This window comes from Ranitomeya imitator, chromosome 2, assembly GCF_032444005.1.
Source record: "Ranitomeya imitator isolate aRanImi1 chromosome 2, aRanImi1.pri, whole genome shotgun sequence".
Taxonomy (NCBI): Eukaryota; Metazoa; Chordata; class Amphibia; order Anura; family Dendrobatidae; genus Ranitomeya; species Ranitomeya imitator.
In genome coordinates, this window is record NC_091283.1 from 45842171 (window position 1) to 45986349 (window position 144179).

General features: G+C 45.3%; 1 protein-coding gene across 3 annotated transcripts; it reads right to left on the minus strand.

Moving 5' to 3' along the window:
* Nucleotides 1–11049: 11049 nt before the first annotated feature.
* TMEM91 (transmembrane protein 91) lies at nt 11050–72082 on the minus strand. Of its 3 annotated transcripts, XM_069746623.1 has the most exons (5): nt 72014–72072; nt 70900–70975; nt 34812–35486; nt 14923–15066; nt 12141–12674 (listed from the first exon to the last, which is right to left on the minus strand). In XM_069746623.1, the coding sequence occupies exons 3-5, from the start codon at nt 35196–35198 to the stop codon at nt 12516–12518; spliced, it is 690 nt and encodes a 229-aa protein (XP_069602724.1). In that variant the 5' UTR covers nt 35199–35486; nt 70900–70975; nt 72014–72072; the 3' UTR covers nt 12141–12515. The 3 variants fall into 3 exon arrangements, with proteins under 3 accessions (XP_069602723.1, XP_069602724.1, XP_069602725.1); XM_069746622.1 differs by lacking the exon at nt 70900–70975 and having other exon boundaries at nt 11050–12674; nt 72014–72082; XM_069746624.1 differs by lacking the exon at nt 70900–70975 and having other exon boundaries at nt 71991–72064.
* Between the last annotated feature and the right edge of the window lie 72097 nt (nt 72083–144179).

The following is a 144179-nucleotide window of genomic DNA, read 5'->3' on the forward strand; positions in this document are numbered from 1 at the left end:
GTTTTTGTGGGAGGATACACATACACGGGCAGGCAGTAGGATGGCAGACATGGAGTTGTCAGGTGTGCAGTGGTCGAAGATTCAAGACATGTGTCAAGTCCTTCAGTGTTTTGAGGAATGCACACGGCTGGTTAGTGCAGACAACGCCATAATAAGCATGAGCATCCCCCTAATGCGTCTGCTGATGCAAAGTTTGATGCACATAAAGGATCAGGCGTCTGCAGCTGAGGAAGAGGAAAGCCTTGATGACAGTCAGCCATTGTCTGGCCAGGGCAGTGTACAGGACGAGTTAGCGGGCGAAGAGGAGGACGAGGAGGATGATGGGGATGATTATATTTTTAATGAGGAAGCTTTTCCGGGGCCACTGGAAATTGGTGGTGCGGCAAGGCCGGGTTCTGGTTTTTGGAAGGACACAAGTGACGTGGATTTGCCTGAAACTGCCCCTCAACCAAGCACAACCGCAGATTTGAGAACTGGAACTTTGGCCCACATGGCGGATTATGCCTTACGTATCCTCAAAAGGGACACACGCATAACTAAAATGATGAACGATGACGATTACTGGTTGGCCTGCCTCCTTGATCCTCGCTATAAAGGCAAATTGCAAAATATAATGCCACATGAGAACTTGGAACTAATATTAGCAACCAAACAATCAACTCTTGTTGACCGTTTGCTTCTGGCATTCACTGCACACAGCGCCCGTGATCGTTCTCACACGAGCTGCAGGGGCCAGCAGACCAGAGGAGTTAGAGGGGCAGAAATCAGAAGTGGCGTTGGCCAGAGGGGTTTTCTGACCAGGTTGTGGAGTGATTTTGCTATGACCGCAGACAGGACAGGTACTGCAGCATCAATTCAAAGTGACAGGAGACAACATTTGTCCAGTATGGTTACAAACTATTTTTCATCCCTTATCGACGTTCTCCCTCAACCGTCATTCCCATTTGATTACTGGGCCTCAAAATTAGACACCTGGCCAGATTTGGCAGAATATGCATTGCAGGAGCTTGCTTGCCCGGCAGCTAGTGTCCTATCAGAAAGAGTATTCAGTGCTGCAGGTTCAATACTAACAGAAAAAAGGACTCGTCTGGCTACCCAAAATGTAGATGATCTAACCTTCATTAAAATGAACCACAACTGGATTTCGAAATCTTTTGCCCCACCTTGCCCGGCTGACACCTAGCTTTCCTATGAAAAGGTCTTGCCTGTGGACTATTCTGAATGCCTTTTCCAATCTCGTAATTTTCTGCACCTGATTGTCCAGCATACGACATGTTTACACCTCACTAAATGGCCAAACTCCCCACACGGGGCCGTGGTATCGACACTTGGCGACAGCACCCGTGAGAGTGCTGTTTGTCTGAAGAGGTGGGTGTGCCCGCTTTTGGTCGACGGCACTGCCACTGGGTCCCTCCTAGTACAATAAAGTGTCTCTGGCGGTGGTGGTGCGCACCCAATGTCAGACACACCGTTGTAATATGAGGGGCCCTGGGCCTGTACCGCCGGCCACAAGACAGTTCCCCCCCCCCCCCAGCTCAAACAGTGCTCTACCACTTGCAAAATTATCTCACAGCTCCACCAATGTTTAGTCTATGCGCTGACATCCTTCAATGCCTGCCACTGACAATACCATTGTATTGACATTTTTGTTATGTTAGGCCTTCGAAGCCTGTCTGCGGTCACTCCTTCCACTAGGCCTCCACTGACCACACCACTGCTGCCCGTGTACCCCTGGAACCAATTTAAAATTGCCTACAGCCAGCCCAATTTTTTTATTTTAGGCCTTCGATGCCTGTCTGCGGTCCGTTCTTTCTACTACTACTACACTGACCAGGCCACTGCTGCCCGTGTACCCCTGGAACCAATTTAAAATTGCCTACAGCCATGTGTTATTATTTTAGGCCTTCGATGCCTGTCTGCGGTCACTCCTTCCACTAGGCCTCCACTGACCACACCACTGCTGCCCGTGTACCCCTAGAACCTATTTATAATTGCATAGAGCATCCCTTTTTTAATAGTAGGCGTACAAAGTCTGTCTGCGGTTCACTATTGAAATTGTCCTCCACTGCCCAGAGCACTGCAGCTTGTGTACCCCTTTTTTTCTGCTGCAGTGAGCCACAATTTTGGTTTGAGTCCTACTACCTGTGTCTGTCTGCGCCACTCAATTCAGCTGTGTTCCTTTGAAAAAAGCTGAGCGTCAATAGTCTTGTTTTCAGCCTCTAGGAATTTTAAAACTGCATTGGGTGTACAACTTTGGTAGGGCCTACTAACGGTGTCTGCCTCCCCAAGGTGTTCCCCAGGTTTCCTCTCCATTGCTTCAATCTTCATGCTCTCGTTTAGTAGTTGTTGGAAACTACGCTGCATTAGGCCTACAAATTGGGTATGGGGTGTAGAGAGATGGTGTGTTCCACTCCAAGGTGTTCTCCAGGTTGCCTTTCCTGAGCTTCAATCTTCATGCTCTCGTTTAGTAGTTGTTGGAAACTACGCTGCATTAGGCCTACAAATTGGGTATGGGGTGTAGAGAGATGGTGTGTTCCACTCCAAGGTGTTCTCCAGGTTGCCTTTCCTGAGCTTCAATCTTCATGCTCTCGTTTAGTAGTTGTTGGAAACTACGCTGCATTAGGCCTACAAATTGGGTATGGGGTGTAGAGAGATGGTGTGTTCCACTCCAAGGTGTTCTCCAGGTTGCCTTTCCTGAACTTCAATCTTCATGCTCTCGTTTAGTAGTTGTTGGAAACTACGCTGCATTAGGCCTACAAATTGGGTATGGGGTGTAGAGAGATGGTGTGTTCCACTCCAAGGTGTTCTCCAGGTTGCCTTTCCTGAGCTTCAATCTTCATGCTCTCATTTAGTAGTTGTTGGAAACTACGCTGCATTAGGCCTACAAATTGGGTATGGGGTGTAGAGAGATGGTGTGTTCCACTCCAAGGTGTTCTCCAGGTTGCCTTTCCTGAGCTTCAATCTTCATGCTCTCGTTTAGTAGTTGTTGGAAACTATGCTGCATTAGGCCTACAAATTGGGTATGGGGTGTAGAGAGATGGTGTGTTCCACTCCAAGGTGTTCCCCAGGTTTCATTGCCATTGGTTCGATCTTCATGCTCTCGTTTAGTAGTTGTTGGAAACTACGCTGCATTAGGCCTACAAATTGGGTATGGGGTGTAGAGAGATGGTGTGTTCCACTCCAAGGTGTTCTCCAGGTTGTCTTTCCTGAGCTTCAATCTTCATGCTCTCGTTTAGTAGTTGTTGGAAACTACGCTGCATTAGGCCTACAAATTGGGTATGGGGTGTAGAGAGATGGTGTGTTCCACTCCAAGGTGTTCTCCAGGATGCCTTTCCTGAGCTTCAATCTTCATGCTCTCGTTTAGTAGTTGTTGGAAACTACGCTGCATTAGGCCTACAAATTGGGTATGGGGTGTAGAGAGATGGTGTGTTCCACTCCAAGGTGTTCTCCAGGTTGCCTTTCCTGAGCTTCAATCTTCATGCTCTCGTTTAGTAGTTGTTGGAAACTACGCTGCATTAGGCCTACAAATTGGCTATGGGGTGTAGAGAGATGGTGTGTTCCACTCCAAGGTGTTCTCCAGGATGCCTTTCCTGAGCTTCAATCTTCATGCTCTCGTTTAGTAGTTGTTGGAAACTACGCTGCATTAGGCCTACAAATTGGGTATGGGGTGTAGAGAGATGGTGTGTTCCACTCCAAGGTGTTCTCCAGGTTGCCTTTCCTGAGCTTCAATCTTCATGCTCTCGTTTAGTAGTTGTTGGAAACTACGCTGCATTAGGCCTACAAATTGGGTATGGGGTGTAGAGAGATGGTGTGTTCCACTCCAAGGTGTTCCCCAGGTTTCCTCTCCATTGCTTCGATCTTCATGCTCTCGTTTAGTAGTTGTTGGAAACTGCGCTGCATTAGGCCTACAAATTGGGTATGGGGTGTAGAGAGATGGTGTGTTCCACTCCAAGGTGTTCTCCAGGTTGCCTTTCCTGAGCTTCAATCTTCATGCTCTCGTTTAGTAGTTGTTGGAAACTACGCTGCATTAGGCCTACAAATTGGGTATGGGGTGTAGAGAGATGGTGTGTTCCACTCCAAGGTGTTCTCCAGGATGCCTTTCCTGAGCTTCAATCTTCATGCTCTCGTTTAGTAGTTGTTGGAAACTACGCTGCATTAGGCCTACAAATTGGGTATGGGGTGTAGAGAGATGGTGTGTTCCACTCCAAGGTGTTCTCCAGGTTGCCTTTCCTGAGCTTCAATCTTCATGCTCTCGTTTAGTAGTTGTTGGAAACTACGCTGCATTAGGCCTACAAATTGGGTATGGGGTGTAGAGAGATGGTGTGTTCCACTCCAAGGTGTTCTCCAGGATGCCTTTCCTGAGCTTCAATCTTCATGCTCTCGTTTAGTAGTTGTTGGAAACTACGCTGCATTAGGCCTACAAATTGGGTATGGGGTGTAGAGAGATGGTGTGTTCCACTCCAAGGTGTTCTCCAGGTTGCCTTTCCTGAGCTTCAATCTTCATGCTCTCGTTTAGTAGTTGTTGGAAACTACGCTGCATTAGGCCTACAAATTGGGTATGGGGTGTAGAGAGATGGTGTGTTCCACTCCAAGGTGTTCCCAAGGTTTCCTCTCCATTGCTTCGATCTTCATGCTCTCGTTTAGTAGTTGTTGGAAACTACGCTGCATTAGGCCTACAAATTGGGTATGGGGTGTAGAGAGATGGTGTGTTCCACTCCAAGGTGTTCCCCACGTTTCCTCTCCATTGCTTCGATCTTCATGCTCTCGTTTAGTAGTTGTTGGAAACTACGCTGCATTAGGCCTACAAATTGGGTATGGGGTGTAGAGAGATGGTGTGTTCCACTCCAAGGTGTTCTCCAGGTTGCCTTTCCTGAGCTTCAATCTTCATGCTCTCGTTTAGTAGTTGTTGGAAACTACGCTGCATTAGGCCTACAAATTGGGTATGGGGTGTAGAGAGATGGTGTGTTCCACTCCAAGGTGTTCTCCAGGTTGCCTTTCCTGAGCTTCAATCTTCATGCTCTCGTTTAGTAGTTGTTGGAAACTACGCTACATTAGGCCTACAAATTGGGTATGGGGTGTAGAGAGATGGTGTGTTCCACTCCAAGGTGTTCTCCAGGTTGCCTTTCCTGAGCTTCAATCTTCATGCTCTCGTTTAGTAGTTGTTGGAAACTACGCTGCATTAGGCCTACAAATTGGGTATGGGGTGTAGAGAGATGGTGTGTTCCACTCCAAGGTGTTCTCCAGGTTGCCTTTCCTGAACTTCAATCTTCATGCTCTCGTTTAGTAGTTGTTGGAAACTACGCTGCATTAGGCCTACAAATTGGGTATGGGGTGTAGAGAGATGGTGTGTTCCACTCCAAGGTGTTCCCCAGGTTTCATCGCCATTGGTTCGATCTTCATGCTCTCGTTTAGTAGTTGTTGGAAACTACGCTGCATTAGGCCTACAAATTGGGTATGGGGTGTAGAGAGATGGTGTGTTCCACTCCAAGGTGTTCTCCAGGTTGCCTTTCCTGAGCTTCAATCTTCATGCTCTCGTTTAGTAGTTGTTGGAAACTACGCTGCATTAGGCCTACAAATTGGGTATGGGGTGTAGAGAGATGGTGTGTTCCACTCCAAGGTGTTCTCCAGGTTGCCTTTCCTGAGCTTCAATCTTCATGCTCTCGTTTAGTAGTTGTTGGAAACTACGCTGCATTAGGCCTACAAATTGGGTATGGGGTGTAGAGAGATGGTGTGTTCCACTCCAAGGTGTTCTCCAGGTTGCCTTTCCTGAGTTTAAATCTTCATGCTCTCGTTTAGTAGTTGTTGGAAACTACGCTGCATTAGGCCTACAAATTGGGTATGGGGTGTAGAGAGATGGTGTGTTCCACTCCAAGGTGTTCTCCAGGTTGCCTTTCCTGATCTTCAATCTTCATGCTCTCGTTTAGTAGTTGTTGGAAACTACGCTGCATTAGGCCTACAAATTGGGTATGGGGTGTAGAGAGATGGTGTGTTCCACTCCAAGGTGTTCCCCAGGTTTCATCGCCATTGGTTCGATCTTCATGCTCTCGTTTAGTAGTTGTTGGAAACTACGCTGCATTAGGCCTACAAATTGGGTATGGGGTGTAGAGAGATGGTGTGTTCCACTCCAAGGTGTTCTCCAGGTTGCCTTTCCTGAGCTTCAATCTTCATGCTCTCGTTTAGTAGTTGTTGGAAACTACGCTGCATTAGGCCTACAAATTGGGTATGGGGTGTAGAGAGATGGTGTGTTCCACTCCAAGGTGTTCTCCAGGTTGCCTTTCCTGAGCTTCAATCTTCATGCTCTCGTTTAGTAGTTGTTGGAAACTACGCTGCATTAGGCCTACAAATTGGGTATGGGGTGTAGAGAGATGGTGTGTTCCACTCCAAGGTGTTCTCCAGGTTGTCTTTCCTGAGCTTCAATCTTCATGCTCTCGTTTAGTAGTTGTTGGAAACTACGCTGCATTAGGCCTACAAATTGGGTATGGGGTGTAGAGAGATGGTGTGTTCCACTCCAAGGTGTTCTCCAGGTTGCCTTTCCTGAGCTTCAATCTTCATGCTCTCGTTTAGTAGTTGTTGGAAACTACGCTGCATTAGGCCTACAAATTGGGTATGGGGTGTAGAGAGATGGTGTGTTCCACTCCAAGGTGTTCCCCAGGTTTCCTCTCCATTGCTTCGATCTTCATGCTCTCGTTTAGTAGTTGTTGGAAACTACGCTGCATTAGGCCTACAAATTGGGTATGGGGTGTAGAGAGATGGTGTGTTCCACTCCAAGGTATTCCCCAGGTTTCCTCTCCATTGCTTCGATCTTCATGCTCTCCTTTAGTAGTTGTAGAAAACTACACTGCATTAGGCCTACAAATTGGGTATGGGGTGTAGAGAGATGGTGTGTTCCACTCCAAGGTGTTCCCCAGGTTTCGTCCACATTGCTTCGGTCTTCCGACTCTCGTTTAGTAGTTGTAGAAAACTACACTGCATTAGGCCTACAAATTGGGTATGGGGTGTAGAGAGATGGTGTGTTCCACTCCAAGGTGTTCTCCAGGTTGCCTTTCCTGAACTTCTATCTTCAGGTTCTCATTAAATTGTAGTTAAATGGAACAACTGCATTTGGCGTACTAGTTGGTTTGGGGCCTACTATCGGTGTCTGCCACTCCTTGCTGTTCTCCTGGTTTCCTGTCCTGAAATTCCATTTTCAGGCTCTTGTTAAGTAGTTGTTAATGTTAGACTGCATTTGGCCTACTAGTTGGGTTGGGGCCTACTATCGGTGTCTGCCACTCCTTGCTGTTCTCCTCAACTGAACAAAGCTGGGCCGCCTGTTTACTACGGTTGCCAATTTTGAACTGCATGTCGACTACTTACTGATTTGGGCCTACTCTCTGTGTCAGCCTCTCATTCCAGTTGTCCTCCACTGCAATGCCCCCTGGTTAGTCCTGTGTTACCAATTTTGAACTGCATTTAGCCCACTTTATTCTTTGGGCCTATATCTGTGTTTCCTCCTCATCCTGCCCATTGCCCAGCCAGTGATAGATGAGTCTGCTGGTACATTGACCCATAACGCAAAATTCCCCGTGCACGCTACACAGCAAGATTGTGACCCTGCTGAAAGTCAGGTTCCTCTTCCCGCATACCATACCACCTTACACGGGGACAAAGAGGAAGGTGCAGATGAAAGTGCAGGTTCCTTCATCAGGTGGGGGGAGGAATACTAGTTGGCGACGTCACTGGCACAGGGCCTCTCATAGTACGCAAAAGTGTTGCTGCCGGTGGGAGGCGCCCCGCCGTGCAAACACACCGCTGTACTTTGAGGGGCCCTGTGCCAGTGCCAATGCCAACGAGTGGGCCCCCCCTGCTTGCTCAGGATCACAGCACTTGCAAAGTTTAAATACTTACCTCTCCCTGCTCCACTGCCGTGACGTGGTCCAGATTTACTGGGCCCACTAATTACTTGAACCAGCCCTACCCCCCACAACTTTAGCCAAATGACCCCCAATTTCAAATGCCTTCCAATTATTATAAGGTAAATTACGATTGACAAGCTTCTTTAACAAGAATGGATGTTTTTGCCATTAAAATGGGCAGTGTAGGTGTTTTCCTGGCCTCCACTCACTGCCGACTATGCTTCCCCATTGACTTGCATTGGGTTTCGTGTTTCGGGCGATACCCGACTTTTCGCGATAATCGGCCGATTCCACTCGACTCGACTTCTAAGATAGTCGGGTTTCGCGAAACACGGCTCGACTCTAAAAAGGTCAAGGTCGCTCAACCCTAATTGACAGCTATAAATGGGAGCGCCATCCTTCAGGTAGATGGGAAGTTTTCACCCATCATCGCCCCAGCCTTCTACATAAGTGAGGAAGCTGGAGACGTCTCATAGACTGTGACCCCTGACATTTCTTCTACATGGCCTGACAAGTCTAGTGACGCTTCCTACATTAATACAGAATAAAGCCAATGTAAAACAATCGGAAGATGGGGAAAGCCTTTCTCTGCCCCTCTGAATTACATATTAATGAAGACCTGTCACTTGCCATAAATATGTATTTTTTTAACCCGGTGTAATTGTCGCTGTTCTCCTGAATCCGGCGATGTTTTTCTTTTGTTCCTGCCCCTCTCTGTTCCTGAGATATGGCCCCCTCTTCCCTTGTCTATAAATCTAGTCAGTTGCCCACAGGGCAGTGGGGTACTCGATACCAGGTCCAGTCGCAAGGGGGATGTCACTGTGACCCGGTCCACGGCACTGAGCCTCAACGTTAAAGGGGAAAATGTTCAAAGTTTGTTGTGACGCCATCGGCTGTGGAGTTCGGTCAGTAGTAGGACCGACGCTGCATTGAAGGGGGTCCCTGGGGGATGTTGCGGTAGCACAGATGTTACACTTCCCACAGGTGAAGTGGGGTCCCCAGGCGTCCTATGCTGTAGGGCGTGGATGGTATAGCCAGTAAATAAAGAGAGGAGATAAGTTGTAAGTCTTTACCTGGTTTACTATAGGTTGCAGGCCACAGTTCAGGGTAACAGGCATGGGTGATGGGGGTCCGGCCGGCTCAGAGGCAATGGAGGGTTGCCTTGTTCCAGTAGAGGTCCGTGAGCCTTTCCAACTAGCGCCGTTAAAGGTGAGGTCCCTGCTGCCTGATGCTTCCTGCAGAGTCCTCTATCCCCCCTGTCCTGAGACAGGTACCTGCATGGCAGGCAGCTAGAGCCTTTTTACAGGGACTCTATCATGCCCCGGGCTCCTCAGGTGCTGCTGCATCTCAGGCATGGTGCGGGCAGTTAACGTGTAGTGTCGTGCCCTCCGGTTCTGCTCTGTGTTCCAGAGTCCCACAAAAGCCTCGGGCTCCCGGTTCCCCGTACTGCGCTTCGGCTCTGAGGGTGCCCGGTCACAGTTCCCCTCTGAGCCTTGTCCTGTGCTCCTTCCCTTCTGGCTACTTCACATCCAACTCTCCAGGTTATCTGTCCTTTCAGAGGCTGCAGCTCCCTCGTGGCTGCCAGGACTCTCACGTCTGCTCCAGACGTCCTTCCACTTCAGTGTCTCTCCCAGACTGTTCTCCTTGGTTTCCCAGGACCAACTAACTAGCTCCTCCTCCAGGTCAGGATACATAAAACCTAGGGAAGCTCCCCTGAATCCGGGTCCTGAGCTCCCCCTCCTGTATTGCATGTGTGTGCCTTACCTGGTGAAGAGAAGTCCATTGCCTCTGAGCATGACAATACCCTCCCCGAGGAAAAGCAACATCACTGCAGCAACCGGTTGCCTGGGGTGCTGCACTAGTTTTTTTACCAAGTGGGCGTGACCTTCAAATTCCTACTGCAGGCGCCTTACACCCACTTGGCTAATAAGAGTTGACTTACATATAGGGCCATATCTCAGGAATGGAGAGGGAACAAAAGAAAAACATAGCCGGATTCAGGAGAACGGCGGCGTTTACACCAGGTTAAAAAAAATACATATTTATGACAAGTTCTCTTTAAATCTGCATATAATGATCAGTATGTGATCAATTAATTTGTTTTACTCCTGTTCAGCTGAATGACCTTGTGACACTTCAAAACTGCTTTCAGCATGGACCCCCAGCCTTGGCTAAAAGAAAGTAAGCATGTATTTATGGGGGGTCCTAGGAACCATCAATCCTCCTGCCCTGTGGTGTGGGTAGTTGGAACTATAGAGTCAAAAAACAGCTGTCATCTTCGCTGACAGGTATCTCCTGACGTAGACTAAATATTCTGGAGCAGCTTTTTGTATAAATTGTGACAGAACCTTTATAAATGCTTAATTTTTTCTGCCGTTAGTCACCACTAGGGGGCTCACATTTATATAGATCTTCAATGAGAGCGGTATGCATTTGTATACAGTGAGCTCCCCCTAGTGGTGAATGCAAACAGAAAAAAAAATCTGATTTAATAAGATGTCAATACTCTGATGGGCACAACATTTTAGGGATGAATTACAGGAGCGACATTCTTGTGCATTGGGCGTTGGCTATGTGTGATGTTGCGGCTGAACTGCAGTACCAAATACAGACTGTTGACCACATTGGCGCTATTTCTTAAAGAAAACATCAATTCTGTGCAGATGAGTATTGATACGGACCACCCATATCAGTCATGACCGGCTGGAGGGTAGGGGGGCTCTACGGCCCTGCGCTCACTGCATTAATCCCGAGTAAGCATTTTGTCATCCAGATAATCAGAGATAAACCGCGGATGTTCATTATATCTACTCAAGGGCACGGGGAGAATGGAAAGAGTTAGTAAGATGTCTCTGTGCGAGTTCATTATCCTTGAAAGTGTCATGCTAAGATGTCGGCAGGAAGGACACGTCTGACTGGAGGCCCGGAGAGCAATGTCATCAGTCCGTGCATGTCGTAAAATATTAATACCGGTTCAGTAATTATTAGCACAATGTATGAAATATTCAGAATACCGACAGAGAAATCCAACAGCACACGGTGGTGCCAGGGGCGAAGACAAGTGAGGGGTCCAGACTCACGTATGGGCCGCCAGGTACGCAACCCACCACGTAAAGGTATAGGGATCTACCCATAGGCAATAATGGGCAAACTGGTTCCTAATATTGGCTCCCTTTATTTCACAAAAAAATGTAAATATTAAGTTCCAATTAATGGTCTGTTTTCTTCCCTGTAGATCCACTGAATATAAGACTTGGGCCTGCGAAGCTGCATTAACGGGTTATTACTAAGGTACATAAGTATACACTTAAGGTAATATGTCACCAGAAAACCTATGGGTTAAATTAAGGTTTTATGTCAAATGTCTTTTTTTAAATTTTTGGCAATTTTTTTTTACATTTTCCATATCTAGATTTAAAACAAAACTTCACACAGGGAACTAGAATTTAAGAATTTTCAGCAGTTTCATTATCATCACAGACAGGATTACAATGACTGATAAAGCCTCTATACACAGTAGATAACACAGGATCCACCATACACAATAGGTGATGTCACAGCTCACCTCCTCCTCCTGTACAATGACTGATGACACCTCTATACACAGTAGATAACACAGGATCCACCATTCACAATAGGTGATGTCACAACTCACCTCCTCCTCCTGTACAATGACTGATAACACCTCTATATACAGTAGATAACACAGGATCCACCATTCACAATAGGTGATATCACAGCTCACCTCCTCCTCCTGTACAATGACTGATAACACCTCTATATACAGTAGATAACACAGGATCCACCATTCAAAATAGGTGATGTCACAGCTCACCTCCTCCTCCTGTACAATGACTGATAACACCTCTATACACAGTAGATAACACACAATCCACCATTCACAATAGGTGATGGCACAGCTCACCTCCTCCCTCTCCTGTCCTTTAAAAGTACATTTAAGTCAAAAACCTTATGTAAAGAATATTTTTTTCTGATGACCCATTCCCTTTGATGATCGCTGTACGTTTAGTCTCTGGGCCACCCACCGATTATGAAGGGGCAGCAGCGCCAAACCAACACTGCAACAGCTCTGCTCCTGCCCATGGGCTGTATCCGGTATTGAAGCTCATCTAAGTGAAAGGAGCAGAGCTGCAATACCAGACATATCCTATCGACAAAGGTGGCGCTGTTTTTTTTAAAGATTTTTTTTTTAAGAAGCACAAATATAACTTCCCAATTATTGTTTTTCTGGAAGATATGAATTTAATAAGGTTATTTCTGTACGCATAGTGAAATAACATAGAAACTATCAGGCAGCAATGTCATTATCATCCAACTTATAATCATTGCAAAATAATGAAATATTAAGTTTAGTCCCGCTCCTTTGTAGTGGCAAATTTCCATTTGATCGGGTCTCGTGAATGAACAGACATGTCTGGACATGATCTGATACAGGACAGGATAAATAAGACAAGGATGGTCCGGCTGGGTCATGAATGAATAAAGTGCGTCCAATGGAACGATCTGTGTATGAGCCCCAGTGGGCATCCAGTGTAGGCGATCGGTGGTCCGTTCCTTCAGAAGGTCTTATGTAGTGCGGCGATGTTCTTAGGGAAATATGTCCTAGGTTGGTGCTCTGTTAGACAGATATGCAATGAGGGCCACCACCGCACCAACATAGGTGCAAATGCCAAGGAAGATGGACAGAACGGCCAGCAGAAAAGTTTGTCTGGAAGCCACACTTGCCCCATGGTAGTCACCTTGAGCTGAGGCCTTGTTGGTCTGTAGAGAAAGGGAAGAATCCATTACCAGAGTGGAAAGTAATCACTGAAGAAGAGTTCATAGTACCCCTAGTACATCGTCAAAATATTGTTTTCAATGAACACACTAAATTCAGGCCATACACCATAACACTTCTTACACTTATATACCTCCTCCATACTTCTACCATGCCTCTTACACACCTCCTTCACACCTCTACCATGCCTCCTACACACCTCTACCATGCCTCTTTGCACACCTCCTTCACACCTCTACCATGCCTCTTACACACCTCCACAATGCCTCTTACACACCTCTACTATGCCTCTTTACACACCTCCTTCATCCCTCTACCATGCCTGTTACACACCTCCACAATGCCTCTTACACACCTCTACCATGCCTCTTACACACCTTCTTCATACCTCTACCATGCCTCCTGCAAACCCCCTTCATCCCTCTGCCATGACTCTAACAGACCTCCTTCACACCTCTACCATGCCTGTTACACACCTCCACAATGCCTCTTACACACCTCTACCATACCCCTTTACACACCTTCTTCACACCTCTACCATGCCTCTTACATACCTCTACCATGCCTCTTACACACCTCCACAATGCCTCTTACACACCTCCACAATTCCTCTTACACACCTCCACAGTGCCTCTTACACACCTCTACAATGCCTCTTACACACCTCTACTATGCCTCTTACATACCTCTACCATGCCTGTTACACACCTCCACAATGCCTCTTACACACCTCTACCATACCCCTTTACACACCTCCTTCACACCTCTACTATGCCTCTTACACACCTCCACAATGCCTCTTACACACCTCCACAATGCCTCTTACACACCTCCACAATGCATCTTACACACCTCTACCATACCTCTTTACACACCTCCTTCACACCTCTACCATGCCTCTTACACACCTCCACAATGCCTCTTACACACCTCCACAATGCCTCTTACACACCTCTACCATGCCTCTTACACACCTCCACAATGCCTCTTACACACCTCCACAATGCCCCTTACACACCTCCACAATGCCTCTTACACACCTCTACCATGCCTCTTACACACCTTCTTCACACCTCCACAATGCCTCTTACACACCTCTACCATACCTCTTACACACCTCCACAATGCCTCTTACACACCTCCACAATGCCCCTTACACACCTCCACAATGCCTCTTACACACCTCTACCATGCCTCCTACACACCTACTTCACACCTCTACCCTCACTACCACTAAACTTTCCTTTGTTGCCTCTATTTCATATGCGGACCATCTTAGTCGGGTGGATGATTGGTCATAGGAACGCTATCTTATGGCAATGGGAATCTCAAGATCATCACAAGGAAAGTTCTGAAGGGCTGAATGTAGATGATATCTACCCATATAGCGTAAAATGATGCTATAAAATCAGCTTATGCTTCCAAGACCATTCCCACTCATTATATTTTTATGCATAGATGTACGTAGCCTTCCAGAATCCCCCCTGGCTATAGCGTGGGCGACATTCATTATGTATGTGGTGAACCACCGCCTGGTCCATAGCGTGCAGCATCAAGTGAGTTTACTCGGCGGAAAGAAAATTCTAAGCGTGGCTTTTAACCTTGAAAGAGAATCATCCCCCGTAGTCACGATAAACATATAAGAGGCAATTATTGCCATGAATACTGTCTAGTGCGTGGCTTTGTGGGCTGTCTTGCGGTGGTATTGGCTTTTTTCACAGTCTTCTCATCTATCCTGATATGGACGTTTTGCAAATTCCTATGGATTCGGAAAAATGTAGGGGTGTAGAACGTTTGAATATTTCTTGGTCTATGGCCACCAAGAGCTTTCATATATGTAGGCCATGTACCTTTCGCATGGCCTTGGAGAGGACAACACGTATGATCTGGGGTCCTACAATGGAAATCCAACTCAAAGGTCGGAGCAGCTCAGGACATTATGAGGTCAATATTTCTAACCAATTCGGGGTCTCTCTCGCTCCAAAAACTGCAATGTTATTGAAGGCCCCAATGGTCACGTTGAGGTGGAGGAATTCTGTGCCAGACTCTTGGTGGGTGTCGGGGTCCTGCTACAGACCCCCACTCCTAGGAATGTACACAAGCTTAGGAAACCACCAAGCCATTGTTTTCTCTACCCCGAACCTTTTATTTTTTTTTCCGTTTTTTTCTCTTATTCCACATTTTACAGATCAAACAGCAGTAAAAAAAAAAATCACCGTCATCGGTTCTTACCTTTTGTGATAGGAAGAAAGCAGCAATGCCCAGGGGCCAGAAACAGCACAACATGGAGAAGACGGCGAGTCCCAGGTAATCCTGGGGCAGGAGCAGAGAGAAATGACTCTCACTGTCTGTGTCGCTTTCACTGGATGAATCGTTCTGTGAAGATAGACAGGGATGATGATCAGAAACATATATCCCGAGGCATATATATAACGAAACTGCAAAAAATTGCAATTAAATGGGTTTAATGTTCATATCCCTGGCAGTCTAGGGGTTAATGGTCATATCACTGGTGGGGAAAAGAAGTGAAGGAGTCAATGGTCCATCCCTTGTTGGTCTAATGTAGTGAAAAAAAGTAATATAGTCATCTCTGGTGGCCTCGGTTACAAAGTGGGTTAATTTTATTATCCCTGGTGGTCTAGGTTGGTGAAAGGGGTAAAGAAATCCCTGGGAACAATTCCTGGTGGTATAAAGTAGTAAATGGTTTGTATTTTGGTGGTCTAGGGTAGCGAAGAGGCATACAATGAGATTAATGTTTATATTCCTGGTTGTCTAGGGTGGTGAAGGAGTTAATGTAGGGAAAAACGTTAATATTCACAGCCTTGTTTGTCTAGGGTAGTGAAAGGGATTTTTCTAGTCACATTGGGTGGTATACACTGTTGATTATATCCCTGGTGGTCTAGGGTGGTCAAGGGATTAATGGAGAAAGTCCTGGCGGAATAATGTAGTAAACGCGTTACTGGTTCCTCCCTTGGTGGATAGTAATGGGGTTAATGTAATAATTTCTTGTCGTCTAGGCTGTCATGGGGTTAGTGTTTATATCCATGGAGGTCTATGAATATGTTAATGGGATTTATCTTTGGTTGTATAAAGAAGTGAATGGGTTAATGGTTCCTCGCTTGGTGGTCTAGGTTAGTACTGGGGTAATGTAGTCATCTCTGGTGGTCTGGTGAAGAATTTCATCTTTATTTCCCTGGTGGGCTAGGGGGGTGAAGGAGTTAATAGTGCCCTATATCAATGATGGGATTATTAATAAAACTCTGGTGGTCAAGGGTAACAAAGGACGTGGTGGGGTGAACCAGAAAACCCCCAGGACTTGGCGAATATCCCTCTTTTGCTGTGAGAAAGGAATGGAGGTGGGATTCTTGGTCCTACTTGTTTGTTTTCTTGCAGATATACCCCACATGTCATACTGAATGGTGAACATATGTTCTACCTCTGCGCTGTGCTTGTTATGGAGGCCTCGAGTGTAAAACAGCACAGATAATCCCCCGATATGGCGGCATCTATGCGCCACAATACCTGACAGCTGTGCTCGCTGACTGACGCCCTCTCACCGTAATTACATGATTGATTCGTTTCATTAGTTTCGTTCCTGACTAAGTGGGAACATTAAAATACTGTGTGAAGGGTTTCATTCTGGCCTTCTGATGCCCAATAGGCTTCTAAGTGTAAGTCCAGCCCGGCAGGGATTTTACATTAACCATTCTACCCCTCTTTACCTCTCGTAATCTTTTCTTTCTGGGCATTACCGAAACATGGATGACACCCTCTGACACAGCCTCCCCTGCTGCACTATGTTATGGTGGCCTCCACTTCACCCACACTCCTCGCCCTGGCAACAAACACGGTGGAGGAGTGGGTCTTCTCCTTTCTTCCAACTGTACCTTTAACCCAATCCCACCTCTACCCTCCCTTATCCTCTCCTCTTTTGAAGTCCACTCTGTCCGCATCTACTCCCCCTACAACCTCCAAATGGCCATCATATACCGACCTCCGGGCCCGACCACTGCCTTTATTGACCAATTCTCCACCTGGCTCCTTCACTTTCTGTCTGCTGACATTCCCACCATCATCATGGGTGACTTCAACATCCCCATTGACACCCACAAGTCAGCAGCCTCCAAACTCCTGTCCCTTACTTCATCCTTTGGACTTACTCAGTGGTCCTCCTCAGGCACCCACACTGACGGACACACATTAGACCTGGTCTTCACCCGTTTATGCTCCCTTTCTAACTTCACAACCTCCCTTCTCCCTCTATCTGACCACCATCTACTCACTTTCTCATCCCTGTCCTCCTCACCTGTCACCCATGTCCAGCACCATGCGCACCCACGCAGGAACCTCGCACACCTAGACACCCACACACTCTCTGACTCTATCCTACTACTGTCCTCTATATCCTCACTCCACGACACAGACACTGCCACTGCTTTCTACAATGCCACTCTTGCATCAGCTATTGACACGGTCGCCCCTGTCATGCATAGCAGAGTGCGACGAACTAATAGACAACCCTGGCACAATAACATCACTAAAAAGCTTCGGCAAGTATCCAGAATTGCATAACGGCGTTGGAAGAAAACGCATTTGCAAGATGATTTCACTGCACTCAAACAAGCAACACTGGCATTCAAATCAGCTCTCACCTCTGCTAAGCAGGCCTACTTCACAACCCTCGTATCTTCCTTATCCCGCAACCCCAAACAGTTGTTTAACACTTTTAACTCCCTCCTCCCACCACTGCCCCCTCCGAGTTCCCTAATCGTTGCCGAGGACTTTGCCACGCACTTCAAAAATAAGATAGACCAAACAAGGCAAGTCTTTGTTGTCCAACCACCACAACCCCTTTGTATGAGAAACCAATGCCCAAATCCCATAACTTCACTCTCCAAAATCGCTGAAGGGGAGCATGCTCATCTTCTCTCCAAATCACACCTCACCACTTGTGCACTTGACCCCATCCCATCCCACCTCCTCCCCAACCTCACCACCACACTAATCCCATCCCTAACCCATCTCTTCAACCTTTCACTAACTTCTGGTACCTTCCCCTCTGCCTTCAAACATGCCACAATCACACCTATCCTCAAAAAGCCATCCCTAGACCCAAGCGGTATGTCCAGCTATCGCCCCATATCTTTGCTCCCATCTGCTTCCAAACTCCTTGAGCAGCACGTCCATGCTGAACTTTCCTCTCACTTTGCATCTAACTCTCTCTTCGACAATCTACAATCTGGCTTCCGTCCCCACCATTCCACTGAGACTGCCCTGACCAAAGTTACTAACGACTTACAGCCAAAGCTAACAGACAATTCTCTATACTCCTCCTCCTAGACCTGTCCTCTGCCTTCGACACAGTTGACCACTGCCTCCTACTTCAGATCCTCTCTTCCTTTGGGGTCAAAGACATTGCCCTATCTTGGATCTCCTCATACCTTGCCAACCGCACATTTAGCGTTTACTACTCCCATACTACCTCTTCATCTCGCCCCCTCTCTGTTGGAGTCCCCCAAGGCTCTGTCCTAGGACCCTTACTCTTCTCAATCTATACACTCGGCCTGGGACAACTCATAAGGTCCTATGGCTTCCAGTACCATCTATATGCCGATGACACTCAGATCTACCTCTCTGGCCCAGATGTCACCTCTCTGCTCTCCAGAATCCCAGAGTGTTTATCAGCCATATCCTCCTCCTCTTGCTTCCTCAAGCTCAATGTGGACAAATCTGAACTCATTATCTTTCCTCCATCACCCATATCTTCCCTACCTGATCTATCTATCAAAATAAATGAAATCACACTTTCCCCTGTCCCTAAAATCCGCTGCCTCGGAGTAACCCTTGACTCAGCCCTGTCCTTCAAACCGCACATCCAAGCTCTCGCCACCTCCTGTCGCCTCCAGCTCAAAAATATTTCCAGAATCCGTCCTTTCCTCAACCCACATGCTACCAAAATGCTTGTGCATGCCCTAATCATCTCCCGCTTCGACTACTGCAACATACTCCTCTGTGGCCTACCTTCTAACACTCTCGCACCCCTCCAGTCCATCCTTAACTCTGCTGCCCGACTAATTAATCTCTCTCCTCGCTACACTCCTGCTTCAGCTCTTTACAAATCCCTTCACTGGCTCCCAATTTCCCAGTTTAAATTACTAACACTGACCTACAAAGCCATCCATGACCTTTTCCTCCATATATTTCCATACTAATCTCTCAATATCTTCCCTCACGTAATCTCCGGTCCTCCCAAGACCTCCTCCTCTCCTCCTTGCTTATTCGCTCCTCACTCAATTGCCTCCAAGACTTCTCCCGAATATCACCCATCCTCTGAAATTCAGTGCCCCAACACATCCGGTTATCCACTACTTTTGGATCCTTCAAAAGGAACCTGAAAACCCACCTCTTCAAGGAAGCTTACAGCCTGTAAAGACCACACGGCCAGCTCAATACCATTGGAGCTGCTGCAACCCTCGACCTACTGTCTCCTTCCCCCAGGGCTGTATTTGCCACTAGGCACTTGAGGGCACGTGCCTAGGGAGGCAGTATGCGGGGGGGCGCACTTGAGCAAGGTTTTTTTTTTTTTTATAAAAGTCTGGGGTCAAGTGCCCGCCCCCCTCACTCCTTCCCGCCCCCCTCCCTGAAGACGTCATACTCACCTTCCTCCCGCGGTGGCTGCAACTCTGTCTCATCGCCGGCAGCGCGTCCTGTCTTCAGCGGTCACGTGGTACCGCTCATTAAGGTGATGAATATGCGCATATTCATCGCCTTAATGAGCGGTACCACGTGACCGCTCATACAGGAAGGAAGACGCTGCAGAGATTCCGGGAAGTTCTGCGCTACGCCGCGCCGCACCGTGAGAGGTGAGTATGACAGGGGAGGAGGATGGGGAGCCATGCACGCAGGGTTGGAGGATAGAGGAGCCATACACGCAGGGGAGGAGGATGGAGGAGCCATGCACGCAGGGGGGGAGGATGGGGGAGCCATGCACGCAGGGTGAGAGGATGGAGGAGCCATGCACGCAAGGGGGTAGGATGGGGGAGCCATGCACGCAGGGGAGGAGGATACGGGAGCCATGCACGCAGGGTGGGAGGATAGAGGAGCCATGCACGCAGGGGAGGAGGATGGAGGAGCCATGCACGCAGGGTGGGAGGATAGAGGAGCCATGCACGCAGGGGAGGAGGATGGAGGAGCCATGCACGCAGGGGAGGAGGATGGGGAGCCATGCACGCAGGGGAGGAGGATGGAGGAGCCATGCACGCAGGGGGGAGGATGGAGGAGCCATGCACGCAGGGTGGGAGGATGGGGGGAGCCGTGCACGCAGGGTTGGAGGATGGAGGAGCCATGCACTCAAGGGGGAGGATGGAGGAGCCATGCACGCAGGGGGGAGGATGGGGGAGCCATGCACGCAGGGTGGGAGGATAGAGGAGTCATGCACACAGGGGAGGAGGATGGAGGAGCCATGCACGCATGGTGGGAGGATAGAGGAGTCATGTACTCAGGGGAGGAGGATGGAGGAGCCATGCACGCAGGGGGGAGGATGGGGGGAGCCATGCATGCAGGGTGGGAGGATAGAGGAGCCATGTACTCAGGGGAGGAGGATGGAGGAGCCACGCACGCAGGGGGGAGGATGGGAGAGCCATGCACGCAGGGTGGAAGGATGGAGGAGCCATGCACGCAAGGGGGAGGATGGAGGAGCCATGCACACAGGGGAGGAGGATGGAGGAGCCATGCATGCAGGGGGGACGATGGAGGAGCCATGCACGCAGGGGGGAGGATGGAAGAGCCATGCATGCAGGGGGAGGATAGAGGAGCCATGTACTCAAGGGAGGAGGATGGAGGAGCCACGCACGCAGGGGGGAGGATGGGAGAGCCATGCACGCAGGGTGGAAGGATGGAGGAGCCATGCACGCAAGGGGGAGGATGGCGGAGCCATGCACGCAGGGGGGGAGGATGGAGGAGCCATGCACGGAGGGAGGGAGGATGGAGGAGCCATGCACGCAGGGGGGAGGATGGAGGAGCCATGCACGCAGGGTGGGAGGATGGGGGAGCCATGCACACAGGGTGGGAGGATGGAGTATAAATATGGAGTATAAATACTAGGCCCTATAGGGGGACACAGTGTGAGAGGACAGTGTGAAGAGGGGGCCAGTATGGAAAGGAGAGGTCAGTGTGTAGAGCATGTACCATAAGAGGGACAATGTGGGGGTCATATTTTGTGCAGACAATATAGTAAGGGGCAATTTTTTATTCAGGAGCATTATAATGACACTTGTATCTTTAAGGGCATCATGTGGAGATTTTCTGCAAAAGAGCGGAGAAGATGGAAATCTGCAGAGACGGCTGTGGATGAGAAAACTCATCATGGGGTCTGGACAAGATGAAGAAAAGGAGAACGGCTCCAGAGGCGACATCATCTATAAGGTACCTGGATGTAAATGTTATTTGTGATACTAACTAACTCTCATGTCTTAATTTATATTAGGAGCATTAAAGGGGATGTCCAGGTTTGTAATGAGTCTGCAGTCATTCTTTGTGACTGCAGACTTCTAAATTCTCACAGTGCGCTCTGCACGCAGTCAGGATTCTCTCTTGCTGGCGATTTACATACATGCAGTCACGTGCTGACTAGACATGTGTGGCCTCAGTCAATGAAAATGAACTGAGCGAGGCCGGGCACGTCTAGTCGGAATGTGGCCAGAAGTATACAAATCACATACTTGGGCTGACATGACTGTCCACAAGGGAGAATCCTAAAAGTGTGCAGTGCATTAGTTGTGAGAATTCAGAAGCTGCAATGTCAGGATTCAGCTCTGCAGGTTCCAGTAGTCATCACATGGACACTTCACTCATATGTGATTTTCATACTCATGGTCCTGTGACAACGAGCTTCTCTTCTGCTTCTCTGTTTTTCACTGAACATTGAGAGCATTAGGGAGAGGAGCTCGTGGGTACATGACTGAGTGTGCAAATCGCATATGTCCTTGGCGGAGGGGGGGCACCAAAATGAATTCTTGCCCCTGGTGCCAGAAAACCTAAATACACCTCTGCCGGTATGCCACTGCGAGCGGCGATTACCGGGTCCGGTGAAGGGAGGTCTGTGCACAGGGAGTGAGGCAGGGACTGAGGGTGTGCACAGAGAGAATGGAGACCCGGAGACTGCCCGTCCCAGTCTACGCCGTAGCCTGGAGCCTCATTATCATAGGAATATGTCAGTTAATTGTTTTTCTAAAGCTTTATAGTGTAGTTTTAGGTCAGGGAGGGATGGTTAGGGATGAGTTAGCAAGGTGCAGGGACAGGTAATAATAATAATAATCTTTATTTTTATATAGCGCTAACATATTCCGCAGCACTTTACAGTTTATCATCACTGTCTCCGATGGGTAGTGATGTCTATTTGCGGACATGTGCGACACTTGCGGTTTTACACTTGCGGTGATACAAAAAACACTGCTAGCAGTGTTTTTTTTCCATTGCTGCAAGTACCGCATTTGCCGGATCGCAGCAAAACCGCAAGTGCCGCACATGTCCGCAAGTCCCATAGGGAATGAATGAGGCCGAACTCAGTGTTGCCGTAAGTGATCCGTTACACCGCAGATGCAGAAAAACTGCCGGATCTGCTGCACGAGGCTACTTTCACATCAGTGATTTATGGCAAAGTCACTGCCGATAGTGTTATACTCACCAATGGGGGAGGCAGCACTAAAAGTGCCTAGGGCAGCAGAAACTCTAAATACGGCCCTGCCTTCCCCATAATCCTGTAGAATGTAAGCCCGCAAGGGCAGGGTCCTCTTCCCTCTGTATCAGTCCGTCATTGTTAGATTTGTTTACTGTAAGTGATATTTGCATTCTGATATAACCCCTTCTCATGTACAGCACCATGGAATTAATGGTGCCATATAAATAAATAATAATAATAATTCTACAGATCAATATTATTTGATTAGTCTTCATTGATAAACACTCATGATGCCAGAAGATGAACAAGCAGGCGATCAGGTATTGGATCCTGCATTTATTTGTCTGTTTTTTGTTTTTTTTGTACCATAAGACAAAGGAATGGTCAAATAGTCAAAAGCCATGAACTGGATTGCTGCCCAGCATTGGCAACAAGATCACGACTGACTTTGGCCACTTACCATAGAAAGATATATGGGTGCATATAAGTGTTAGAAAGGCATATGTGGCCAGCACACACTGTTATAGGGCATTTGTCGCCATGATGGGGGTATTTCAGCATTCTCAGGAAAGTCAGAGCAATACTAAACAATACAAAAAATGTGCATGGCGTACTCGGAGCTCAGCATGACGCTCTGCACGTCAACCAGTAGGGTTCCTTCTTCCTTTTATTACTCCAAGAAGGACAGGGCAATTCTTCAGTGGTTTGTAAATCAAGTGTCTCAGCTTATTTATCAGAAAAGTCTGCTGAAAACAAACAGACAGACAAATACGGTAATTACACCCTTGTGCACTCAAAGTACTAAGTACATTACAGAACAGCATCTCGTCAACAGTTTCCATATAGCAACTTTTATTTGTAAAACTTCATAGAGATGATGAAACTGATCCTGATGGACCTTACTGACTATATGGTTTGCCATCTCTCAAGTATGCACTATGTATGATTGACTAAGTTCTGTGGAGGAGGAAAGTGCAAATTTTCACTCCCAAAAGTGGCTGTCACTATTTAGAAAATGTCAGCCATAACCAGCACTAAGAACTATAATACTGCCCCCTACACACAGAACTATCAACACGTTGGAGAACTTTGTCATTTAAGGAAAGTCACATTTTGCAATTATTTGAAAACTTATGTGTTAAGAATTTTTCATTTTTATCATCCCCTCTACCTGGTCTACAACGGTGAATGATCAATCGTGGAGCCTGAGGCGAGCTGCATACAAAACCATTCGGCATATTTTTTTTAAGATATGGGATTTGCTACCAAAAAAGTTAAAAGCGGCTCGTTTGTTAAGGAATATACTATAGAATTCACTTTGAAAAAGGCAACATCCATCGAAGCCTGATAATATGAAAGGCGGGCACAACAACTAAATAACACGAGCTCGATGCTTTAGACCCATCCTCATAGGACAGTATTCAGATAGGGAAAAGGGAGTCAAGCAGCTGCCAGGCACCACTTATGTCCTGGGGGACCAGAGAACACATCCAATCCCTGCTCCCCCACATCTGCTGCAGGAGTCGTCCAGAGCCCCCTATGAATATAAGATTCTCATCCAAATACACCAACATTTAACTAATGTTTACAGGAGGCTTAACCCCTTAGTGACAGAGCCAATTTGGTACTTAATGACCGGGCCAATTTTTGCAATTCTGACCACTGTCACTTTATGAGGTTATAACTCTGGAACGCTTCAACGGATCCCGCTGATTCTGAGATTGTTTTTTCGTGACATATTGTACTTCATGTTAGTGGTAACATTTCTTCGATATTACTTGCGATTATTTATGAAAAAAACGGAAATATGGCGAAAATTTTTAAAATTTTGCAATTTTCAAACTTTGTATTTTTATGCCCTTAAATCAGAGAGATATGTCACGAAAAATAGTTAATAAATAAGATTTCCCACATGTCTACTTTACATCAGCACAATTTTGGAAACAAAATTTTTTTTTGTTAGGGAGTTATAAGGGTTAAAAGTTGACCAGCAATTTCTCATTTTTACAACACCATTTTTTTTTAGGGACCACATCACATCTGAAGTCATTTTGAGGGGTCTATATGATAGAAAATAATGAAGTGTGACAACATTCTAAAAACTACACCCCTCAAGGTTCTCAAAACCACATTCAAGAAGTTTATTAACCCTTTACGTGCTTCACAGGAACTGAAACAATGTGGAAGGAAAAAATGAACATTTAACTTTTTTTTGCAAACATCTTAATTCAGAACCATTTTTTTTATTTTCACAAGTGTAAAAACAGAAATGTAACCATAAATTTTGTTATGCAATTTCTCCTGAGTACGTCGATACCCAATATGTGGGGGAAAACCACTGTTTGGGCGCACCGCAGAACTTAGAAGTGAAGGAGCGCCGTTTTACTTTTTCAATGTAGAATTGGCTGGAATTGAGATTGGACGCCATGTCGCGTTTGGAGAGCCCCTGATGTGCCTAAACAGTAGAAATCCCCCACAAGTGACCCCATTTTGGAAACTAGACCCCCCATGGAACTTATCTAGATGTGTGGTGAGAACTTTGAATGCCCAAGTGCTTCACAGAAGTTTATAATGCAGAGTCGTGAAAATAAAAAATATTTGTTTTTTCCACAAAAAAGATTTTTTAGCCCCCAAGTTTTTATTTTCACAAGGGTAACAAGAGAAATTGGACCCCAAAAGTTGTTGTCCAATTTGTCCTGAGTATGCTGGTACCCCATATGTGGGGGTAAACCACTGTTTCGGCGCACGGCAGAGCTCGGAAGGAAGGAGCGCCGTTTTGGAATGCAGACTTTGATAGAATGGTCTGCGGGCATTATGTTGCGTTTGCAGAGCCCCTGATGTACCTAAACTGTAGTAACCCCCCACAAGTGACCCCATTTTGGAAACTAGACCCCCCAAGGAACTTATCTAGATGTGTGGTGAGAACTTTGAATGCCCAAGTGCTTCACAGAAGTTTAGAATGCAGAGTTGTGAAAATAAAAAAAATTTTTTTTTTCCACAAAAAAGATATTGTAGCCCCAAGTTTTTATTTTCACAAGGGTAACAGGAGAAATTGGACTGCAATAGTTGTTGCACAATTTGTCCTGAGTACGCTGATGCACTATATGTGGGGGTAAACCACTGTTTGGGCGCAAGGCAGAGCTCGGAAGGGAAGGAGCGCCTTTTTGGAATGCAGACTTTGATAGAATGGTCTGTGGGCATTATGTTGCGATTGCAGAGCCCCTGATGTACCTAAACTGTAGTAACCCCCCACAAGTGACCCCATTTTGGAAACTAGACCCCCCAAGGAACTTATCTAGATGTGTGTTGAGAACTTTGAATGCCCAAGTGCTTCACAGAAGTTTAGAATGCAGAGTTGTGAAAATAAAAAATATATTTTTTTTCACAAAAAAGATATTGTAGCCCCCAAGTTTTTATTTTCACAAGGGTAACAGGAGAAATTGAACCACTAAAGTTGTTGTCCAATTTATCCTGAGTATGCTGATGCCCAATATATGTGGGTGTGTAAACCACTGTTTGGACACACGGCAGAGCTCGGAAGGGAAGGAGCGCCGTTTTGGAATGCAGACTTAGATAGAATGGTCTGTGGGCGTTATGTTGCGTTTGCAGAGCCCCTGATGTACCTAAACAGTAGTAACCCCCCACAAGTGACCCCGTTTTGGAAACTAGACACCCCAAGGAACTTATATAGATGTGCTCATAAGTAAGAAAATATGCGGCACTCACCCCAAATTCTGCAGTGGAAAGCGTGAATTTGGGGTGAGTGCCGCATATTTTCTTACTTATGAGTACAAATGAACTATTAGTTTTCAGCTGCTGAGCACCTCATACCCCGGAGTAAGCGTGACGCCTAATACTCTGGATCCCATCTCAAGTCCTGACTGCTGTATATGGTATCGTTCTAGTGCCGTCCCATTCTATAGCTTTATGTGGACTTATATAGATGTGTGTTGAGAACTTTGAATGCCCAAGTGCTTCACAGAAGTTTATAATGCAGAGTCATAAAAAAATATATATATATATTTTTCCACAAAAAGGATTTTGTAGCCCCCAAGTTTTTATTTTCACAAGGGTAACAAGAGAAATTGGACCCCAGAAGTTGTTGTCCAATTTATCCCGAGTATGCTGATGCCAAATATGTGGGGGTAACCCACTGTTTGGGCGCACGGCAGAGCTCAGAAGGGAGGGAGCACCATTTGACTTTTTGAGCGCAAAATTGGCTGTCGTGTTTGGAGACCCCCTGATGTACCTAAACAGTGGAAACACCCCAATTCTAGCTCCAACCCAACTCCAACACACCCCTAACCCTAATCCCAACCCGATCCATAATCCTAATCACTAACCCTAACGATAATCCCAACCCTTACCCCAAAACAACCCTAACGTCAACCCTAACCATAACCCTAATCAAAACCCTAAATCCAACACACCCCTAATCCTAATCTCAACACTAACCTCAAACCTAACCCTAATCCCAATACACCCCTAATCACAACCCTAACCCTAATCACAACCCTAACCTTAACCCTAATCCCAAACCTAACCCTAATCCCAAGCGTAACCCTAATGCCAACCCTAACCCTAATACCAACCCTAATCCAAACCCTAACCCTAATCCCAACTCTAACCCTAACTTTAGCCCCAACCCTAACCCTAGCCCTAAGGCTACTTTCACACTTGCGTCGTTTGGCATCCGTCGCAATCCGTCATTTTGGACAAGAAACGGATCCTGCAAATGTGCCCGCAGGATGCGTTTTTTGCCCATAGACTTGTATTGCCGACGGATCGTGACGGATGGCCACACGTCGCGTCCGTAGTGCACTGGATCAGTGTTTTGGCGGACCGTCAGCACAAAAAAATGTTCAATGTAACGTTTTTTTGTACGTCGCATCTGCCATTTCTGACCGCGCATGCGTGGCCGTAACTCCGCTCCCTCCTCCCCAGGACATAGATTGGGCAGCGGATGCGTTGAAAAACTACATCCGCTGCCCACGTTGTGCACAATTTTCACAACGTGCGTCAGTATGTCGGGCCGATGCATTGCGACGGCCCCGTACCGACGTAAGTGTGAAAGAAGCCTAACCCTAAATTTAGCGCCAACCCTAACCCTAAATTTAGCCCTAACCCTAAATTTAGCCCTAACCCTAACCCTAGCCCTAACCCTACCCCTAGCCCTAACCCTACCCCTAGCCCTAACCCTACCCCTACCCCTAACCCTAACCCTAGCCCTAACCCTAGCCCTAACCCTAGCCCTAACCCTACCCCTAACCCTACCCCTAACCCTTCCCCTAGCCCTAACCCTAACCCTAGCCCTAACCCTACCCCTAACCCTAGCCCTAACCCTACTCCTACCCCTAGCCCTAACCCTAGCCCTAAACCTAACCCTACCCCTACCCCTAACCCTAGCCCTAACCCTAACCCTACCCCTAACCCTAGCCCTAACCCTACCCCTAACCCTAACCCTACCCCTACCCCTAACCCTACCCCTAACCCTACCCCTAACCCTAACCCTAATTTTAGCCCCAACTGCTCTTCTCCTGCCGGCCGGCAGATGGAGACAGATGGCGGGCACACTGCACATGCGCCCGCCATTTTCTTTTGCCCAGAAGATGCCGGCGGCCAGGAGGAGCAGCAGGAGGATCCAGGGACACAGGTGAGTATGATAGGGTCCCCGAATCCCCCTATTTCTCTGTCCTCTGATGTGCGATCACATAAGAGGACAGAGAATTACACTTAGCTTTTTTTTTTTTTTTTTTTTTGCGGTTGCCGGTAAACAGTTAATTACCGGCGATCGCAAAACAGGGGTCGCTAAAACCGACCCCCGATCATGCTCTTTGGGGTCTCGGCTACCCCCGGCAGCCGAGACCCCAAAGATTCTCGCGGGGCCGGCCGGCGGGCGCACTGCGCATGCGCCCGCCATTTCCAAGATGGCGGCGCCCACCGGGAGCATCGGGGGAGATAGGTAAGTATTGGGGGGCTACCTGGGACCCCTTTTCTCTATCCTCCGATGTGCGATCACATCGGAGGATAGAGAAATTAAAAAGAGATTGCGGTTTTTTTTGCGATCACCGGTAAACGGTTAATTACCGGCGATCGCAAATGCGGGGTGGGTTAAAAACCCCCCGAATCATGTTCTCTGGGGTCTTGGCTACCCCCGGCAGCCGAGACCCCGGAGAAAATCCGACTCTGGGGGGCGCTATTTACTTTTTCCACAGCGCCGTTAATTAACGGTGCTGTGGTTTAAGTACCCTTAGCGGCCGCCGTTAAAAGGCGTATCGGCGGTCGCTAAGGGGTTAAAACCCTAGAAATGCATTACTACACACAGGGAAGTGTCTGATAGGTCCCACCTCTAGAGAGCACGAGGGTCTCCACAGCTATCTATTGTGAGGCACTGACCGGTGTCACAGGTAAGGATAGCTGTTTGATCTCCCCAGGATGCGCACGGAGGCGTAGTGAGAACATGAGGGGGCATTGCAGTCGCAGGTGTAGCTGTGATTGCATTGGTGAAGCTTTGACCGATGTCACAGGTAGGGATAGCTGTTTGATCTCTCCAGGATGCGTAGTGAGATCATGAAGGGGCATTGCAGTCGCAGGTGTAGCTGTGATTGCAATGGTGAAGCAGTGACCGATGTCACAGGTAGGGATAGCTGTTTGTTCTCCCCAGGATGCGCACGGAGGCGTAGTGAGAACATGAGGGGGGATTGCAGTCGCAGGTGTAGCTGTGATTGCAATGGTGAAGCAGTGACCGATGTCACAGGTAGGGATAGCTGTTTGTTCTCCCCAGGATGCGCACGGAGGTGTAGTGAGAACATGAGGGGTCATTGCAGTCGCAGGTGTAGCTGTGATTGCAATGGTGAAGCAGTGACCGATGTCACAGGTAGGGGTCACTGTCTGTTCTCCCCAGGTTGTGCACAGAGGCGTATGAAGGCCATTGGAGTCTATGGCAGTCACAGGCGTAATGGTGGCTGCAATGCAGACTAGAAATGATAAAAAAAATAAGTATAGTCTTGGACATGCTAGTGTCCAAGGCAGAGTAAGGAAAACCTGCTCTGGGAAGTTGTGTTGTGAAACAGACTGCAGGATGGTAGTCGTGCACTCTGTTTCATTCCAGGCCCGGGTTTTCCATGTGACTGAAGGCCACATGTTTCTTTGTGAAAAGCCCTGCAGGAAAGGGTTTGGGTGTGTCAGGTGTAATGTCAGTGTGAGTCTGGTGTTGGGCAGGAGTGCAGAGCAGAGGCCCTGCAGAGTGCTGGCTCTGTGTGTGAAGTGACACAGGTAAGCAGAGCCAAACAGCCAAGGCAGCTGGAAGGCCTGGCACCCGTAGTGTACACAGCGGTGCTGCCGTCGTCTCGGAGGTGGACTGTCTTGTGCCCGGAGGTGAACCGGAGGTGGATGTCCTGTGCCCGAAGGAGGACTGGTGTATTTAACAGCTGCAAACACGTGGATATGGTACCCAGCTGTAATCCGGAGGATATCTAGGACTGTGTATGGCTTTGAGTAAAGAGACAGTAACAAGGTGATGTAGTTGCCCATGGTAACTAGTCAGAGGAAGACTGGCATGTTTAGTGACTGCGATCTAAAGTATATCGTGTAGTGTGTAAACTGAAACATATAGTTTATTGGGTAATTCTGTGAGTAGAACATTTAACACATAGGTGCAGTCGCCCATGGTAACAGGTCAGAGGAGGACCAGCGTGTCAAGAGGATATATGCCCCGCTGTGATCGGGAGGATATTGTGCTGTGTTTATGTGAACTGGACATTAATGCTATGCACTTGTGTGTGAAGTTTGGACATTTATTGTGTGAAGTAAACACATTAAAGATACTTTTGCTTGGAATTTTGTGGGTCACTGCCTCATGACTGCGCAAGTGTGCTACCGCTGCACTACACTATCTATCTATCACTAATATACATAGAAAAATGTAGGCAGCGCTCCCAAAATAAAAAGTGTTTTAGTGTTCGGAGTTTAGGGAGAACTGTGTGAGAGAGAGGAAGAGGGTGAGATAGAGAGATACTCTGCTTCCCTTGGCAATCCCCTAGCCGTTACTACGACCATTTACATCACCAAAGTCTGAGTCCCCATTGATGTCTATAGGGTTCGGTTTCCAGTTTGGGTAGAGTTCTGGTACCCAAACTGAACTTTAAACTAAAGTTTGGTCGAACTTGATGAACCCGAACTTCCACGGGTCCACTCATCCCCAATAACTATCTCTATCTAAATAATATTTACTGTAATTAAATCTAATAATAACTTAAAATTAATGCTCACAAACATTATACGAGAAGCAGAAGTTTGTTTTTAAGAGCTGCTCTCCCTACTGGGTTAGGAAGTTACAGTTATTGTCCATCTCATGGAGTTGCCACGGAAATATCGGGAACTTGGGATATTAACTACCGTATTTTAAGGTTTCAAAGCAGGGAAAAGACTTAGATGGATATAAAATAGTGAAATATATGGATGTTGATTCACCATAAATAAAGGTTATGTATACTTTCTCACATAATAACTTTTATTGTTCAATTGCTCCTTAAATGTAACGTAAATCAACTCTCTAAATATTTTTCATTACAAATTTTCTATCATTTTACACCTGCAGAATATCTGTGACCGAGTGCTTTTGCAAAATGGACACAAATCCATCATAGCTCCTGCTTAGTTCTCTCTGCTCTCCCCCTCCATTCTCTGTGTTAGAGTTATCAGCAGGGAGGGCGCTTGTACACAAAACACAGAATGGAGAGGGAAGAAAGCATCTACAGTCTCAGGGAGGGCGGAGAAAACAGGCTGTAAAAAAGGAGGAAAGCGCATGAAGAGGAAATAACTGCACGATAGAAGCTGTGCTGATACATGAGCTAATTAAGACAGCAGCACCCTGGCTATACACAGATCTCACATCCAGCCTATATTACTGAGAGACATTTCTGCAAGAGAAAAAAATGAAACTTGGATCAGGTTGCAAGCTGCATATCAAGGGTTCTGAAAACGAATGAAGACTGTAGATTGATAGTTAGTGATATCTTATTAAATAAAGGTAACCGATAACATATGCAATTGTTTATAGGTGCACTTGGCGGGGGAATCTCAAGAGTACAAAGTCTCAATTGCAAAGAGATGGGGAAAAACGGTGTTGATGCTCCATACTGATCGCCTGGTTTCCTCTCATGGCAGGAATTGTTCGAGAATGTACAAATTTGCATACAATTATATTCCTGCATCTACAGTATATCCCATAGAAAAGCATTAAACATGGGGGGGTGGCACTGCAGAGTCTATAAACCATCAGTGTGTCGAAGAAATCCTAAACCGCTCCGATCTCTGAATATTTTACATGAAGATGTCAAAGAATATGGTTAAGACGGAGGGGAGGCATCCCTACCTCCATCACCCCCTCCATCTGTGCCGCCACTGTCCCCGGCTCGCTTCCTATCAGACTGTAAATGACCTGACAATTGTGGGGCATCCAAGCGTGCAGGCACTGCCTGTCTGACACAGTGCAAATAACACCGCCATGCTGAGCACAACACTAGTACCCAAACTGACAACGCGACAAACAGTAAAAAATAAAGCTCCGGGGCCCCATGAAAAATCTTAAACTGGGGCCACAGATATTAGATGTCATTAGGTGTCCTCATATTTTGATATATGTGTATTTGGACCCCTCAAGCTCCAGATGTTAGCTTCCACTGCTACCTACACCCTTTATATGTCCCTGGCAACAAAGACAATGGCGAAAATAAAATAATTTATCAAAATTGGTGCTAGTGAAAAAAAAAATCAAACATTTTCTTATAGCACATAATGATGGTTTTAATGACAACAGGATATCACCTACCCATATAAATGTAGGCTATCAGCCCAAGAGAGGAAACATTAGGTTAGGTCCCTAGCAAAGAAAATCACCTTGTCGTGGCTGCTGGGCATACATGGATTGGCCAATTTATGTACTAAGTATCTTTGTTTTTTCCTATTTTCTAGAGCAAGTAATGCAATTCAAATTTCATATATTTTACGAGTTTATTTTGAACAGATGGTCTCCCTCATTGAAGTCCTCAACATCTGGTCCTGTCCAACCAATGTCATTGGTTACATGCGGCTTGCAAGGGCATAGCGCCCCATAACATAAGTCCATGCACACAGCCAGGACCCCAATGTAACGTGCTGGGGTGCAAGAGAGGAGTACCTCGCCCACAGATACCGCCCCGCACCACGTTACACTTGGTGTTATCATCAGGATTGAGTCTTGCTGGTAGAAGAACAGAGTGATGCGGGGAAGACTCAAGTTATGTGGAGGATGGTGACTGTTATTTATGCGGTCCAAGATTGCGCCAAGCATGAACTTTGTAATGGCGGTTAGTGGCGTAGAAAAACGCACATCGTGGGCGTAGAATGAACAAAAGGGGGTGCAAACAGCTATCCAGAGGTTATGCCTACCAGAAGGAGTGCCAGGATTGAAAGTGTCAGCCTACAGCAGGGAGTGGCCATTACAGTAACACCAAATGGAAGAAAAAAGACAAGCTCTGTAAGGTGGGACTCAAGAAAATGGGTGGAAGAGATAGAGAAGCGAGATGGTAAGCCAGAAGAGAAGTTCTCAATATCTGGTCCTGGCCAACCAACGTTATCAGTTACATGCGGCCTGCCAGGGCATAGAACTCCCACAGCACAAGTCAACACACCTAGCCAGGACCCCGACCTTCATATAATGTGCTGGGGTGCAAGAGACATGTACCTCGCCCACAGCTACCACCCCGTTAAAAAGGGGAAGGTTACACAGGAGGCGGTTGCCTGGGCCCACTCACATGCTGGGGCCCACCTGGAGCGACCATCACTTTAACCGTATCAGTGTGCACAGCAGCCAACACAGTTAATCCCTGTGGTCCGCAGGTCACTTTAGGCCTGCAGCCTATAGAACAGCAAAAGCACGCACAGGCGATCAGCGACCCGGCTCAGAAGGCGCGATGTAACGCTGACTCGGCTGGCGGACTCTGCAGTTTCTGGGTTAGGTGAGTATATAGTGTTTACTTTATGATTCAGTACTCGTAAGGGAATGTGGGGAAATTATAGTGTGTGACTGGGACTACAATGAGGCTACCATGTTATGTGGGATCATATTGTGTGTAGCCATCATACTGTGTAGGGACTGTGGAGATAGATATTGAACTTTTTGTTGGGATCTGAGTGGGCATAATACTGTGTAGAGGGTTTTGAGGCCATCATACTGTACATGGGGGGCTGTGGGGTCATCAAAGTGTGTGTTCGGAGAGGCCATCATGCTGTATTGGGGGCTGTGGGAGGATGATACTATATGGGGGGCTTTGAAGGCCATTGTACTTTGAGTGTGTGGAGGAGTTGGAGGGGCATTATACTGTTTGGAGATCATTAAACTTTGTGGAGGATGTACGGACTATCATACTGTGTGTGTGGTGGGGGAGGCTGTGGAATCCTCATAATATGGGGGGACATAATACAGTGTGTGGGGGTTTGTGGGGACATCATACTGTGTGGGGGTTGTGGGGAGATCATACTGTGTTGGTTTGTGGGGAGATCATACTGTGTGGGGGTTGTGGGACGATCATACTGTGTGGGGAAGCTATGAGGGCCATCATACTGTGTGAACAGCTGTGGTGACATCAGAGGACATTATTACTTTTTAGGGTCACTCAGAGGATAATATTAACTTTTAAATGGGCACTTAATAGGCATTATTACATTTAGGGGCACTCAGTATTAGAAAATGTCAGAGGGGCACCTATGAGACATTTCTATGTTCTAGGGAGCAAGCTGTGATCATTATTACTTTATAAGGTACGTACAGGGGACAATTTTACCATCTTGAGGACACAAAGGTGGACATTACTATGTGGGGCAGTAAGAGGAGCATATGAGAAGCATAAGGGAGAGGCATATGACAGCCCCGTCACACCCTTACTTATAGAGGAGCTGTATATTGGGGGACTCAGTGGATATTATTAAATGTAATTGTTATAGGGGCACTCAGAGCATTGTGGCTGTCAAAGGGACAAAATGTGGATACTGTTTTCTAGGACATTTGCACAGGGCAATTTTATCATCTAGAAGACAAAAAGGAGGCATTATTATTATGTAAGGGGCAGAGTGGTGGGCATTATTTCGTGGGGCAGTAGGAGGAGCCGATATTGTGCCACACAGCAGGTGCAGTAATAGGGACAAATACAGCAGAAGAAGGCTCAGCATTGGGGTATCAGCGCTTTTATAGATTCTATATAGCCCTCCTGTAATGGAGGGTCCTATGGGGTTTGTAGTATTTCCGATAGTAAGAACAATGCTGTAGATTGAGATGTTTCGTCAGCAATGCAGAATAGGGTGTTTGGCTGCCATGATGATGATATCATAATGAGTTTTATCAAATGTCAGGGTCAGCCTGGCACCTCAGTATGGGCAGAGTTATGCTACATGGTGGACATACCTCCATATCTAGCACTTCATCATCCCGCACGTCACAGGACACAGTATGAATGTCTTTTTCTGGGGTGTACTTCTTGCAGATATCTGGGCTCCCCTGAGTATCTACAAATGTAGTCTCAGAATAGTCTTTTCCCTTCCAGACCCGGGGATCTGTTGCCTTCCAAAAAGAGACGTCCGCCACCTTCCCACCCCCCGAATCCACAGTCCTCCGGAGGCTCCCTGGATCCAGAAACTGCTGGGGTATTTCTCCGCCTTGATGTGTGCGGTGTGGAAGACATTTCCAGATAAATCCTTCACCCCCACCATCTTTAGAGAGGAGAGGGGTGAGCATACCTGTCCCCATCGACCTGTCCAGCAGGGGGTGCTGTAACTCATGCAGGTACTCCATTACTTCTCAGTATTACTGTAGTCTCCAGAGGGTTCTGGGAGAAGCCATTGCCCTAAAAGCAAAGCTTTGTACTTGGCCTTGTCTTCTGTTAGCTTTTATTTTCAGACTCTTCTTTAATTCTCTGCTACACGTAGTAAAAAATGATTCATGATTTCTGTATTGGGTCGATTGTCAGCTCTAAAGACCTAATTGTTTCCATTGTAGCAGATCCGTCGTGGTAAAAAGAAAGTGCAGGAATCATTCATTGTTTGTATCTTTTCTTTGCCCAAAGATTGAGGACAATATCACCTGAAGACAAAAAGGACAAGAAAGGTAAAAATATGACTCCAGGCAACCAAAGTTCATTTTTAGGATGTAAATGTCACCATCCGCTATACTGCCTGCCCTAACCTTCCTGCCTGCCCTAACCTTCCTGCCTGCCCTAACCTTCCTGCCTTTTTACTGCCTCCCTATTCCTCAGCATCATCTCCTTATCTTTCTACTTCCTGCTCATACCTCCCTGACTCTCTACCACCTGCCCCCATTTTCCTCCTTCTCCACTCTGTGATCTTACCTTTTTGCCTCCTGATTCTTTAATTTCACCACGCTGCCTACTGTCACCTCCCTGCTTTTCTACTGGGTGATCTCCGCTCCCTGCCTGTCTACTGCCTTTTCTTTACTCCCATTTCTACTGCCTGCTCACACCTGCCTGGCCTCACCTTCCTGCTTCTCTTCACTCAGTGATCTTACAACTTTGCATCTTTATTTGTTGACTTCACCTCCCTGCCTACTAACTACCTGCCTTCACCTCTCTGCCTACTAACCGCCTGCCTTCACCTCCCTGCCTACTAACCGCCTGCCTTCACCTCTCTGCCTACTAACCGCCTGCCTTCACCTCCCTGCCTACTAACTGCCTGCCTTCACCTCCCTGCCTACTAACTACCTGCCTTCACCTCTCTGCCTACTAACCGCCTGCCTTCACCTCCCTGCTTACTGCCTGCCTTCACCTCCCTGCTTACTAACCGCCTGCCTTCACCTCCCTGCCTACTAACTACCTGCCTTCACCTCCCTGCTTACTAACCGCCTGCCTTCACCTCCCTGCCTATTAACTGCCTGCCTTCACTTCCCTGCCTACTAACTGCCTGCCTTCACCTCCCTGCTTACTAACCGCCTGCCTTCACCTCCCTGCCTACTAACTGCCTGCCTTCACCTCCCTGCTTACTAACCGCCTGCCTTCACCTCCCTGCCTACTAACTACCTGCCTTCACCTCCCTGCCTACTAACTTCCTGCCTTCACCTCCCTGCCTACTAACTGCCTGCCTTCACCTCCCTGCCTACTAACTGCCTGCCTTCACCTCCCTGCCTACTAACCGCCTGCCTTCACCTCCCTGCCTACTAACTACCTGCCTTCACCTCCCTGCCTACTAACTACCTGCCTTCACCTCCCTGCCTACTAACTGCCTGCCTTCACCTCCCTGCTTACTAACCGCCTGCCTTCACCTCCCTGCCTACTAACTTCCTGCCTTCACCTCCCTGCCTACTAACTGCCTGCCTTCACCTCCCTGCCTACTAACTGCCTGCCTTCACCTCCCTGCCTACTAACTGCCTGCCTTCACCTCCCTGCTTACTAACCGCCTGCCTTCACCTCCCTGCCTACTAACTACCTGCCTTCACCTCCCTGCCTACTAACTTCCTGCCTTCACCTCCCTGCCTACTAACTGCCTGCCTTCACCTCCCTGCCTACTAACTGCCTGCCTTCACCTCCCTGCCTACTAACCGCCTGCCTTCAGCTCCCTGCCTACTAACTTCCTGCCTTCACCTCCCTGCCTACTAACTGCCTGCCTTCACCTCCCTGCCTACTAACTGCCTGCCTTCACCTCCCTGCCTACTAACTGCCTGCCTTCACCTCCCTGCCTACTAACTGCCTGCCTTCACCTCCCTGCCTACTAACTGCCTGCCTTCACCTCCCTGCCTACTAACCGCCTGCCTTCAGCTCCCTGCCTACTAACTGCCTGCCTTCACCTCCCTGCCTGCTCTATGATCTCACCTCTCTGTCTGTACTGCATGGCCTCACCTCCCCGTCTCTCTACTGCCTTCTCCCACTTCCCTGCCCCTCTAGTGACTGCCTTTATCTCTTTGTAACATTTTTTCACATCTCTCTACCTCTCTACTGTCTTCCCTCACCTCCCTGCCCACTTACTGTCTGTCCTCCTCTCACTGCCTATCTACGACCTCTCAAACCTTTCTGCCTTCCTCCTGTCTGCTTACTGCCTGTTCTCACTTCCCTGCTTCTTTGCTCCCTGCTTCTATACTATCTTCCCTCATCTTACTGCCTGTGTTGACAAGCCTGTCTTTGTACTGCAGGAGTGGAGAATCTTTTTTCCGTGAAGAACCATTTGGATATTTATACCATCCGTCAGGGGCCGTACAGACTCCGCCCACAAAGTACATCCTGACTCTGGCACTGGTGTCAGGACGTAATCTTTCATGGCATGCCCTTCAGTAGTGAACACTGTGTGTGTGCTAACAGAGCAAGAAGAAATTAATGAGCTGGTTGTAATCAAAATACACCTCCCTGCCCAAGAATGCGGTCCCTGAGAATCTGCTCGAGGGCCTGATAAATGGTCATCAAGGGCCGTAAATGGCCCTGGGGCCTGAGGTTCCCCACCCATGTTCTACTGCCTAACACTTCCTGTACTCTACACTATCTCCTACTGCCTTATCTCCTACTGCCTCCCTTGTGCCTGCCTTCACCTCCCTGCCTCTGTTCACTCCTCCCTACTATCATTGCCTCTCGCATACTTTTTTCAATCTCGCTTCTTTGTCCTTGTCTACCTGTCCTTCCCAGCTGGTCCATGTCCATCTTTATTATCCCCTCTTGTTCTTCTCTGGGGTGTCTCAATTTCCATTATTCCCAAAGCATGCCTTCTTATCCAGCACCGGTCCACCCCGTCTGCCATCTTGTGTCTACCTTTCTATTTGCTTTCTGATTGCACTTCCCTACTTTTCTTCCTACTATTTGCCTTGTCTCTACCAAACGCTCTTCTCCACCTGGTGCCAAGTCTCTGCGCCAACCACACGCCAATTAAACCTCCTCCCATGTAATACACAGTCTGCCAAAGGGGGAGCTGTTTTGTGTTAGGTGGTCTTCTCTATGGCTAATAGTGGGACTTCCTCTGTGATGTCCACAAATCCTATTTGTCGAAATGTTTTATGTATATGTCCAAACAGGTCGGAGGAACACTACTTTCGAGGAGGTTGCATATAGGCAACTGTTTGGGTCAGCACCTTTCCCTTCTATATATCTTCATGTTTCCCCTCCAGTCCTGTATTCCATCTCCTCCACTTTTTTCTATAGTCAGATGAGAAACGAGACGGTTATATTTAGTAGACAGTGAGATGGAAATCGCCTTCGTACATATGTTAAGTGACGTCTGTCCTCGCTCCCCGCAGCGGGAAAGTAACCGAGGAGAGAGACGTGTGAGATTATTATTTGCATTTCATCTACAGTGCTCTTATTATTCCCATTTCTCGGCTCTGTACTGCTGTGAGGATGTATAGATATATCTAACAAGACCAGAAATTGGACCAAGCAAACTGTGCAGATGGCCCCCCGCAGTGTAACACCGCACAGTATGGGCATTTGACCGGAATCGTAAATGCAATGGAACAGCAAAATTTCCAGTGCAACCAGCAAATATGTTTAATCCTATGTATCCCTCTCTTAGACACAGGAAACCTATAGTTTAGTAAGTATGGAGGTGGAGGAAAATGTAAGGCCTCATGCCCAAGTCCAGGGAGATTAGCTAAAGTGCCATGGGTTGTAACCTTCATAATTTTTGATGCGCACTGTGGACAAAGGAACATCAAGATCTCTGGAGATCTTTTGGTTCTCCAGTCATCAGACAGCTCCCTTCTCCTCTTTCTGTTTTCCATGCTTAGTGTGACACACACAGACACACGCTGCAAAGATTAAATCAACTTCTCCCCTTTTTATCTGGTTTCAGGTGTGATTTTCATATTGCTCAAACCTGTTACTTGCCACAGGTGAATTTGAATGAGCATCACATGCTTGAATCAATGTTTTTTTATCTACATTTTTGGAAAGGTGCCAACAATTTTGTCTGGCCCATTTTTTGGATTTAGTGTGAAATTTTTATCTGGTTTCAGGTGTGATTGTCATATTGCTCACACCTGCTACTTACCACAGGTGAGTTTGAACGAGCATCACATGCTTGAAACAATGTTTTTTATCTACATTTTTGGAAAGGTGCCAACAATTTTGTTTGGGCCATTTTGAGGGTTTAGTGTGAAATTATGTCCAATTTGACTTTTTCTCTGGTTTTTTATTGTATTGTTCCTATACACACAAAGAAAATAAACATGCGTATAATAAAACGTGTAATTGCAATAATTTTATGGGAGAAATTTTCTGGAACAATTTCAAGGATGGCAACACTTTTGGCCATGACTGTATATACCTTAGTAAAACACAATATGGAGGTGAACAGGAGCTACACGTGTAGAACAAATAAAAAGATCAATTTTTATGGCAGATGAAAGTCAGCTGAATCCGCCAACTTCGTATTGACTGGCCGATCCTCTGTTAAGTATGGGGGGTCCTGGCTCTCCCTCAACAGGTGACGTCAAAGGAGAGAAGCACTTTGGCTCAGTAGGATTTTCAATGGTCGATCTTTCTCCTCTCTCTCCATGAAACAAAGAGTTAAGTCCTCAACTCAGATACACTGAAAAAGCGACTAGGGCAAAAATCTAATAAAGTATCAACAACAGAATAAAGGGAAACAGAAATTGTATAGTAATAGTGCAAAGTTTTGCAAAGTTTTAGAACTTTTCAATGCGGGACCAAATAATAAAAAAAACAAAAAACATTTAGTTACTTTAATATAAGGAATTTAGCAAAACTGAGTCTTAATTAATGTGTCTAACGTGTATGTATATAAGATTATGGCTACAACTGTACAACCCAGGGACAGCTGTGACACTGTTTTTTTCTTTCTAAGGAAATGTTTTTTTCTTATTCCGGGCAACCAGAATTTGCCACCTGACCTTAGCACAGCATAATGTTGGGGCAGAGACCCTGATTTCAGCTATGTATCAATTACTGGGCTGCTTAGTGTAGTTTTTTATAAAATCATTGTTTTATCATCAGGAGATTATCACTAGAGGACTAGTAAACCTGATGCTATGTAATCCTCCCTATTCATGAGCTCTGTAAAACACCGCCCCCACCACTGATTGGCAGCTTTCTGCCTATGCACAGCATACACTGCTGTTAATCAGTGGTGTGGGCGGGGTTATACAGAGCTCAGCATTAAGAGAACTGCTAGATCTGCAACGGATGAAACAGTATTTAATCAAAAGAGCAGCAAGCGGCCCAGTAAGTGACATATCATTGGAATCAGGGTCTCTGCCCCTATATCCTGATGCTCTCAGAATAGGTAGCAGAAACCTGGTGACAGATTCCCTTTAATTCCTACTGTAATAATATGGTAACCAGATGTATTCCAGGTTCAAGAGCAGGACACACTTCTATTCTGGAATTTGAAGGTTCCCTAGGGCAGCCCCCATTATGGGAGTGAGCGTACATGATAATGTGTCAGTGGCAGGCAGAGCAGGGGAGCATAAAGAGCAAGCAAACCATGTAATAAAATATTAATAGGCTTTTAAGGCAGCTGTCGGAGTGATGGAAGCCCAGGCTGCTTCGCTCTCTCAGTGCGTGGAACTGCAAGTGGGCATATAACATCTATCTCACTGCTGGAACATGACAGAGCCAGGCAGGAGGGGGATACTGGGGGTGCGCAGGCCTCCAGTGCCCCCATCTCTAATACTGTGACATGCAATAATTCAGCATCCGCAGTCTCACTTTAGATTCTCTTTGTTGTGTCAGTAGCATTTATTGCTTCGCACTTCTCCTCTTCGGGTGCATTACATATTTAATACCACCCAAGTCTTCTCTGCGTGGGCAGGAAATTTCACCCGGTCCGCTCTGTGTGACTCACAGAGGTCCAGAGAATTTCGCTCTCGGCAATGCCCGCCTGGAAGGTCTAATTATAATGGCACAATTACGAGAGGAGATTTTTAGTCACTCATGAATCCGTAGTGCTGATGCCCCGTAGTGTGATTAATGACGGGAGGAATGGATGGATTAATGGCCACTTATCGATAGCTAATTCATGTCAGTTGGTAACAGCTCATCAAATAACATAATACTACCATGACCAGAAGGTCTCATGCTGAGGTTGTATATTACGGCCACATATAACCTCGTGAAGAGCTGTGAAGGTGGACACACGCGTGGAAGACAAGTGGATTCTGTAGAGGACGTGTCCGTTGCATAAAATACCACCACGTGTGAGTCCACCCTAATGAATGCCTACTCCGAATTCATATGTATGAATGTGACATAAAATACCACCACGTGTGAGTCCACCCTACTGAAGGCCTACTCCTACTTCATATGTATGAATGTGACATAAAATACCACCACGTGCGAGTCCACCCTAATGTAGGCCTACTCCGACTTCATATGTATGAATGTGACATAAAATACCACCATGTGCGAGTCCACCCTAATGAAGGCCTACTCCGACTTCATATGTATGAATGTGACATAAAATACCACCACGTGCGAGTCCACCCTAATGAAGGCCTACTCCGACTTCATATGTATGAATGTGACATAAAATACCACCACGTGCGAGTCCACCCTAATGAAGGCCTACTCCGACTTCATATGTATGAATGTGACATAAAATACCACCACGTGCGAGTCCACCCTAATGAAGGCCTACTCCGACTTCATATGTAGGAATGTGACATAAAATACCACCACGTGCGAGTCCACCCTAATGAAGGCCTATTCCGACTTCATATGTATGAATGTGACATAAAATACCACCACGTGCGAGTCCACCCTAATGAAAGCCTACTCCGACTTCATATGTATGAATGTGACATAAAATACCACCACGAGCGAGTCCACCCTAATGAAGGCCTACTCCGACTTCATATGTATGAATGTGACATAAAATACCACCACGTGCGAGTCCACCCTAATGAAGACCTACTCCGAATTCATATGTATGAATGTGACATAAAATACCACCACGTGCGAGTCCACCCTAATGAAGGCCTACTCCGACTTCATATGTATGAATATGACATAAAATACCACCACGTGTGAGTCCACCCTAATGAAGACCTACTTCGACTTCATATGTATGAATGTGACATAAAATACCACCACGTGTGAGTCCACCCTAATGAAGGCCTATTCCGACTTCATATGTATGAATGTGACATAAAATACCACCACGTGCGAGTCCACCCTAATGAAAACCTACTCCGACTTCATATGTATGAATGTGACATAAAATACCACCACGAGCGAGTCCACCCTAATGAAGGCCTACTCCGACTTCATATGTATGAATGTGACATAAAATACCACCACGTGTGAGTCCTCCCTAATGAAGACCTACTCCAACTTCATATGTATGAATGTGACATAAAATACCACCACGTGCGAGTCCACCCTAATGAAGGCCTACTCCGAATTCATATGTATGAATGTGACATAAAATACCACCACGTGTGAGTCCACCCTAATGAAGGCCTATTCCGAATTCATATGTATGAATGTGACATAAAATACCACCACGTGTGAGTCCACCCTAATGAAGGCCTACTCCGACTTCATATGTATGAATGTGACATAAAATACCACCACGTGTGAGTCCACCCTAATGAAGGCCTACTCCGACTTCATATGTATGAATGTGACATAAAATACCACCACGTGTGAGTCCACCCTAATGAAGGCCTACTCCGACTTCATGTGTATGAATGTGACATAAAATACCACCACGTGTGAGTCCACCCTAATGAAGGCCTACTCCGACTTCATATGTATGAATGTGACAAAATACCACCACGTGTGAGTCCACCCTAATGAAGGCCTACTCCGACTTCATATGTATGAATGTGACATAAAATACCACCACGTGTTAGTCCACCCTAATGAAGGCCTACTCCGACTTCATATGTATGAATGTGACATAAAATACCACCACGTGTGAGTCCACCCTAATGAAGGCCTACTCCGACTTCATATGTATGAATGTGACAAAATACCACCAAGTGTGAGTCCACCCTAATGAAGGCCTACTCCGACTTCATATGTATGAATGTGACAAAATACCACCACGTGTGAGTCCACCCTAATGAAGGCCTACTCCGACTTCATATGTATGAATGTGACATAAAATACCACCACGTGTTAGTCCACCCTAATGAAGGCCTACTCCGACTTCATATGTATGAATGTGACATAAAATACCACCACGTGTGAGTCCACCCTAATGAAGGCCTACTCCGACTTCATATGTATTAATGTGACATAAAATACCACCACGTGTGAGTCCACCCTAATGAAGGCCTACTCCAACTTCATATGTATGAATGTGACATAAAATACCACCACGTGTGAGTCCACCCTAATGAAGACCTACTCCAACTTCATATGTATGAATGTGACATAAAATACCACCACGTGTGAGTCCACCCTAATGAAGGCCTACTCCGACTTCATATGTATTAATGTGACATAAAATACCACCACGTGTGAGTCCACCCTAATGAAGGCCTACTCCAACTTCATATGTATGCATGAGAATCTAGAAACATGGAGGCATGTTTCACTGAAGGTACAAAGCTATTGGAACCTAGAAGAAAACATTCTCAAAATGGCGCCACATGAACTGCCATAAGGCACCAATTGGCACACCTCTAACTCCTTGTGTCTCCATAAACCTCCATCTACACATTTCTGCTTTTGCATAAGACCTTCCAGCATACTTGCCAAGTCTCCCAGGACATATCCAAGGCTCTCAAAAAGGGGAAACTGATGGACTTACGCAAGAGTTGGTAATTCTCCCGTACACCCCACAAGCCTCCTGCTACCTCCAAAAAGCAGTGCTCCCTGAATAGTATAGCACCAGGGAAAGTTGACAATGGGGTAATTTACTGATTGATGTGTTGGACGGCCAATGGACGGCCAAGGATCCTGAGATGGGGGCTATGCATTGCCCTACTTTGGATGGAGTGGAAGTGCCCAAACTTGACCACTGCTCCATTCAATGTCTATGGGAATGTCGGACAAGGCCAAGTACAGTGCTCAGCTTTTTCTAGGAGTCCCAGCATGAGCTCCTCCGCTACCAGGCGGGGCTATGTAGACCTTAGTTCTCATGTTTTCCGGAGTTGTTTTCTCGGTATTGCTAGTGGTCCCAGCTGTCAGACCCACACTGATCAATAATTTATGCCTTATCCCCCGGATAGGTGATGACTTACCATTTGGGGCATAACCCTTTTATCAGTTGTTTCAGTCCAACATAATGACAGTCCCAATCATCACTTCCTTATCTTATATATTTACATTTTGGAGAAACATCACCCAACCATATTACAGATCCAGAACACTGAGATTTTAAACTCTACAATCCAGTACTGTTCCATCTTTTACTCAGGAGCTTATGGTTTTACCATGTTCTTTTGCATTACTTATTATGAAGATGTTTTTTGTGTGTCCACCATTATTTTCAAGCACTGCCTTAACTCTCTTGGGCATGGAGTTCACTAGAGCTTCACAGGTTGCCACTGGAATCCTCTTCCACTCCTCCATGATGACATCATGGAACTGGTGGATGTTAGAGACCTTGCGCTCCTTTACCTTCTGTTTGAGGATGCCCCACAGGTAGGGTTTAGGTCTGGTGACATGCTTGATCAGTCCAGCACCTTTAACCTCAGTATTTTCAGCCAGGCAGTGGTAGTCCTGTAGGAGTGTTTGGTATCGCTATCATGTTGAAATTCTGCCCTGTGGTCCAGTTTCCAAAGGGAGGGGGATCATGCTCTGATCAATATCTCACAGTACATATTAGCATTCATGATTCCCTCAATGAACTGTAACTCCCACAGCCGGCAGCACTCATTCAGCCCCAAACCATGACACTCCCACCACCATGATTGACTGTAGGAAGGACACACTTGTGTTTGTACTCCTCGCCTGGTTACTATCACACATGCTTGACAACATCTGAACCAAATAAGTTTATCTTTGCCTCGTCAGACCACAGTACATAGTTCCAGTAATCCATGTCCTTAGTCTGCTTTTCATCAACTAACTGTTTGCGTGCCTTTTTTGTGCTTCATCTTTAAAGAGGCTTCCTTCGAGGATGGCAGCCATGCAGAACAATGTGATGCAGTGTGTGGCGTGTGGTCTGAACACTGACAGATGGACCCCCACCCTGTAACTTCTGTAGCAATGTTGGCTGCACTCGTATATCTATTCTGACAAGACAACCTCTGGATATGACACTGAGCACGTGCACTCAACTTCTTTGGTCAACCATGGTGAGGCAGGTTATCATATGAGTGGAACCTGGCTTGTTAAACCGCTGTATGGTCTTGGCCATCATGCTGCAGGGTGTTGGCAATCTTTATAGCCTCGGCCATCTTTATGTAGAGCAACAATTATTTTGTTCAGATCCTCAGAGGGTTATTTGCCATGAGGAGCCATGTTGAACTTCCAGTGACCAGTATGAGAGAGTGTGAGAGCCATAATACCAAATTACCACCCCTGCTCCCCATTCACACCTGAGACCTTGTAACACTAATGAGTCACATGACGCCAGGGTGGGGAAATGGCGATTTGGGCACAATTTGGCCATTTTCACCTAGGGGTGTACTCATTTTTTTTGTGCCAGCGGTTTAGACATTAATGGCTGTGTGAGTTATTTAGAGGGCACCAGATTTACACACTTATACAAGCTGTATACCGACTACTGTACATCAAAGTATCATATCCACAATGACTTCCCATGAAAAGATATCATAAAATATTTACAAAAATGTCAGGGGTGTACTCACTTTTGTGATACACTGTACATTCATATTTGTGATTGCTATTAGTAGCCTTTTTTTGTAAGTTTTCTGTATTAAGTGAAGTGCTGAATGCTCTTTTAATAAATGGGTAAAGGTAGGGATCAGATCCCTATGTTTATGTTTCTACATCTATATATTAAAGTATATTGATTTTTTTTTACGTGTTTTCCACCAAATCACATAATTTTCAAATCACATGATCTGTAATGAATAATGATATAACTGCATCAAGAAATGGAGGCACTAAAACACATTAGGCCCCATTTATCAAAAAAATGTCTAACATAAATGGATTTGGTTACCCGTAGCAACCAATCAGATCGCAGATATCTTTTTTTTAAACAGCTCTGGGAAATGAAAGCTGCGTTGCGATTGGTTGTTATTTGCGAAAAAAAAAAACAGATTTCATTTTAGACAGTTTTGATAAATCAGCCCCAGTAAGAAAAAAAAAATCACCACAAAATGCTCAAAAATGTAAGAAAATCCCATGTAAAAAACACTGGTCTCAATAGTGTGTATGTGAAGGTAGTAGGCCTTACGGCGTGGATAACAGCGTGTGAAAAAACGCATTTTTTTCTCCTTGTCACATTCTTTCTTGAACTGTCTTGTTCCACATGAACCACATACAGGAGGAATGAAATACGATTTCTACCGAAGTGGAAAAATCTATGTAGACAGTGATGCAGAAGCCCTGGGGGGATCCTATTAATACAGGTAACCTGTCGATACAGCGCCCGTGTGTCCCTGATGCTGGAGATATACAGGTCACTCAGTCTGCTCACTATCATTAACCGCGAAGGGATCCATAAAATATTCACACCCGGGATGTCGTTATTTTCTTACATCAGATATACTAGGGATGGATTTTCGGATGCACAGCTGCCAGAGACGAAGCGTGAAGTTCTCGGTCACAGATGCAAATGCTTTCCTTTTTGGGGGAGCATATTGACATCATCACATTTGTGAGAATTGGGGCACATACACACAGAGGAGTAACTATAGTGGCAGGGGTTGCATTCACACCCAGGATTTGAGTCTATGGAGCCCAGAAGTCACCCTTTAGCCAACACTTGTCAAACTCTGGCCCGTGGGCCAAATTTGGCTTGCAGGGTGATTATATTGGGCCTGCGACTCTGGCACTATTCCCCCGCAGCGTTGCACCTTCAACTGTATCGGCATTCTGGATTTCGTGCCCACTGTGTCAACTGTCAAGCAATGAAGAGCTGCAAAAGACGCGCTGCAGCGGGGGACCAGGGTAGATGTATTTTATTTTTTTTTAATGCAGGGCCCATTATACTGTATGGAGGACTATGTTGGGCCCATTATTCTGTATGGAGGACTATGTGGGGCCATTATTCTGTTTGGGGGACTATGTGGAGGCCATTATTCTGTATGGAGGACTATGTGGGACCAATTATCCTGCATGGAGGACTATGTGAGGCCATTATTCTGTATGGAGAACTATGTGGGGCACATTATTCTGTATATAGGACTATGTGGGGCCCACTATTCTGTATAGAGGACTATGCGGGACCCACTATTCTGTATAGAGGACTATGTGGGGCCCATTATTCTGTATGGAGGACTATGTGGGGCACATTATTCTGTGTATAGGACTATGTGGGGCCCACTATTCTGTATAGAGGACTATGTGGGGCCCACTATTCTGTATAGAGGACTATGTGGAGGCCATTATTCTGTATGGAGGACTATATGGGACCAATTATCCTGCATGGAGGACTATGTGAGGCCATTATTCTGTATGGAGAACTATGTGGGGCACATTATTCTGTATATAGGACTATGTGGGGCCCACTATTCTGTATAGAGGACTATGCGGGGCCCACTATTCTATATAGAGGACTATGTGGGGCCCACTATTATGTATGGAGGACTATGTAGGGCACATTATTCTGCATATAGGACTATGTGGGGCCCACTATTCTGTATAGAGGACTATGTGGAGCCCACTATTCTGTATAGAGGACTATGTGGGGCCCACTATTCTGTATGGCCCACTATGTGAGGCACATTACTCTGTACGGAGGGCTATGTGGAACCCATTATACTGTGTGGAGGACTATGTGGAGTGATTATACTGTATGGAGGACTATGTGGGGCCATTATTCTGTTTGGAGGACTATATGGAGGCCATTATTCTGTATGGAGGACTGTTATGATCTGGTGGTTTAGGAGCAACATGGGACGAGCTCTGAAGGAAGTGGTACCTGTACTGACCGCAGTCCCTAATCTCAACACAACACTAGAAGTAGCCGTGGGATGCTACTAACACTCCCTAGGCACCTTGTCACAGCCTGAGAACTAACTACCCCTAAAGATAGAAACAGGAAAACTATCTTGCCTCAGATAAAATCCCCAAAGGATAGATAGCCCCCCACAAGTAATGACTGTGAGTGGAGAGGGAAAAGACATACACAGAATGAAACCAGGATGAGCACAGTAGGCCAGTCTAGCTAAATAGATAGGACAGGTTGGAATACTGTGCAGTCAGTATAAAACACTACAAAAAATCCACACAGAGTTTACAAAAATCTCCACACCTGACTAAAGGTGTGGAGGGTAAATCTGCTTCCCAGAGCTTCCAGCAAGACAGAATTAATTCATACTGACAAGCTGGACAAAACATAGAAAGCACAGAACGGATAAGTCCACAACCTGTGGACAGAAAAGAGCAAGCAAGGACTTAACTGGTCAGGATAACAGGGAAATCCAAAGAGATGTGAATCCAACCAGGAACCATTGACAAGTGGCACAAGCTGAAGGAAAGAGTCAAGCTAAATAGCCGAGCAGAATAGACAATCAGTGGAAGCAGCTGCTGACAGCTAAATCCAAGGAGCAGCCACTCCACTTAAAACCACCGGAGGGAGCCTAAGAGCAGAACTCACAAAAGTGCCACTTACAACCACCGGAGGGAGCCCAAGAGCGGAATTCACAACAAAGGACTATGTGGGACCAATTATCCTGCATGGAGGACTATGTGAGGCCATTATTCTGTATGGAGGACTATGTGGGGCCCACTATTCTCTATAGAGGACTATGTGGGGCCCACTATTCTGTATAGAGGATTATGCGGGGCCCACTATTCTGTATAGAGGACTATGTCGGGCCCACTATTCCGTATAGAGGACTATGTGGGGCCCACTATTCTGTATAGAGGACTATGTGGGGCCCACTATTCTGTATGGACCACTATGTGAGGCACATTATTCTGTACGGAGGGCTATGTGGAACCCATTATACTGTGTGAAGGACTATGTGGAGTGATTATATTGTATGGGGGACTATATGGGACCCATTATTCTGTAAAAAAAAGTGATAAGGAAAAACTTCCTCAATTGTAGACACTTTTTTTTAAATAAATAACAAGATTCGTTCGCGACTTTGTCCAAGTTTTTAATTTTAGCCCTCTTTGCATTTGAATTTGACATCTCTGCTTTTGCCCTTAATAAAGACCCGTGATAGTTGGCGGCCCTGTTGGACAATTTGCACTGGGGCTCACAAATTTCATCTTACGCCGCTGCAAACAGTCATATCATGGTTCACTTCTTTCCAGGACTCCAATGGGGTTTCTGATTTCATACAAAGGCACTGAGGTTCGTGACTAGTGATGAGCGAATATACTCCTTGCTTGGGTTTTCCGGAGCACGCTCGGGTGACCTCTGAGTATTTGTTAGTGCTCGAAGATTTCGTTTTCATTGCAGCAGCTGAATGATTTACAGCTATTAGACAGCTTGATTACAAGTGGGGATTCCCTAGCCTTTTTTTTTTTTCTAGATAGCCTTTAATAAAAAGCCAGACAATATTTTTTACAGACACTTGTAAACCATAATAAATCATTATGATTATAAGTGATCCATGACTACAGCCCATAATCCTGATTTCAAGACATCAGCTGCAAACTGTAAAATAATTAAAATTACTGTTAAATTAATCTGTATAACTTTCATCAGCTTAGAAAAATCAAGGATGCCTTAATTTTTTTTAAGGACATTGCAAAAAAAGTGCCGAATTTTTATGGACTGTCCTGGGATTTCTGGACGGTTGGCAACCATGCTGAAACCAGAACCCAAAAAGTTAAGCAATCATCATAAGCATAAGAATTGGTGCAAACCAATTTGCAAGAACCGGTCCAGCGTCCACGTCAATAATCTGCGGCAGCTGGATGTGAGCGCAGAGCACCACTTTTTACCTAATGGCATCCGCAGCTCTTCTTTTGATTAGCTGAACTGGTATGACATTACATTACATGTGCGCCATGCCGCAACAATGACGTTGTGCCAGGCTGGCTAATCAAAAGAGACGTTAGTGATGCTTTTAGGTACTAGGTGGTTGTCATGGCTCTTGTTCAGCGGCCATGCATTACTGGTGTGGCCACTAGATCAGATCCTGCTTAATCGATTCTCACCAACTCTACTTTTCACCAGCCTCTTCCGACAGTCTCCACAGTGTGGAGAGGGGAGAAAGCATATACAGTCTCAGGGATGGCAGTGAAAACAAATGAGCAAATCGATTCACACCAACTCTACTTTTCACCAGCCTCTTCCAATTGAAAAACATCTTTCTCATGTGCAATGTTTTTCAATTGAAGGAGACCGATGCTGCTCACATGCTCCTCTCACTGACGGCTCTCACTCAATAACAGTAGAGAGGGGAGGGATTATACACAGATCTCCACAGTGTGTGCAGGGGAGAAAGCATATACAGTCTCAGGGATGGCAGTGAAAACAAATGAGCAAATTCATTCACACCAACTCTAGTAAGCATATATGGCGTCCAACTAAGCCTTAATGGTGTTGTGTAGAAGCCGTATGGCTTTGTGCACTTCAGTATAGGCTCTAATTCTCTGCCTATAATGCCTCCAAGTATAATAGTTAGTGATGAGCGAATATACTCGGCACTCGAGATTTCTCGAGCACGCTTGGGTGACCTCCGAGTATTTTTTAGTGCTCGGAGATTTAGTTTCCATCGCCACAGCTGAATGATTTACATCTCTTAGCCAGCATAAGTACATGTGGGGATTCCCTAGCAACCAGGCAACCCCCACATGTACTTATGCTGGCTAACAGATGTAAATCATTCAGCTGCGGCGCTGAAAACTAAATCTCCGAGTACTAAAAAATACTGGGAGGACACCCGAGCGTGCTCGAGAAATCTCGAGTAACGAGTATATTCGCTCATCACTAATAATAGTGTAATTTGCCCTTCATTGTGATGGGGGCCTTATATGACCCCTATATCAGTCCTACTGTACCAACGCAAGGTTTCGATTGGATATGAACACATACTACATAATAAGAGAGCAAACTATGCAGAATTCAGATTTAGTAACAAAGTCCCTCTATACACTATTATCCTAGGTATTACCCTACTATAATGCTCCGCTGTCCTCTTCTACATTATTAGGATTTTGTATGACCTATTAAACCTTAATAGGATAAGCCCTAGTATGTTCTTATGACATGAGGGAATCAATATAGATTGATCTCAGCAAGGAAGACAAAGCCTCGAGTTCCCGCACCGGTCTTTCCTGAGTATAAAGGCTGCAGAGGCGGCAGGGTAGATATCTACAAGTCTCTTTTAATGCCTCATTTTTGTGATAATCTGCGCAAATGGCTCTTTTGTCAGAGATTTCGGATAACGTGAACTTAGTCCTATGGCTGCGAACTCGTCCGTCCTCGGAGCATAAGCTTCATTTTATTCTAGATTTCTTCAGCTGCTTCGTACAGCAAAAAAAAAAAATAAAAAAAAAATCCAATTTATTGTTACTATTCTTAACCGAGCATCTGCAGGGGATTGGTGAACGATGAAGGCGCGGAGGATGGATAGAGAGCTGACCTCTCGGCTTTCTGCTTCATTACAGATAATCCATTAGTTGAGTTTCTCGGCTCAGGAATACAGATGTGTGCGAGACCGCAGAGCCTCACATCTACATTTCTGCAATGTCTCGGTATTATGCTTCCAGCGCTGGACAATCAATAACAATTCCATTATATGGCAAAACCTATTATTGCATGTGATAACCCATCTCCCAAGTGCTTTATTGCTCTGCTGCATATTGATATGAGGGGGGGAAAAAATCAGCTCCTTAGTTCCTTATTGCGCCTACACTGATCAGCGGAGGAGGAGGTTCACTTTACGACTAAAAAAGGGTCAATGCCCAAATGACCACCACAGACATAAGATGGCGGCTAATAACGAGATAGTAGAAGTTTCATGGGCTGGAAAATTACTCTTGAAAAACTTGTAACTTAAGTCTCAGGTCAAAGTGCAGGTTCAGGTCCTGCACGCCCCTGCCTAAAAAGGACCTATCACTTGCTATAAATATGTAATTTTGCATTTTCTGGTATAAACGCCGCCGTTCTCCTGAATCTGGCGATGTTTTTCTTTTCTTCCTGCGCCTCTCCGTTCCTGAGATATGGCCTTCTAATCTTTGTATATAAATATAGTCTTGTTAACAAGCGGGCGTGGTCCTTTGCTCATAGGTGGGTGTTTTCTTGAATGCAACTCCCACTTGGCTAACAAGACTACATTTATATACAGGTAAAAGGAGGCCATATCTCGGGAACGGAGAGGCGCAGAAACAAAAGAAAAACATCGCCGGATTCAGGAGAACAGCGGCATTTACACCAGATAAAAAAAATTTGATATTTATGGCAAGAGACAGGTTCTCTATAAGGAAGATCAGCCACTATTTTTTCGTCACTCTAAATTTTCAATACCACAAAATCAGAATTTATGTATAAGCATTGCCCGGGGAATAAGCCTCCTTACATTGGCATGCCAGAGCTGGTATGTCACTCTCCGAAAGGAGAAGGGTTACCCCTAAGACCTCAGTCCAGGGCCTCTCACCTAACCAAATCAGTTCTCATACTTTGCACTAATGAGAGGCAATACCCTGAAACACTGTGTCTGTAAATTGGGATCCTGATTTGGCTTTTACCCTAAGTCACATTTCAAGGCCCATTAAAGGGTCGATAGTGACTTGTAGGATCCCTGCTTCCAACAGGTGGCGCTATAGAGTTCAAGCCCTCTTCTTCTCCGAAGAGGCAATTTGCACATACAAAAAACGAAATTGAAAAAAAAAATCATCCATTAACCCCTTACCGGCATCGGACGTACTATACCGTCCGATGCCGGCTCCCCTGCTTTGATGCAGGGCTCCGCGGTGAGCCCGCATCAAAGCTGGGACATGTCAGCTGTTTTGAACAGCTGACATGTGCCCGTAATAGGCGCGGGCAGAATCGCGATCTGCCCGCACCTATTAACTAGTTAAATGCCGCTGTCAAACGCAGACAGCGGCATTTAACTACCGCTTCCGGCCGGGCGGCCGGAAATGACGTCATCGCCGACCCCCGTCACATGATCGGGGGTCGGCGATGCTTGTGAATGGTAACCATAGAGGTCCTTGAGACCTCTATGGTTACTGATTGCCCGTCGCTGTGAGCGCCACCCTGTGGTCGGCGCTCACAGCACACGTGCAATTCTGCTACATAGCAGCGATCAGCAGATCGCTGCTATGTAGCAGAGCCGATCGTGCTATGCCTGCTTCTAGCCTCTCATGGAGGCTATTGAAGCATGGCAAAAGTTAAAAAAAAAGTTTAAAAAAATGTGAAAAAAATAAAAAAAAAAACATAAAAGTTTAAATCACCCCCCTTTCGCCCCAATCAAAATAAATCAATAAAAAAAATATCAAATCTACGCATATTTGGTATCGCCGCGCTCAGAATCGCCCGATCTATCAAATAAAAAAAAGTATTAACCTGATCGCTAAACAGCGTAGCGGGAAAAAAACTCAAAACGCCAGAATTACGTTTTTTTGGTCGCCGCGACATTGCATTAAAATGCAATAACGGGCGATCAAAAGAACGTATCTGCACCGAAATGCTATCATTAAAAACGTCATCTCGGCACGCAAAAAAATAAGCCCTCAACCGACCCCAGATGATGAAAAATGGAGACGCTACAAGTATCGGAAAATGGCGCAATTTTTTTTTTTTTTTAGCAAAGTTTGGAATTTTTTTTCACCACTTAGATAAAAAATAACCTAGTCATGTTTGGTGTCTATGAACTCGTAATGACCTGGAGAATCATAATGGCAGGTCAGTTTTAGCATTTAGTGAACCTAGCAAAAAAGCCAAACAAAAAACCAATGTGGGATTGCACTTTTTTTGCAATTTCACCGCACTTGGAATTTTTTTCCCGTTTTCTAGTACACGACATGCTAAAACCAATGATGTCGTTCAAAAGTACAACTCGTCCCGCAAAAAATAAGCCCTCACATGGCCAAATTGACGGAAAAATAAAAAAGTTATGGCTCTGGGAAGGAGGGGAGCGAAAAACGAACACGGAAAAACGAAAAATCCCAAGGTCATGAAGGGGTTAAAGAGATTGGCCGTAATTTTCTAAAAAATTGACTAAGAGCTGGACATGCATTAAACAATATAATAACCATTAATAACCTATTCAATTTCTCACCGCAGCTGCTCTGGCCGCCCCTGTAATTCTTACATTGATGACCATTACAGCTGCAGTCAATCACTGACCTTAGCTCTGAATAATCCCACCTCCACCACTGATTGGCAGCTTTCTGCCTATGCACAGTGTACACAGAAAACTGCCAATCAGTGTAGTGGGCAGGGTTATAACGAGCTCAGCATTCGGAGATCTGCTAAATCTGCAGCAGATTATAACTGTAATTTTATCAAAACTTCAGCAATCATCTCAGTAAGTGACACATTGAATAGAATCAGGGTCTCTACCTCTACAACATGCTGCTCTCGGAGTGGTGGCAACAACCTTTTGACAGAGCGTACAAGCAACATACTAGAGACAAGTGAATTTTTGTTTAAATTTGAATCAAATTTTCCAAAAAATTCAATTTGCCGCAAATCAAATATATGCCAGTGCCTCCAAGTGAACGTGAAAGAAAAGTATATTACACTGTTCTCTTTTCCTTGCACACTAATCTTCTTCACTGCTCTGCCATCACACACTATCTATAGTTTCCTCAGTATTTATGGCTTTTTCTCCTTATATCCATGGTTAAGCTGTGACGTCCTCTTACTATCCAGATTCATCACAAAATGACTGCTGCATTCCCTGCCTCTGCTTTTATACAGGCTCCTGATTGGCTTGGTTGTTGTACCAGGTGTTGTGATAGCTGCAAGCCATTACGCAGAAGACTGTTCAGCTGCGCTCGAGGTCATGTGATCCTTCTCGGGCTGAGGCAATCTTTTACAATGTTTAAAATGGGGGTAGCCATTTTATAGCGTGGGTCGGGTCATATACCCTTCAATCAACGCCCATTTCTGAGATAGAAGTTGGTGCTGTCTGGTGTGAAAATTTGGGTAAGAGGGTACAGAACAGAGACAAGGAAGAAGTATCTGTAAATAAATAGAAAATTCTTCTTTTTTTTATTACGGCAATAAATATATATTGAGCTCTACCTTTCCATTTTTAGAAATGATAATAATGATTCTGGTAATTGACAATGATAATACTGGCAGCCACCACTAGATGGAGCTGCCTAAGGAGTTCTATAGCTAGGAATAAACTCCATGTATACATCTGTATGCAGTGAGCTCCCCCTAGTGGCGGTGCCAGGTTGCCACTTTGCCAGCGTCAGGGCAAACAGGTGAAGCAGTTTAGTGTTGGGCGCCATAGCAGTGGCATGTCCTCACTTTTTATCTATGGTTGTTTCACAAGGACATATCTCACATTTCTGTTTTCAGCTTTGCGTGTTACCTGAGCAAAACTGCAGTGTTTAGGATGAGAAGAACAGTACAAAGCTTATGGACTGGATTTTAGGTTCTTCCCATCTGTTACATGCGGAGCTATAACAGCTGAGAACTGGTTATGCAAGAGGAAAAGTTGTGGGGACACCGATCGCGGCATTTTATAACCAGCTGTGGAAATTCTAAAAAAAAAACACATTTTTATGGAAAGGTCATTAAAATGTATGTTTAATCCAAAGCTTGAAATGACCTTGATGCCTTTAAGGAGGCTGTCCAAAACCCGACCACTTCTTTGTTATCACATGTTATATTGTAAGTCCCCAACCCAGGCCCCTTCTCTATTGCCAAAGCAAAGAAGTACCCATTTATTAGACGTAATGCTACGTCTCAGCGCCTGGAGCTCCAGGTCCCTCACTGAAGGGGACTTCTTTTACTGTATATGAGAACTTTAAAGGGAAGGTGTCATCAAAAAATGAACTGTCGTGTTAACTGTGAAAATTGTTTTTATTTTTAATTTTTGCAATGTTTTTCTCCATATCGTAATCTGCGTTAAAAATAAAAATGAGAAATCTTGCAATTTTCTCACTGGTCACTCGGGCTTGCTTAGACTTATACTTCCTATTGTTACTGGAAATTCACATGGACATTAGACGCAGTGAACAGACTTAGATGATTTGTATTGAAGCATCTAATGAGCGTGTGCAGAGGTCATTGTGAAGGGAGAGGGAGCTGTGACATCACTTGTTGTGATTGGTGGATCCTTTTGTTATCAGGTGCGCATAGAGGTGTTACATGTCAGTGTAATCCTGCCTCTGATGATAAGGAGCCTGCTGAAAACTCTTCCTAAAAGAACAGGAAGTTTGAGCCTAAAAAAAGCTCCCAGTGGTCAGTGTGAAAATTGCAAGATTACTAATCAGTTTTTGATTAAGCCAACCACAGACCCATCTTATTACAATGTGATCCCCGCTACCTCCCTGCAGAGCTGCCAGCTATATGCATATGGTTACTCCACCCTTGCTAATGGTTAACGCTAAGGACTGAGTCCAGCATAGCGCTTGGCAAAGACAAAAACTAATTAGAACTGCTGGATCTAAGGTTCTCCAAAATCGGAAAACCCATTTCGATGGCCCATTTTATTCCTGTGCATATTTGCAGATGACATGTTGGATGCAGCTCACATGTTCGGAAGAACAAGTGTAAGTCACAATTTTTATTTCACTTTCTTAGGTGTTAAGAAACAGAGTAAAATTATCTGCCAGCATACACCATACTTGCCAACTCTCCCTGAACATCCGTGAGGCTCACGGGAAAATGGAAGACGTCCAATAATCCCAGAGGGTATTTCGACTTTCCTGTCTGCAGCCAAGACCAAGTTTCTTTGTGTCCCAGAATCCAATTATCCATTTGGAGAGATGGGCATCAAGTGATAAAGATGGCAGAAAATGGGTTTGGAGGGGTGTTGTCTCTAACAGGGTCATGGCTCTAGGGAGTCTGATGTATGGACAAGTGATGATGAGCGAACGTGTTCGGATAATGACTTGTCCGAGCATGCTTGGGCGTTCTCCGAGTATCCTGGGCGTGCTCGTATATAAGGTCCGAGTCCCCATGGCTGACTGTCTCGCGGCTGTTAGACAGCCTTAACAGGTGCAGAGATTCCATAACAAACACATGTGTTGCAGCTGTTTGATAGCCGTGAGACATGCAGCCGCGGAGACTCGGACATAATATACAAGCGTGCCCAGATGCTCGGATAACACCGGAGCATGCTCGGATAAGACGTCATCCGAGCACGTTCGCTCATCACTAGTTGCTACCTCTACCAGGTGGCACTTCCCAAGTACCGTAGTTTGTTTTTTCTTGAAGCAGCTAATTTGCATCCTTTTTTCACATGGATCATTGCTAATTAGAATCTACTCATTTAGTTTCCATAAGAAGAGCAAAACCTGCTTGAGGGAAAATTCTGATTTAGCCATACCTTTTACTATACTAATGAGGAGCAAACACCCCGAAACAGCTGTCTGTAGGTGGGTAACTGATTTGCCGGAAGTATTATTAAAGATGCCAAAATCAAATTATAAGGTAGCTACCTCTAATAGCTAGCAATCGCAAGTTGTTTTCTCCTAGAAAGCTAGTTTGCATACTTTCCCCACTGAGCATTGCCATGAAGAGTCCATTCTCAACAGATCTCCTGAATGAGGACATTTCACCAAGTCAAAAGTGTCAAGTTTTTGTCCTATTTTTTTTTCCTGCCGCTTCCCTGAGTATTCTGCTTTTTGTTTCTTTTAAATCCGCCATACGGTTTCAGAGATATGGAGGTTTTTAATTAGTGCTATTTTTAGTCTTTACTAAGGGGGCGTGACTCACAGGATCCTCAGGGGCGTGTCTTTATATTGTTGGCCACACCCCCTAGGTATATTCCATAAAAATGAGCACTAAATAAAAACTTCCATATCTCCAGAACCGTATGACTGATTTAAAAGAGGCCAAAAACGGAATACTCAGGAGACCAGCAGGAATTAAATAAGAGCAAAAGCTGGATACTTTATACCCTTTTTAAGGAAGGAGCGTCCGTCTTCTAAAGCTCCCTACTCATTCTAATTCCCTTATAGGAGTAATGAATGGTGAGATGGTTACATACATAGGAAAGGGGTGATATCATTTGAGCGTGACCCTTCATAAGCCCCAGGTAGGCTGCATGTATGATACCAATTCTCAGAAATTCTACAAAATTCACAATGTAGCCTAAAGCTCCAGGGCCCGATATAAAATCTGTTCCAAGACTCCCACGCTTCTGTGTATCTACAGTAAAGGGGTATTGATCCAATCATTGTAAAGAAACCCACGGGCTCGGGTGCTGGATGCGATGTTGCTCCTCGTTCCTTCTTCTCATTCACATTCGCTAATGATAAAGCATCAAACCATGAGGTTCCCCGCAGCTTTACAGATGTATTATTTTCCACGGAGAGGTATTTTAAAAGCCAAGTATCCTCCTGTAATCTCTGGATGTGCGTCGTCTGGATGATCCTCCAGGCAGGATTCTAAAATACCATATTCCACAGAGAGGCAGAAGACTCAAGATATGAATTAGAGTGAAACTACTAGAAGATAATTTAGCCTTTAATTTTATATATCATTTATATCATCTGACGTAATCCGGAGTCCAACGCAGAATTACAAAATGGTGCGGAAACAGAGGAGGAGATATTAATATGTGACTGCTTTTTGAGACTGCAGACTGTTATATAAATCTAAGGCTGTGTTCACACGTTGTATTTTTGCAGCTTTTTTTTTTAAATCTGCTTTGTACAGTACAGGCAAAAGCTGCGGGATAGAATAAATCTCATGCACACACATTGTTGTTTTTTTTTTTACTGACTGAATTATTAAACTGCAGCGTTTTTTTTTAAATCTGCAGCATGTTAATTCTTTCAGCGTTTTTGCAGCAAGAGAAAGTGCAAAAATCTCAACATTAAGTTTTGCTGCATTTTGGTTGAATATAATATCTTTATTAAACATGTGCTATAGACAAATGATACATAAAATCTGTACCAAAAAATAGCAAAAATGCATTAAAAAAACAGCAAAAGAGTAGGAAAAAACTGCTTTTTGTAAGCAACTTCATTACTACCAAGAGAGCAGATGTTTGCAAAAAAGCAACATGTGAACGTAGCCTAAATCAGAGAACCCAAATACAAATTATAAATAGTGTTAAAGTGAAAAACCTAGAAAAAGATACAGTGATCATGGATCTAAATCAGCCCCTCAACCTCTGGACCCCGTAGTAGCTGCTCTGGAGGCTATGGTTATAGTTAAAGCCCCTTGTACACAAATAAGTTATATACTCTTTCATACACTCCAATGAACACAAACCTCTAATAATTCAGTCAGCATTAAGTCTCATTAAACAGGTTGTCCGATCTAGATTGACAAGTCTGCGGTCACTCTTGATTGACAAGACTGATTGACAAGACTGCAGACTTGTGAATCCTCTCAGCACGAACTGTGGACTGTGAGGATTCACCGGTGTCTGCAACGAGAACGGCAGTCAAGTATGCAATATGCATGGTGTGTGCGGCCTCCCTCCATACACTTGTATTGAGCGAGGCAGCGCCCCGTCTAGTCTGGTTGGCATGGCCATCTAGTGGACGCGACCTCCCTTTGTACACTTGTATTGAGCGAAGTAGCGCCCCGTCTAGTCTGGTTGGCATGGCCATCTAGTGGATGCGGCCTCCCTCCATACGCTTGTATTGAGCAAGGCAGCACCTCGTCTAGTCTGGTTGGCATGGCCATCTAGTGGACGCGGCCTCCCTTTGTACACTTGTATTGAGCGAGGCAGCACCCCGTCTAATCTGGTTGGCATGGTCATCTAGTGGACGCGGCCTCCCTCCATACACTTGTATGGAGCGAGGCAGCGCCCCGTCTAGTCTGGTTGGCATGGCCATCTAGTGGACGCGACCTCCCTTTGTACACTTGTATTGAGCGAGGTAGCGCCCCGTCTAGTCTGGTTGGCATGGCCATCTAGTGGATGCGGCTTCCCTCCATACGCTTGTATTGAGCGAGGCAGCACCCCGTCTAGTCTGGTTGGCATGGCCATCTAGTGGACGCGGCCTCCCTTTGCTCCCTTTGTACACTTGTATTGAGCGAGGCAGCACCCCGTCTAATCTGGTTGGCATGGCCATCTAGTGGACGTGGCCTCCCTCCATACACTTGTATTGAGCGAGGCAGCACCCCGTCTAGTCTGGTTGGCATGGCCATCTAGTGGACGCGGCCTCCCTCCATACACTTGTATTGAGCAAGGCAGCGCCCCGTCGAGTCTGGTTGGCATGGCCATCTAGTGGACGCGACCTCCCTTTGTACACTTGTATTGAGTGAGGTAGCGCCCCGTCTAGTCTGGTTGGCATGGCCATCTAGTGGATGCGGCTTCCCTCCATACACTTGTATTGAGCGAGGCAGCACCCCGTCTAGTCTGGTTGGCATGGCCATCTAGTGGACGCGGCCTCCCTTTGCTCCCTTTGTACACTTGTATTGAGCGAGGCAGCACCCTGTCTAATCTGGTTGGCATGGCCATCTAGTGGATGCGGCCTCCCTCCATACACTTGTATTGAGCGAGGCAGCATCCCGTCTAGTCTGGTTGGCATGGCCATCTAGTGGACGCGGCCTCCCTCCATACACTTGTATTGAGCGAGGCAGCACCCCGTCTAGTCTGGTTGGCATGGCCATCTAGTGGACGCGGCCTCCCTTTGTACACTTGTATTGAGCGAGGCAGCACCCCGTCTAATCTGGTTGGCATGGCCATCTAGTGGACGCGGCCTCCCTCCATACACTTGTATGGAGCGAGGCAGCCCCCCGTCTAGTCTGGTTGGCATGGCCATCTAGTGGACGCGACCTCCCTTTGTACACTTGTATTGAGCGAGGTAGCGCCCCATCTAGTCTGGTTGGCATGGCCATCTAGTGGATGCGGCCTCCCTCCATACGCTTGTATTGAGCGAGACCGCACCTCGTCTAGTCTGGTTGGCATGGCCATCTAGTGGACGCGGCCTCCCTTTGTACACTTGTATTGAGCGAGGCAGCACCCCGTCTAATCTGGTTGGCATGGCCATCTAGTGGACGCGGCCTCCCTCCATACACTTGTATGGAGCGAGGCAGTGCCCTGTCTAGTCTGGTTGGCATGGCCATCTAGTGGACGCGACCTCCCTTTGTACACTTGTATTGAGCGAGGTAGCGCCCCGTCTAGTCTGGTTGGCATGGCCATCTAGTGGATGCGGCTTCCCTCCATACGCTTGTATTGAGCGAGGCAGCACCCCGTCTAGTCTGGTTGGCATGGCCATCTAGTGGACGCGGCCTCCCTTTGCTCCCTTTGTACACTTGTATTGAGCGAGGCAGCACCCCGTCTAATCTGGTTGGCATGGCCATCTAGTGGACGCGGCCTCCCTCCATACACTTGTATTGAGCGAGGCAGCATCCCGTCTAGTCTGGTTGGCATGGCTATCTAGTGGACGCAGCCTCCCTCCATACACTTGCATTGAGCAAGGCAGCGCCCCGTCGAGTCTGGTTGGCATGGCCATCTAGTGGACGCGGCCTCCCTCCATACACTTGTATTGAGCAAGGCAGTGCCACGTCTAGTCTGGTTGGCATGGCCATCTAGTGGATGCGACCTCCCTCCATACACTTGTATTGAGCGAGGCAGTGCCCCGTCTAGTCTGGTTGGCATGGCCATCTAGTGGATGCGGCCTCCCTCCATACACTTGCATTGAGCGAGGCAGCATCCCATCTAGTCTGGTTGGCATGGCCATCTAGTAGACGCGGCCTCCCTCCATACGCTTGTATTGAGCGAGGCAGCACCCCGTCTAGTCTGGTTGGCATGGCCATCTAGTGGACGCAGCCTCCCTTTGTACACTTGCATTGAGCGAGGCAGCACCCCGTCTAGTCTGGTTGGCATGGCCATCTAGTGGACGAGGCCTCCCTCCATACACTTGTATTGAGCGAGGCAGCATCCCGTCTAGTCTGGTTGGCATGGCCATCTAGTGGACGCGGCCTCCCTCCATACACTTGTATTGAGCAAGGCAGCGCCCCGTCGAGTCTGGTTGGCATGGCCATATAGAGGACGCGGCCTCCCTCCATACACTTGTATTGAGCAAGGCAGTGCCCCGTCTAGTCTGGTTGGCATGGCCATCTAGTGGACGCGGCCTCCCTCCATACACTTGTATTGAGCGAGGCAGCACCCCGTCTAGTCTGGTTGGCATGGCCATCTAGTGGACGAGGCCTCCCTCCATACACTTGTATTGAGCGAGGCAGTATCCCATCTAGTCTGGTTGGCATGGCCATCTAGTGGACGCGGCCTCCCTCCATACACTTGTATTGAGCGAGGCAGTGCCCCGTCTAGTCTGGTTGGCATGGCCATCTAGTGGACGCGGGCTCCCTTTGTACACTTGTATTGAGTGAGGCAGCACCCCGTCTAGTCTGGTTGGCATGGCCATCTAGTGGACGCGGCCTCCCTCCATACACTTGTATTGAGCGAGGCAGCATCCCGTCTAGTCTGGTTGGCATGGCCATCTAGTGGACGCGGCCTCCCTCCATACACTTGTATTGAGCGAGGCAGCATCCCGTCTAGTCTGGTTGGCATGGCCATCTAGTGGACGCGGTCTCCCTCCATACACTTGTATTGAGCGAGGCAGCACCCCGTCTAGTCTGGTTGGCATGGCCATCTAGTGGACGTGGCCTCCCTTTGTACACTTGTATTGAGCGAGGCAGTGCCCCGTCTAGTCTGGTTGGCATGGCCCTCTAGTGGATGTGGGCTCCCTTTGTACACTTGTATTGAGTAAGGCAGCGCCCCGTCTAGTCTGGTTGGCATGGCCATCTAGTGGACGTGGCCTCCCTCCATACACTTGTATTGAGCGAGGCAGCATCCCGTCTAGTCTGGTTGGCATGGCCATCTAGTTGACGCGGCCTCCCTCCATACACTTGTATTGAGCGAGGCAGCATCCCGTCTAGTCTGGTTGGCATGGCCATCTAGTGGACGCGGCCTCCCTCCATACACTTGTATTGGGCGATGTAGCGCCCTGTCTAGTCTGGTTGGCATGGCCATTTAGTGGACGCAGCCTCCCTTTGTACACTTGTATTGGGCGAGGCAGCGCCCCGTCTAGTCTGGTTGGCATGGTCATCTAGTGGACGCGGCCTCCCTTTGTACACTTGTATTGGGCGAGGTAGCGCCCTGTCTAGTCTGGTTGGCATGGCCATTTAGTGGACGCGGCCTCCCTTTGTACACTTGTATTGAGCGAGGCAGCGCCCCGTCTAGTTTGGTTGGCATGGCCATCTAGTGGACGTGGCCTCCCTTTGTACACTTGTATTGAGCGAGGCAGCGCCCCGTCTAGTCTGGTTGGCATGGCCATCTAGTGGACGGGCCTCCCTTTGTACACTTGTATTGGGCGAGGTAGCGCCCTGTCTAGTCTGGTTGGCATGGCCATTTAGTGGACGCAGCCTCCCTTTGTACACTTGTATTGAGCGAGGCAGCGCCCCGTCTAGTTTGGTTGGCATGGCCATCTAGTGGACGTGGCCTCCCTTTGTACACTTGTATTGAGCGAGGCAGCGCCCCGTCTAGTCTGGTTGGCATGGCCATCTAGTGGACACGGCCTCCCTCCATACACTTGTATTGAGCAAGGCAGTGCCCCGTCTAGTCTGGTTCACAGGGTGACTGAAGACTTGTTATTCTAGACTGGACAACCCCATTAAAGATATTCCCATGTTAGAATCTGACGACATAACGCTGGGCGATACCATCACTTAATGATAACTGGAGCTTCTAACATTACTGATTTTGCCACGACAATCCTGGAAACTGGAGCACAAAAAGCGGTAAGGTTTGGGCAAATTGCTACAAAAAGTTGGCATCCTTGGATGTTTGTTTGGGTTCTTATTTGATCTTAATGGATGAGGTTTAAAGGCTATCGATAACTTTGACATGGAAACATTTGTTTGTTATTTTTCAAATGTTAGTGCGGATATTTAGATATTAAAATTGTACTAAATTTCAGCCTGTAAATGTTCATTTATGTATTTATTTTCAGGTCCCCTAACATGCAGTTTGTTGTCTCATACACATATCAGATTTTTCTCTTGTTGGGAGTATCTCTCTCAGTAATATAGGCTGGATGTGATTTCTGTGTGCATTCAGGGTGCAGATATCTTCATTAGCTCTTATATCAGCACATTGTCTATCCTGCATTTATTTCCTCTTCATGTCCTTATCTTATCTTTTTTCTCTGCCATCCATGAACCTATACATGCTTTCTCCCCTGCTAACACTATGGAGATCTGTGTACATCTCCTTCCCTTCACTGCTGGTATTCTTAACACTGAGAAGGGAGCATAGAGAGCAGTCAGAATGAGGAGCTTGTGATTAGACCTGCCCACCTGCCTCCTCTGATTGAAAAACACTGAACGTGGGAAAGTTGGAGAAGGCCGATGAAGAGAAGAGTTGGTGCGAATCGATTTGCAAGACAAAGCCCATCGGCTACATCAGTAATTTGTGGCTGCTGGATGGGAGCACTTATCTTTTTTCTCCGCCATCCCTGTACCTATACATGCTTTCTCCCCTGCTAACACTATGGAGATCTGTGTACAACTCTTTCCCCTCTCTCCTGGTATTCATAACACTGAGAGAAGGGAGCCATCAGAACCAGGAGGATGTGATTAGGCCTGACCATCGGACTCCTCTGATTGAAAAACACTGCACATGGGAAAGTTGGAGGAGGCTGGAGAAAAGTAGAGTTTTTGCGAATCGATTTGAAAAACAGGGTCTATCGGCCACGTCAGCCATCTATGGCCGCTGGAATGGAGCACTGAGAACCGCTTCCTGTCTCTTGGCATCTGCTGCTTTCCTTTTGATTGACTGGTGTGAGATTATCATTACAGAGTGCAGTAAGTACCAAAAAGCCAAAGTCCCTGACTGTCAAAATCAAGATAATGTGGACAACCCCTTGAAGATCATCAATCTGCAGTAAAATCACACAATCTTGTTTTTGAAAACAGATCGATCAGTTTGTCATTTAGTTTATTTGCTTTTAGTCAATCAATTACTACATGAAACTTCTAAAAAAAATCACAAAATCAAGTCCAAAGTCTACTGTGTTGTCACTCAGCTTTTCTAGATGTCTGAACAGCAAATCTGTCCAATTATGCCCCTGTGAGTTTGGGAAAGCAGGCTGACAACTGTAATGGTGACCATAATGGTTTCCATAAAGTCCGATTTTTTTTTTTTACCAATCAGAAGAAGACGACTCACGAATGCCTGTGTACAGGTGATTTTTTTTTTAAAGTATTGTATAAAGGCTCCTTAAAGGGAATCTGTCAGGACGATGTTGCTATCGAAAATAGTGATTGTACTGTACAGGGCATAGGACAACAATAAAAACAAGATCTGTCTTGTAGTAATCTAATGAGCCAGCGGTGAGAAATCAAGTTTTGAAGCCACATGTAAATTAGCCAGGTAGTGCATTGGGGGTGTGGCAATATATTAAAAGGGTATGAACACACCCCATTGTACTCCCAGGCTAATTTGCATGTGTCTTCAAAGCTTGATTCCTCAGCGCTGGCACATTGGATTACTACAAGACAAGGATGTATTTGGAGATTTAAAAAAAAAACATTTTTGCTATTGGGTCGCATTAAAAATTTGTTTATCTGCACATTCAACTTTGATGTGTTCATTTGTAACTTGTATGTAACCCCTTCTCATGTACAGCACCATGGAATCAATGGTGCTATATAAATAAATAATAATAATAATAATAATTGGTCATAAATCAACTGAGAGGAGTTCAGGACAAAAAAAACAAATACGAGAATTACAAATTTATCAGAACATCACAACGCTCACTGATGGATCCTCAGTTAACTCTTTCTGTTGCCAGCGCAACACATAGGCTATGGAAGACAAAAAATGCAAAGTTGATGTCTTTTTGTATGACCCCCGATTGTAAGAAATATTTTAATCCGAAAATAAATGCATTTAGGTGAAAAAAAATGTACATGTTAAGAAGGTCTTTGTAAAGGACTTCCATCAATTAGCAGGTTCTGCTGTATAAAGCACCTTCCTCTCTGGAGGACCCAGCTTGTCTGTGCATTATATGGATAAGTCATTGATTTCAATGGCCACCGTGTAATACTTAATGTGTCCACCGGTGATGCTGCAGGGAAATTGTATACTTGCTGCCATGTTCCCACTACAGCCGATCGCTAGAGATCACAGGAGCAAAAGATCCTGGGATCTGCCTATTTTTTTAAGGATCATTGTAACAGACAGGCATTGTAAAAAAATAAAAAATGGACGATTCCTATAAATTATTAAATATAATTGGATTTCAGCAAGGCTTTATCATTACTGATCCAAGACTGTCATTGTGAGCAGGTAGAAATGACATTAGACTGATGATGAGCAGAGAAGGAGCTGAGGGGGATAATGCTGATGAGGATGAGACTGAGAGGAAATTAAGGCTACACAACCTGATATTTGTAGGAGACAGAACACGAGACAGACAGAGAGTGGCAGCTGACACCCTGTAGTAAGACAATCCGAGCGTTTGCTCCTTGCTGTGATGTCACACCTGAGTGAAGGGTGACAGGTGTTCTGCATAGGACACAGATGTACCGGCAGATGGTAGCTCCATGTCACCGCGAGATTTCTAATAGCGGGGCTGTGATTTATTTCACACGCCTGAATAGAGAGAACAAATTGCTAGCTCTGCAGTCTGTAGGAACAGAGAGGCTTTGTATATGTGTATGAGAGGTCTTCCCTCAGTCATATCAACAACATCTGAAGCCTAAATTGTGCCTAATGCCGTATCTTAGAATCAGAACTAGATCAAATGTAATGGGACATTCTTAGGATTAGAACTCGATCTTAGAATCAGAACTAGATCAAATGTAATGGGACATTCTTAGGATTAGAAGTAGATCTTAGAATCAGAACTAGATCAAATGTAATGGGACATTCTTAAGATTAGAACTAGATCTTAGAATCAGAACTAGATCAAATGTAATGGGACATTCTTAAGATTAGAACTCGATCTTAGAATCAGAACTAGATCAAATGTAATCGGACATTCTTAGGATTAGAAGTAGATCTTAGAATCAGAACTAGATCAAATGTAATGGGACATTCTTAGGATTAGAACTAGATCTTAGAATCAGAACTAGATCAAATGTAATGGGACATTCTTAGGATTAGAACTAGATCTTAGAATCAGAACTAGATCAAATGTAATCGGACATTCTTAGGATTAGAAGTAGATCTTAGAATCAGAACTAGATCAAATGTAATGGGACATTCTTAAGATTAGAACTAGATCTTAGAATCAGAACTAGATCAAATGTAATGGGACATTCTTAAGATTAGAACTCGATCTTAGAATCAGAACTAGATCAAATGTAATCGAACATTCTTAGGATTAGAACTAGATCTTAGAATCAGAACTAGATCAAATGCAATGGGACATTCTTAGGATTAGAACTAGATCTTAGAATCAGAACTAGATCAAATGTAATCGGACACTCTTAGGATTAGAACTAGATCTTAGAATCAGAACTAGATCAAATGTAATGGGACATTCTTAGGATTAGAACTAGATCTTATAATCAGAACTAGATCAAATGTAATGGGACATTCTTAGGATTAGAACTCGATCTTAGAATCAGAACTAGATCAAATGTAATCGGACATTCTTAGGATTAGAACTCGATCTTAGAATCAGAACTAGATCAAATGTAATGGGACATTCTTAGGATTAGAACTCGATCTTAGAATCAGAACTAGATCAAATGTAATCGGACATTCTTAGGATTAGAACTCGATCTTAGAATCAGAACTAGATCAAATGTAATCGGACATTCTTAGAATTAGAACTCGATCTTAGAATCAGAACTAGATCAAATGTAATCGGACATTCTTAGGATTAGAAGTAGATCTTAGAATCAGAACTAGATCAAATGTAATGGGACATTCTTAAGATTAGAACTAGATCTTAGAATCAGAACTAGATCAAATGTAATGGGACATTCTTAAGATTAGAACTCGATCTTAGAATCAGAACTAGATCAAATGTAATCGGACATTCTTAGGATTAGAACTAGATCTTAGAATCAGAACTAAATCAAATGTAATGGGACATTCTTAGGATTAGAACTAGATCTTAGAATCAGAACTAGATCAAATGCAATGGGACATTCTTAGGATTAGAACTAGATCTTAGAATCAGAACTAGATCAAATGTAATCGGACACTCTTAGGATTAGAACTAGATCTTAGAATCAGAACTAGATCAAATGTAATGGGACATTCTTAGGATTAGAACTAGATCTTAGAATCAGAACTAGATCAAATGTAATCGGACACTCTTAGGATTAGAACTAGATCTTAGAATCAGAACTAGATCAAATGCAATGGGACATTCTTAGGATTAGAAGTAGATATTAGAATCAGAACTAGATCAAATGTATGGAGCCAGTCTAAGAATTAAAACTATATCAAATGTATGGAGCCAGTCTAAGAATTAAAACTAGATCAAATGTATGGAGCCAGTCTAGGAATTAAAACTAGATCAAATATATGGAGCCAGTCTAAGAATTAAAACTAGATCAAATGTATGGAGCCAGTCTAAGAATTAAAGCTAGCTCAAATGTATGGAGCCAGTCTAAAAATTAAAACTAGATCAAATGTATGAGAAGATTCATAGAATTAGAACTAGATTACATGTAAGTAGACATTCTTAGACGTCGAACTAGATCTTAGAATCAGAACCAGATCAAATGTAGGGAGACATTTTTAGAATTAGATTTTAGAATTAAATCAAATGGATAGGGACATTCTTAGAATTAAAACTATATCTTAGAATCAGAACTAGATCAAATGTATGGAGACAATCTAAGAATTAAAACTAGACCAAATGTATGGGGACATTCATAAAATTAGAACTAGATCACATGTAGGTAGACATTCTTAGAAGTGGAACTAGATCGTAGAATCAGAACCAGATTAAAAGGTATGGTGACATTCTTAGAATTCGATTTTACAAATAAATCAAATGTATGGGGACATTCTTAGAACTAGAACTAGATTTTAGAATTAGAACTAGACTAAAGGTTTGTATACATTATTAGAACTAGATCTTACAATCAGAACTAGATCAAATGTATGAGGACAATCTTTGAATTAGAACTACATCAAATCTAAGGAGACATTCTTAGAATTAAAACTTAAGGTTAGAATTAGAACTAGATCAAATGTATGGTTACATTCTTAGACGTAGAACTAGATTTTAGAATTAGATCAAATGTAAGTACACATCCTTAGAACTAGATCTTATAATCAGAACTAGATCAAATGTATGGGGACATTCTTGGAATTAGAACTAGATCAAATGTAAGGAGACATTCTTAAAATTAGAACTAGATTTTAGAATTAGAAATAGATTAAATGTATGAGGGGATTCTTAGAACTAGAACTAGATAGGATGTATACACCTTAGAACTAGATCTTAGAATCAGAACTAGATGAAATGCATGGGGACATTCTTAGAATTAGAACTAGATTTTAGAAATAGAACTAGATCAGATGTTGAAGAACCTTTGTTGATGTAGATGTATAAAAATACCGTAAATGGGGGAAAAATTGATAAAGAACAAACATAATAAGACAATTATGGGTGAGGCGAGGTGAATGGAGATGGAGTTGAGCTGAGTTCAGGAGAAGCCCTTGGCTAGAAGAAGACATGAGGTCACTCTCAGTAAATAGAAGACAATTGAATACTGAGGAGATAATGTTCAATGAAATACATAGTGAGATGAAGGTCAGGAGATGATGGCTCAGAAGATTGGAAAGTATAAGGTAGGAAGGATCAGAAGAACACCATTACTTAAAGGGAATTGTGGAGACACCTAAAGGTGTAGGAGAAGACACTAAAAAAATGAGACTTGACAACTTAACCTTGAGGGACAACTGATAAGACTTCATGTAAAAGCCCATGGATCTGCTGATGGATCAATGGGAATGTAAATAAAAGCACCACTGGTAGAGAAAGGGGTTCGGAGATGCTTAGGAGAGAGGTGGATTAGGATAATACACTCAATCAGAGGAGGCGTGAGTTGATATATACAGAGATGGCGATTGAGAACAAACACAGTGGTCTGGTAGAGAATGTAAGTGAGAAGACTCTTAGGGAAGGAGACAAACATCTAAGGAAAGGGGTTGAGTAATCACACTCAATGATGAAGAAGGAAGCTGGGAACTGAGTTGGTGAGATTTAATTAATGAGTGGGGAATGCTATCATTGTCATATAACATGAAAAAAACAAAGCATAAAGTACAAACCTTACACAGCAGCATCTATAAAGCATCTCTAGGCATATGACTATAAGACAACAGCCAGTACCAGAACGTGTGGTCATAAAATAGATCACTATTCGGTGAAACAGGATATTAATTAAAAAAAAGATAAAAAAGAAATATTTTTTACCCTGTCGGAAAGAAGACACAAGTCCATCACGTTCAACCTATAGCCTAACATGTTGATCCAGAAGAAGGTAAAAACCCTAATAAGGGAGATGCAAATTGTCGCATGTTAGTGGAAAAATTATTTTCAGAAAATTATACTTGACTATATGAGCTTTATACATCCAGAGTTGGCAATTAGTCATCTGACCATAAGCATCGTTAGCCAACAGCTTATCCTCCATCATTAGAAGGAGCCAAAGTAGCAAATAGTCCAAAGGAACATAATGATAAAATACATTCTGTATATCACCATTATAATTGGATTTGTGTAGACTAGTTATATAATAGATATATATTATCGTGAAACACAGGCAATAGCATGGATGGAAAACCATGGTCTTGCTGTAGCCCAACAGTAACGTTCTACTATTAGCTCCTTGTGACCTTGGACATGATAAAATGAGAATAAACTATAATACTGCCATCAGGACAGACAATCATAAGTCAGATTGGTATGATATAAATCATATTTAGTAGTCATTTATAAAAGTATGGAAAGTGGAGAAAATCAAGTTGAGTCTAGAAGCAATCTATGCGTTTAGTTTAGGGGATTTGTTCAAACACTGAATGATATGATGTAAGGATAGGGGTCGGGTATGGTTATAGGTTTCGTTCCATCAAGCAAGATTCCAAAAATTAGATTCTTGCAGCCACCTGTGCTGAGGTAACACAAAGCTGCCTACAAATAAAACCAGGATGGAGAACCTGAGGGATGTGTGTGACTACCTAGGCGTATCGGATCTATAGGACGATACGCAACCTGGATTAAAAGTACAGAAAATACAGAAGTGATCTTGGGATCAAGTTTAGAGATATGACTTCTAGCATAAGGTCTAGTCTTAACATCTAGTCTAAAGTTAATGATGAAGACCTTCCTGGGCAGGTGCAGATGGAAGAGATCGGAGTTGGATACGAAATGTTGACTTCACGAGTCAGGGTCAAGAAGTGTAGGGGCAAAGAACTATTCGATCTCGAGGGGAGTATCTCAATGCTAGCTTCCTATACTAAGGTGACCCAGTCTTATGTGTGCCCATAGACCCCTGGCGCCTTCACCTCTTGGGGTGGAGATCAAATACCTGGATGCCCAGAGTGGCAGTATGCTCTGTCCTCCGCTCTCGACTGCTTCTGATTCTCTGCTTGGAAAGAAGGGAGGGAGCATGGGATGCTGTGCTTGTGCTGCTGTAACCCATTCAATGCCACCGTGCTGTACGGCAGCTGACAAACAAGCAAAAGAGACCGGGCTATTATACTGTAACTACATATTAAATGCCTGGGGAAGCAATTATTCAGAGCCGCAGAAAGAATTACATCTTATCAATCATCAGCTCACACACGAGAACCAAACGGGAGGCAGGAACAAGAAAAGAAAAACTATCAATGTGGTCTTGAAAAAGTCAAAACTGAATTGAGGGTATTAATATTAAAGTGGTAGATTGGAACGACGAGGGTTAATCTTGCACATACAAATCGCCTCTATTTAATCCCTTGTAATCCACATGTCAGGCAGTGGATCCCCCTCTGGACAGATGTGCGACATTTACCAAGTGTCCTCGCTTAACATCATTATTGGTAATGCCCCCCCGAGCCCCTCCTGCAAAGCCAGCGCCACACGACTATACAGGGCGTATTCAGGGTAATGGCACTAAAATCATCTTGACTGCTTTTTTATCAGAGATTTATTGATACCCATTGCATACAATCACATATGTAGATATCACATAGGGTTAATTTCCGATCTTGGTGACCAAGTTGGTAAACACGATCCAATATGAAAAATACAGGGACGGCAGAACTGCTGGCCTGGGCGCCATCCAAAAATGAAGTATTTGGCTGAGCGTCTGCTTCTACTCAATATTGAAACTGCAACACCAAGAAGGAAAAGTTGTGGAATTATGAAAATCACAGGATGGACATTTAAGTGATCTGCAAATGATGAAAAAAAATGGAAACAACATTTTCAAATCATCTTGATGTGTTCAGTATTAAGTATGAACGTCACAAGCAGAAATCATCGCAATTACAGCATCGACTGCTATTAGTGAGGTTATTAATGGTCGTTTGAGGAATGGTCTGCTGCATTGAATGCACTTGGACAAATCATCAAGATCCGCTGCTGGCAGCAACTTGTGTAATTACTGAATAATGACATCTCAGATGGGTTCGATTGGAAACAAGTCTTGAGACTCTGCAGGCCACTGTAGCAGATTTAGGCCATGCCGGCTGCTCACAGTAGACGAGCAACAAACAGCCTGGTGTTGTTTTGTTGCCAAACGGTTCCTGCGACACTTCTAAGACCAAACCAATGACGATAAGTTGATAATGTACCTGGAATGAAGACTGGAGGGGTCCAGATCCTCTACCTTATGCCATCGCACACCATAATCCCAGGAGTAGGACCGGTGTGACATTCCTTTTTGAAGGCTTCTTCATGGCGATGCCCAAGTTGGCTATCACTGTGTCCAAGATAAAAGCTAGACTGACCACTAAAGAGGATAGATCTCCATTCCAGTCTTCATTGCTACATTACAGTCTCCATTGGGAGAACACATCGGCAATGCCATGACGAGACCTACTAGCGGGACTATGGTGTCGGGTGGCATAATGTTCAGTAGCTGGACACCTAATTATTGGTGTTGATAAAGATCTCCTGTTGTCTGGAAGCCATCAATAAGCAGAGTAAACCAATGGTTTTTGATCTCTAACTTTGACTTTTGGAAATACCTTAGCTGGTCCTCATGTGGTATTAGCATGGGCTTCCACTTGCCATGTATCTCATATACTATAGTCTACCACCACATCCTGATCTGTAAAATCATGTGACCTCTTCTGAGACCAATAAGTGAACTCATCCCTCAAATAATAAAATGGAGAACAACTTTCCTGTTTGTGCCCCAGTTCTTTTTGGAGGAGCATTAAAAAAATGCACAGAGAAGATCAATGATGGGAAAAGAGTTTGGTCACGATTTGTAGGTATGAGCAATCCATCCCTTTAAGATGACAATTCCCTTATTCAGTTTTCCTGACAGATTTCAGTTCCATCATATATATCCATCTCCTAGGAGCCCACGTTTCACGTAATTTTGGGTGTTCGTCACAAAGAGGTTTCACTACTTTGTCAAGGGACTATGAATAGAATATAACATTTAGCATACAAGACATAATAGGAAAGAGAGACTGGCCGCAAGGTTATACAGAAAGTTACGTGAAAGTGATCCACTGAGTGTTGGGACTAAAAAAAAAAAAAAGAGTCCAAGGGCAGCAGGAGAGAAAATGAACACATGCAGGAAATAACAAAGAGGGAAGATAGTTATCAAAAATGGAGATCCCATCATTAGCAATGAGATGAAAGAGAACATGGTATTTAGGTTAAATAGACTGATCACCTAATTTACTAATTAAAAGTAAACAATACTCCTATTTTTTATGTTTATTTTATGAGTTATGTTTTCGAACAACTTATTGAACTTATTGAACTTATTGAATTTTGTGGATCATTGTAGAGGGCATGATCCATGACATGTGCGTGACTATGGGAGTAAGATCTGTAATGCGCCCATTATGTACCCCCGATAGTGAAATCTGCAGTATCTTAAAGGGAACCTTTCTGCATGTTATTACATATGGCAGTAGTGGTATGGCTCTATGGGGGCTGGTCTTCTAGTAAAAAATATGACTTTTTTTGTAAAGATCTGATGTGCTAGTCATGAGAAATTTGGCATACAAGTCACAGGCAAATCAAACAGGAAGTGAACTGTGGGGTGTGTCAGTGTACTGGGGCAGAAGTAGTCTAAGACACGCCCCCAGCCTGATTTGCATATGGCTTCTACACTAGATTTCTCATGACTGCCAAATCTGATCTCTACCAAAAATATATCATTTTTATTAGGGGACAAACACCTACACGGTCATAAGACTACTTTCAGAGGTCTAGGTCCCTTTATTATAGATTACTAGATTGTGGCCCGATTCTAACGCATCGGGTATTCTAGAATATGCATGTCCCCGTAGTATATGGACAATGATGATTCCAGAATTCGCGGCAGACTGTGCCCGTCGCTGATTGGTCGAGGCAACCTTTATGACATCATCGTCGCCATGGCAACCATTATGACATCTACGTCGATACTGTGCCCGTCGCAGAATCAGAAACATGAGATGTCTACGTCCTTTATGACATCATCGTCGCTGTGCCCGTTGCTGATTGGTCAAGGCCTGGCTGCCTCGACCAATCAGCATCGTCGCTGTGCCCGTTGCTGATTGGTCGAGGCCTGGCGGCCTCGACCAATCAGAGATGCGGGATGTCTACGTCCTTTATGACATCATCGTCGCTGTGCCTGTTGCTGATTGGAGACGTGGGATTTCCAGGACAGACAGACAGACAGACAGACAGACAGACGGAAAAACCCTTAGACAATTATATATATAGATTGTCTAAGGGTTTTTCCGTCTGTCTGTCTGTCTGTCTGTCTTTCTGTCTGTCTGTCTGTCTGTCCTGGAAATCCCGCGTCTCTGATTGGTTGAAGATTGTGGCTCGATTCTAACGCATCGGGTATTCTAGAATATGCATGTCCCCGTAGTATATGGACAATGATGATTCCAGAATTCGCGGCAGACTGTGCCCGTCGCTGATTGGTCGAGGCAACCTTTATGACATCATCGTCGCCATGGCAACCATTATGACATCTACGTCGATACTGTGCTCGTCGCTGATTGGTCGAGGCCTGGCGGCCTCGACCAATCAGAGACGCGGGATGTCTACGTCCTTTATGACATCATCGTCGCTGTGCCCGTTGCTGATTGGTCGAGGCCTGGCGGCCTCGACCAATCAGAGACGTGGGATTTCCAGGACAGACAGACAGACAGAAAGACAGACAGACAGAAAGACAGACAGACAGAAAGACAGACAGACAGAAAAAACCCTTAGACAATCTATATATATAACTAGATTGTGGCCCGATTCTAACGCATCGGGTATTCTAGAATATGCATGTCCCCGTAGTATATGGACAATGATGATTCCAGAATTCGCGGCAGACTGTGCCCGTCGCTGATTGGTCGAGGCAACCTTTATGACATCATCGTCGCCATGACAACCATTATGACATCTACGTCGATACTGTGCTCGTCGCTGATTGGTCGAGGCCTGGCGGCCTCGACCAATCAGAGACGCAGGATTTCCTGGACAGACAGACAGACAGACAGACGGAAAAACCCTTAGACAATTATATATATAGATGACATTTTAAAAAAAGCACACAAACTTTTTTTTATAAACACCCTTTAATTTTAGGTCTGTATTTATACCTGATAGCTTGGACCACCAAAGATATTAGAAAATGTAAGTGCCCCTTCAGGCCTGAGCTTGAGTCCGCATCCTTCTGATCAGTATACATTATCTCTGATTACATACATAACGCGGTGGCTTGTGAACATTAGTGATAAGACACATTATCCTCAGCCGGCTTCCCTAGAGACGGTGCTATGCTCGTCTCAGCTGTATGTGTTGTGTTTGGAGGATGCGGTATGTATAGAGGTGTAAAAGGAGCACAGAGTTTCCATCAATACTCTCTGCCCCCATCCATTTGCCCTCAGCTGTTGCACATGGTCTTCACTATGGCACCCAGGACTTGTGCCACGAAGACGAAGGTATATGCAAACTGTATTGAGTAGGAACTTGCTCCCATATACAGAGGCCACCTCGTTAATTTTGTGCCTTCTGAAGTCCATCATCTTTTGGGTTGAGAAGTGGAAACACCCGGGCTAGAATATAACATAAAATCTATATATAAATGGAAGCCCGGTAAGGTTGGGAGAGAAGATCAGGGACGAGGATTGGTGGCTTCTGATGGAAGCGTACTGTTGTCATGGCAGCCAAAGTTCAAGGACATTTCTAAAGGGCACAACTAAGCCTTCAATTTATGTTTATTTGTAAGAATAGACGAGGCGGCCGGGAAATAATAATGAGAAGTGGAAAGATTGAAACAAGGGGGATTGTGTCTACTGCGGAGGATGGAGCGATGAAGATAAGAAGGACACACAGGACATGTTTATTACAGGGAGGTGACACTGGAGATATCACAAAGAACAGTGTAAAGAAGAAGATAAGGGACATGTATGAAAAGTAGTGCTTCCAGATTAAATTCAGCAATAGTCCCCATTCTCCCATACATTCGCCCTCGTCTGGTAGAAGCTTATCTCCCCTTAAAAAAGGATCGGGCGATGAAGTTCCAACTCACTGAACCTTCTCTCCTTTGACTTGTGGTGGGAAATCAGGAGGCCTCCATACACATTAGATGGACAGCCGTTCCTACTAAAATTGGCATGTTTGGCTTACTATAATGTATATGGGCCTAAAAGAATGGGATTCAGAATGCCCCCCATCACCCTTAAACCCTGGAGCTCAGCTGTTGGATGGACATACTGTATATTGCCCACAAGTCCCTAAATACTTTACACTGACCACTTCCTTTCACCTCATTCTCTCGCCCTGATCTGCACCGATCAGGTGGTGATCTATTCATGGTCTTTTATGGATGGACCGATATTTATGTGGACCTCTGGGCATTAAAGGGCTTTTCTGTGGTCCATTTACCAACTGTTAATACTGTGATGCACTTGGTGTGGGTTAGAGGGGCTCTCGGTCTCCTATGGGCATAGGCTGTTTAACCTGCATAGAAGTGGGTAGAAGCTTTGTTTTACAGAAAATGAATTTTTTTATATATGTTTTTTAAAAATTTTAATAACATCTAGCTTTAACAAAATCCTGAAATCTTGCAGTTTTCACTTTGGCCACACTTCCTATTATCAGAGATTACTTTTCAGAAATCTCATTATCATCACAGACATGATTACAATTAAATATATTCCTATTATATACCTGGAGGCAGAAAACACAGAATCCAACAATTAAAAGTGATGGGAACAGTTCACTGTTTCCTTTCCTGTCTTCCTCTGCCCATGTAGACAGAACACCCTGCCCAACCAAAACTACGACCATTTCTAGTGTCTGAAGGGACTAAGCATGAGTAATGTACTATCTATTCCGGTCTTTTCAGTATTCACCTGAGTCTCAAAGAGGGTTTGTGACAGACGGTGGAGCCCAAAAAAATGTTTTGCCTAAACTTACCTTTTAAAAGGCTACATCCATTTCCTACTACTTCCCACCCAACAAAAATATGTCTGGGTGTTGGAGATTTGATTGATGAAGCATCAAGGTATAACGCCCAAGAAACTATCTCCGGGAAGGGCTACTGCCTGAGAGATTTCAGGAGGCTTTGTAACTCTTCTGGGAATCCAGGAGGTTGGAGCGCCCACCAGGGCTGTGGGGATAATCGGTACTGGGCCGGTTCTTAAAAGGGACGTGTCACGGCAGCAGTGACCCGGTCCGTGCCCTGGGTGTCCAATTAACAAAGTTTATGGGATAAATGTTCGTGACGCCACCTGTGATACTCAGTAAATAGAAGATGTTAGCCGACGCTGCTTGAAGGGACCGTTGGGGCTGATGTTGATGCAGCAGAGTTGGTACGGCTCTCCACAGGTAGAGCTTTAGTCCTAGGGCACTTAAGCAAAATTGTGAGATAATGGATGTTGTAGTAGCTGTTGTGCAGGGTGGATGGCGCAGTAAATAAGTGTGAGCACACAGCGGAGTCCAGTTTCCAAAGCTTTACTCACAGTTCTTAGTTGCCCCAGCCGGGGTGCTGTGTCCTCCAGGTTTGTGGTCCACCAGCTTTCAAGCTATTTTTGTGCACTTTCCAGAACCCTCTTCCTGTCTCTGGCTGTCTCTTAGCACTGGCTTCGCCTGTCCTGCCCTATGCCTGCCACACAGTATCCCAAGCCAGTAGCCTCGTATCTTGTCGGGCGGTGTGCTGGTGTGCACTAAATCCCCCTGGATCTTATTTGGCTGCCTTTTCAGTGAATGTGTGCAGATGTGGCTGTGCTTCTTACAAAAGCCACAGCCTCCGGTTAGCTAGCTGAGTCCTTAGTTTCTCCACTAGATTGGGGCCGGTCCCCTTGCCTGCGACCTGGTCCCTCCACCTGACTCTGGTCAGCGTGAATGCGAGCCCCATGGGTGGACTTCTCATTACCCGTGCCTCTAGGACCCCTTCTGTCCTTCTGGGAGCTTCCTTCAATCTCTCTCTCTCTCAATTCTCTCTTCAAGCTGTCAGGAGCTGCAGACCCTCAGGTCTGCTCTGCTCCCCTCCTCTTACAATCTCCCTAATTTTCCCTCCTAATTAGCTCCTCCCCTAGTGTACCTACCCCACGCACTCCTCCAACACCCTATCCTATCCAGCCTGGGATGATGTCTTCCACCATTAGGGTATAGCCAGTTGCCCTTACTAAAGTATCTAGTGTTGGATGCAGGTGTAGGGTTCTGTGCCGTGCCTCCTCCTTGCCTGATAGCGGAATACCACACCTCTGGTTGAGGTGCAGTATCTCTGTGGCGACTGGACCCCAGGGGCACCACAAGGTCTTTCTGGGAGAGTTGGAAAGTATCTACAGTATAAGGCATTTTAATGTATTTGAGTGACCAGTTGAAAAATTCTATCAGCAAAAAAATTTAACAATATGCTAGTAATAAATGCAACTATATATGAGGAAAAAACGGACAGATGGCGCAGCAGAACTTGGAGAGACAACACAGAGAGAGAGTGGAGATTAAATCTGTTTTTTGAATGTTCCTTGGTAAAGTTTTGTACACTGTGTTCTGGGCTGTACGCAGCGTGGATAAATAGCTGGCACGCCATGCATGAAGATGAAAGAAAAAAAAAGGCAATAAACAACATGAATCATCAAACAAATGGAGAGGATCTCCGAATATATCACACTATAAATAGAGGATTCAGCGTTACCTTCTATCTATGAGATAAGGGATACCTTTTTGACCTAAAACCCTGTATGAATGGAGCGGAGGTTGAGCATGCGCATCAAAATCGGTAAACTTAGTAACTTCGTACAGCCCCTTTAATGATCTGGCGGGAGAGTAGAATAGAAGCGGCGACCTAAGTGACCAATTATGTTTGAATACTCGGTTAATCAGAGGGAGATCTTATTGGATGTTTTTTGGCTACTCCTCTCTTACACTAATTTTTCTGAATATTTCCCATTTTGGCCAAGTCAAACTAGTGCAGAAAAAGTATAAGGAGACAATGAAAATAGAATTAGGGTTAACCCCAAACCTTTGGAATACATAAACAAGGCTAATATCCTACTTCTGAGGCTGCACTACTGAAAGAATTTAATGACACCATGACCACTTCTGCCGTCTGATACGGTGTTGTTATAGAAACCCTATGTGGAGTTAAGTCATCAAGTGTAATACCTATAGCCTAGGATTTTCTCCCAGAGACATTACTGAAAATTCAGTCTGAGCAGTGAATACATCAATAATGAATCAGGTTCTGCCGGCCGCTACCAGTGGCAGAACGTCTTTCCCAGTATAAACTTTATATTTAACATTATAATTTATATATGACATAATATCCAGCCGCCTCAACTGAGGGGCTCCCTGCTTTGGATTATCCCAAATGTTAGATAGGTCACTTGATAATAAGATAATTAGACAATGGTTTATCTGCCGAGAAGACCACCAGTTGAAATCTTTGGGGAAACCTAGCAATAAGTGTTTCATATGCCTGCAGTGCCCCCAAAGGGGATGTTAGGCATTACACATCATTCATTAAAATCTGTAGGGTGTTATACAGGACAGGACAAGACCTCCAGACTGAGAAATGGTCTTGTAACCGCTCTACGATCTGGCCTAGCGATGAAGATTAAGAACAGAGGACCACCTCTATCTTTTTAATAGTATATGAGCTGCGAGAGGTCAGCACAAAAAAGGAGAAATAGATGAATATGTAGTATTATAGTTGCCAGAAATGCTAGAAAATAGCTTTGTATTTGTGTGTTCAGACCATAAGATTACAAGATCATCAATGAGGCAAATTGAAGGGCTCGGCACTCTCAGTCTCAAACGCTTGGAGAATAGAATTACGCACCATTGTGAGTATAAAGAATTCTGTTTATTAGCCATGTGGGCAACATTCTGATACCATTTACAGACAAATGTAGTTACCATTGGAAATTTCCATCAGCTGCCCTCTTGTCACAAACATATTATTAGATTTTGTTAGATGTTATGTCTTTCTCTGTCTACTACCTATTACACACAGTGTTATCAAAACATTTCATATGAGATAATAAAATTTTAGAAAAAATATGAAACCTTAAGAAAAAAAAAGAAGAGATATTACTAGAGATGCTGTAAAACGGTATAGAAAAGATGTGTTGTATTATGGCATCGAAGAGGTATGTGTTCACCCCCTGAAGAAGCTATGCGAAACATGCATTGGAGTATGTGGCAAAGTAACAGCACCATCCCTATAATTTTGTATATTTTCTTGATTAGTTGTGCTCAGACTCTTCATGTGTTGTTATTTTTATACTTTTTGGATATTAATAAAAATATATAGATTTATCATTTGCTTGTCTATTTGTTTACTTGATCCTGAATAGTGGCCATTTTTGTTGTTTTAATAGTAGCCATTATCCTTGGCTGAATCAATATTTCAAGTACATCCTTTTAGAACATAGATTAAATAGAAAAATGAACTCCAGGCCGCCGGAAGGTGTGAAAACATGCCGATGATGTCGCTTTCCCGTAATGATACCTATCACAAAGTTTCGAGCATTCACTTGTCTTATGTAATTAGAATGCTAACGATAGGTTCGCTTAAAGCGCTAGTAACATCCAGTCCTTTGTTGCAGCAAATGGAACTGGCAACCATTTTATAATCTCTTCGTATGGAATCAATTTGTGACTAATAAGCTCTTTGTAGATTCTGCACTGCACCACGACATCAAAAGCAATAAAGACTGCAGCAGGTCAAAACACAACCCAAAAAAAACCCCCATTGAAAACGTGACATTAAATAAAAGAGGCAGCGACTTACGACGAAAGGTGCGAAGCGAGAAATGTAAATGTCTCATACATGGGTAATTCCATTCCGGTATAGTGCATCAGACTGTTAAATAAATGGTTGCGTTCAATCGAATGAAGTCCTGCTGAACGCTAATGGATGTAGCAAGAAGGGAAAAGGTACACAAGTAAAATGTGTTGTAAAACAGGTGCGAAGCGCGTAGCTGCGGCGAATGAATGAGCGGCTCACTGACGCGTCTCAGTACAGCCTTACATTCTATTACTTATTTCTTTCCTCAACCTTTTACTGTCAGAGAATTGTAATTATGCAGCCTATAATTAAAACGAGGAACAATCACAACATTGTAAACACCTAGAGTATTACCAAACTAAAAAAAAAAAGAAAAGAAAGAAGCAAAATAAATGAGTAAAGCAAACTGCATGGATAAACTCCGAAAAGGCATATATCCAGTATGCAATCCATTTCCCAATGATATCTAAACCTTAAAGGGAACCTGTCATCACCATTTGTTATGTTAGAATAAAGTTATGGCCATGATGACGCTTTTATACCGATTTAATAAATACAGGTGCATCTCACAAAATTAGAATATCATCAAAAAGGTAATTTATTTCAATTTTCTGCACAGAGGTGACACCCGCACCTGATCGCGGCGGTGCAAAGCGTGAAGACGCGTGAACGCAGATGTATGGTGCATTTCGGGAAGGGGCTAAAGAGAACCTATCATCAGGTTTTTCCTATTTCTGTTTAATCTGAGAGTAGGATAATCTAGGAGCAGAGCACCTAATTCCTGAGATGTGTCACTTACTAAGCTATGTGCTGTAGTTTCAGTACAATCAGTGTTTTATCAGTAGGAGATCATTACTATAGGACTAGGTCTCACGTGCAGGCCAGACCAGCTAATCTGTGTAACCCCACCCCTACCATTGATTGGCAGCTTGGTGACAATACACAAGCTGCCACCAATCAGGGATATGGGCGGGGTTATATAAGGCTCAGCATTCATAGCACTGCCACATCTACATTAGAGAAAACAGGGATTCTATCAAGCAGTCCAGTAAGTGCTGCTCTGCTTATGCTCAATGATAACCAAAGTGACTCTGCTCCTTTCTTTGAGTCTCAGGACCTTGAGCTCCGCAGATCAAAATGGGCTACAACATATCATAACTTTATAAAGGTTTAGGCATCTTTTTTATTCAATGGTTTTGTTAAAGAAATCAATAAAATATCAAACATGGGAGTCTCTCAGGAGACAAAAATTAGCCATGACCCTACTCAGCCGTTATTTTTGGACTTTCACCCAGTCCAAAAATAATTCCTTCTACATGGAATATTTTTTTTTGTAGCATGAGCTGCCAAAGTGTTAATAGATACGACCTTTGGATTATGTCTTTAGAATACCAATTTTGCTTTTTTTACGCGTGTGGTCGGTCTCAGCTCCATTCTAGAGAGCACATATTTTCTTCTAAAAATGTCCGCATTGTTGAAATTTTATTTTTTTCCTGCAATTTGCATCAGTGACAAGTATTATAAATGACCTGAAAACAGTGTACCTATAACGGGCCCTGGAGGGTTTACTGCTTCTTATGGAAATAAAGACAAATAATGGTGTCACTTCAACGAGCTCCTGTTTTCGCCTGGATGTTGAGGCTACGACCATATTGCCCGCAGAGTGGTTGTTTTTCAAGGGGAGAAGTTTAACTAATGAAACCAGAGACTAAAAGACAGATGGAAAGAAACACACGTTCCAAAAGGGATGAGAGTTTTCTCGAGCAGAAGCTGGCCAGCTTGTAGCTCATTGTGTAGATAAGTGACATATTTATCCTATAAGAGTAGGATCAGACTGCCGGAGGATTGATTAATAACCTGATAGGGTCTGAGGCTGCTAATCATTGCCGTCAACAGGCTTGAACAGCTGGGAGGGTTCTTATCATAATCCATAAATCATAGTGTTCTGCAAGAGAAGGTTTGATAGGATGGAGAATAGAGAACATAGAGAGCAGGAAACCAGCCTGAGGAATAGTAAAAAGGTTATAGGAATGCAAAATCACAAAGAATTTCTTAAAAAAATAAAATGGACCGTACATTCGGAAAGGACTTTGATATGGGAGGAAGGTCCAGTCGCCACAGGGGTACTGCATCTCATCCAGAGGTGTGGGACTCCAACTCTCTGGTAAGGAGAGGACACTGCACAGAACCCTAACACTTGGACCCAACACCAGACCTCCCCAGGCCAGGGAGGGATTAGGTAGAAGATATGGGTGGAGAGTAACGAGTTGTCAGGAGAGATAGGAGGGAGGAGTTGAGGATTCTGTGAGAAGTGGAGCTGAGCAGACGTGTGGGTCTGCAGCTCCTGTCAGAGAGAAGGGAGAAGGAAATGAAGGAAGCTCCCAGAAGATATCAAGGGTCCTAGGGGCACGGTAAGTGCAGAACCCACCTGTGGGGCCCACGACCAGGCTGACCAGCATCAGGGGGAGGGACCGGGTTGCAGAAAGGGGAACCGGCCCCTGATCTAAAGGAAGGACTGCAGGACTCACCTAGGAACCCGGAGGCTGTGACCTCTGTAAGAGTCACAGCCACAACAACCCATAACTGGCTAAAAAGGCAGCCATGTAGAATCCAGGGGACTGAGAGAATGTCACCCTACCAGGTTCGTGGTTGCTGGCTTAGGACATTGTGGGTGAGACGCTGGGCAGGAAGAGTGGAAACCAGCATAGAGTGACGGCCAGAAAAGGCTTATAAAAGGGGGTTCTGTGCGGAGCCCTGAGTTGCCAGAGAGTTTCCTGGACCACTCACCTGGAGGACACAGCACCCCAGCTGGGGCACACTACCTGAACTGTGAGTAAAACGTGAATACTTTATCTTGCTGTGTCCTTCCAATCCTTTCCTGCGGCGCCTGCCCTGCGCCACCACTACCGCCATAAGAATTTTACCACACTCCTTTAACTGTCCTGGGGCTAAGCTTTATCTGTAGGGAGCTGTACCAACTCTGCTTCTACACCATCTGCTCCGGTGATCCCTTTAAGCAGCGTTGGCCATCCCTGGCTGAGCACCACAGGTGGTGTCACAAACAATTCCCCTTTTTCCCCTACAAACTTCATTCACCAACATTTTCCTCATCCCTTTTATTGCACACCCATGGCCAGGACCACCCCTTTAAGAACTGTGCCAACTCGGTACCGAGTACCCCAAGGTCCTTGCGGGTGTTGGAAACTTGGCATCACGAATGGGCCGACCCAGAAAACTGGGTCCTGTGCACCATGGACTTTGTTGAAATGTTTAATGGCCGCCATACGTGGCGTGTGAGGAACGGAGAAGTTGTGCTGTCGTGGGCAGGGCCTGAGAAAGGGCACAAAAGCTGAACCCGCCAACTGTAAAGACTTTAATGTAAAAGGAACTTGTCCGTCAGGAGGACAGATCCACCTCCTGATATGGCTCGCGGGAAAGGAGAGAAAGGACCACCCATGGTGTGTGGAGAAGAAGAAGCGCACGGGAAAGCGTGCAGCAAGCATGGCTGAACGCTACCTGGTGGACGCGATGGTGAGCAGTGGTGAAGAGCCACAGGAGCATACCAAAGGAGAAGTGAACTTCCCCAGCCAGCAGGAAAAAGCCCCGTACCAGATGACAGCGGTGGATCCGGAGCTCCTCGGCGCGGAGATAGAGGAGCTGACCCAACAACTTCTATGGTCGCAGCTGGCAGCAGTGACCGCGTGGAAGGAGGCGCTGCTGAAAAGGTTGGCCGCGCCTAAGAAATCCCTGGACCCAGCGCCCTTGACCCCAACAAAGGCGGAAGAGAAGCCAGGCACCGGAGGAGCAAGTATAGACACTGCCCCGGTAATGGAGGAGAACCTGGTGGGATCTTTAAGGCCCCCACCGACCCTAACACCCGGCCAGGTGGTAGTGGATACAGCCTGGGACCGGATGGCAGACCTGGGGGGTGTCCTGATAGACCCGCTGGTACCCAAACCCTTGTCCCTGGGGGTATGCACGAAAGTGGAGGCAATCCTCTGGAGACACCCAGAGACTTTCCCGGAGGAGGCCCAAGTGGGAAACAACCACGTGGAGACCACTAGCAGGGATGAGTTTTGCCGGTAGCAGATACTAAAACTGGAGGCAGAGAGACGAGAGCGCAGGGCCCAGTGGGAAGCCATGGAACGGCGCAATATTCAGGCAGACCCGCTGATCGGGGTCCGCTGAGGCAGGGTACTGTAGTCCCCTTTAATCTGGATAAAGGATGGGGATTCATCCGTGAACCTGGAGAATCTACAGAACTATTTGTGAACCGCAGAGATGTAGAGTCACACCTCTTAAAGGGACACCCGTATTGTGACCTTTACCCAGGAGACCAAGTGACATTTACTCGGCACAAAGGTGAAAGGGGATGGTATACCCTTAGTGTAAAAATATGCACAGGATAGTATGTTGATACAGAAGGAGCAGCCAAAAACTCAGTGCGATCGCAGGCAACACAGACCTCAGTTACTGGACAATCGGAAAGCTGTAGACATCAGGAACTGCCCTAAAGGACAAGAAGAAAGCAGATGGGGACAGTTATTGCTGTATAGTTTCCAGTTAGCTACCTGGTTTAGAATGTTAATTACTGTTTATTAACCCCTTCATGACCTTGGGATTTTTCGTTTTTCCGTGTTCGTTTTTCACTCCCCTCCTTCCCAGAGCCATAACTTTATTATTTTTCCGTCAATTTGGCCATGTGAGGGCTTATTTTTTGCGGGACGAGTTGTACTTTTGAACAACATCATTGGTTTTAGCATGTCGTGTACTAGAAAACGGGAAAAAAATTCCAAGTGCGGTGAAATTGCAAAAAAAGTGCAATCCCACACTTGTTTTTTGTTTGGCTTTTTTGCTAGGTTCACTAAATGCTAAAACTGATTTGACATTATAATTCTCCAGGTCAGTACGAGTTCGTAGACACCTAACATGACTAGGTTATTTTTTATCTAAGTGGTGAAAATAAATTCCAAACTTTGCTAAAAAAATAAAAAATAAAAATTGATCTGGGGTCGGTTGAGGGCTTATTTTTTGCGTGCCGAGATGATGTTTTTAATGATAGCATTTTGGTGCAGATACGTTCTTTTGATCGCCCGTTATTGCATTTTAATGCAATGTCGCGACGACCTAAAAAACGTAATTCTGGCGTTTCGAATTTTTTTCTCGCTACGCCGTTTAGCGATCAGGTTAATGCTTTTTTTTAATTGATAGATTGGGCGATTCTGAGCGCGGCGATACCAAATATGTGTAGATTTGATTTTTTTTTTATTGATTTATTTTGATTGGGGCGAAAGGGGGGTGATTTAAACTTTTATATTTTTTTTATTTTTTTCACATTTTTTTAACTTTTTTTTTTTACTTTTGCCATGCTTCAATAGCCTCCATGGGAGGCTAGAAGCAGGCACAACGCGATCGGCTCTGCTACATAGCAGCGATCTGCTGATCGCTGCTATGTAGCAGAAATGGAGGTGTGCTGTGAGCGCCGACCACAGGGGGGCGCTCACAGCCACCGGCGATCAGTAACGATAGAGGTCTCAAGGACCTCTATGGTTACCATCCAGACGCATCGCCGACCCCCGATCATGTGACGGGGGTCGTTGATGACGTTATTTCCGGCCGCTCCGGCCGGAAGCGGTAGTTAAATGCCGCTGTCTGCGTTTGACAGCGGCATTTAACTAGTTAATAGGTGCGGGCAGATCGCGATTCTGCCCGCGCCTATTACGGGCACATGTCAGCTGTTCAAAACAGCTGACATGTCCCGGCTTTGATGCGGGCTCACCGCGGAGCCCTGCATCAAAGCAGGGGATCTGACCTCGGATGTACTATCCCGTCCGAGGTCAGATAATTAAAGTTTAAAGGTCCAGAGGGCAATGAACAGTGAATTACCTGAAAACTTTATTTTAAATAGTTAGCACTTACAGTACTCCCTATTGGTTTTACCATGCACTGCCGGTGTGGGTAGAACCCTTTTTGTTTAAAAATGACCAAGAACTAAAACCGTTTGGTATGGCCGAAGAAAGGTCTAAGTAGTTATGCTTTGCAGCCACGCCCAAGCCTACGTTGGGCGTTTGGAACGGGTCCCCCATATTACTACAGTTGGTGAGAAGGACACCCCGGTTCAAGATCTCACAACTTGCTTCATGGAAGTGTTAATGATATGATGTTTTGCACTTAAATTACGTTTTGCACTTTTGATATTTCTATATAAATGTAGCGTTTAAGAAAAGCACCTCCCATAAAGGGAAGATGAGTCAATGTTACCTCTTACCTGTTGGAATGCAATCTACAAAATTTTTGCATGTATTTTCCTGGCTTTTGCATTGTTCCATCCCGGGACATGCTGTGTTTAACGGGGAAGGGGGGGTATGTGGCACCACAGGGGTACTGCATCTCAGCCAGAGGTGTGGGACCCCAACTCTCTGGTAAGGAGGGGACACTTTACAGAACCCTAACACTTTCACTCAACACCAGACCTCCCCAGGCCAGGGAGGTATTAGGTAGAAGGTGTGGGTGGAGAGTGAGGAGTTGTCGGGGGAGACAGGAGGGAGGAGTTGGAGAGTCTGTGAGGAGAAGTGGAGCTGAGCAGACATGTGGGTCTGCAGCTCCTGACAGTGAGGAGGGAGAAAGAAAGTAAGGACACTCCCAGAAGATAGCAAGGGTCCTAGGGGCACGGGAAGTGCAGAACCCACCTGTGGGGCCCACATCCAGGCTGACCAGCATCAGGTGACAGGACATGGTCGCAGAAAGGGGAACTGACCCCTGATCTAGTGGAAGGACTGCAGGACTCACCTAGGAACCCGGAGGCTGTGCCATCTATAAAAGTCACAGCCACAACCACCCATAACTGGCTAAAAAGGCAGCAGTATAGAATCCAGGGGACTGAGAGAACGCCACCCTACCAGGTTCGTGGTTGCTGGCTTAGGACGTTTTTGGTGAGACGCTGGGCAGGAAGAGTGGAAACCAGCGTAGAGAGACGGCCAGGAAAGGCTTATAAAAGGGGGTTCTGTGTGGAGCTCTAAGTTGCTGGAGAGTTTCCCGGAACACTCACCTGGAGGACACAGCACCCCAGCTAGGGCACACTACCTGAACTGTGAGTAAAATGTGAATACTTCATCTTGCTGTGTCCGTCCAATTCTTTACTGCGACGCCTGCCCTGCACCACCACTGCTACCATCAGAACTTTACTTAACACTCTTTGGCTGCCCTGGGGCTAAGCTCTACCTGTGGGGAGCTGTACCATCTCAGCTGCACTACCATCGGCCCCAGTGGACTCCTTAGCAGTGTCGGCCATCTATAATCGAGTACCACAGGTGGCGTCACAAATATTCCCCTTATTTCCCTACAAACTTTATTCCCAATTCACCAACATTTCCCTCATCGCTTTTATTGCACGCCCGGGGCCACGGTCCAGGTCAGTTGCTGCCGTGACCATCTCTTTAAGAACTGTGCCGACCCGGTACTGAGTACCCCAAGGCCCTTGCGGATGCTGCAGAAGCAGGTAAATGTCTTTAGGTTATGGCATAAGAGCCATATCAAGGAGGAAGGAAAGGTGCCATCCTGAGGCGTAGCTAGAGGTTCAGCTCAGAGAGGGCGAAACATCTGAGTGGGACCCTAACCAGGTAACCCTGATTACAACTATGGTGGCAGATCCTAATTGTGGGTATATGCGAACCTCAGCAGATGACCGCACCTTTACTAAAAACATATCTCTATACAAAGACCAAAACTGATATTACCGCCATATAGTGACCACATATTGGTAGATACCAGTGGTGTAGAACATATAACAGATTACAGCACAGTTATAGATGGTGACTTTTAGGGACACTGCGGCTTAAGCCGCTGTCCCCTGACTGCTGCGCCTTCCCCCCGCTCTTTATTGTATGAGATCTCCCCTTGAGTGAACCTAGGATGTATATGGGGTTAACTCCCCGCGGAGGGGGCGGGGCTTATCCCCTGCTCTTGGCGCCGGGAAGCGCCGATGTGCCATCCGATCCCAGGACCCGGACCTGTTTGGGCTGCCGGCATCATGGACCCGCTGGAGAGTGCGGTGAGGGAGAGGATCGGCAGGGAAGGAAGCGCATGGTTAGCAGCTTTGCTGCCCGGGAGCGACTCCTTCCCTGCCATAGTGCAGGCGGCGCCGCCGGAGGGTCGGCGCTCTCGCAGAGCCACCCAGCCTCCGGCACGGCTGAGCCCGCCAGTTTATTCTAGGCGCCAGGGAGACTGGAGGGAGCGCGTCGCAGCAGGTGGGGGAGACACAGGGGTCGGCAACGAGCGGTATAAGCTGCATCCCCCCTTCTGCCCCGGGCATAACAAGAGGGAGCGTAGGTCGGCGAGTGCCAGCATTGTTAGGCGGAGCTGTGCACTTAGTAGGAAACAACATGGGGGGAGCACAGGGAACGTCTGCTTCATCACAGGATTCAGGGACGGCAGGGAGGGAGACTGAGGCTCCGCAGGGAGGTATCCCTCCACTTTCAAGGAACGTGGGGGATGTTATTGCCAATACTGATAGGAACACGGACACGGCAGCCATAGCACAGCAGAATATGGTTTCACCTCACATAATACTAGCAACAGGTCAGCATAGTGCCTACTCCCAGGCTATTACAGGGGGAGAATCACAGTTTCCACCTTACCCACTCATTTTTAGTACCCCGTATTCGCAAATACCGGGCGGGCAAATTACTCCCTCTCAGGTGGCAGTAGTTGAACACCAGGATGCGCCAGCGTCACGATCACTGATAGCAACCAGCGTTCGGGCCCCGATTCAGGGTGCTGGCACCCCGGCTCTGGACAATAGACAGAGTGCGGGTATCCGCCCCGCGCAGATCATCATCGTCATCATCGACATCCCCCAGAGAGCATCGCAGAAGCGGGCGTAGGAAGCGCGATCGTCATGTTAGCAAACGGCATTCATATAGATCTAGGTCCAGCCGGCGTAGTAGACGGTCTAGAGCCTCGCGGTGGCGCTCGCCTTCTTCATCAGATAGTTCTTCAGGCAGGTCACACAGGCAGGAGTCTTCTCGTCGTAGGTCCATACACCGCATGGAGCGGCAAGGCCCGATGACTCCTGTGGCACGGGAAGCAAGTGGTCCGGATACCGGTGCACCGATCGGTGAGTACCCCTTTATCGGGGCATGGGGAGGGGAGAGAGCAAACACCAACCTTTCAGACACAATAGCCAACACAACTACAGGAAACAGGATTTATGTCAATCCAAAATTGCTACAACCAGCGGGATTGTGCAGGCAGCCCCCTCCTCCCCGCCCAGATGTGTACAAGGATGGCCTATTTTGTGGTGTCCCGCCCTTAGGGGCCCACTTGAATAGCGACATCAAGGAACAAATTTGGGCCAATGATTTAATTGACATATGGTCCCTGGTTTCCACGGACCAGCAATCGGTTGACAGAGAGAGACGGTTCGGGGATAAAACATATGAACGTAAACCAAAAGTTGCTAAAACCATTAATAACTGGTTGCAAGCTTTTACGGTCTTGGGATGCGTTATGGGGGAAAAGCACCCCGAAAGGTGCTCCGAGCTATTCATATACTTAGATAGTATCTATAATTCCTATAAGGCCCACGGGGAATCAGCATGGTGGAAATTAGAGTTGAGCGACCTTGACCTTTTTAGAGTCGAGCCGGGTTTTGCGAAACCCGACTATGTCCAAAGTCGGTTCGAGTGAAATCGGCCGATTATGACGTAAAGTCGGGATCGACCGAAACACGAAACCCAATGCAAGTCAATGGGGCAGCATAGTCGGCAGTGAGTGGGGGCCAGGAAAACACCTAGAGTACCCATTTTAATGTCAAAACCATCCATTCTTCTTAATGAAGCTTGTCAAGCGTAATTTACCTTATAATAATTGGAAGGCATTTGAAATTGGGGGTCATTTGGCTAAAGTTGTGGGGGGTAGGGCTGGTTCAAGTAATTAGTGGGCCCAGGAAATCTGGACCACGTCACGGCAGTGGAGCAGGGAGAGGTAAGTATTTCAACTTTGCAAGTGCTGTGAACCTGAGCAAGCAGGGGGGGCCCACTCGTTGGCATTGGCACTGGCACAGGGCCCCTCAAAGTACAGTGGTGTGTTTGCACGGCGGGGGCGCCTCCCACCGGCAGCAACACTTTTGCGTACTATGAGAGGCCCTGTGCCAGTGACGTCGCCAACTAGTATTCCTCCCCCCACCTGATGAAGGAACCTGCACTTTCATCTGCACCTTCCTCTTTGTCCCCGTGTAAGGTGGTATGGTATGCGGGAAGAGCAACCTGACTTTCAGCAGGGTCACAATGTTGTTGTGTAGCGTGCACGGGGAATGTTGCGTTATGGGTCAATGTACCAGCAGACTCATCTATCACTGGCTGGGCAATGGGCACGATGAAGTGGAAACACAGATATAGGCCCAAAGAAGAAAGTGGGCTAAATGCAGTTCAAAATTGGTAACACAGGAATAACCAGGGGGCATTGCAGTGGAGGACAACTGGAATGAGAGGCTGACACAGAGAGTAGGGCCAAATCAGTAAGTAGTCGAAATGCAGTTCAAAATTGGCAACCGTAGTAAACAGGCGGCACAGCTTTGTTCAGTGGAGGAGAACAGCAAGGAGTGGCAGACACCGATAGTAGGCCCCAACCCAACTAGTAGGCCAAATGCAGTCTAACATTAACAACTACTTAACGAGAGGCTGAAAATGGAATTTCAGGACAGGAAACCAGGAGAACAGCAAGGAGTGGCAGACACCGATAGTAGGCCCCAAACCAACTAGTACGCCAAATGCAGTTGTTCCATTTAACCACAATTTAATGAGAGCCTGAAGATAGAAGCTCAGGAAAGGCAACCTGGGGAACACCTTGGAGTGTAACACACCATCTCTCTCCACCCCATACCCATTTTGTAGGCCTAATGCTGTGTACTTTTCTACAACTACTAAACGAGAGTCGGAAGACCGAAGCAATGGCAAGGAAACCTGGGGAACACCTTGGAGTGTAACACACCATCTCTCTCCACCCCATACCCAATTTGTAGGCCTAATGCAGCCTACTTTCCGACACCTACTAAACGAGAGCATGAAGATCGAAGTTCAGGAAAGGCAACCTGGGGAACAACTTGGAGTGTAACACACCATCTCTCTCCACCCCATACCCATTTTTTAGGCCTAATGCAGTGTACTTTTCTACAACTACTAAACGAGAGTCGGAAGACCGAAGCAATGGCAAGGAAACCTGGGGAACACCTTGGAGTGTAACACACCATCTCTCTCCACCCCATTCCCCATTTTTTAGGCCTAATGCAGCCTACTTTCCGACACCTACTAAACGAGAGCATGAAGATCGAAGCTCAGGAAAGGCAACCTGGGGAACACCTTGGAGTGTAACACACCATCTCTCTCCACCCCATACCCATTTTGTAGGCCTAATGCAGCGTACTTTTCTACAACTACTAAACGAGAGCATGAAGATCGAAGCTCAGGAAAGGCAACCTGGTGAAAACCTTGGAGTGTAACACAACCTGTCTCTACACCCCATACCAAATTTGTAGGCCTAATGCAGCGTAGTTTCCACCAACTACTAAACGAGAGCCGGAAGATCGAAGCTCATGAAAGGCAACCCGGGGAACACCTTGGAGTGTAACACAACCTCTCTCTACACCACGAAAGGGCTGATTCTTAGGAAGGAAGGCTGTTGTAAATAAGCATTGCGCGTCCGAGGGTGATTATATTCTTATTCGGTATCTACTCACCCTCGGACGCGCCATGCTTCTTGATTTGTAATTAATGTTTATTTGCAATGTGCTTTTGACTTACTCAATTATTTTTTTAATTATTGATTTTATTAAATTAATAGTTTAACATCTTATTGGAAATAATTTAAAGGAGACGCGACAGGACAACACTCGGTGGATGCCATATCTGTGTTAACAACTCCAAAAAACTTTCAGTTAACTTCTTGCAGGAGAAAGAAATTGTAGCTGTTGGACCTTTGTAGTACAGTTCCAGATATTTGTTGTGTGTTTGTTTTGATTGTTAAAATGTCTGCATTTGAGATCTCAACACGATCTTATTTTTTATAATCAAATTAATTTTTTAAATATTTTATTAGGTTGGTTCAAGGGGTACACGGGCCGCAGTAGACAGGTCAGTGGAGGCCTAGTGGAAGGAGGGACCGCAGATGCGCCACTGTTTCACCCATACACAATTAGTAGGCCTAATGCAGCGTAGTTTCCAACAGCTACTAAACGAGAGCCGGAAGATCGAAGCTCAGGAAAGGCAACCTGGGGAACACCTTGGAGTGTAACACAACCTCTCTCTACACCACGGAAGGGCTGATTCTTAGGAAGGAAGGCTGTTTTAAATAAGCATTGCGCGTCCGAGGGTGATTATATTCTTATTCGGTATCTACTCACCCTCGGACGCGCCATGCTTCTTGATTTGTAATTAATGTTTATTTGCAATGTGCTTTTGACTTACTCAATTATTTTTTTAATTATTGATTTTATTAAATTAATAGTTTAACATCTTATTGGAAATAATTTAAAGGAGACGCGACAGGACAACACTCGGTGGATGCCATATCTGTGTTAACAACTCCAAAAAACTTTCAGTTAACTTCTTGCAGGAGAAAGAAATTGTAGCTGTTGGACCTTTGTAGTACAGTTCCAGATATTTGTTGTGTGTTTGTTTTGATTGTTAAAATGTCTGCATTTGAGATCTCAACACGATCTTATTTTTTATAATCAAATTAATTTTTTAAATATTTTATTAGGTTGGTTCAAGGGGTACACGGGCCGCAGTAGACAGGTCAGTGGAGGCCTAGTGGAAGGAGGGACCGCAGATGCGCCACTGTTTCACCCATACACAATTAGTAGGCCTAATGCAGCGTAGTTTCCAACAGCTACTAAACGAGAGCCGGAAGATCGAAGCTCAGGAAAGGCAACCTGGGGAACACCTTGGAGTGTAACACAACCTCTCTCTACACCACGGAAGGGCTGATTCTTAGGAAGGAAGGCTGTTTTAAATAAGCATTGCGCGTCCGAGGGTGATTATATTCTTATTCGGTATCTACTCACCCTCGGACGCGCCATGCTTCTTGATTTGTAATTAATGTTTATTTGCAATGTGCTTTTGACTTACTCAATTATTTTTTTAATTATTGATTTTATTAAATTAATAGTTTAACATCTTATTGGAAATAATTTAAAGGAGACGCGACAGGACAACACTCGGTGGATGCCATATCTGTGTTAACAACTCCAAAAAACTTTCAGTTAACTTCTTGCAGGAGAAAGAAATTGTAGCTGTTGGACCTTTGTAGTACAGTTCCAGATATTTGTTGTGTGTTTGTTTTGATTGTTAAAATGTCTGCATTTGAGATCTCAACACGATCTTATTTTTTATAATCAAATTAATTTTTTAAATATTTTATTAGGTTGGTTCAAGGGGTACACGGGCAGCAATAGACAGGTCAGTGGAGGCCTAGTGGAAGGAGTGACGGCAGACAGGCATCAAAGGCCTAACATTGGGCTGGCTGTAGGCAAGTTAAAATTGGTTCCAGGGGAACACGGCCATCAGTGGCCTGGTCAGTGTAGTTGTAGTTGAAAGAACGGGACGCAGACAGGCTTCGAAGGCCTAACATAATAACATAGGGCTGGCTGTAGGCAAGTTAAAATTGGTTCCAGGGGAACACGGCCATCAGTGGCCTGGTCAGTGTAGTTGTAGTTGAAAGAACGGGACGCAGACAGGCTTCGAAGGCCTAACATAACAAACTTGGGCTGGCTGTAGGCACTTTTAAATTTGTTCCAGGGGTACATGGGCAGCAGTGTATGGTCAGTGGAAGTCTAGTGGAAGGAGTGACCGCAGACAGGCTTCCAAGGCCTAACATAACAAACTTGGGCTGGCTGTAGGCACTTTTAAAATGGTTCCAGGGGTACACGGGCAGCAGTGGTCTGGTCAGTGGAAGTCTAGTGGAAGGAGTGACCGCAGACAGGCTTCCAAGGCCTAACATAACAAACTTGGGCTGGCTGTAGGCACTTTTAAATTGGTTCCAGGGGTACACGGGCAGCAGTGGTCTGGTCTGTGGAAGTCTAGTGGAAGGAGTGACCGCAGACAGGCTTCGAAGGCCTAACATAACAAACTTGGGCTGGCTGTAGGCACTTTTAAATTGGTTCCAGGGGTACACGGGCAGCAGTGGTCTGGTCAGTGGAAGTCTAGTGGAAGGAGTGACCGCAGACAGGCTTCCAAGGCCTAACATAACAAACTTGGGCTGGCTGTAGGCACTTTTAAATTGGTTCCAGGGGTACACGGGCAGCAGTGGTCTGGTCAGTGGAAGTCTAGTGGAAGGAGTGACCGCAGACAGGCTTCCAAGGCCTAACATAACAAACTTGGGCTGGCTGTAGGCACTTTTAAATTGGTTCCAGGGGTACATGGGCAGCAGTGTATGGTCAGTGGAAGTCTAGTGGAAGGAGTGACGGCAGACAGTCTTCGAAGGCCTAACATAACAAAATTGGGCTGACTGTAGGCACTTTTAAATTGGTTCCAGGGTAACACGGCCAGCAGTGGCCTGGTCAGTGTAGTAGTTGTAGAAAGAAGGGACCGCAGACAGGCTTCGAAGGCCTAACATAACAAAAATGTCAAAACAATGGTATTGTCAGTGCCAGGCATTGAAGGATGTCAGCGCCTAGACTACACATTGGTGAAGCTGTGAGAGATAATTTTGCTAGTGGTAGAGCACTGTTTGAGCTGGGGGGGGAACTGTCTTGTGGCCGGCGGTACAGGCACAGGGCCCCTCATATTACAACGGTGTGTCTGACGTTGGGTGCGCACCACCACCGCCAGAGACACTTTATTGTACTATGAGGGACCCAGTGGCAGTGCCGTCGACCAAAAGTGGCCACACCCACCTCTTCAGACAAACAGCACTCTCAAGGGTCCAAGCGCAAAGTGGCGATAGCACGGCCCCGTGTGGGGAGTTTGGCCATTTCGTGAGGTGGAAACATGTCATATGCTGGACAATCAGGTGAAGAAAATTACGAGATTGGAAAAGTCATTCAGAATAGTCCACAGGCAAGACCTTTTCATAGGAAAGCTAGGTGTCAGCCGGGCAGGGTGGGGCAAAAGATTTTGAAATCCAGTTGTGGTTCATTTTAATGAAGGTTAGATCATCTACATTTTGGGTAGCCAGACGAGTCCTTTTTTCTGTTAGTATTGAACCTGCAGCACTGAATACTCTTTCTGATAGGACACTAGCTGCCGGGCAAGCAAGCTCCTGCAATGCATATTCTGCCAATTCTGGCCAGGTGTCTAATTTGGATGCCCAGTAATCAAATGGGAATGACGGTTGAGGGAGAACGTCGATAAGGGATGAAAAATAGTTTGTAACCATACTGGACAAATGTTGTCTCCTGTCACTTTGAATTGATGCTGCAGTACCTGTCCTGTCTGCGGTCATAGAAAAATCACTCCACAACCTGGTCAGAAAACCCCTCTGGCCAACGCCACTTCTGATTTCTGCCCCTCTAACACCTCTGGTCTGCTGGCCCCTGGAGCTCGTGTGAGAACGATCACGGGCGCTGTGTGCAGGGAATGCCAGAAGCAAACGGTCAACAAGAGTTGATTGTTTTGTTGCTAATATTAGTTCCAAGTTCTCATGTGGCATAATATTTTGCAATTTGCCTTTATAGCGAGGATCAAGGAGGCAGGCCAACCAGTAATCGTCATCGTTCATCATTTTTGTAATGCGTGTGTCCCTTTTGAGGATACGCAAGGCATAATCCGCCATGTGGGCCAAAGTTCCCGTTGTCAAATCTGCGGTTGTGCTTGGTTGAGGGGCAGTTGCAGGCAAATCTACGTCACTTGTGTCCCTCAAAAAACCAGAACCCGGCCTTGCCACGCCACCAATTTCCCGTGCCCCCGGGAAAGCTTCCTCATTAAAAATATACTCATCCCCATCATCCTCCTCATCCTCCACCTCCTCTTCGCCCGGTACCTCGTCATGTACACTGCCCTGACCAGACAATCGCTGACTGTCATCAAGGCTTTCCTCTTCCTCTGGTGCAGACGCCTGATCCTTTATGTGCGTCAAACTTTGCATCAGCAGACGCATTAGGGGGATGCTCATGCTTATTATGGCGTTGTCTGCACTAACCAGCCGTGTGCATTCCTCAAAACACTGAAGGACTTGACACATGTCTTGAATCTTCGACCACTGCACACCTGACAACTCCATGTCTGCCATCCTACTGCCTGCCCGTGTATGTGTATCCTCCCACAAAAACATAACAGCCCGCCTCTGTTCGCACAGTCTCTGAAGCATGTGCAGTGTTGAGTTCCACCTTGTTGCAACGTCTATGATTAGGCGATGCTGGGGAAGGTTCAAAGAACGCTGATAGGTCTGCATACGGCTGGAGTGTACAGGCGAACGGCGGATATGTGCGCAAAGTCCACGCACTTTGAGGAGCAGGTCGGATAACCCCGGATAACTTTTCAGGAAGCACTGCACCACCAGGTTTAAGGTGTGAGCCAGGCAAGGAATGTGTTTCAGTTGGGAAAGGGAGATGGCAGCCATGAAATTCCTTCCGTTATCACTCACTACCTTGCCTGCCTCAAGATCTACAGTGCCCAGCCACGACTGCGTTTCTTGCTGCAAGAACTCGGACAGAACTTCCGCGGTGTGTCTATTGTCGCCCAAACACTTCATAGCCAATACAGCCTGCTGACGTTTGCCAGTAGCTGCCCCATAATGGGAGACCTGGTGTGCAACAGTGGCAGGTGCGGATGGAGTGTTTGTGCGACTGCGGTCTGTGGACGAGCTCTTGCTTCTGCAGGAGGACGAGGAGGAGGAGGAGGAGGAGGGGGTGCGAACGGCTACAGACAACTGTTTACTAGACCGTGGGCTAGGCAGAACTGTCCCAAACTTGCTGTCCCCTGTGGACCCTGAATCCACCACATTTACCCAGTGTGCCGTGATGGACACGTAACGTCCCTGGCCATGCCTACTGGTCCATGCATCTGTTGTCAGGTGCACCTTTGTGCTCACAGATTGCCTGAGTGCATGGACGATGCGCTCTTTAACATGCTGGTGGAGGGCTGGGATGGCTTTTCTGGAAAAAAAGTGTCGACTGGGTAGCTCGTAGCGTGGTACAGCGTAGTCCATCAGGTCTTTGAAAGCTTCGCTTTCAACTAACCGGTAGGGCATCATCTCTAACGAGATTAGTCTAGCTATGTGGGCGTTCAAACCCTGTGTACGCGGATGCGAGGCTAAGTATTTCCTTTTTCTAACCATAGTCTCATGTAGGGTGAGCTGGACTGGAGAGCTGGAGATCGTGGAACTAGCGGGGGTGCCGGTGGACATGGCAGACTGAGAGACGGTGGGAGATGGTATTGTTGCCGCCGGTGCCCTAGATGCAGTGTTTCCTACTACGAAACTGGTGATTCCCTGACCCTGACTGCTTTGGCCTGGCAAAGATACCTGCACAGATACAGCAGGTGGTGCGCTAAATGGTGTTCCTACACTGCCGGAAGGGATGTTGCGTTGATGACTAGCTTCATTGGCCGAGGGTGCAACAACCTTAAGGGACGTTTGGTAGTTAGTCCAAGCTTTCAAATGCATGGTGGTTAAATGTCTATGCATGCAACTAGTATTGAGACTTTTCAGATTCTGACCTCTGCTTAAGGAAGTAGAACATTTTTGACAGATGACTTTGCACTGATCAATTGGATGTTGTTTAAAAAAATGCCAGACTGCACTCTTTCTAGCATCGGATACCTTTTCAGGCATTGCAGACTGAGCTTTAACCGGATGGCCACGCTGTCCTCCACCAGGTTTTGGCTTTGCCACGCGTTTTGGGCAAGATACGGGCCCGGCAGATGGAACCTGTGGCGATGTTGATGCCTGCTGCGGCCCCTCCTCCTCCTCTGCTTCAGAACTGCTGCCGCCTGCACCCTGTTCCCCCAATGGCTGCCAATCGGGGTCAAGAACTGGGTCATCTAATAACTCTTCTTGTACCTCCTGCGCAACTTCGTCTGTGTCACCGTGTCGTTCGGTGGTATAGCGTTCGTGATGGGGCAACATAGTCTCATCAGGGTCTGATTCTTGATCAGCACCCTGCGAGGGCAATGTTGTGGTCTGAGTCAAAGGACCAGCATAGTAGTCTGGCTGTGGCTGTGCGTCAGTGCACTCCATGTCAGATTCAACTTGTAATGGGCATGGACTGTTAACTGCTTCACTTTCTAAGCCAGGGACGGTATGTGTAAAGAGCTCCATGGAGTAACCCGTTGTGTCGCCTGCTGCATTCTTCTCTGTTGTTGTTTTTGCTGAAGAGGACAAGGAAGTGACTTGTCCCTGACCGTGAACATCCACTAACGACGCGCTGCTTTTACTTTTACCAGTTTCACGAGAGGAGGCAAAAGAGCTAGAGGCTGAGTCAGCAAGATAAGCCAAAACTTGCTCTTGCTGCTCCGGCTTTAAAAGCGGTTTTCCTAATCCCAGAAAAGGGAGCGTTCGAGGCCTTGTGTAGCCGGACGACGAACCTGGCTCCACAGCTCCAGACTTAGGTGCAATATTTTTTTCCCCACGACCACCTGATGCTCCACCACTACCACTACCCTCATTACCAGCTGACAATGAACGCCCCCGGCCACGACCTCTTCCACTAGACTTCCTCATTGTTTTAAAAACGTAACCAAACTAACGTTATTTGTTGCAGTCACACAACTTACACGGTGAGCTATAACTTCAGTATGATTTAGCTACCCCTTTACAGGTTGGTGAGACCACAGCGAAAATCAGGCCCAATGTTACACACTCTTTTTTTGGTGGCTGCAAATTAGAGAGATGCCCCACACGCAGGACTGTCACTGAAGCACAAATGTTAATATTAATGTCACACTATTATTTTTTTTTATTTTTATTTTTTTCAGGAACACTTTAGAAACCCCAAAAAAAAAAAAAAAATAGATTTTTGCAGGGAGAATTTAGAAAACAAATGTAACAAACTATATGCTTTCTATGGGCCACTGAGTGAGAGATGACGCACACAGGAATCAGGAGTGGCACACAAGCCCAGAGGCCAATATTTTTCTACCAATGATTGATGGAGTTATTTTCTCTGGTAGATTTTGGAACCCAAATCAAGGAAAAAAAATATAGGCTTTCTATGGACCACAATTGGAGAGAGAGAGAGAGAGAGAGAGATGGCACACCCAGGAGTCAAGACTGGCACACAAGCAGAAAGGCCAATATTAATCTCCCATTTTTTTTTTGGGTTTGTTTTTTTTTTTTTTTTTTTTTTTTTTTTCAGGGAGACTTTAGAAAAAAAAATAATAAAAAAAATATGATTTTATCAGGAAGAATTTAGAAACCAAATAAAATAAAATGATTTTTTCAGGGAGAATTTATAAAACAAATAAAAACAAAAATAGGCGTTCTATGGCCCACTGACTGAGAGATGACGCACACAGGAGTCAGGAGTGGCACACAAGCCCAGAGGCCAATATTTTTCTACCAATGATTGATGTAGTTATTTTCTCTGGTAGATTTTGGAACCCAAATCAAGGAAAAAAAATATAGGCTTTCTATGGACCACAATTGGAGAGAGAGAGAGAGAGAGAGAGAGAGAGATGGCACACCCAGGAGTCAAGACTGGCACACAAGCAGAAAGGCCAATATTAATCTCCCACTGTTTTTTTTGGTTGTTTTTTTTTTTTTTTTTTCAGGGAGACTTTAGAAAAAAAAATAATAAAAAAAATATGATTTTATCAGGAAGAATTTAGAAACCAAATAAAATAAAATGATTTTTTCAGGGAGAATTTATAAAACAAATAAAACCAAAAATAGGCGTTCTATGGCCCACTGACTGAGAGATGACGCACCCAGGAGTCAAGACTGGCACACAAGCAGAAAGGCCAATATTAATCTCCCACTGTTTTTTTTTTTTTTTTTTCAGGGAGACTTTAGAAAAAAAAATAATAAAAAAAATATGATTTTATCAGGAAGAATTTAGAAACCAAATAAAATAAAATGATTTTTTCAGGGAGAATTTAGAAAACAAATAAAACCAAAAATAGGCGTTCTATGGCCCACTGACTGAGAGAGAGAGAGAGATGGCACGCTTAGTACTGGCACACAAGCCCAAAGGGCAATATTAATCTCCCTTTTTTTTTCAGGGAGAATTTCTAAAACCCAAAAAAAAAAAAAATAGGCTTTCTATGGCCCACTATTTGTGAGAGAGATGGGACGCTCAGGACTGGCACAGATGGCACGCTCAGGACTGGCACAGAAGCCCAGAGGCCAATATTAATCTCCCTTTTTTTCTGGGAGAATTTATAAAACCAAAAAAATATTTAAATAGGCTTTCTATGGCCCACTATTTGTGAGAGAGATGGCACGCTCAGGACTGGCACAGATGGCACGCTCACAACTGGCACACAAGCCCAGAGGCCAATATTAATCTCCCTTTTTTCAGGGAAAATTTATAAAACCAAAAAAAAAATTAAATAGGCTTTCTATGGCCCACTATTTGTGAGAGAGATGGCACGCTCAGGACTGGCACAGATGGCACGCTCACAACTGGCACACAAGCCCAGAGGCCAATATTAATCTCCCTTTTTTCAGGGAAAATTTATAAAACCAAAAAAAAAATTAAATAGGCTTTCTATGGCCCACTATTTGTGAGAGAGATGGCACGCTCAGGACTGGCACAGATGGCACGCTCACAACTGGCACACAACCCCAGAGGCCAATATTAATCTCCCTTTTTTTCAGGGAGAATTTATAAAACCAAAAAAAAAAATTAAATAGGCTTTCTATGGCCCACTATTTGTGAGAGAGATGGCACGCTCAGGGCTGGCACAGATGGCACGCTCACAACTGGCACACAAGCCCAGAGGCCAATATTAATCTCCCTTTTTTCAGGGAAAATTTATAAAACCAAAAAAAAAATTAAATAGGCTTTCTATGGCCCACTATTTGTGAGAGAGATGGCACGCTCAGGACTGGCACAGATGGCACGCTCACAACTGGCACACAAGCCCAGAGGCCAATATTAATCTCCCTTTTTTTCAGGGAGAATTTATAAAACCAAAAAAAAAATTAAATAGGCTTTCTATGGCCCACTATTTGTGAGAGAGATGGCACGCTCAGGGCTGGCACAGATGGCACGCTCAGGACTGGCACACAAGCCCAGAGGCCAATATTAATCTCCCTTTTTTTCAGGGAGAATTTATAAAACCCAAAAAAAAATAAAATAGGCTTTCTATGGCCCACTATTTGTGAGAGAGATGGCACACTCAGGACTGGCACACAAGCCCAAAGGCCAATATTAATCTCCCACTGTATTTTTATCAGGGAGAATTTATACACCCCACAAAAAAAAATACAGAAAAATGAAAAGGCTTTCTATGGCCCACTATGTGAGAGAGATGGCACACACAGGGATGGCACTCTAGCAGAAATGCCAAATTGCCAATCTTAATCTCCCACCAAAAAAAAAAAAAAAAAAAAAACAGGGAATGTCCTACAATTACTATCTCCCTGCCTGCAGTAATCTCAGCCAGGTATGGCAGGCAGCAATAAGGAGTGGACTGATGCACAAATGAAATAAAAAGTGTGGACAAACAAAAAAGATAGCTGTGCAGAAAGGAAGGAACAAGAGGATTTGTGCTTTGAAAAAAGCAGTTGGTTTGCACAGCGGCGTACACACAGCAATGCAGCTATCAGGGAGCCTTCTAGGGCAGCCCAATGAGCTACAGCGCTGAGGGGAAAAAAAAAAAAAAAACTTCCACTGTCCCTGCACACCGAGGGTGGTGTTGGACAGTGCAAATCGCTGCAGCACAAGCGGTTTTGTGGTTAATGGACCCTGCCTAACGCTATCCCTGCTTCTGACAAAGCGGCAGCAACCTCTCCCTAAGCTCAGATCAGCAGCAGTAAGATGGCGGTCGGCGGGAACGCCTCTTTATAGCCCCTGTGACGTCGCAGACAGCAAGCCAATCACTGCAATGCCCTTCTCTAAGATGGTGGGGACCAGGACCTATGTCATCACGCTGCCCACACTCTGCGTTTACCTTCATTGGCTGAGAAATGGCGCTTTTCGCGTCATTGAAACGCGACTTTGGCGCGAAAGTCGCGTACCGCATGGCCGACCCCGCACAGGGGTCGGATCGGGTTTCATGAAACCCCGACTTAGCCAAAAGTCGGCGACTTTTGAAAATGTTCGACCCGTTTCGCTCAACCCTAGTGGAAATATGATGAAGATTTCCGCCGGCGATTGGCCGCCAATCCGCAATTGGGCTGGGGTATGAAAGCCACGGATTCGTGGCTTCGCCTGATGATGTCTCAGAAATCAACCTAATCCTTTCACGGGCCCGCTGCCGGGTCCAACAACAACGCGGCAGCAACAGCCATTCGTAGACCAGGTTCGTGCTGGTTATTTAATGAAGGGCACTGTAAGTTCTATGGGCTCTGCAAGTATAGACATGAGTGTTCATCATCCGGAGGCCCCCACCCAGTGGCAAAATGCACACGTCCGCCCCAAAAGGCTATCTCCGGGAAAACCCCCCCTACAGGCGAGGTTAACGACGCCGGTGAGTGTAGAAAGAATGGGGCCGTGGCTGGACAAATACCCCAATAAATCGGCCGCGGGGCAACTGCGTTCCGGTTTCTCCTACGGTTTTTCATCCCGTTTAATTGGTCACCCGAGCCACAATCAGCCCCTAATTTACAATCAGCGAGGGAATTACCTAACGTATTAGCAGAAAAGCTGGGGAAGGAAATCAGGTTGGGTCGTTTTCGTGGTCCTTTCAATTCTCCCCCTTTCCCTAACTTACGGGTTTCACCCCTGGGTATAGTTCCCAAGAAAGAGTCAGGTAAATATCGATTAATTCATCATCTCTCATACCCCAAGGGCATGTCGGTCAACGATGGTATCCCCAGTGATGAAACAGCCGTCACTTATATTTCCTTTGACAAAGCGGTTGACCTCGTTAGAAATGCTGGCCCGGGGGCCCTTATGGCCAAGTCGGACATAGAATCTGCTTTTTGGCTGCTTCCGGTACATCCGGATTGTCACCACTTACTAGGGGCTAAATTTGAGAACCTATACTATTACGACACATGTCTTCCCATGGGGTGTTCAATTTCCTGTTTTTATTTTGAGTTATTTAGCACGTTTTTGGAATGGGTCGCTCGCAAGATCACCCGGCTAACCGCCATCACTCACTATCTTGATGATTTTTTGATCGTTGGGCCAGCGGGCTCAGATGTATGTGCCGCAGCCCTTGCCCAATTCAAAGATGCTATGGCACATTTCGGGGTCCCACTTTCCCCTGAGAAGACGATAGGGCCAGTACCAGTGATCACATTCCTCGGGATCGAAATCGACTCGGTCGCCATGGAATTTAGGTTACCGAAGGAGATAATTGACAAGCTGCTGGATCTCATCAGCGAATGTATTTCGGTTGGTAAGGTAACACTAACTCAAATGCAGTTGCTGCTTGGTTCCTTAAATTTTGCCTGTAGGGTCATGCCAGCGGGCAGGATCTTCTCACGCAGATTGATGATAGCCACGAGAGGAGTGAAACAGCGTCATCATAGAATCAGGATTACAGCACACCTACGTTCTGATTTAAACACATGGAAGCTGTTCCTCAGCGATTACAATGGTAGGACTTGCTTTCAGGAGACAGAATGCTCTAACGTGGACATGGATTTGTTTTTTGCAGCGTCAAGCAACACGGGTTTCCGTGTTTTCACGGGTTTCCGGGTTTTCGAGCTTGTCCCCGTGGCAGTCGCCATGGACATCTGGGGTCCTCAATTGGCCAATAAGCGCATTCGCTTGCATCTTCAATCCGTTGGCGGGGCGCATGCCATTAACTACCTAGCATCTCCTTCACCGCAGGTTCTAGATCTAATTAGGTTCATAGTATTGAAATGTTTAACGTTTAATGTTTGGCTTAAAGCAGATGCACTAACCGTCAGCAATGAGAGTGTGTCTGGTGTTCTAACTGGCTTTTACTCGCAGGATTTACTGGGACGGCGCCTTCAGGAGCCCTTGGAGGAGGTGGATTGCCCACATTCGATCTGGGATGTCCTGGGGACCTGATGCCATTAATACGTTCATCGATAGCTCCATCAACCTGGAAAGCCTATGATAAGGCGTGGGAGGAGTGGTGTCTTTTAGCAGACGGCAAACCAGTGGGGTCTTCGGAGGAGGCTCGAATGCAGGTGACAATGGCATTTCTATCCAAAATGCATGCCATGGGAGTGTCGGGCTCAGTGGCGTGCAACCGTGTGTCTGCATTAGCGTTCCATTTCAAGCTGCGAGGTTGGCCAGATTCCACGAAACATTTCCTAGTCAGTCAGTTATTGAAAGGTTGGCGGCGAGCGGATAGACATGGTGATAACAGGCGTCCTATATCCTTCGATTTGCTAGTGAGCTTGGTTAAGGCTTTGGAACCTGTGTGCGATTCTAAATACGAGGCTGCGCTAATGTCAGCGGCTTTTGACCTAGCATTCTTTGGGGCCATGCGGGTCAGTGAGATTGTACCTACGGCTCTGAATAAACCGGGTGGCCTCAGGTGGGAAGACATACTAATTTGCGAGGATGGTATTAGGATTAGAATATGTAAGTCCAAAACTGATCAGGAAGGTAGGGGAACTTGGTTCCCGATATTCGCCATCAACAAGGACATTTGCCCATTAGTGTTAATAAAGGATTACATGCGGGTTAGAAAGGACGGTTCCCAGCTTTTCATTCATGAGAATGGGCTTCCCCTAGTGTCGGGCCAATTTTTAGCTATATTGAGACGCGTATTGTCACGATTGGGAATGCCCGCGGCAGAATTTGGGACGCACTCATTTCGGATAGGTGCAGCGACAGAAGCATCTAGAGCGGGTTTGCTTGAATCAGAGATTCAAAGGGTGGGTAGATGGAGATCCCGCTGCTTTACTAGATACATCAGGCCTGACTTGTTGTTATAAGTGTGAGTGGTTTCGGTTCTATGACTTACGGAACAGTTTCAGTATCATTGGGGGTACTTCCTTGGGTTGTTGATTTATTGTTTATCGCTAACTGTATATTTTATTCCTAGATGGGGTGCGACCCAGCGTCTGGATAGTGGGTCACTCGTACATCTATTGGGCTGCTCGCCGCGCCGAATTGGGCCCAGGAGGGCGATCCTTGGGCTTCAATGATGTCGACGTGTTATGGCGTGGCTTGAGAGGCATGATGTGGTCCCAAGTTCTTCCGGAGGTGGTTCACATTGCACGGGTGGCCTCATCCCCCACCATTGTGGTTATCCATGCCGGAGGAAATGACCTGGCTTCGTCTCCGTTGGCTGAACTACTTACGCTGATCAGATCAGACATGGACAAGTTCCCGAGTTTCTTCCAGTCGATGCGCCTAGTCTGGTCCGAGGTTATCCCAAGGCTGGTTTGGCGGGGTGCCAGGGAATTGAATGCTATGGAGAGATCCAGGCGCACGCTGAACCAGAGGATATCACGTTTCGTAAGATTTAAGAATGGTGTAGTTGTTCGGCACCATCGGCTGGAAGGGGACAATTCCGGTTTTCTACTTCCACATGGAGTCCATTTGAACAAGGCGGGCCTAGATATTTTCCTCGATGGTATTATAGAAGGGGTGGTTCAGGCGATGCATTCGTGGGGGGGGTCGTAGCTCTCTATAGTCACTCCTCCTTGGCGGAAGGGTGGAGTTTTTGTTGGTGGTGAAGATACCTGCCCGGGAGACCGGATGGCAGTAATCTCCCTACACCCCATTTGTTGGCAGATATTGCCGGTTTAAGCTGCGACCAAAAATATTTACCCAAAGGAAAAGATGGAAATGTTGTGAGCATATTTCCCAATGAAGGTTTTAAAGTTCTGATAACTGTTGTGTGTTCACTTAATGGGAGCAAACGGTCATGGGTCGTAGCAGTCAGAGCTAATTGTCTTTCTGATGAAGTCGTTCACATTTCCATTCTTTTCCATCAGACCCAGACCACCATAACATCTCGTCTGAAGAGATTACAACAAAGACACTTCTGACTTCTCACATTTCCTCTACCATCTTTATCTATTGCCAACCTACACACACTCCTCAACCTGCGCCAATACTGAGCCGCTGCATATACTGCACAATAATAGTGCTCCTGTCTGGCCCACATAGTAATGCCCACCACTGTGCCCCATACAAAGTAAAATGCCTCCTTTGTACACCTTTAGTTGGCAAAAATTGCCCCCTTGAAAATTACAAAATGTTAATGCCCTGTGCAAATGCCCTAGAAAACAATGTCACCTTTTGCCCCAAGAACGTGATAATGCTCAATGTGCACCTTTGACAGTCACAACACTCTAAGTGCCTCAATAATGCTTCTTAAGTGCCCACTTAACATTTAATAATGACTCGAGTCCCCCCATGTACAACTCCCCTATACACAGTACGATTGGCCCACGGATCCCTTATACACAGTATGATAGGCCCACAACTCCCTTATACATAGTACGATTGTCACACACCTCCCCTATAAACAGTATGATGGGCCCACAGCTCCATTATACACAGTATAAAGGGCCCACAGCTCCCCTATACAATGTAAAGTGGGCCCACAGCTCCCCTATACACAGTAAGGTGGGTCCATAGATCCCCTATACACAGTAACGTGGGCCCACAGATCCCCTATACACAGTATGATAGACTCACAGTTCCCCTATACACAGTATAAAGGGCCCACAGCTCCATTATACACAGTATAAAGGGCCCACAGCTCCCCTATACAATGTAAAGTGGGCCCACAGCTCCCCTATACACAGTAAGGTGGGTCCAGAGATCCCCTATACACAGTAACGTGGGCCCACAGATCCCCTATACACAGAAAGGTGGGCCCACAGCTCCCCTATACACAGTAAGGTGGGTCCATAGATCCCCTATACACAGTAACGTGGGCCCACAGATCCCCTATACACAGTAAGGTGGGCCCACAGATCCCCTATACACAGTAAGGTGGGCCCACAGTTCCCCTATACACAGTATGATAGACTCACAGTTCCCCTATACACAGTATAAAGGGCCCACAGCTCCATTATACACAGTATAAAGGGCCCACAGCTCCCCTATACAATGTAAAGTGGGCCCACAGCTCCCCTATACACAGTAAGGTGGGTCCAGAGATCCCCTATACACAGTAACGTGGGCCCACAGATCCCCTATACACAGAAAGGTGGGCCCACAGCTCCATTATACACAGTATAAAGGGCCCACAGCTCCCCTATACAAAGTAAGGTGGGCCCACAGCTCCCCTATACACAGTAAGGTGGGCCCACAGATCCCCTATACACAGTAAGGTGGGCCCACAGATCCCCTATACACAGTAAGGTGGGCCCACAGTTCCCCTATACACAGTATGATAGGCTCACGGCTCCCTTATACACAGTACAATGGGTCCATAGCTCCCCTATACACAGTATGGTGGGCCCACAACTCTTCTATACACAGTACGATGGCCCCACAGCTCCCCTATTCACAGTGTGATGGGCCCACAGCTCTCCTAAACACAGTATAATGAACCCCACAGTAGCGCTCACATTGTATAATGGCCCCAGCATTAGGTCTTACACTGTATAATTGCCCTCACAGTAGTCCCCACACCATATGATTGCCCCCACAGTAGGTCCTACATTTTATAATTGCACACACATTACCACCACACTAAATAATGGTACCATATGTTTTGAAGGCCCACCCAGTAGTTTCAAAAATGGCTCACATAAGATATGAATTCAAGAAAAATCTCACAAAATAAAAGAAAATGCCTTACCAACACCAGGTCAGATTAATTGCCAATGCACTAGCAGGATGCAACAGTCCCCATGATAAAGGAAGGGGCAGCATAGGAGCAGAATACTGATGAAACAACCACTCACACATCTACCATTCATGGAGGATGTACAGTACAGACCAAAAGTTTAGACACACCTTTTCATTTAAAGATTTTTCAGTATTTTCATGACTATGAAAATTTTACATTCACACTAAAGGCATCAAAACTATGAATTAACACATGTGGAATTATATACTTAACAAAAAAGTGTGAAACAGCTGAAATTATGTCTTATATTCTAGGTTCTTCAAAGTAGCCACTTTTTGCTTTGATGACTGCTTTGCACACTCTTGGCGTTCTCTTGATTAGATTCAAGAGGTAGCCACCGGGAATGGTCTTCCAACAATCTTTAAGGAGTTCCCAGAGATGCTTAGCACTTGTTTTGCCTTCACTCTGCGGTCCAGCTCACCCCAAACCATCTTGATTGGGTTCAGGTCTGGTGACTGTGGAGGCCAGGTCATCTGGTGTAGCACCCCATCACTCTCCTTCTAGGTCAAATAGCCCTTGCACAGCCTGGAGGTGTGTTTGGGGTCATTGTCCTGTTGAAAAATAAATGATGGTCCAACTAAACGCAAATCGGATGGAATAGCATGCCGCTGCAAGATGCTGTGATAGCCATGCTGGTTTAGTATGCCTTCAATTTTGAATAAATCCCCAACAGTGTCACCAGCAAACCACCCCCACACTATCACACCTCCTCCTCCATGCTTCACAGTGGGAACCAGGCACGTAGAGTCCATCCGTTCACCTTTTCTGCGTCACACAAAGACACGGTGGTTGGAACCAAAGATCTCAAATTTGGACTCATCAGAACAAAGCACAGATTTCCACTGGTCTAATGTCCATTCCTTGTGTTCTTTAGCCCAAACAAGGCTCTTCTGCTTGTTGCCTGTCCTTAGCAGTGGTTTCCTAGCAGCTATTTTACCATGAAGGCCTGCTGCACAAAGTCTCCTCTTAACAGTTGTTGTAGAGATGTGTCTGCTGCTAGAACTCTGTGTGGCATTGACCTGGTCTCTAATCTGAGTTGCTGTTAACCTGCGATTTCTGAGGCTGGTGACTCAGATAAACTTATCCTCAGAAGCAGAGGTGACTCTTGGTCTTCCTTTCCTGGGGCGGTCCTCATGTGAGCCAGTTTCTTTGTAGGGCTTGATGGTTTTTGCCATTGCACTTGGGGACACTTTCAAAGTTTTACCAATTTTTCAGACTAACTGACTTTCATTTCTTAAAGTAATGATGGCCACTCGTTTTTCTTTACTTAGCTGCTTTTTTCTTGCCATAATACAAATTCTAACAGTCTATTCAGTAGGACTATCAGCTGTGTATCCACCAGACTTCTGCACAACACAACTGATGGTCCCAACCCCATTTATAAGGCAAGAAATCCCACTTATTAAACCTGACAGGGCACACCTGTGAAGTGAAAACCATTCCCGGTGACTACCTCTTGAAGCTCATCAACAGAATGCCAAGAGTGTGCAAAGCAGTCATCAAAGCAAAAGTTGGCTACTTTGAAGAACCTAGAATATAAGACATAATTTCAGTTGCTTCACACTTTTTTGTTAAGTATATAATTCCACATGTGTTAATTCATAGTTTTGATGCCTTCAGTGTGAATGTACAATTTTCATAGTCATGGAAATACAGAAAAATCTTTAAATGAGAAGGTGTGTCCAAACTTTTGGTCTGTACTGTAGTTGTCTAGCATTAAAAATGTACACAGATGAGGCTTGCATAGGGCACCAGTCACACATGTACATGTAGTGGACAGTGTCTGATTTACAGTCTATTGACCTGGTGTTGGGAAGACATTTTCATATTTTGAGAGATTTTTTTCCCCCAATGTAGTCCCTACAATGTATGAGAGGGCCCCACAGTAGCCCCCACGCTGAACAAGGTCCTCCCACAGTAGCCTCCACATTGTATGAAGTCCCCCCACAGTAAGCCCACATTGTATGAGGGCCTCCATAGTAGTCTCCAGTCTCCGCATCATATGATTTCCCCTACAGTAGGCCCCAAATTTAATAATGCCACCCACATTAGCTTTAAAATATATAATGGCCCTCACACTTTATGGAGACCCAAACAGTAGTCCCTACAATGTACGAGGGGCCCCCACAGTCACATGATGCTCCCATACTTTAAGATGCCTCCACACTTTATAAGGCCTCAACACTTTGGCTTATCATTGAGCCAAGATCTTAATCTCCACATGCACTACCACCAACACCTTTTTCATGTAGAGTGCTATTATTATTTATTATTATAGCGCCATTTATTCCATGGCGCTTTACATGTGAGGAGGGGTATACATAATAAAAACAGGTACAATAATCTTGAACAATACAAGTCACGACTGGTACAGGAGGAAAGAGGACCCTGCCCGCGAGGGCTCACAATCTACAAGGGATGGGTGAGAATACAGTAGGTGAGGGTAGAGCTGGTCATGCAGCGGTTTGGTTGATCGGTGGTTACTGCAGGTTGTAGGCTAGTCGGAAGAGGTAGGTCTTCAAGTTCTTTTTGAAGGTTTCGATGGTAGGCCAGAGTCTGATATGTTGTGGTAGAGAGTTCCAGAGTAGGGGTGATACGCGAGAGAAATCTTGTATGCGATTGTGGGAAGAGGAGATAAGAGGGGAGTAGAGAAGGAGATCTTGTGAGGATCGGAGGTTGCGTGCAGGAAAGTACCGGGAGACGAGGTCACAGATGTATGGAGGAGACAGGTTGTGGATGGCTTTGCATGTCATGGCTAGGCTTTTTCACTGCTATAAGATCTTTCTGCGCATACGCCATTACCAGAACAATTTTATTGAAACCCATTGAAAGATCAGTCTGTGCAAGTGTCGCTCGTGGCTAGGACAGTGCCAACACGGAATTTCAATAAGGAAGAAAATAGATAGCATGGGGGCCATGGCACAGCTGAAGACACAACCCACAGGTCCACCCAACAGGCCCAATCTCATGCACGGAGATCAAAACTTGTAATAATGATTTTATAAAAGACCATTGTACAGGTTGGGGGCTAATGCAGGGGCAAGTAAAAAGTTTTGGGGCTAATGTGAGGGCCATTATAGAGTCTAGGGCTTGCTGTGGGGGCCATTATACAGTGTCGAAGCTAATGCAAGGGGCTACCATAGTTGTAATCAGGGTTACCTGGTTAGGGGCCAATTCAAATGTTTTGCCCCCACCACATCCACAGCTGAACCCCCAGCTACACCTCTGGGTTGGACCCCTAGAAATTGAAAAGGTATTCTGTATTCTATGGATAGAGTGTAACTTTAAAACTTGAGAATAACCTTTAAAGTCATAAAATGAGAGTCATATCAAGTAGAAAGTATGTATGGCTAAGAGAAGTGGTCTCTCCAAACTGTTGGGAAACTCCATCTCCCATCATGGATCTGGACAGTCACAGGTTGAAAAAGACTCCTAGAAATCAAAATCTCCATGTGTCATTTATCATAATTATATAGTGGTATCTTCTTATTTGGCATGGGGCTTTTAGGTCATTTTTAGGTCACCATATAACTTCATCAGCTGTTGGATAATCATACAAGCTAATTCTACCAACGTCCGCTATACACCAGATTGGACATGAATGAGTTACCAACTTATAGAGGGGAGTAAGTGGTTGCCATACACCTTTGGTTGTGGCTTATGTATCCTAAAAATAAAAGGATCCATCATTATATCGAATTCCATTGGTTGTACTCTCCATCAAGTTTTCTTTTTATTGTGCCAAGAAAACTTCATGGAGAGTGCAACTAAGGGAATTCAATATAGTGCTGGAAGATGCACCCTAGGTCGGAATGGATGGATCTCAACAAGCTACTGGGGAAGAACCGATGGTCAACCTGAGTATGATCAATGCTCATGATGTGCCAGGATCAAAGTCGCAAGGACATATTGGTCAAAGGGGAAATCAAAAGCTGAAGACCAGCAACCCTATTGCTTGATACTATGAATACAACAGTGGAGAAGACCCTGGTGGACCTATCTAAAGTTTCACAAGATGGATCTTCCAATAGAGTGATCATTCGTCAAGTAGCCATGGCTCGGGATCGTTAAAGAATAACAGCATTGAAATTTCAGTTAGAAAAATCCTTCCGTCCTGTAATGTGATCTGCCATGGTGTAGAAATTGGAAGATCTCCAAACAAGGTAACGGTTTTGGCAGACTTTGCTTAATGTATGGGCAGCTTTAGGCCCCGGGGACAGTGTGCTGCCTCTGCACTGCCTACGGCGTTCTATACTTGGCTGAATTGGACAGTGATACAAGGATGCGTAGAAAGCTTTATTTACCCGACAATGAAGCAGTAGCTTAGAGAACACCACAAAGAAATTAATTTAACTCAGTCTGTCACTAATTGCCTATTAAACAAGGTCACTCGGCAACTGCCCTGTGCGTAGGTCGCAGTAGAAAAAATTAGCGCAGGACGGTTGGGGAATGAGTGAGATTGGGCTGCTCTGATTGCTCGCACTGCGTTCTGATTGCTGTAGGACATGTTGACTTATCTAGCAGAAATGTGTTTATCCAGCTGTAGGAAAATACACGTTGCATAGATACAACCATAACTGTACGGGTGGTATCTCCGGGGGCTTGTTACTAGTAGGCTGGAATGTCATTGTTACAGGGGTCAATTATGGGTACATCATCACAGTTATGTATTCAGAGCGATCGTACCCACGTCTACAGCTTACTATTTGGTATGGACAATCATGCTCCGAATGACTACTAACTATGGAGATCCGCGAATGCAAACTGATTTCAATCGCCACCTTCTAAAGCTCATTTTTCCGGCAGCACCAAGATGGGCAGTTTCCTAAAAAAAAATAGTATTGCCTCCATGGTTCCTCCAACAATAAATGCCAACTGTGGATTGAAAGGCTAAAATCCTAATTCTTTTGACATCGCGGAATGAGAATGGATCTGAGAGTTTGTCTCAATTATACGAAACCCAGTAATGTAAACCAGAGCAAATGAATAAATAGAAAGCAAGTGTGGATTTATGTAAATGTTCATAACAATTCCAGAAGTAAAATAACCAGAATAACATGAAGAAGGAGGAAAATGATGGGAAGAAAGAAAGGAATTTGTATCAGAGGTAGGAAGGACATTAAGTTAGTTGGATGTTGGATGACATTTCAGTGGCCTGTTGACTTTCATGTTAATCTTGATGGCACATTCATAAGAAGAATATAGACCAGGATATTCTTCATGTGTTAGAAAGAAGGAAGGGAAAATAAAGGAGAATAAAAGGAAAGAATGAAAACTAAGGTGGGAGAAAGGGATGGAAGGGAGAAATGAAAAATGAAGACATGGAAATTTGAAGAATAAAGAGAAGGAAAGAAGGAAGGAATGAGGAAGGTAGGAAAGAAGGAAAGAAAGACAAAGAAAAACAATGAAAAAAGACAAGGAGAGAAAAGCAGGAAGTAAAAAAAAGGAGAAAAAAGTAAGAGAAAGAAAAAAAAGAAAGAAAAGTGGAAAGAAAGAGAAAAAAAAGAGATAAAGAAAGAAGAGAAAGAGTATGAAATGTAGTGCTGTGGTAGCACACTTTTGCAGTGATGAGGCAGTGACCCAGCAAAATTCAAAGCAAAATGTCTCTTTAATGTTCAACTCAGCAAAACACAGCACACTATATCCTCCGGATTGCAGCCGGGCATCATATCCTCCAGTTTACAGTCACTAAACATGCCAGTCCTCCTTTGGGCACAGCACAATCTACCTCCGGTTCACAGACGGGCACAAGACAGTTCACCTCCGAGACCAGTTATCGTAGGTGACTGCACCGCTGTGCACGCTGTGGGTGCCAGGTGTCTCAACTCCCCTGGCTGCTTGGCTCCGCTTGCCTGTGTTGCCTCACACAGGAGCTCTGCAGAGCCGACTGCTCTGCCCTCTAGCCTACACCAGGCTGATATTGACTCTGACCCTGACACACCCAAGCTCTATACTACAGGGTTTTTAACTAGCAACCTGTGGCCTTCAGCCACATGAAAAACCCGGCCCGGAAAGAAACTGACTGCACCACTATCATACTGCAGTCTGTTTCAAACACAAAAACACAGAGCAAGGTTTCCCTAAATCTGCCATGGACAACCAGCATGTCCAAGACCTATACTCACTTTAGTCTGCATTGCAACCAGCTAGGAGAAATGAATGCAGACGCAATAGGTATTCATCCATACTATCAACAGCTAAATATCGGAGTTATTAGTAAACTGCATGCATGATTGGAGCGACCTTGACCCTGACACTGTCCGTTACTGTCAATAGACCATCAATGAGATAAGAACGATGCCGATCGCTGCAGCGTCGCTGTTTAGGCCGTTGTGTGGTCGCTGGAGAGCTGTCACACAGACAGCTCTCCAGCGACCAACGATGCCGAAGTCCCCGGGTCACCAGGGTAAACATCGGGTTACTAAGCGCAGGGCCGCGCTTAGTAACCCGATGTTTACCCTGGTTACCATTGTAAAAGTTAAAAAAAACAAACAGCACATACTTACATTCCGGTGTCTGTCACGTCCCCCGGCGTCAGCTTCCCTGCACTGTGTCAGCGTAGGCCGGCCGTAAAGCAGAGCGCCGACGTCACCGCTGTGCTCTGCTTTACGGCCGGCCGGCGCTGACAGTCAGTGCAGGGAAGCTGACGCCGGGGGACGTGACAGACACCGGAATGTGAGTATGTAGTTTTTTTTTTTTTTAACTTTTACAATGGTAACCAGGGTAAACATCAGGCTACTAAGCGCGGCCCTGCGCTTATTAACCCGATATTTACCCTGGTTACCAGTGAACACATTGCTGGATCGGCGTCACACACGCCGATCCAACGATGACAGCGGGTGATCAGCGACCAAAAAAAAGGTCCTGATCATTCCCAGCGACCAACGATCTCCCAGCAGGGGCCTGATCGTTGGTCGCTGTCACACATAACGATTTCGTTAACGATATCATTGCTATGTCACAAAAAGCAACGATATAGTTAACGAAATCGTTATGTGTGAAGGTACCTTAAGGTCTAAGGGGTAAGGTTTCTCCTTGTGGAGAGTGACATACCGGCTCTGGCTTGTCAAGGTAAGGAGGCTTATTCGCCGTGCAATGCTCCTCTGGGAAATTTAATATGCAAATTGCCTCTTCAGTGAGAAAGAGGACTTAAAATCTATAGCGCCACCTGTTGGAAGTAGCGATCCTACAGCTCACAATCAACCCTTTCCGAGTCTTGCAATATAAAAGCCAAATCAGTATCTCAATTCGCAGACACGGTGTTTCGGGCTGTTGGCCCTCGTCAGTGCGAAGCATGAGAACTGATTTGGCTAGGTGAGAGGCTCTGGACTGGGGTCTAAGGGGTAAGGTTTCTTCGTCAATGCGAAGCATGAGTCTGTCCTAATCTAGCGTAAAGTGTTTTTGAAGAGTTTGCCGTTATTTACTGTCCTAATAATTAAAAGTTAAGTTTTATTTTGGGTCTTTATTAGGGATCTTTATTTGCCTTTGGCAATTTGGTGCGAATTTGACAACCCTAAGTTGACTCTGGACAGAATTTTTCTAGAGTTATATTCTAAACTTTGGCTCTTAAACCACTGAAGTATGAGGTTTAGAGAATTAGGTCAAAGCCCTGGTGAAGGCCGATACGATTACACAGTGAACGATGATCTGATTATAATTTATTGATATGCCCCTCATAAATATGGAAGGCTGCTGGTGGAATAGTTCTCTGTTGGATAAGTTTTATCATGTTGTGGAATTATTATTTTGCTCTGTACTATGTAGATTGTAAGCTCTCACGAGCAGGGTCGTCTTATTTTGCTTTAATTATTGTATTGTTAACGTTGTTACTTATGACTTTTGTGTTTGAAACTGTAAAGCGCTGCGGAATATGTTGGCGCTATATAAATAAAGATTATTATTATTATTATTACTATGCAGAGTGCTCAGTAAACACGGGGGGGGACGGGAGGGGGAGGATTCATTTTTTATTTTGTTACGAGTCTATAAACTTTTACCCTGTATGGGAAGATTGAGGTCTCGACACTCACCAGGGACCTAATGAGTGCAAAATAAGATGTATTGGTGAATAGTCGGGAAAAGGGTGGAGAAATGAATTCTGGAAATAATCTTAGTTTTGACTCTATCCCATTCCTCTGACTCTATACTGTCACTGGTCCATAAGATATACACATGTATTTATAATATATGTTTGCCCATTTGCCCACATTATAAAAAACAAATTCACTCAGTAATTTGCCTGTTTGTTCCATTTCCTTGAGCAGCATTTTGTGCCACAGAGCAGCTTTACCTGGTACAAGGGAATACAGGAAACTTTAACCATAGTCAACCATTTTTGTATATAAGGAAGGAGGCTTGGTCCCCTGTCTGTCACCAATATACACTATCTCGCTTTCTATATCTACGTCCAGTAGGTGGTCCTACTTGGTGACTGACAGCATCAAGCTGTCAATCACTGAGTAGGACCACCCACTGGACTCCTAAACATAGAAAGAGCAGGTATTTACACAATAAAATGCATGTTGGACTGAGGCTTTTCCCATAAAACTACATATCAATCTGATTACCTTCCAGCATGGTTGGGGGACCCTTAAAAGGAACATCTGGGACTTTGTAAAAAAAATTGCCTAAGCACTATCAGGCAGGTAGCCGCTACCTACCTAGTGTTGTGCCCAGCGCCATTCTTCAATGACACAGTGCGGTCACAGACCGCTCGTGCTAGTGATTCACCTACCTCTGCTGACATCACGTCGACAGACCAGAGGCTTCTCTTTCACTTTGATCTGTAGACAGGGCAGGACTGCTGATGTCATTCTGATTGACAGCCAAATTCCTGCTGCCTACCTGGGGGAGCCTGCTGTCAATCAAAATGACCTTGGAAGTCCTGCACCATCGCATCAGCAGAGGCAGCTGAATCTCCGGCAGGAGTGGGCTGTGACTGCTCTTTACCGGGGAAGAACAACACCGTGCACAACAGTTGTTGCAATTGCCTGCCTCTTAGTTATTGGTATTTTTTGTAAAGTCCTGGATCCCACCTTTAAGTATATTTTTAAAGAACCTTTTAACATTTTAAAATAATAAAATACTAATCCTCACCTATTCAGTCACCTGCGCTGCCACTCCAGAGATCCCTGCTCATCCTGCAGTGATGATGTTGACGCACCGTCAACAGAGCAGAGTGGAAAAGAAGACATCGCTCTGTCGACGTGATGTCAGCAGTGGGAGCTGAATCGTCAGCTGAGAGGTCTGAGACCACTCTGTGCCCATCAAGAATGGTGCCTGAGGGCCACAGAACCAGGAGGGCGGATTTAGGAAACAGCAGGCCTGAAACTCGCACACAGGTGTAAGTGATATGAACAGACCCTAATAACAGTTCAGGATGTTCGCAGCAGGCGATAGGATAAATGGCAGTAGATGCAGGTATTGTGAACAGAGCACACAGACGTCTGAGTAGATAACAGGAAGCAAAATATTGTATATGGTCAGAGTACAAGGGAGATGATGTCATGGGGACATGCTGGGCCGCTTTTAAAACCCGACGTGGAGTACAGCACGGGGCAGCATCAACAGGGGAAGGAAGCGGAGCGCAACCCAGCAGAGTCAGGTACATAACAGGAGTAGGGTGAAATCTACAGACAATTCCTCAACTAACACATATGCATTCAAGATTGCTTGAAAACTTTTGCCCAAACTCACAGCAGAAATTTTTCACAGCGTGTGAACATGCTGCACATAACAGAATTGCTTGTAGCAGGGTTTATGAATAATATACAGTATTAGAGTGAAATCACAAGTGGCAGATTTTATGCAAAAATTGCCAACTGACAAGAACCCCCCTACCATCCAGAAGTAGATGGCTTGTTCTAGTGAGATACCAAAACCCCCTTTAAGGAGGCAAACTCTTTTCATTGAAACATTGAGGAGCTTTTGCTATTTTACATTGTTTTTTTTTAGGATTTGTGCGAAATTGACAAAGTTGACAAGGCGATAAAAGCAAGCAGACTTCTGTGTGATTTGCTAAGTTTGGATTTTGGGATATTTGTTATGCAGCATGATTGCCTTTACTGGGGGTCAAAGGATCCAGTGTCTGCAGCAACATCATGAATCAGGCTTCACAGCGGGGACGCAGTCTTGAAGCTGCTCACGACCGATTTTATTAAAGTGGGCAAACAAAAGTACATAAGAGCAGCATAAATTGTTTTCTGTCCGTCTCCTATTGTACCATACACCGAATTGCAAAATAACATTGCAAGGAACCCCGGAGATTGATCATATGGCAACATGAAGATGGCAATGAATCAAGGTAAAATGTTGATTAAAGGAATTTTCCCAAGATTGAAAGTTATACCTTACCCGAGGTGTGGTCCAGGGGTGGGGGACCTCAGGCCTGCGGGCCATTTACGGACCATCATTTTCTCCGGCCAACGGCAGATTCCTGGGGACCACAGTGCTTAGACCGGCAGCTGTGTTTTAATGGCCACCAGCCTTTTAATTTCTTTTTGCTCTGTGAGCACGTACACACAGCTTTCACTCCTGAACATTGAGGCACGTTTAATGAGAGATTACGTGACGTCCTGACACCAGTGCCAGCAACAGGGCGTACCTTGTGGGCGGAGGTAATGCACAATTTGTACGGCCCCCGAAGAATGAATTACTGTAAATGTCCAAATAGTCCTTGGCAGAAAAAGGTTCCCCATCCCTGGTGTTGAGGATAAATTACTGATAGACCAGTGGCCGACCACTGGGATACCCCAAAGATCCCAACAAAGAGGCTCAATAGTCGGCTATCGCTGGCAGTCCCATAGACAAATAATGGACTTGAAGTGTGCATGCTCGGCCTTCGCTCTGATCAGACGTTGCCCTGCTGAGCCAGATTCTCGGAGTCGGTAAAGTATACCTTTCAAGCTTAGAAGAACCCCATTAAGATGCAACCAAAATCAGTTTTTCCATATCGTAAAAAAAGACCAATCATCTACACAACTATTATATATATATCTAAGCTATAGTAATTCTAGATCTGAAGGGACAGCAAAGGAAGAGACTTCATGACTCCACCTACAACCCTATAATAAGATGTAAACTGCTTTATTAATAGTTAAATACCTTTATTTACAAGGTCTCCTAATGATAAACTGATCACATGCGATCACCTGGGAAAACCTTGCAGCAAGTTTTTAATTTTTCTGCAGTGCCACCACAGGTAGAATAAAGTATTGCACAATTTCTGTGTAAAATCAATGGGCTGTTCAAGTAACGCATGGACATGCCTGGTCCTCCAAAGCTCTTTATAGTCACATTATGCTCCGGTTACTAGACATGGCTCCTGAATTGTGAACCTTGCTTTATTTACTCAACCAGACAACCCCTTTAGGGAATGAGAGTCACAAATTTGTTTAATTGGGCAGTAATGTATCGTTGAAGGTATGTAATAAAACCCCTTTATTACAAAGTCACCCACACAATAACCAATACCCTAGCGCTGTATGTTGAGTCACATGACAGTCTGTAATAAAGACATATTACAACCGATCAGGGAAATGTTACCAAGTATAGGCTACTATATCAACAATCAATTAAGACGAATCACCCGCCAATTCTGCTGACAGCTCCAATCATGATGCACGATCTCAGGCTTATACAATGTTCTTCAAAGTGTCTAAAATACCATATTGATTCTCTTTTTTTTTTAGTTACAAGCTCCTGTAATGTTGGGGGGGAGCTTAATCTACAGTCATGAGTGAAGTCATCACATGATCACGGTTACGGTAATTCGGTAATAGATTACCGGTCATGTAGTGCAAAGATAAACCCATATGTCCCCATATTTTAATACCCATCTATGGTGCATTTTTATACACTGCCCCAGAAATGCCAACTTTGGAGCAAATTTCCATTTCTTCGAAGTCTGTTTCAATGGGTGGTTGGTCAAAAACTAGCTAGTTGAAAGCTGTCCATAAAGCTGTCCACCCGGCTAACGGGTCTATTTGTTGGGCTCTCCAGCCGCGACACACGCAGCTGCAGCTTGGAACAGCTGATTATTGGGAGCGCTCCAGTTAGCCGGGTTCCCGATGCAGCTACTTCGGTAAGCGTTATAGCTTCTTTCACACTTCCGTCGGTACGGGGCCATCACAAAGCGTCGGCACAACGTACCGAAGAACAGTGGTGATTTTTTGCACAACGTGGGCAGCAGACGCAGTGTTTCAACGCGTCCGCTGCCCATTGTGAAGTCCCAGGGAGGAGGGGGTGGAGTTCCAGCCGCGCCTGCGCAGTTCAAAATGCAGGACCCGACATACGATAAAACGTTCCTTTGAACGTTTTTTTGCTACGACAGTCTGCCAAATACCAACGCATCCAATGCACGACGTATGGAACGTGTGTCCATATGTTGCGATGTGTCGGTAATACAAGTCTATGGAGAAAAAAAACGCATCCTGCGGGCAACTTTGCAGGATGCGTTTTTTCTCCAAAATGACGCATTGCGACGGAGGCCAAACGACGCAAGTGTGAAAGTAGCCTAAGGAGGAAGCTGAAGATATTCGCTCATCTCCAGTTACGACTCCCGAAGCAAAAGTGAGTAAGGAACATACTCCACCACACCACACAATCCACCCAGACATCCATTTAGAAGAGAGGTTGCGGGGCAATCAGAATTCAGTTCTGACCCACAGCAAGCGCAAATATCTGTGCCCCGGCCCCGCTTCAATAAAACCACTGTGGCCACCTATTGACACCCCACTATTTCTCTGTAGTACCGTTTGGCTCCTCCACTGGTCTGTTTGTTTCGTCTTTCATTGGTGATGGGTGTAAAACCACTGTGGCCATCAACTGATCCTTCAATGCTTCTTCATGGTGCTGCCCAAGAAAGCCACTGGTCTCCTTCTTTCCTCTTCTCTTAGTAATGGGCATGATACCCCATAGCTGAAGGACGTCACATATCTGTACAATCAGAACATAATGTACAGAGGCCAACTCTATTCATCCTGTTATGGTCATACATACAGACTAGTGATCGTTGTAGGCTATCACTAGACGCAACAGTCACATGTCTGTCCCCGAAGTTAGAGGAAGCAGAGATACCAGTGGGGGGGGGGGGGGGAGGGAGCAGCATTATGGAAGAGCTGTTAAAAATCAGTACATGAGTATAGATTTTTAGGCCAATTTTTACCGAGAAAAAGAGGCATGGACAACCCCTTTAAAGGGAACTTGTCGGCAGTTTTGGCCGATATAAAATATGGCCATCACCTTTCAGCGCTTGTACACAGCATTCTATAATGCTGTGTATCTGCCCCCAACCTGACCTGGAAGAAATTAAAAATAACTTTTATTATACTCACCTGCGGGGCAGTCCAGTCCGATGGGTGTCGCTGGTCTTGGTCTGGCGCCTCCCATCTTCTTATGATCGCCGCCCTACTGCTTGCTGCTTGTGGATGACACGACCAGCACAGGCTCCCGACATCGCGCTCCTGCGCAGGTGTACTTCTCTGCCCTGTTGAGGACAGAGCAAAGTACTGCAGTGCACGTGAGCCGGGGCTCTTTGACCTTTTCCGACACCTGCGCACTGCAGGACTCTGCTCTGCACTCAACGGGGCACAGAAGTACGCCTGCTCAGGAGCGCGATGTCGGGGAGTAGATGATGCTGGGTCACGTCATCCACAAGGAGGGCAGCGATCATTAAAGATGGGAGCTGCTGGATCAAGACCAACGACACCAATGGGACTGGACCACCCCGCAGGTGAGTATAATAAAACTTATTTTTCAGCTCTCTCAGATCGGGTTGGGGACTTATATACAGCATTATAAAATGCAGTAAATCAACCCTGAAAAGTGATGGCCGTATCTTCTATGGGCCAAAACTGCTGACAGGTTCACTTTAATGTTGTGAATATTTGCTCCCAGCTATACAGTCACTTATACTTGGCCTTTTAACTCTACAACACCATGGGAGCCATAGATTGGCAGTCTCTGACTGACAGGACTTGCTGTGCCACATAACAATACACTAGCTAAGTAAGCACTGATTGGCATTGACAAGCTTCTGAATGTCAGGACACGCGGAAACTTGCTCCACGAGTTGACTCGACTTGCTTAAGGTCCTCTCCCCCCTCTTCCTCATCTTCGTTGGTCCATTACTGTCACGGATCCCTACTCCGTGGTGTCACTAATTCGCCACGTGCCCGCTCTCAGCACGTGACTTGGGTTGTGCCAGCAAGGGTTATCTATCTCCCCTCTCAGTCCAGCATTCAGCCTCTGTCCTATGCTGTAATGGGAGTATAAATCACACACCGACCCAGGCCACACACCCGCTCATAGACGCTGCCACCACTCACCGAATACACGGGCGATGAGTCCCGGAAATAGTAATACCAATAATGTCTACCACTCATAAAGCTCACACACCTACACCTTAGGCTATGGATTCTTTTAGAACATTCAAGGTTCAACTTGTTAAAGTATTATACTTTAATACGGAAAAGGTTCAATGCTTACAATAAGAAAAGGGATAAAAATATGATAATAAAAAAACATACAACTTATGCAAAACAGTATAAAATAACTGGAGAAAAACTTACAGAAATTATCTAACTGGTAGTTGCTTTCTGCTCCCTGAGGGTAGGACGAATGTAGATTGGATCACACCAGCTTCTCAGGCTGCCCCCATTATGTGAACACAATTCTCTGTATACAGCCTTAATTTATAGCTTCGTCTGGAGGTCAGGTTTCTAGACCACCCCCTCAGGTTAATATCATAATTGCTGGCTTTTTGATTGGGCCACAGCCGCACTACTAATGAATATATTATTTTTCTCTTGAGATGCCCTGTGTAAAGGTTCTCACGGATAGATACCATCAGGCCGCAATTAACATTCCAAGAGCTAGGAGGTGTCAAATGTTCCCTTTCTTCTGGGCCCTAGCTAGACCCCCTGGTGAGATTCGGAGACAGAGGTCTATTTGTCTCAGGGAAGTACATATTAACACCTAGGTGCGACTTGTAGCTTTCAAGACAGATGTTACATTTGCCAGTGACACAATAAATCTATACATAGTCCACTGCACACGTGTGTGTGTATATATATATATATATATATATATATATATATATACACATATTGCACCTAATAAAATTTATTTTTCAGCTCTTCCAGGTCGGGTTGGGGGCTTATATACAGCATTATAGAATGCTCTAAATGAACCCCGAAAAGTTATGGCCGTGTCTTCTATGGGTCAAAACTGCTGACAGGTTCACTTTGAAGTTGAGAATATTTGCTCCCAGCTATACAGTCACTTATATTTGGCCTTTTAACTCTACAACACCATGGGAGCCATAGATTGACAGTCTCTGACTGACAGGACTTGCTGTGCCACATAACGATACACCAGTTTAAGTAAGCACTGATTGGCATTGACAAGCTTCTGAATGGCAGGACACGCGGAAACTTGCTCCATGAGTTGACTCGACTTGCTTAAGGTCCTCTCCCCCCTCTCCACCATCTTCCTCATCTTCGTTGGTCCATTACTTTCAGTCTTTCTGTGTTTATATCACGGATTCTCGTCTCGTTTGGTTCTCCGCGCACCGCGCTCCCCACCCGGCTGCTCTGAATCATTTGTAAGTGTTCAGCACCTGCTGGATAAACTCCCAGTTCTCATCAAGGACTGGACTCCAGCCAGCGGCTGACAAAACACACATCTTGGGGCTGCCGCATGACCATTGTTCATGGGAGCTCTGCTGTGACAAGCCATGTTTTAGGACACATACAGAAAAACAATACTACAAAGAAAAGCGCTGCTGACTTCTATACTGGAAAATGTATTAAAATCCCGCTGCTAACACATTGTGTCACTCATCACAATCTGTCAGAGGCAACTCGGGGACTCCTGGGCTCAAATGTTCTCGGTCTAAATATAAAATGTGGGAATTAAATTGATGTTAAATATACAGACAGAAGAAGATGACCTACATGTACCCACTCAATCACTTCCCCTAGAGCCTTATTGTACAGCTCAGGCACATTCATCAACATACGTTCTGCTATCACTACACCTTTCCGCCACCCTGCTATTCCGGTACTGACCCAAATACATCCACGTCTCTACATATCCACTGTGTCAATGGGCATATTTTTTTTTTTTTAAAAAAGTGAAAATGGGTCTGAAAAAAATGTCTGTACAAGTGTAAGGAGAAGAACATTCTGCCCACATTTTCCTCTTGAGGAAATAAGGTTATTGATACAATATGTTAAGTGATGTAAGGTTTAATGTCATGCGTTAATGTGAATTGTGATGTGCATTATAGGTATTAACAGTATTGATAAAGTATGTAGTTTGACAATAGGGATAGTTAAAGTTAATAGTTGGAACTAGCCCACAGTGGATGGGGCAAATGTAAGGGAAAATTACTGTTTCCTGTGAGAGAGTAAGATAGGGCTCAACTAGTGACAGAAACATACCGGAGGTCGTAGTGTCCTGTAGAGGCGCATTAAAAGAGTGTCTCTTAGTCGAGAGAGGAGACCGAAGTAGAGGGTAGCAAGATCCTTAATACTGAGAATCAGGGGAAAGGTGTTGACCTAGTTCCAGAGTGCTCATGCCGAGAAGGGCAGTGGACTGACTGGAGAACTAGAAGACTGAGTGAAACAGGGCCTGGTACCGGATGGATCAGATCTTTGAACAAAGTGAGTGTCCCAGGCAGGAGTTCCTGAAGCATCAGCAAGCTACAAAGTTAGTTTTGGTCTTATTGGCACTCTCTCTTTAAGAGGTAAAGTGAAGTGGAACCGCGGGAGGAAAAGATGACTTTCACAGACTGTAATGTGGTACTAGGCTGGGTTGTGCAGAAGCCAGTGGGACTATTGGCGACTGGAACCAGAAAAGTGAAGGAAGTGAAGATAATGTGCCTAGAGATGTTCAGTGATGATGGAACATATGAGAAGAAATGTGCCTGCTATCTCATGTATATACTTGTCATAAGACTTTTGTTCAATAAAATTATGTTCTTAATGGACTGGGGTTCTCTTCCGTTGAACTGGGAAGCATCTGGCCGGCAAACCAACATCAGTTATATGAGGCCAGCAAGGGCGTAGCGCTCCCATGACACAAGCATACACCCGGCAAGGACCCCCACCTTCATGTAACGTGCTGAGGTGTAAAAGACAAGCACCTCGCCCATGGCTACGGTCCCGCGCCTCGTTATACAACCACAAAATGATATGAGCAATGGCGCAATATTATTTCAAGCAAGAAGACGTCATAGTGCCCGTAACATGCTTAGACCAAGCATGTTATCACTGATGCAGCAGGAACTGTTAGTAGATGAGGTCATCTTGGATTCCAAGAAAGGGTCCCAAGAGCATGAAATGTTAGAAAATAAAAAGTAACCATTACTCACAGCTTAAATTCCTCCATTGTTCCAATGCTCCCCACTGGTGCAATGTAGATTTTTCACATGACCGCCATAGCCAATCTCTGCCCGTGAGCTTTTGTGTTCCCACACCCTGGCACCCCACAAGTAAATAATCTCCCATCTCCCTTGCGCATTGTGTGAATTGGATTACACTCGCAGTTTGGCTGGAAGCCATTGCTGACTCCACACCTCTGGATCCTGGATCACACAACCATTGAACAGGAGACACTTGTTCCTTTCTAAACAACTGAACTTTACTGAACAGTCCAAATTCCATCTTAGTACAATACGATGTTACAGTCACCTTTTTTTCATCCTCGGCTATCCCTTTCTGGTCTGGCCCCTTGAGATACTCTGTCCGGCTCTGCAGCTTTCATGGATTCCACCTCACCTTTCTCACACAGTTCCCCGTCTGACTTTCACTTCTGGATAGTGAATAAGGCATTCTCCTCTGTACCTAATTCAGGCTGTAGGCCCCGAACATCACGGGAATGTCCGCTAATAATAGTGGTGACCATCCGCTTGCTGAGCTAAAGTTCATACTTTCTTTTTCAGACCTATGGCCTTGAATGCTGCTGACTTTCTTTATCTTGCAATCTAATCTCTCTAATCTCTATCTCTATCTGACTAAAAACCTAAAAGTGTCTCTGGAGCGCCCGCTAGTATGTAGGGTACTCGGTACCGGGCCGGTTCTGTTCTTAAAGGAGTGGTCACAGTGGCCGTGACCTGGTCTGTGGCCCTGAGCGTCCAGTAAAAAAGGGGATTAAAGGAAATGGGAAATAAAGTCTAATGTAGTATGTTCGTGACCCCACCTGTGGTATTTGGAAAGAGGTGGCTGACGCTGCTTAAAGGGGTCCTCTGGTGCTGATGATTTGGCAGCTTAGATGGTATAGTTCCCCACAGGTAGAGCTTGGTCCCCCAGGGCTCCCGATGTAGTTGGTAAGAGGGATGATTGGCAGTGGGGTGCAGGACTGAGGGCGCAGGAAAAAATTGTCAGGACACAAGGTTGCAGTCTCTTTACCTTTTACTGATGACGTTCATGTACAGGTTACAGGTGATTTTTGGAATCCGGGCAGCCTGGAAGCAATTCGGTATCCCCCTAGCCAGGTGGGGTTGGAAGCCTTCCTTTCTGCGCTGTGTTCTAAGTCCCTTGCTTCCCTAGGCTTCGTACAAGGTCCTCTCTCAATCTGTCTTCTTAGGTGGACACTACCCGCATGGCAGGCAACTCGAGCCTTTTTACAGGTGTCCCTTCTCGTGGTGACTCCGGGCTCTATTCTGCTCCTGTGCCTTCAGGTGTAATTGTGGCCAGGAGACTTGTAATCTCTTGCCCGCCGATTTCTGCCGTGGGGTATACAGTTCCCCCACAACATCGGACTTCTGACCGGTTTCTTGCGCTTAATCCTGAAGGAAGCCCATTCGCAGCTCCACTCCAGTTTCTATCTCCTCCTGTGCTCCTTCTCCCCTCACTGTCTCCTGCAGCCTCTTCTGCCAGGAGCTGCAGAACCGCATGTCTGCTCAGCTCCAGCTTTCCTCACAGACTCCCCCTGCTGACTCTCTCAGCCTGACTGACTGCTCACTCCTCCTCCAGCCAGAATATATAAAGGGAAGCTACCCTCAAACCGGGTCTAGAGCTCCCCCTTCTGGCCTGGAGTCAGAACAGTGTTGTATGTACGTGTTACCTGTCAAAGGGATCCTTCTCGCTTCCAGGCATAGCATCACCCTCCCCGTGAGGAAGGCAATACCACTGTGACAACCGAATTCCTGTGGTGTTATATCTCCCCATATAACTCCCTAGACCCCTCCCAATTTGGGGCTGTTCCTAAACACTTTAAATGTTCCTATGCTATACTTATCTATTCCCTGTTTCTACTGTGCCCTCCACTGCACTTTACCATTCCGATTTATACCTGACACTTTATCTTGTTCCAGCACCTATGTCCTAACTTCCTATCCTTTTACCGTCCCTATACTTAATACAATAATACATTACAACTGTATCAAAGAACATTCTGAGTCCTCCACAACAACAGTATTTAACCCCTTAGTGACGGAGCCACATTTTTGAAATCTGACCAGTGTCACTTTATGTGGTAATAACTCTGGAATGCTTCAACAAAGCCCAGTGATTTTGAGATTGTTTTTTCGTGACACATTATAGTTTATGATAATTGTAAATTTAGGTTGATATGCTTTATGTTTATTTATAAAAAATAGAAATTTGAAAAAAATGTAAAAAAATTAGCAATTTTCAAACTTTGAATGATTATCCCTTTAATCCCGATAGTCATACCACAGCAAAACATTAATAAATAACATTTCCCACATGTCTGCTTTACAACAGCACCATTTGCAAAATGTTATTTTATTTTGTTAGCATTTTAGGAGGATTAAAAATGTATCAACAATTTAAATTTTTTTCAAGGAAATTTACAAAATGTATTTTTTTAGGGACCTATCCATGTTTGAAGTGAATTTGGGGGACCTATATATAGAGAAATCCCCACAAGTGATACCATTTTAAAAACAGCACCCCCTGACATATTGAAAACTGCAGTTAGGTCATTTGTTAACCCTTTGGGTGATTTTCAGGAATTAATGCAAAGTGGCATGAGAAAAATGAAAATGTGTATTTTTATCACCTAAATGTCACTAACTTCTGAACAGGTTACCACAGCCGACAGACTCTAAGGCCACTATTTGGTCATGAATTTCCATGACAAACATCAGGACCATGCAATCATGATCTGAGACCACCAATTGGGATAAAGAGGAAGCCCCCACAGTCTGTTAACCGTTTATAATGATGTAGTCACTATTGACAGCAGCATCTAAGGGGTTAAATAGGTTTGGATGGTGCAAACACTGATCATGGCTGATGCAGCAAGTTGTCAGCTATAGTGGACAGCTGAGAGCTGCTGGATTGTCACCTGTATGGGGATATAAGTCTCTTATATCTCAGGTCAGTTAAAAGGCGTATTGGCGGTCACTAAGGGGTTAAACATTCTACAGCATTATTCATATTACAACAAAAAGCGTACCCGATTTATTAGGAAGAGAAGAAGAGCATGCTTGTCCCTGACTTACTCTTACATCTGTTATAACTGTGTCCCCAAATTTAAACATAGCGCTTCATTGACGCATGAGAAATCATTAATTATTGACTGAATAACCACAGATAAAGACGAGTTCTATGATAATTAAAAAGCTGAATTTTTATTAGACAATGTTATTAAAAAATAATAAATTGAACAAAAAAGTTATGTAAAAAACAAGCATACATAAAAAAACAACCTTTAACTTACGGTTAAAAATAAAATTTGTACCTATTAGAAGGGTCTTTTGCCTTTAAGCTGAATACAAAATGTCCTCCTAATGGGAAAACTTAGTGATCCACTAAAATCTGTGGGTAAAACTGACAGTAAGTGTTTAAACTTTTCACACTACACTTAGTGTCTGATTCTTAAACAGCATGTTATAGAGCAGGAGGAGCTGAGGAGATTGATATATAGGTTGGTGGAGAAAGATTCAGTAAAATACTTGTCTGTTTTCTTTCTATACTTTCAAATCCAGTGGGCGGTCCTACTTAGTGGTGATCGATCGACTTCCTGTGAGTAGGGCCGCCCACTGGACTCCTAATCATAAAAATGAATAAAATATCATTTATACTGAATATTTTCCCTCAAGCCTATATATCACTCTTCTCAGCTCCTCCTGCTCTATATCATGTTAGTCACAAATATGACTACAAGTATAATGTGAAAGGCTCTCTTTAATTTCCTTGCAGCACCCCCACAGATGAAACGAAGCATTACACATTGTCCATGCCAATAAATGGATTGTGTAGTGCAGGACAGGGCAGGTCCTCGAAAGAAAGATGCTCTTTTTAGCTTCCCTCCAGCTTAGAGATGCGTATCCTGAGGAGAGGAATCTCTCTAACAGCTCAAGATTGACTAATAGGGAATATGAGAATGGTTTTTTTTTGTCTAGAACTTCACATTGCTCAAGGATCAGGGTGTGCTATGGTGATTTTTGTGGAGATTTCTCATCATCCATCGTTTCTGAGTTCTGCTTGTTAATCTTTAAACACTGTGATGTTCTCACTTACATTGTACGTAGAGCATACCTGTCATGTCAAGTGTCTATAGAGTAAGTCAGCATGTATACCTGAGAAATAAAACTGCTTTATCAAATTATCCTGGGTAGTGCATTCCAAAGAATTGGTGAGGCACGTGAGAAGTCTTGGAGATGGGAGTGGGAAGTTCTTATTATTGAGGGTGTTAACCTCAGGTCATTAGCAGAACGGAGGGCACGGGTAGGGTGGTAGACTGAGATTAGGGAGGAGATGTAGGGTGGTGCTGAACCTTGGAGCACTTTGTGGGTGAGAGTGATAAGTTTATATTGAATTCTGGAGTGGATGGGTAACCAGTGTAATGACTGGCACAGGATAGAGGCATCGGTGTAACGGTTGGTGAGGAATATGATCCTGGCTGCAGCATTCATGACAGATTGGAGCGGGGAGAGTTTGGTAAGAGGGAGGCCGATTAGTAGAGAGTTACAATAGTTCAGATGAGAAAGAATGAGTGAAACAGTAAGAGTTTTAACAGAGTCGAAAGTAAGAAAAGGGCGAATTGTAGAAATGTTTTTGAGGTGCAGATTACAAGAGTGAGCCAATGATTGGATGTGGGAGGTGAATGAAAACTCTGAATCAAGTATGACACCAAGACAGAGGGCATGTTGCTGGGGAGTAATGGTGGAACCACACATTGAGATGGCAATGTTGGGCATAGGTAGGTTAGTAGAGGGAGGAAACACAAGGAGTTTATTTTTTGACAGGTTCAGTTTCAGATAGTGGGAGGACATGATGTTGGAGACAGCGGTAAGACAATCACTGGTGTTTTGAAATAATGCAGGTGTGATGTCTAGTTGCTATGATGTCTCTCATACACAGCACATAGACATGTAAGATTCATACTTTCCTGTCTCTATGTAGCACATATTCAGAAGAAGCAGCAGCAGCATGGAGTGCGTTATACAACAGTACTCAGCAGCGTAGCTGTGAATCCAGCACAGAGATGAGATAAAACACTTACTAGGCAGCTGCAGCCCTCTTTTGCTTTTTTATCACATTACTCCTTCCAGATACTTCTTCCCTCCCTCTCCATAGACTTCAAAAGTCAGTTGTCATCCGATTGCTCAGTAAGGTGGTCATCTGTTTTTTTGGACTTGAAATGTTTTTGAAAGTGACTGATGAGGTCAGAAGGCAGAGGGGAGGAGAAGTGGCTCATAAGTGTTGAAAGAAGCATATTTTCCCAATAAGACACATTACAAGATTTCTTATATTCGTTCGATGCTATTGATTTTTGCAGTTTGTTGAAACGACATAGACCATTTAAGCTCCATCTGCTCTGACTGCGCTTCCCGTATCCTACCCCACTCTGCTCATATGTTTTCATCTTGCTCTACTTTCCGGCATCGTAGCTTAGGTCTAAGAAAACCCTATCTAGACAGATGCAATCTGATTTCTGAATCAGGGAAGCAGCTTGCAGTTATTTTGACCCCCAGTCAGATATTACAGAGATAATGACATCCGGCTGTAAATAATGAAGTCGCCGTATGTGACTGCAGTACAGTTCGATGCACGTGATTAGTTCATATGATAAAACATATGGCCAGATGATGCTGAAGGCAAACAATTGGTAGCTGAATTTATCAATGTTTGCGTGTGGCCCTAGGTTTAAGAAAAAAGGGGATGACTTTTGCTGTTCATAGGTAAATGGCATGAACACTTCAACGAGACTGAAAGTCATAGGCTTAGAGCGTAATGGCTGACAACTAGGTTTTGGCCAAAGGTTAAAGAATATGACCATCTTAAAGGGGAGATGTCACTTGCCATAAATATTTAAATATTTTAACTGTAATAAATCCCACTGTTATCCTGAATCTGGACCTGTTTATTTTTTCTTTCTGCACCTTTCTATTCCTGAGATATGACCCCCTCTTTCCGGTATGTAAATTTAGTCTTTTTAGTCTACTGGGTGTGGCCTTCAAAAAAGAGGAGGCCATATCTCAGAAATGGTGAGGCACAGGAACATAAGAAATACAGTGTCAGATTCAGAATAACAGCAGCATTTACACTAGGCAAAAACAAATTATACATTTTAGGCAAGTGACAGGTCCACTTTAACTGGACAAAATATTGAACCCCAAGCGTAAGAGTTGTTTGTTTTTCACTTGTGCCATCCCGACACTGTCCTACCTTCACTGCGTCTTTCTGCTATTCCTGTACTAATTACACTGCACCAATACCCTTCGCTATTCCGTGACATGGCCTCGTAATACTCTGCAAGAAACCTGCTAATGAAATAAGTGTCAATTACATGCTAATTAAGAGCACTTCATTAAAAGTGTTACAACATCTTCATCTGTTTTCTCCGCGTGTGGCAGGTGCACGGGAAAGGACTACCTAGAGGTTTATCTGGGAAAATCCTTGAGATTATTTCCATCTTCTGGAGGATTGGTCTTGCAGGATGATTTATTCCAGGGAGTGGTGACTAATCTTTGCTGCTAAGAGAGTTATATATATATATATATTTTCCTCCTGTATGACACTTGGCTGTCCTACCCTTCGTCCTCGGCCTCCTTTTGCTATCCAAAATCTTTTCATGGTCTTTTTTCATTCAGCCCTCGTCTTTCTCTGCTGATTTTATTTTCTTAAAAGGTTGTGAAAGCTTTAATGGAACAATATATCAGTCAGAGAGCGAGAGAAACGAAGGGACAGAGCGAAGGAGGGGGAGGCGAGGGGTAAAAGAGATATAATGAGGACGAGAATTAACAGCGTAGAAAACGAGAGTATTGGCGGGTGGAAAAGACGGAGATTGGAAAGAATTGAGGGAAAGGAAAACTAGAAGAAAGAAGAGAAGCTGTAACGTAACGAGGAATATGAATGGGGAAATATGAACAATACAGGAACATTGAGGGTAAAAGACGAGGGGGGCATAACTGAGGGTAAAAGACGAGGGGGCATACACACATGGTTTGGGGACACTAAGCTAAGAGCCGCAGAAGGTGGCGGTAGAGGTGGTGGGGAGACCATGGAGAAGAACAGACCAAGTAGGAGAGAATGGTCGCAAGTCTGGAAGACAAGACACGGAATGAAGAGACAATAGAAGGATTATGGAGATAAGAGTAAGGGAGGGAGAGCTAAGGGAGAGCTGGGAAATAAGGAGCGGGAAGGATGCTTGAAGAACATTTCCATGGGAGCAGTATTAAGAAAAAAAACGATCTTAGTTTTGTTACCTTTAGGGCCCCTTTCCACTTGTGTGAGAAAAAAACGGTCCGATTTACGGACTGAAAAAACTGATGTAACGTCTGCGAGTGCCATGCGAGTATCATGCGAGTGTCATGCGATTTTTTTATCGCAACATCCGTATGACATCCGTATTGCTGTCCGATTTTTACGCACGGGTCTCCTTTGAAAAGCCGGTAATTCAGCGCAGAGTACAGTAAAATCACAGTGACAGGTTAGATTAGAGTAGATATATACACATAGAATAGGTATATATACATATATATATATGTCAGGGAGACACCTATTTATATATATTTATATTTAATGCAGCGCGAGACAGCTTTAAAGCTGGTAATTCAATTACCGGCTTTTGCTTTCTCCTTCCTAAACCCAACATGATATGAGACCTGGTTTACATACAGTAAACCATCTCATATCACCATTTTTTTTGCATATTCGACACTACTAATGTTAGTAGTGTGTATATGCAAAATTTGGCCGTTGTAGCTATTATATTTAAGGGTTAAATGGTGGAAAAAATTGGCGTGGGCTCCCGCGCAATTTTCTCCGCCAGAGTAGTAAAGCCAGTGACTCGGGGCAGATATTAATAGCCTGGAGAGGGTCCACGGTTATTGGCCCCCCCCTGGCTAAAAATACCTGCCCCCAGCCACCCCAGAAAAGGCACATCTGGAAGATGCGCCTATTCTGGCACTTGGCCACTCTCATCCCATTCCCGTGTAGCGGTGGGATATGGGGTAATGAAGGGTTAATGCCACCTTGCTATTGTAAGGTGACATTAAGCCTAATTAATAATGGAGAGGCGTCAATTATGACACCTATCCATTATTAATCCAATACTAGTAAAGGGTTAAAAAATTACACAAACACATTATTAATATGAAATAAAAACAAAGGTTTTTGTAATATTTTATTTAACGCCCAATCCAATCACTGAAGACCCTCGATCTGTAAATAAAAAAACATAATAAACCAACAATATACATACCTTCCGAGGATCTGTAAAGTCCAACGATGTAAATCCTTCTGAAGGGGTTAAAATATTTTGCAGCCAGGAGTTCTGCTAATGCAGCGCTACTCCTCGCAGCAAAACCCCAGGGAATGAAGGTAAAGTAGGTCAATGACCTATATTTACCTGCATTTGCGGTGAGGCGCCCTCTGATGGCTGTTCATAGATCGTGGGAACTTTCCAGCTTTAAAGCTATCTCACGCTGCATTAAATATAAATATATATATATAGGTGTCTCCCTGACATATATATGTACAGTTAGGGCCAGAAATATTTGGACAGTGACACAATTTTCGCGAGTTGGGCTCTGCATGCCACCACATTGGATTTGAAATGAAACCTCTACAACAGAATTCAAGTGCAGATTGTAACGTTTAATTTGAAGGGTTGAACAAAAATATCTGATAGAAAATGTAGGAATTGTACACATTTCTTTACAAAAACTCCACATTTTAGGAGGTCAAAAGTAATTGGACAAATAAACATAACCCAAACAAAATATTTTTATTTTCAATATTTTGTTGCAAATCCTTTGAAGGCAATCACTGCCTTAAGTCTGGAACCCATGGACATCACCAAACGCTGGGTTTCCTCCTTCTTAATGCTTTGCCAGGCCTTTACAGCCGCAGCCTTCAGGTCTTGCTTGTTTGTGGGTCTTTCCGTCTTAAGTCTGGATTTGAGCAAGTGAAATGCATGCTCAATTGGGTTTAGATCTGGAGATTGACTTGGCCATTGCAGAATGTTCCACTTTTTGGCACTCATGAACTCCTGGGTAGCTTTGGCTGTATGCTTAGGGTCATTGTCCATCTGTACTATGAAGCGCCGTCCAATCAACTTTGCAGCATTTGGCTGAATCTGGGCTGAAAGTATATCCCGGTACACTTCAGAATTCATCCCCCTACTCTTGTCTACTCTTATGTCATCAATAAACACAAGTGACCCAGTGCCATTGAAAGCCATGCATGCCCATGCCATGACGTTGCCTCCACCATGTTTTACAGAGGATGTGGTGTGCCTTGGATCATGTGCCGTTCCCTTTCTTCTCCAAACTTTTTTCTTCCCATCATTCTGGTACAGGTTGATCTTTGTCTCATCTGTCCATAGAATACTTTTCCAGAACTGAGCTGGCTTCTTGAGGTGTTTTTCTGCAAATTTAACTCTGGCCTGTCTATTTTTGGTATTGATGAATGGTTTGCATCTAGATGTGAACCCTTTGTATTTACTGTCATGGAGTCTTCTCTTTACTGTTGACTTAGAGACAGATACACCTACTTCACTGAGAGTGTTCTGGACTTCAGTTGATGTTGTGAACGGGTTCTTCTTCACCAAATTAAGTATGTGGCGATCATCCACCACTGTTGTCATCCGTGGACGCCCAGGCCTTTTTGAGTTCCCAAGCTCACCAGTCAATTCCTTTTTTCTCAGAATGTACCCAACTGTTGATTTTGCTACTCCAAGCATGTCTGCTATCTCTCTGATGGATTTTTTCTTTTTTTTTCAGCCTCAGGATGTTCTGCTTCACCTCAATTGAGAGTTCCTTTGACCGCATGTTGTCTGCTCACAGCAACAGCTTCCAAATGCAAAACCACACACCTGGAATCCACCCCTGACCTTTTAACTACTTCATTGATTACAGGTTAACGAGGGAGACGCCTTCAGAGTTAATTGCAGCCCTTAGAGTCCATTGTCCAATTACTTTTGGTCCCTTGAAAAAGAGGACGCTATGCATTACAGAGCTATGATTCCTAAACCCTTTCTCCGATTTGGATGTGGAAACTATCATATTGCAGCTGGGAGTGTGCACTTTCAGCCCATATTATATATATAATTGTATTTCTGAACATGTTTTTGTAAACAGCTAAAATAACAAAACTTGTGTCACTGTCCAAATATTTCTGGCCCTAACTGTATATATACCTATTCTATGTGTTTATATCTACTCTCATCTAACCTGTCAGTGTGATTTTACTATACTCTGCGCTGAATTGCCGGCTTTTCTAAGGACACGGGTGCGTAAAAATCGGACAGCACTCGCATGGTGTGAGTGCTGTGCGTTTTTTTTCTCGCACCCATTGACTTGCATTGGCGAGTCTCGTCCGAGAATCTCAGCAATACGCAGCATGCTGCGATTTTTTTCTCAGCCGACACAGATTTTTCTCAGTCCGATTTCGGCTGGGAAAAAAATCGCTAATGGAATGTCACCTATTGAAAAACATTGGTCCGATTGCAATCCGATTTTTTATCGGATTGCACTCGTCCGTTTTTCTCACAAGTGGAAAGGGGCCCTTAGTCTGATTTAAAGAGAACCTGTCACACTGGAAAACACTATTTACCTGCAGATATAGTGTTAATTCGCAGGTAAGTAGTGTTACAATGCTGCCCGGACGCACTACTGAAAGCGCGGCTAGTAGGAGAAAATGAACTTTATTCCTCCCGGCAGGCTTGCTCTGTCAGTCACGGGGGTGTTACCGGCACAGTTTCAGTCACCGCACACTGCGTAGAGAGTGGCGGTTGTAAATACACCCGCGGCACTAACTAACAGCCGGGCCTAATGCTAAGCGTGCTGTCAGTCAATGCCAGGGGTGCGGTTACAGCCGCCTCTCTGTATGCCTGAAGCTGTCCCGGAGCCAGCCTTGTGACTGAAAGGGCGAGCATGTTGGGAGGAATAAAGTTCAATTTCTCTCGGCAGCAGGGATTTTAGTGCAGGTGCCGCACGGTGTCAGAACGCTGTTAATCTGCAGATTAACCCCATATCACAGGTTAATAGAGTTATCTTACATGACTGGTTCCCTTTAAAGGGGTATTTTAGTTACAGTAAAATATCACCTAATACATAAGTGATAATTGCTAAATCCCTGGGGTTTTGACTGTGTCTCTGGTTCCTCCAGTCACAACTACAGCTGGGAAGAACAAAGATGTCATCAGCTTGGACTACCTCTAATGATCCCTTGATTACAAAGATATCTGCTGCTGAGATCCAAAACGATCAGCTGTAGTCTATGAAGAAACACCACTGTGTTTAGCTTCCTTACAGCTCCACCATTGGTGAAATTAAGCATTCCACATTTTCCATTCACGTACTTGGGCTGTCTGTGTAACATAGGTCCTCAAGAGTGATAGACACTCTTTGTAGCCACTCTCCACCATGCCCAGGAGATGAGGATCTTGGACTAGAGGACCCCCCTATTAATTCACAATTCATTTAGAATTTTTTTCTAAATGAGACACCTACGTTAAACAACAATTGTAAAATGAAGTTAGAGAGGGCACATTCAACAATTGATTGAGACGGTAAAGAATAACGGAGGGAGTATAAGAGGACGGTATTCAACCTATGCTTTACGACGCGGGAGATGGAGAAGCTGCCTCTCTCTCACTAATTGAATCCTTTATCTCCAGCTAGTTTTTAGTTTTCGCTATATATCTCCGACTGAAGCCTCGCTGGTATCTCTACGTGCCTGTGTCTTCATTTTTCATGCTTCTCTTGATTGTCATTGTCTTTTCCTCCTCCTCACTCTCATTCAGTTCCATTCTCAAATCCCTTCCATATTACATGATCTGATTGTGTTGTGAACTGATGCTATATTGCATATGAAAACATGATCGATGGTGGCCGCTACCGTTGTATGTTTTGTATGGGGACAGGCTTACTGTTTCCAAATGTCTGATGTTGGGGGAAACAAGTGGAGCGCCCCGTCAGGGCAAGGGGGTACTCGGTACCGGGTCCTGCTGTTTCACAGGAGGTTGGTGGCTGACCCGGTCCGTGGCCCTGGGACATCCATATAAAAGGGGAAAGGTCTTTAAAGGGATAAAGTTTATGTTCATGAAGCCACCAGTGGTATTCGGTCAGGGTGACAGACGCTGCTTTAAGGGGTCCGCTGGGGTGATGTTATGGCACCTAGATGGTATACCTTCCCACAGGTGAAGTATATCCCAGGGCTTCCCAATGTGTAGATGGTGGTATGGTGAGAGGCGCAGAGAAGAATGAGAACACAAGGTTGCAGTCTCTTTACCTTTACTGAATACTTGAGCATCCACAGTCCAGAGCACCAGACCACATGGCAGGCGGTGTCCGGCCGGTTCGGAGGCAAGTCCAGAGTCCCCTTGTCCAGGTGGAAATCAGTAGCCTTCCCTTGCGCTGTAGTGGTCCCTTACTGCATAAGCTTCAAATAAGGGTCAAAACCCGTATGACTGGTGGCTTGAGGCTGCTTATAGGGACTCTAGCACGCCCCGGCCTCTGAGGGGGGCCACCGTGTCTCCTGCATGTAGGTGCGGACAGGTAACATGCAATTAGCTGTCCTGCCGGCGGTCTCTGAAGTAAGGCAGAGGTCCTTACTACCTCGGTGTTCTGGCTACCAGTGTTCTGTGCCTAAGAAGGAGGCAGCCTGTTCGGGGCTAGTCCCCTTCTGGTATCCTCTCCCTTGCTTTCCTTTCCTTCACACTCGCTGCAATACAATTTTGTCTTCAAAATGTCTTTTTCTGGGAGCTGCAGCTCTGAGGGCATGCACAGCTCCGTGGACCCTCTCCTCTGTCCTTTGACAGGAATTCGCTCCTGCCAGGAACAGCTTCCCTGAAGGACTGACTATGTCCAGGAACTGACTGACTTTCCCTACAGACTACCAGTTATATATATATATATGGGGAGTCACCTAATAAATAGGATCAAAAGCTCCCCCTGGTGGCCTGGAGTGTGAATGTGTTGCATGTCTGTGATACCTGGATGCAGTTATCCTTCCTTGCCTCCGAACGTAGCATCACTCTCCCTGGGAGGAAAGCAATACCACTGTGACAACCAGGACCCTGGGGCACCACACAAGGATGAGGCATGCTGTATTTTAACATGTCCAATCCATTGTTCCCCTAGAGCTGAGGCTGGTCAATATTGTAACTCTGCTGGCATCACGGCATGGCCTCTCATCTCTCACACTATCTTACCCACTGCTCCAGGTCATGTTGCGGTTTCTGTTTCTAGCCAGCGCCATATTTTGTGCCTCTGCCCTCTGCATGCTTCCTGGCTGTGTGTATAGGGGGGCGGCGCCTGAACTCTCTGGTTCTTATAGGAATCAGGTGCACCTGTCTAATCTGTTCCTGGCCAATTACCAAGAGGCCTCCAGTATTTAGTGCAGCTCCACCCTGTGGACTGGGCCTGTGCAATGTGTTAGCTCAGTTTGTGTTTAGTTTCTGAATTTGCCAGGCCTTGCTATGTGTTACTCCCTCTCTGGAGGCTTTTCTCCTTGCATTGCCTTGATCTTGTTGTCCGCCCTCCAGGAGGCAGAATATCCTGGTCCCTGTGTCTTTGTCCTTATGTCTTGTTCCATTGCCTTGTCTGTACTTAATCTTATCTTGGTCTCCTTGTCTGTGGCTTCCTTCCCTGCTGTGTCTTTCCTTGTGTTTTCAGTCTGCTTTTGCTCCGCACTCTTGTGGCTCTGCCTGCTCTGTAGCTTTTTGGCTTTACCTCTGCTCCGCACTCCTGCGGTTCTGCTCTATTCTGCTCTGCTGCTGCATTAATCTCTTGCTGCAGCTCCTCTCCACATTTCCTTGTGGTTCTACTCTGCTTTAGCTTCTGCAGTAATCCCTTGCTGCAGCTCCTCTCTGCATTCCTTGTGGCTCTGCTCTGCTTAGCTTCTGCGGCTGCAGTAATCTCTTGCTGCAGCTCCTCTCCACATTCCTTGTGGCTCGGCTCTGCTTAGCTTCTGCGGCTGCAGTAATCCCTTGCTGCAGCTCCTCTCCATATTTCTTGTGGTTCTGCTCTGCTTAGCTTTTATTGCTGTGCTATCTCTTGCTGCTATACCGCTCCTTTCCGCAGCCTTGTGGTTCTCTTCCTGTGTGAACAGGTCCCAACCTGTTCCTTCATTCTCCTTTCCTTCTGGCTTGTTTCCTTTCCTGCACCTCCTGTGTGAACAGGTTCCTACCTGTTCATTCATTCTACATATCCATACCTGCACCTCCTGTGTGAACAGGTCCCTACCTGTTCCTTCATACACCACACCTTCATACACCGTTCCTGCCAGTCCTGTGTTCTCTGCCGTGTTCCTGCCAGCCCTATGTTCTCTGCCATATTCCTGCCAGCCCTGTGTTCTCTGCCGTGTTCCTGCGAGCCCTGTGTTCTCTGCCGTGTTCCTGCCAGCCCTGTGTTCTCTGCCGTGTTCCTGCCAGTCCTGTGTTTTTTTGTCGTGCCTGCAAGCCCTGTATTCTCTGCCGTGTCTCTGCCAGCTCTGTGTCTCAGCCGTGCCAGCCTACTCGTCTGAATCTCATCCGTGCTCATCTGCTAGTCCTGCCTGATGCCCGTACCAATCCTAGTGTTCCTGTCTCCCATGTGGGATCAGCAGCCACAGCCAGACACCACCCTGGAGTATCACCTGGCAGCTGCCTGCTGCACAAGCCTGACCTCACCATCAGAGGCTCCAGTGAAAACCCAGGCAGCTGTCATAGTCCACAAACCCGTCGAGCTCATGCCCACCAGTCAGGGCATGAGCGTGACAAATATACTGTATATTACATAGCTATCAGCCTAAGTCATACACATATTCAGCTGAGGGCAAGCAGGGGTGAAGAGTCGGGAGGCCCCAATACATATTAGATAGTTTTCCAGTCCCACTGAAGTTTACGTTTGACCACCATTCACCTTATATACAGTACAGACCAAAAGTTTGGACACACCTTTTCATTTATAGATTTTTCTGTATTTTCATGACTATGAAAATTGTAAATTCACACTGAAGGCATCAAAACTATGAATTAACACATATGGAATTATATACTAAACAAAAAGTCTGAAACAACTGAAAATATGTCTTATATTCTAGGTTCTTCAAAGTAGCCACCTTTTGCTTTGATGACTGCTTTGCACACTCTTGGCATTCTCTTGCATTGGCATTTTTATATAATATATTGAATTAATATTAGTGTTAGGGAGAGTGGAGTGCCTATTTTTGGCCACTAGATGAGGGGCATTCTAGTATGTTTAGTAAGGATAGGTTTCCACACTATAGTTAATGTAGGAGGCATCTGCTGTGTGGTAAGTTAGGAGTATTTCCTGAATCTAATGAGAAGGGCTAGGGTGCCCAGACAGTCCACATGGGCTTAAGTGCCTAGAATGATAAGTGTCCATACAACATTGATTAAGGGAGAAGCCAAGCCATCTGCAGCACCAGGCCTGAACAGTAGTAGGCAAGTACAGCAACAGGTAAAGACGTTTAAGACAGAAGCAGTGACAGTACAGGGATGCAGGTGGCTGGCAGCTTATCTCATGGGCCGATGCCCTCAGATCCGTCGCAAAACAGCTGAGGGAATGCCCAGAAGCAGTGAGCTTGGACCAGGAGGACGCTGTGTCACATCAAGAGACAGTACAGATGGGTAGGCCGCTAGCCATGTGGCAACTGACTTCAGAGGCTGATACTCTCATGTCTGGGGCGAAACAGACTAGGTAAAGTCTAACCATGGCAGAGCTAAACAGGGAAAATGCTGAGGGACCATGTGAGATGGTTCGACCCAGGTATGTGCTGTGTGACAGAGAGAGAAGTGCAAGGAAAGAGACAGAAATGTGTAATGTAGAACCTGTAAAACCTGTTGTAAATGCTGAGAAGAATATGGATTTGCTGCGTAAACAAAACAGTAAAGTTGTTAATTTGAAAGTTGAAATGGACTATGTCTCTATTTATGCGGAACCGTCTATAGGGAGCCTACAGCAGAGCAGAAAGGACCCTGATGGCACAGAAAATGAAGCCACAGGTGTGCAGAGTAATGGACACTATTTGCATGTGATGGGAGGCCAGGGCACTAAAGCACTGGTGTCCTCGGCTATGACTACGGCCCTGGCCCTCCCTCACACTTCCATGCCACTGCAGTGGCCATCTCAGATGCAGGAGTGATGGACCACCAATCTGAGTAAAGGAGGGAAGGAAATGGCACCAGGTAGGGAGATTACACATGAGAAATATAATCTCCCTTTTCATCTTCCATGTGGAGAGTCAGTTTAACTGGAGACTTAAGAGTCTGGCAGGCACCTTTTCTCTCGCCTTACAGCAAAAAAACGCGAATGATGAGCCAATAGATCTCTTCTGATTAGAAACTCAGTTAGACACTGGATCTTCTAACAGAGTCAAAAGATTTCCAAGTTTTCAGGGTTCGTTTAGGTGTCAGTTTTTCAAGTATAAATACTATCCACATTTTTTACAGATGACACTCATTCCTATAATCTATGTGTCTGTACTCATGTCCAATTTTGATCTAAGTCATGGATCAAACTCGCCAATGCAAGTCGTTGGGTCTGTGAAAAAAATCGTGCCAACCATGTGCTATCCATTTTTGACTTACTGATTGATAGGAGAAGCTTAAGAAACCTCCATCAGTTTTTTTCTTATATGACAAAAACTGATGAAACTCTGACGGTAAAAACTGACATCGACCAAACTCTGATGAAACTCTTATCAAGCATTCTAACGAAGATTGGTAATTTTTTGTATAATGGAAAGATTGCTGAAGTCGGATTGAGTCCGTAGGGATATTTATTGGTACAAGTATTGTCGTCTAGACCTCTTCTGCTAAATGTACAATTCTAACTTCAATGTCTTAGGCCTCATTCACATGTCAGTATTTTTACATCTGTATTTCATCAGTATTTGTATGCCAAAACCAGGAGTGTCTCCAAAAAACAGAACAGGTGTCAATCTTTCAGGTAGAGTTTTTCTCCGTACGTTCCACTTCTGGCTTTGGTCATACAAACAATGCAAAAATGTGTGGAT

What these genes read in the sequence shown, in the direction of transcription:
- TMEM91 (XM_069746622.1), bottom strand. Translation starts at nt 35,198, where the DNA reads ATGGAGTACCTGCATGAGTTACAGCACCCCCTGCTGGACAGGTCGATG. An exon ending in ATGAAGTGCTAGATATGGAG is followed by an intron (nt 15,067 to 34,811) that starts GTATGTCCACCA and finishes CTATCTTCACAG; the next exon opens with AACGATTCATCCAGTGAAAG. An exon ending in CTTTCTTCCTATCACAAAAG is followed by an intron (nt 12,675 to 14,922) that starts GTAAGAACCGAT and finishes CTTTCTCTACAG; the next exon opens with ACCAACAAGGCCTCAGCTCA.